The following is a 144,179-nucleotide window of genomic DNA, read 5'->3' on the forward strand; positions in this document are numbered from 1 at the left end:
TTACATTACTGCTGATTACAAAGTCTTCACAAAGCCTTGGCCTGATAACATTATAGATTCCCCAAATAACCATGAAAATGAATGGAACTTCCCTTAACAGCTGGGCAGTTGTTTTATTCCCCACCCCCACTAGCAACTCAGAATTAAAGTGCATTTTTATTGTTCCCTTTCCATTGTTGCTTGAGAATAAAGTCAGTGTAATTATTTTGTTTGTTTGCTTGTTTTATTTCCTGCCATTCCCCCCTGCCCTGCTAAGTACATGGGTTAATACACTCTCCTGCTCTCAGGCTACACTAAATATGGTAATGGTCAGTGTGTCAATAATCCCCCTGTTTAAGGGACCTGCAAACACTAGTGATGTGACAATCTATCTGTCCAAATGTCTAGCTGACGTCTGATGCTTAAAACAGAGCATGCTTTCATCCCTTCATGCATTGTCGTAACTCCCATGACGACTCTTAAAAGGGTGCCTCAGCTAGTCAGGGAAACAGTTGCCGACCAAAAGAGATACAGTCTACTTGATTCAGCTTTCTTGAATGCCTAATTATTTCAACTTTCTATCGGCCTGACCAAACGGGACCATGTCTACCTTTGGCTACAGAAGAGAGCTTAGTAAATACGAATCCATTGATGAAGATGAACTCCTTGCTTCTCTGACTGACGAGGAGCTAAAGGAGCTGGAGAGGGAGCTCGAAGATATTGAGCCCGACCGTAACCTTCCAGTGGGGCAAAGACAAAAGAATCTAACAGAGAAAACTCCTACAGGAACTTTCAGCAGGGAAGCATTGATGGCCTATTGGGAAAAAGAGACCAGAAAACTCCTAGAAAAAGAAAGGTTGGGGGCATGCGAAAAGGTAGGATTTCAGAGCATTCACTGTGCCCTGGAAATATGCCGGCTCACTCTTCAATGACTTTCCAACACTTACCTTTATTTTCTTCTGATCTACTACAACATTTTAAAGAAAAGCCCCAGTGACAATCTTTTGCTAGAGTGCTGTAAATTGGCAAAGGAGATTTTTGTTTTGGGTCTTACAGTGCCTTAAAAGCTCTTTTGGGGAAAAAAAAATCCTGGAAAAGGAATTGGCATTAGTGGTTAAAATAAGTCATAATATAGCAATGATTAAAGTGATTTTACAAAATTAGGCACAAATTGCTGTGTGCTTCTAGCCAGCCACATAAGTTGTTAGGTACGTTACCTTTTGGGGGGGGGGGCGGGGAGGGGGAAGGCTAGTAGACTGCTTTTTCCTCTTGGGAAATAAATAAATAATCCGTATTGCTTTTTGAGGAGCAATAGACTGAAAGAATGATCAACAGGAAGAGAATTCTGAATTTTTAGCAGAGGAGAGGTTGGGCAAAAAAGTGCAGCAGAACCCAGATTTTTGTGTGGTGTAACTCAGCATAGTTCCTTTGCGGTCAATGGAATTATGCTGATTTACACCAGCTGAGAATCTGGCCCAATATCTGATGATTTCAGTGGCACACTGTGTGCTGTCTTATCAGAACACAGCTGGAGGAATTTATAAGCATAGAGGCCTGGAGTTGGTATTCAGTCAATCAACATATTAATAGAGTACTCATCATGCAATCTGTCCCAGGGAGCTCTATATAAATAGTAACAATAGATGCTGGTTGCTGAGAGCAGTATAACTCAGTAATAATAATTAAGGGCCTGATTCTGTAAGATACTCAGCACTCTCAATTTTCATTGACTTCGGTGTGTGTTGAGGCCACCCAGCACTTTGCAGAAACTGCTCTCAAGATTAAGCACTATAAAAGGCAACTTTTTTTTTAACACCTGCACTATAACTTTCAAAGCACAGCATGGAGTTTTAGCTGTGTGAATGCCAATGATTTTGCAGCTAAAGTTCCATACTGAGCTCTGGTGATTAAGGACCTGACTCTGCCACACTTGCTCACAGGGAGTAGTATGCTGTTTGGCAAGTAGTCTCATTGATTTCCGGATTAAGGGTATGTCTACACTGCAAAAAAAAAGGTGTGTTCTTAACGCAGGTTAGCTAATCCGTGCTAACTAACTTGGGTCAAAGTAGAATTGAAGACACAGCAACTTGGCTTTTAATTTGAGTGAGCAGCTCAAGTTAAAGCCTAGAGGGCAGCATGGATTTGAACTCAAACTGCTAACCCGAGTTAAAAGCCAAGTCACTGTGTGTCTTCACTGCTATTTTAAGCTGAGTTAGCTAGTGAGAGTTAGCTGACCCAAGTTAAGGACCTTTTTTTGCAAGGAGACATGCCCTCAGGGTGGCATCATGGGACACATAAGTCAGTTACTGTTAAAGATGCTAACGCTCTGGATCTACAGACTACGAAGGGTTTACACCAGGGATGAGCTGGACCATCTTTGTATAATGAATATACTGTTATCTTACAATCGGGGAAGACTAACCGGGCACAGGATTTGACTGCACATAGTGTCTGTTATACTGGTTGTAATGTCTGTGTAGGCAAATACAACCACCGTTATACACTAAGCACTAGCTCCCATAGCCTTAGGCATCAGAACCTATTTTGCTGAGATATGGACATCTGGACAGGACAGCAGAGTTAGCCACTTACTTTTTTCAACTACATCTTTAACTTACATCCAGGCAGGAATAAGAAATGGCCAGAGAAGTCCTAGTTTTGGTGTCTCGTCCATAAAGCATGATTTCTGACTTGGCAGCAACCTTCATCCCAAATGGCAATATTGGGTTAGCATTTGGTATACGCCTAGGCTGTAATGTGTCAGTAAAACCCACACTCTTTGCTATGGAGGTGAGAGAGCTACAAAATGTATCCATAAATGTCCACACCCTGCCATCTGATGTCAGCGGAATCTGCAGGTGAAATCTTCCCCACACTGAAGGTAACAACAAAACTCTCATTGATTTCAGTGAGGTGAGGATTTCGCCCTAGGTGTATGTAGCAAGTGTGCACGGGGATATAATCTGATCAAGATGAGCGAGAGCAAGCCACTGAAGAATTTAAAAAGAGAGAAGTAGCAATTTTAAACTTACTGCTAATGCTAACAGCTGGTTATGAAATTGACGGATGGATATAATATGAAAGAGAATTGAATCCCTCCCCACTTCAAACACGATTCTGGCAGGGTTGGGGTTTTTTACACTAATCTTCTAAAGTCACTGTAGAATATTACCAATCAGTCACAATTAGTACATTACAAAGTTCAAGTCATGAATAGGCGCTCAGAGACCATGCTGAAGAGTGTGCTATAAATGTCTAGATAGATATATGTGTAGGAATCAAAGGGGATGTTCTGTGCAGCAGTCATATTCTCAACTTTTAAACTTATCTGTACAGAAATTATAGATATAGGTCCTGATCCTGTAATGAGCTCTATTGAGGCAGTGGCATTGAAGTCAATGGATTTTGGGGGGTGGGAGGGGGTGTGAGGGGGCCTGCCTGCACAGAGTTCATTTTAGGATCAGCTCAATCCTGCAAATTCTACATGTTTTGAGCTCCCAGTGAATCACACAGAGCATTTGTAAGATTGGGCAAATGGGTTGTTACCCTGATGCCTTTTGTACCTCCACAGTCAAGCTTCTGTAAGCACGATAATGATGATAACCCTATTTAGTATGTGTCCTGCCACAGAAATCGGCTCAAGACTATGAGATTGCATGCAAGGTGTGTGTCAATACTGCAGGGATATATATACACGTCATTAACCATACTTTGTTTAAATTGAATTAGCAGTTTTGTGGGGATTTAAACACTGATGGTTGGGGCGTTGCCATGTTAGTAACTTTTTTGCATGACTCCTGTCAAAGGCAAAACCAGCATCTCTGTAAGTATGTTGCATGGACCCAATCCTTATGAGATATTTTATAAGGATTAACATATATTAACTTAATAAAGCAGCACATGCAGAGCCTCTGTTTTTCACCCAGAATTTTACTAAAAATTCAATATTATGGATTTATAGGATTTATTAGATTATTTATATGGATTTATTAGAGTAGAGCTCGTGAGATCGAGGGATTTAAGGTCAATTGTATGCCAAGGACCAGCACAAGGCCTTTGCAGCACTTCATTGCCTCTTAAGCTGTCAAAATGAGTTGAAATGAGACCTTAGTGGTGCATAGGCATGGAGCTGGCCCTGTGCACTCGACAACTAGCCCCAATTCTGGGAATACCACTGAACTTCATAGGTTCACAGATTCATAGATTATAGGACTGGAAGGGACCTCGAGAGGTCGTCGAGTCCAGTCCCCTGCCCTCATGGCAGGACCAAATACTGTCTAGACCATCCCTGATAGACATTTATCTAACCTACTCTTAAATATCTCCAGAGATGGAGATTCCACAACCTCCCTAGGCAATTTATTCCAGTGTTTAACCACCCTGACAGTTAGGAATTTTTTCCTAATGTCCAACCTAAACCTCCCATGCTGCAGTTTAAGCCCATTGCTTCTTGTTCTATCCTTAGAGGCTAAGATGAACAAGTTTTCTCCCTCCTCCTGATGACACCCTTTTAGATACCTGAAAACTGCTATCATGTCCCCTCTCAGTCTTCTCTTTTCCAAACTAAACAAACCCAATTCTTTCAGCCTTCCTTCATAGGTCATGTTCTCAAGACCTTTAATCATTCTTGTTGCTCTTCTCTGGACCCTCTCCAATTTCTCCACATCTTTCTTGAAATGCGGTGCCCAGAACTGGACACAATACTCCAGTTGAGGCCTAACCAGCACAGAGTAGAGGGGAAGAATGACTTCTTGTGTCTTGCTCACAACACACCTGTTAATGCATCCCAGAATCACGTTTGCTTTTATTGCAACAGCATCACACTGTTGACTCATATTTAGCTTGTGGTCCACTATAACCCCTAGATCCCTTTCTGCCGTACTCCTTCCTAGACAGTTTCTTCCCATTCTGTAGGTGTGAAACTGATTGTTCCTTCCTAAGTGGAGCACTTTGCATTTGTCTTTATTAAACTTCATCCCGTTTACCTCAGACCATTTCTCCAATTTGTCCAGATCATTTTGAATTATGACCCTGTCCTCCAAAGCAGTTGCAATCCCACCCAGTTTGGTATCATCTGCAAACTTAATAAGCATACTTTCTATGCCAACATCTAAGTCGTTGATGAAGATATTGAACAGAGCCGGTCCCAAAACAGACCCCTGCGGAACCCCACTTGTTATACCTTTCCAGCAGGATTGGGAACCATTAATAACTACTCTCTGAGTACGGTTATCCAGCTACCTTATGGTAGCCCCATCTAAATTGTATTTGCCTAGTTTATCGATAAGAATATCATGCAAGACCGTATCAAATGCCTTACAAAAGTCTAGGTATACCACATCCACTGCTTCTCCCTTATCCACAAGACTCATTATCCTATCAAAGAAAGCTATCAGATTGGTTTGACACGATTTGTTCTTTATAAATCCATGCTGGCTATTCCTTATCACCTTACCACCTTCCAAGTGTTTGCAGATGATTTCCTTAATTACTTGCTCCATTATCTTCCCTGGCACAGAAGCTAAACTAACTGGTCTGTAGTTTCCTGGGTTGTTTTTATTTCCCTTTTTATAGATGGGCACTATATTTGCCCTTTTCCAGTCTTCTGGAATCTCTCCCGTCTCCCATGATTTTCCAAAGATAATAGCTAGAGGCTCAGATACCTCCTCTATTAGCTCCTTGAGTATACTAGGATGCATTTCATCAGGCCCTGGTGACTTGCAGACATCTAACTTTTCTAAGTGATTTTTTAACTTGTTCTTTTTTTATTTTATCTTCTAAACCTACCCTCTTTGGGACAGTTTGTATGTAGGTCTGAATTTGGCATGTCAGTCCCATCGCAACTTTGAACTTATTAAAGTATTAAAGTGATGCTAGCATAATGTTATGGAGCATATTTTCAAACTGCCTCTAAGTGTGCACGCCCAAAATTGTCCATCCAGAATCTTGGGTGGACAGCTATTGTAATTCACTTTTTTTTGCTCAAATTTTCATGTGAAAATGGTATTTGTGTGTGAAATTAGGCAGCCATTTAACTGATTTGAATGCATATATAGCATTTGTGCATGGAAGTCTGAGTTTTGGGACATGCAATAATTTGGGTACCTAAACTCCATGTTATTAAACAGGAGCATGTCATTTTGCACGTAAAAAAATGTAGCTGATGGGTTGTGGCCACTCTGAAAAACATAGTACTATAAAAAGAACAGACTACTTGTGGCACCTTAGAGACTAACAAATTTATTTGAGCATAAGCTTTTGTGGGCTACAGCCCACTTCATCGGATGCATGTAGTGGAAAATAAGTAGGAAGATATATGTGTGTGTCCATTTATTCTTTTACACAGAGACTGTCCAGTTTTGCCAATGTACATAGCAGAGGGGCATTGCTGGTACATGATGGCATATATCACATTGGTAGATATGCCAGTAGATCTCCCTGGTCACTGGATTACAGACCTAAAAGTCACAATATTATAACAACAAAACTTCAAAAACAGACTCTAACGAGAGACTGCTGAATTGGAATTAATTTGCAAATTGGACACCATCAAATTAGGCTTGAATAAAGACTGGGAGTGGATGGGCCATTACACAAAGTAAAACTATTTCCCCATGCTTATTTCCGCCCCCCCATCCCGTACAGTTCCTCACATCTCCTTGTCAATTGCTAGAAATGGACCATTTTCATTACCACTACAAACAATTCTGTTTCTCTCCTGCTGATAATAGCTCATCTTAACTGATCATTCTATGTATAGTGTGTATGGTAACACCCATTGTTTCATGTTCTCTGTGTGTGTATATATATCTTCCTACTTTATTTTCCACTACATGCATCTGATGAAGTGGGCTGTAGCCCACAAAAGCTTATGCTCAAATACATTTGTTAGTCTCTAAGGTGCCACAAGTACTCCTGTTCTTTTTGCGGATACAGACTAACAAGGCTGCTACTCTGAAACCTGTCATAGTACTATAAGTCTGTCTGAGTGAAACCCACATAAGCATGGAAATTCAGATAGGGCAAATCCATCTGACATTCCATTGTGAATATATCAACTAATGGGTAATTTTATGTATATCTGTGTTGCAGTGTCATGGGCCAGAATTTCCACTGGTGTAGATCAACATAGCTTCTTTGACTTCAGTAGACTAAGCCAATTGATGCCAAGGATTTGGCCTCTAGAGAAAGGGGAGGAAATTAAAAAAAAAGGATATTAAATCAGATGAGATTTTTTTCACTTCTCTTAAATTTCCATGCTTCTGTCAGTTTATTTTAAACCTTTAATATTAATTTCATATAGTTTAAGTATAATTGCTGTTGGGGAAAATCAAAGTAAAGCTTAATATTTTTGCTATCATGTTTAATACCGACACCTACATTCCTGTTCAGGATTCAAAGCAAGAAGATGATAATTCGGAAGACACTGAGGAAGAATATTTCACAGGAACTAACAGTGAAATTTCCGAGGAGGCATACACTGAAGAGGAGGAGGAGGAAGAAGAAAAAGAGGAAGCAGAAGGAAAAGAAGAAGAAGAAGAAGGAGGAGAAGAAAGTGATGAAGATGACTCAGAACAAAAGGAAAATGCTGCCGTTTGTGAAAGGACTGTGACTTGTGAAAGTGACAGGAGTTCTGACCACTCGAAACGCAAGAAATGCAACATCCAGAAGGAAAATGAAAATGTCATCAATGGCGATGGTGGCAAAGACACAGAAGACATGAGCTTTAAAACGGGTGCCATCCACCCTTGTGGAAACCCAACAGTTATTGAGGATGCTTTGGAAAAAGTTAGGAACAATGACCCTGACACCACTGAAGTCAACTTAAATAACATTGAAAACATCACCATACAGATGCTTACACATTTTGCGCAAGCTCTCAAGAACAACACAGTGGTTAAGATGTTCAATCTAGCCAATACTCGTGCTGATGATAGTGCGGCAATTGCTATTGCTGGGATGTTAAAAGTGAATCAGTATATAACGAGTCTGAACATTGATTCAAATTTTATCACAGGCAAAGGGATATTGGCCATTATGAGAGCTTTGCAGCATAACAAGGTTTTAACAGAACTACGATTCCACAACCAACGGCATATCATGGGCAGTCAGGTTGAAATGGACATAGCTAAACTGCTGAAAGACAATATCACGCTGGTGAAGCTAGGGTACCACTTTGAGCTTGCTGGACCAAGAATGAGCATGACAAGTATCCTCACAAGAAACATGGATAAACAAAGGCAAAAACGTATGCAGGAGCAAAAACAGCAAGAGTCTGGTTGTGATGGAGCAATCAATCCAAAGACCAAAGCCTTGCAGAAAGGAACTCCTGGGTCCTCACCTTACGCATCGCCTAAGAGCTCACCTTGGTCCTCTCCAAAACTCCCTAAGAAAGCTCAGCCTGTCAAAATTCAGCCTCCAGCTCCGCCTTCACCTCCTCCTCCCCCTCCCCCACCACCTCCACCACCTCCCCCCATTGTTCCAGAGAAAAAGGCGCCAACAAGGAATATAGCTGAAGTCATCAAACAACAGGAGAGCTCCAAGAATGCCTTACAAAATGGACACAAAAAGAAAAAAGGCAAAAAAAACAAAAAGCATGAGAATAGCATATTGAAAGAAATTAAAAATTCCTTAAGATCAGTCTCAGACAAGAAATCAGAAGAAGGATCGCGACCCTCTACCCGACCCTCCACCCCACAAATGTCTCTTCATGATAGCCTTATGGAAGCAATTCGGGGAAGCAGCATAAAACAGTTAAAGCAGGTAAGTAAGGACCACATTTAAATAACTGATTATGGCTCAAATATGGCATAATCCAAAACATGCATTCTGAATTTTAAAGCAGATATTTAATACAAGATTACACTTTGATAAATATCAGCATAAGTACGTATTTGGGAGCAGTTTTACATTTGAACCTGCTTTCATGACTATGCTTTCCATTTTAATTTGACCTCAGTTTTGACAGAACCCAGGGTGCTGACAGAACCCACGTTCAGACTTCTTAGGGCTTAAGATTCTCAGTAGAGAGTTGCTGTAGAAGTGAGTAAAGCAAGCAATGAGCCAGAGGTGAAATTTTGCCACCTCCCAGCTAAACTAGTCTTTTTCAGCAAAGTCTTCTCTTCAGAATTGAGTTGTGAAATGGGCTTGATTTCTTGCTCAAGGAAATAAGACACCTCAATCTGACACCTCTTAAAATAGCATTACGCTATGGAGGAAGGGATGGGAATGGCTGCATGGGCCGTGGGATTGGCTAGCTGTCCCGAGTACATACCTAGGGTTTCAGATGGGATTGTACTTGTGTTGGCTCCTGCCACCCATGCAGCCATAGCTACTCTGCTATTTTTAGTGTGCTAGTTCAATGAAAGTTAGCATGAGTATGTCTTCCTGAGAGAGAAATTACACCTCCAGCTCCAATGTAAATGTTACCCTAGTCTTCTTCACAGAGTGAATGAATGTACTTCTAAATATGTTTAATGGCATCCATGTACTATGGCGACAGGCACCTTAGAAACGCATGTAAATCACTATCATATTATTTAAGCACAATATACATATCGGGACAGACTACGCTGCTGCTGCTCTTCCAGCCAGTATTGTAAATGTAATGAGAAACCCTCCCACTATCTTGTAGGTGGAAGTTCCAGAAGCTCTTCGATGAAAGCATGGAATATAGAAGAACCAAAGCTCTACAGTGGTGAAGGGAAGGTTACTGAGTTGTTCAATGATGGTAAATAGACTATATTGTGAGCTGCTTCCAAAGGGCACTCTTAGAATTGAATTATTTTATTTTATTTTTAAAGAGATAGACCTATTAAACATTAACCAGCGCTTTAAGAATGCATAAGCCTTTTAATCTGTAAATATGGAAATAAACATCTTTTTTTTATTTAATGAGATTTCTATTGGAGAAATAGCAGTTTATTTAGATATTCTTTTCAATATCTGAGTGATTGCACATCACTGGACATGTTCTTTACATTGAGATGTAATTGTTTAGTGATCTGTGTTTTTTTTTCTTTTTTCATGAATTTACAATAAATGTGGTTTGAAGTTTTTAAGCAACCAAAATGATTTTAGTTCTGGGTTTCTGTGAGTACAAATCGGGCAGGTGTTCATGTACAGATGTTAAACATCCAGTTACTGAGGTGAAGAGGTTGGTATAAATGCCTAGAGGTCTTTTTTTTTATTTATTTTTTTCCAGAATTGCTTAGCACACACAGTATCTGTTGACTTCAGTAGGATGTGCAGGTGCTCAGCACCTTTGAAAATCCAGACATAGTTAGATTGATTAAATAATGCATTGAAACTCTTAGTCAAGAGCATAGGAGCCATTAAAAAAGGCAAACAAGATTCTTATTTAAAATATCAATGGGAATCTAATATATAATAAAAGAAGTGATTGGGCAACAAAATGGCAAATGAAATTTAATGTGGATAAATGTAAAGTAATGCACATTGGAAAAAATAACCCCAACTATACATACAATATGATGGGGGCTAATTTAGCTACAACGAGTCAGGAAAAAGATCTTGGAGTCATCGTGGACAGTTCTCTGAAGATGTCCAAGCAGTGTGCAGAGGTGGTCAAAAAAGCAAACAGGATGTTAAGAATCATTAAAAAGGGGATAGAGAATAAGACTGAGAATATATTATTGCCCTTATATAAATCCATGGTACGCCCACATCTTGAATACTGTGTACAGATGTGGTCTCCTCACATCAAAAAAGATATACAGGCACTAGAAAAGGTTCAGAAAAGGGCAACTAAAATGATTAGGGGTTTGGAGAGGGTCCCATATGAGGAAAGATTAAAGAGGCTAGGACTCTTCAGCTTGGAAAAGAGGAGACTAAGGGGGGATATGATAGAGGTATATAAAATCATGAGTGATGTGGAGAAAGTGGATAAGGAAAAGTTATTTACTTATTCCCATAACACAAGAACTAGGGGTCACCAAATGAAATTAATAGGCAGCAGGTTTAAAACAAATAAAAGGAAGTTCTTCTTCACGCAGCGCATAGTCAACTTGTGGAACTCCTTATCTGAGGAGGTTGTGAAGGCTAGGACTATAACAGCGTTTAAAAGAGAACTGGATAAATTCATGATGGTTAAGTCCATAAATGGCTATTAGCCAGGATGGGTAAGGAATGGTGTCCCTAGCCTCTGTTCATCAGAGGATGGAGATGGATGGCAGGAGAAAGATCACTTGATCATTGCCTATTAGGTTCACTCCCTCTGGGGCACCTGGCATTGGCCACTGTTGGTAGACAGATACTGGGCTATATGGACCTTTGGTCTTACCCAGTACGGCCGTTCTTATGTTCTTAAGTGATCTTATCTTGTAAAGCAAATGTTAGACAGACTCCATGTAGAATACTGTGCACAGTGCTGATCACCATGCCACATGTCAAAGAAAGTATATTAGAGCCTCAGAAAAGGTGCAGTGTAGGGCAGCAAAGATAACAGGTAATAGGAACCTAAATTATGCCAAAAGGTTAGGGAAATGGGGCTTATTCCTATTATGAAAATGGCTTTGAAGTGACCTAGGCATTTACATAATAATGAAAAGGAGTGACAAAACAAACAGAGCTACGATTGGCGAAGTGGCTGCTGGTGTTGAATTAAGAGGTATTGGGAACCCCCAGGAGAACAGAGAATAATACAAAGAGAAAAAGATGTTTGAAATATACACTGGAAACAACTCTCTCATACAAATGCAAGCTAATACTCCTGGGGTGAGGAGGAATAATCCCAAACAGAGATTCAGTGGGATGGGAAAACCAAGAAAGCAAGGCCAGCAATCAAGCAGAAAAAGACCACCAGGTTATATGGGCTGAACTTTCAGCTGGGTATAAATTTTCAATATGATTTGTTGAGAACCAACAAGATTTTGGGGTCAATGCAACAGAGGTGTCACATCACAGACAACATAGTGGAAAACCCCTCTCAATGCAGCACTGGTGAGTCTCCCAGTCTAGTCAACAATCTAGAATATTAGTTACAGTTCTGAGCACTTCAGCTATCAGAAACACTATGATAATTTGGCGGGAACTCAGAGAAAGTTAGCCAGACATTAGTTCAAAGGGATGTGAGTTTGTGAGGAAAACAAATAACTAAATATGTTTATTTTGTTTCAACATTAAATAATATCTGTTCTACCTCTTTATATGTATTGGAAGGATATAAACACAAAACAATTGTTTATGTTGTCCCAAGCAAATAGAGTCAGCTGAAACTGAAAAAATAAATGTAAGCTAAAGTTCTGGAAATATTCTTAAGCTATGAGATTCTTGAGATGTAGTCTAACCTTCTTAGGCAGGAGGTGAAAGACACAAGTTGCTTGAGTTAAATAAATCAGAATGGACGAAGCATACAATACTATGTTGTGGACAATACTCGTACACTGGCAGGGAGGATAGATGACGTAAACTAATGGATCTTTTCCATGTCTAATTGCTTTTATAATATATAGTATAACCCCTTCAAAAGCAATTGATGGATGACTGAGGCTCCTTTGATGACTTACCTTTTTGCCTCAGTATCACAATAAATATGGTCTGTCTGATTATCCACTCTTTGGAAACCTCTACAATTCTTTAGGCTTTTGAGGCCCAAGGCACAATCCACAGCCAGCCTCCCTCAAGCCCACGGAGGTTTGAAATCAGGATGCTTAAAGGGTGGATGCAATATGGCAACCTTACAGTGGAACACAGACTGCCACCAGGACGAGGCATGCGAGCCCAAGGTATTTTGCACCAGGAACCCATTCTGAAGTAAGTAAAAGCTACAGTGAAATGGGAGTCAAATACGGAGGGGGCAACCAGTGCTTGGAAAGTAGACTGAAGTACAAATGCAGGGTTCAGGGAAAGGGCAGCGTAGGAAATTTGGAGGTAAAGAAAGCTAAGGAGGTTGAAAGGGAAAAGGCAAACAAGCAGTGTGTAAGCCAACAGGGAGAGGAAGAGGAGAAAATAAAAAGGGAGAAAAAATGTACAGAAAATGAAAACAAACAGAAAAAAAGAAATGAGGGAAAGTTGCTGGTAAAAAAAGTGTTTGTGTGAAGGGAATGGACAACCTGAAAAAGGGAAGAAAAAGCAAGAAAACACATACTCAGCTTTCAGGGCAGTACTAAACATTGCTTAATTTATCCATGTTTAAAACACTTCATTTAGTCTAAGTGCCATAACAGGGGCAGGCAAACGGACATGGACCCTTATAGTTGCTGACAAGTTGTTCAATATGCCTGCACAGTGCTGGGGCCCGAATGTGCTGATGGAGGTGAGAATTATAGATAAAATGTAAAAACAAGGCACCCCTGATCAATTATAGTCATTCAAGATCCCATGACACTCTTCATAATGAAGTGTTACCCTGTGTCCTGGTCGAATTCTAATCTGGGGCATTACATTCTGTCTACCTAAATTTGTCTGTTTCAGTGGGAGAAATTGCAAATCCTGCCCTCTGTTCACAGATGTGCTAGACAGGAAGGTTTCCGGGGACATGTAGTTAATATTTTGCCACCCAGCTGCAGGGAAGGTTAAGATGATTTCCCTGCCTTGAAGAAGTTTGCTCTTTCCGTTGATGTTGCTATCTTCTCCCTTCCAGAGGTGACTTACAAATGGTGCTGGAGAATAATTTGTTTGCATTTAACTAGACCCTCTTGCACCAAATGAATGCACACAAAAACATTCTGAGAGATGTTGTTTAGGTTAGAATGAGACTTGAGAGTTTATGTAAGGGTCTGAAAGCCTCACATGAGTGAAATATTGGCAAGGTTATGATACTGCCTAGTTTAAAATCTCATGGGGAACAAGCAGCACCAGAAGCTTGTATTTTTCCTTGGGCCCATTTCCTGCTTGCAGGCTTAGGTCACATTCTGCACTATTCCCTTGAGTTATCAAGGCAGGCAAATAGTTTCCTCTGGAAGCTGACGGCCTCCTGTTTGACCTCTAAAGAATGTGATCCTTGGGTCAACTGCATCCAGTAATCTGGATGCAACTATATCCAGTAATCTGCTCTCCTTGAAGCTGACTGTAGTACCTTACAATGGAGTCCAGCAATGCAAGTATGTTCCTTATCTGATTTCCTGAGATTTGTAGTAGAATGATGGTGGTGCTGCAATGGGACCACCTGTCTGCTCACACTCAAAGCAAAGCAAAGCAAGCACTTGCATAGTAAAAGGGGTCTAATCTAGCAAACCTTTCCCTATTGGAATCAACTGGATGGTCCACATGAGTAAGAACTGAAGGGAAAAGCTGACAAGGTAACCAAGATTGCTCTGCCTGGGCTGTAACAGAATGAGAAGGATCTAGGTGCAGAATTGCTGACTCACACACAACACTCCATTAGGAATGCCTTACATTACTTTTTTCCTGTCATCAGACATTGAAATGACTTAGCCACTGAAGAGCAGAGATACTGCAGTTGCATGAATAAGGAAGGTAAGGAGATTCTGCCACCCTTACTCACACTGAGCAATACCTTTCTCTAATGTGACCCCATTGAACTGGGGGAGTAGAGCAATGTTGGCAGACGCTGGCCCTTTAATTTTTACATAGTCACCTGATAGTCCAGGAAAGGTGGCTGAGGTTTATAGGCAGAAAGGCAGCTTATAGCGTACATGAGATTTTACTTCACATCTTTTTAAAAATCTCATAATTTCTGTTCTAATCCCATGTGTATATCCTCATGTAAAGTTCTGGGTAATATCATGGTCCTCGTGCTGCACTCTGCACATGCACGTGGATGGTAGCATGCAGATCCTGGTTGGGGTGGGCAGGAATTGGGCCTCCTTGAATGATGTTCTTGAGAAGATTTGCCAAAAAAACATATGGAAGACTCTGGAATTAGAGCATCTCTGAGTCTGCAGATGAAACGGCTTGCAGGCCAAAGAAGACGAAGACTAGCCAATCATCCTTACACTGTGACACTCTTAGTTCAAAGTTCTTCAGTATCAGAATTATTTGTATTTCCAATAGCATTTTCAAAGGGGCCATCAGTGGAAGCTTTACAAGATGTTTTGCCTTCAGCAATACATTTTCTTTATACACAGCTAGATCCTGCCAGGTGCTGAGCCCTTTGGCCTGAACCAGCAAAGCAATTAAGCACATGCTTAACTTTAAGCACATGAGCAGTCCTATTAACTACCCACATGCTTAAAATTAAGCTCTTGCTTAAATGCTTTGCTGCCAGAATGTTCAACGCCCTGCAGAATCAAACTCCTAATGTCCACACATCATTGGAGTTCTAGGGTAGCAATTAAAATATAAACAAGCCATTGTGCTCTACCATTGGCTCACTGTGTAGCCTGGAGTAAGTCCCTTGGTCTTTCTGGTTTAGTTTCCCCATCCGTAAAAGGGCCGGCTCCAGACCCCAGCGCGCCAAGCGTGCGCTTGGGGCGGCGTCGCGCGGGAGGGCGGCAGGCGGCTCCGGTGGACCTCCCGCAGGCATGCCTGCGGAGGGGCCGCTGGTCCCGCGGCTTTGGTGGAGCATCCGCAGGCACGCCTGCGGGAGGTCCACCGGAGCCGCGGGACCAGCGGACCCGCCGCAGGCACGTCTGCAGGAGGTCCACCGGAGCCGCAGGACCGGCGACCGCCAGAGCGCCCCCCGTGGTGTGCCGCCCTGCTTGGGGCAGTGCAAATCCTAGAGCCACCCCTGTATCAGACCAATGATATCAGTTGTTCTGAAGCATCCAGCCACTGCCGCTTCAGTTACAGCTTTGGAACTCCTCTAATGTCTTCACCCCAGGATAGATATACAGCTGCAACTTGAGAAAAGGGTTATGCAGTGAGTAACTGGAGTACCAGGTCTAAGTTTGTTAGCAGGTGTATGTCTGGGCTGTAGGACAGCCAAAGGTCTGAAGGTTTGAGAGGCTGTGGATTAGCCACTGGGCCAAAGGGACCCATGTCCAGGAGCCCCTGCCAATTGGGGCGCCCTGGAAAAATGGGCACCCCTGCACCCAGCCCACTCCGCCCACCCAGCACTCCTCCTGGGGAGTGGGATCGGGACATGGGGGTTTGCCCCACTCCCCCTGCCTGCCTGCCTGGTGCTCCTACAGGAGAGCAGGGGAAGCCCCCATGCCCCAACCCCATTTCCCTCGCAGGAGCACCAGAGGGAGGTGAGGCAGACTGCAGGTGGAAGGGGTGGGCCCAGGGCCCCACAGACCCCTAATCTGCTTTTGCTTGTCCCAGAACTTCTCTCCCCCACCTTGCCTGAGCTGCCAATTCTCTGAAATTCTCCCACCACTGCACTAGTAGGGGTGCTGAGCTAGACTCGATGAAGGAGTTAAAGCGTCGGGGTGTGGGGAGGGTCAGTGTAGACCAGAACTGCTGTTGGTGGAGCTGCAGCACTGGGTTGATGGGAGAATTTTAGACAATTATCCATGAATGTATAACCAAAAATGCCACGTCGTTTCAGAGGACTTGCTCCAAGTGTTGAGATAAGCTCTGTGCTGCTGCCTTGTAAGCATTCACTGTATTCATAACATTCTGATTTTTAAAACAAAAATCTTTCCTAATATGCCAAAGGCATTGAATCCTCCCTGAGGCCTGAGCCCATAGTAAGGTTGACATTTTAAAGCAAGTTACTTGAGTACAGAATGTTAGACCCCTTTTCGAAACAGGAACACGTAACTTTTATAAAGACCATCACAATTTTAAAAGCAGCTCATCTGATTTGGTTGGAACTTTGAACTAGGAACAACCATGAGGCAGTTCAACCACCAGATGATTTATTAAAGACAGCGTTAAAGAAATTAAAAATTGGCGTTTAGACTGGAGCTACCGTTGCAGCCATATCTATATCATCATCTGCATCCTAAAATGGTAATATAGATGATCTAGGAAGTTTTCAAATGCAAACATTTTGGTTACCATTGGCAAAGTTCCCTGGATCAGCTCAGCTCATCAGTTTTGGAGCAGGCCTCCCCATTGAAATCATTAAGGGAATCCTGCTCAATGAATGATAACATGATATATTCCATAATGTTTTTCTAGCAAGTCCAAACCTGATGTACTAATAGTTTGTGCATCGAAAGATGCTGGAACTAAGGGTGCTGCTGCACCCTGGCTTGAAGTGGTTTCCATCATATACAGGGTTTACAATTTGGTTCAGTAGCTCTCAGCACCCTCACTATACAAATTGTTCCAGGGCCCCTGTGTGCATCAACCAAAGAATTTTTTTTAAAGTAGTAGCGTTAGGAAGTAGTGTGCAACATACTACAAATAAATAACCTCCCACTTCAAAGCTCTAAATCCTCACATTGACCTTACCACTACATTGTGTCTTTGATTACACCTGGTTAGCTACTGGCACTTTTCTATTTTTTCCTCATTTCCCTTCCCATTTTTGCAACAACTAGTGTTGAAGACGATCAGTAGTGTCCCCTTTCTCTTTTTCCACTACATTTCAGGAAATAAGTACTTTTGTTTTACATGAAAGAGGCTTTATTTCCTCAATGTTTGCTGTGGGATATTTTTCCATTTAACTACTCCTTTCAGAAAAATACATTGCACAAGAAAAGTGTAAGATTTCTTTTATCACCTTGTGCTCAGCCTACTGTATACTATGTCACTTTTTGCCTGTAAATATCTGTGCTGGGCTTAGCCGTGTCCAGTGGCAAAGCATATTGCAAAATTTCTTATTTTTTTTAATCTGACCTGGCATTATTCCTGGCATCTGAGAAGTAAATTCACTGAGGTAAAGAAAAGATGACTTTACTATTAACTGAGGGAGACTAAATCAAAAGTCCATCAAGCTGCTTTTTTCTTTCCACATAATCTGCCTGATAAAGAAACAAAGAGTGAAGCTACCTTTGATAGCGCTGCAAGTCAGACACCCTCACACTACTTTAGAAGAGAGTCATTTCATGATAAAAACACACAACAGTGAAAGATCTTCAAATCCCTGGGGTATGTTTGAGGTGGAGCATCTTGATTCTGACAGACAGAATTGTTGTCACCCGAAACAAGAGGTTCCCATAGCCAGTGAAGTGATGTGAAACTGAAGCTGCTGCTGTAAACAAACAAACACTGACTAAAACGTTACAGTAGTGATGGGGGGAAGTAAGCTACTTTTAATGCAGTTCACTGTTTTCTTTTTTAGGAAAGCCTGCTCTCTCTATTCTCTTTAAAGTGTTTTATTAGGAAAGAAGAGGGATATCAGAGAGACATTTTGCTGTACATTCACTAATGTCACATATAAACACAATTTAAGGTTCAGGAGGGAAATATATATATATGATCTGTTACAAAATTTCCTAAAATAATCTATTCCAAAACTAACAACCCTTTTGTCCTTCAAGAGAAGAATCTGCAGTATTTTCCCAGCATGCCAGTCTGCAACATTCAGAATAAGTCATAACTGATTTCCCCTTTTAAAGTATATTCTCTTTTGACAGTACTTAGATCCACGAGAATAGATTTATTGATTTTTAAATACACACAAATCTATGACAGATAGACAGCTACAAATGCTCTTAATGGCAAATGTTTTGTGGTTTGAAAGAGTTGCCAAAATTGTAGTATGAACTTGTGGGTCCCCGATGTATCCTTGTCAAGGATGGTGTTTGTATGAGCCTTGATTTCATTCCTATACTTGTGTGTAATGGGCACTGCCTGAGATAATGCAACAAAACCCCTTATCACTCCTGTAATTCCAGCCTTTGTTTCTGTTTTACACAGTCTGCCAAGTGCTCACATGCGCTGCAGATAAAAGTTTGGTTGTTTTAATTGTACATAGTGTGCAGACTCCTTAATACTCTCCCAGCTCCTATGCTAACTTTTGTAACCTGTATGTTGGCCCTACTCCCTCTGGTACGATGACACACAGAGGAAAAGAAATGCTGATAAAAAGCAGAGACACCCTAATATAACATCTACTTAGGCTGCTTGTGTGCTGAGCCCACTGAATATCCTGCTGATCAATATAGTCTCACTGTTGCCTTGTACTCCCTGTCGCTCTTTCTGTAACCATCTGCTGTCTCTTGTCTTAACTTTTGGTTGGAAGTTGATTTGATTGGTGGAAGGGACTGTCTTTTGGTTCTGTGTTTGTACAGTGCTTAATACAATGGGGTCCTGATCCATGATTGGGGATCCCAGACCCTATCATGCAAATAAATGAGAACACTAAAGATATGTGAAGTACACTATAGATACTGAACAGAAGGAAACATCTAATGGAATTCTCAACACATGGTAATAGCACCAATTTTTGACAAGCTTGTATTTAAAGCATAAAACCAATTAAGCACATTTTTAAATTCAGACACACATGCCAAAAAGACAAATGCAATAAAACACTATGAAGGATTCTTTCTGCACAGGAATTCCCATTCCATCAGTACAGCAGTCCAAGAATTTAACTGATCAAGGCAGCACAAGCATTTCATTTTAATTTAATAGTTTTAATCATGTGCTGCTTTGGAAGGTTCCATGGATGGATGGCACAGAGGTTAAAGTGTAGCATGGGGCATCAGGAGAAACTGGCTTGATTCTTGACTCTGCCAGAGACTTCCTTTGGGACCTTGGTCAACTCATTTAACCTTTGTTCCTTAGTTTTCCCCATCCGTAAAACAAGGAATATAATGCTCTGCTTCTGTACAGGATTACAAGGGTGTTTGAGTCTTAATTGATTAGTGTTAGTAAAATGCTTTAGAGGTCCTGAGATGGCAGGTGCTACAGAAGTGCAAAGGCATATCAGTAATTAAAATGGGTTAAAAACTCTGTGACTAACATATACATAATCTTCCTTTTTGAGAGCTCTCCTGAACAGGGCACGAGCATACTGCTAGTTTGCCTTACGTTAGCAGCACAGAAGGGTTGGGCAAATATTTTATTTTCCTCTTTTTTCTACAGTATTGCAAAATAGATGCTACTAAATTAGAACCTCCCTGCCTTAGTAATAATAAAACCAGTAGGTCAGATTTAAAGTGCTCTGTTTGCCCTTGTGGTTCTTGGAAGAACTCCCGGTCTCTAAATTGACAGTGCAGCTGTTCACAGAAAATTATTCAGAAAGATTAATAAATTCTGTAGCTGGTTCTCAGAATATATAGCAGCAGGACCGGCTCTAGGCACCAGCAAAGCAAGCATGTGCTCGGGGTGGCACATTTCCAGGGGCAGCATTCCGGCCATCCTTTTTCGGGGGGGCAGTTGTGCTCTGGGAGCTGCACCACTTAGATGGGGCGAGGGCGCTGTGCCCCCGGCTGCAGCGGGAAGGGGAAGCCCCAGCCCCAGGACGCTGAGCTGCCAGGGCCCAGCTGCTACCTGGGGAGGAGAGGGCGAGTCCTGCTGGGCAGCCGGGGCTGCGCCACCTCATCTGCGCACTGGCTACTGCACTGCCTTGTGCCGCCCCTTATATTGGGGCTTCTCTGCGCGGCCGGGCGGGGGAGGGGTAAAGCCCTGTAGGTGCAGGGAGAAGGTGACATCACTCCCTCTGCTTCCAGTGCCACCTGTGAGCCCCAGCCCCACCTGAGCTTGGGGCGGCAAAAAACCTTGAGCCGGCCCTGATAGCAAGTCTGACAGTTTGAAGTACCATATAGATCAAGCTGTTCAGCTGAAACAGAAACCAGGCACCCTTTTTACCATGCCACTAATATTTAATGTATCAAATGTAGGTAGGAAACTATATTGAAATGTAAAAGGAAAGAAATCAATCTAATTTCAGCCCTATCCAGAATGATTTTTCCCCTAGTGTCCTAAGATGATCTGAGAGGCTGGGGATTATAGACTGTGACTGTCATCATGCAGCAAAAATGTTATCACACACTTCAGAACTATTGGCTGCCCTTGCTCAAAGAAAGCCAGAGCTTTAGCATGCATAGAGATGAAAACAAGATGGCCCCTTTCAAACCAGGAACGACAGGCACAGGCAAGGCAGTAAGGTGAAACCAGCAGGGGCCGACCCACACAGAGCTGCCAGTATTAAATCCATCCTATAAACAAAATGCCTTCTATACTTAAAACCTCCAGAAGCCCTTTAGTTTTTTGATGCACCTCTACCACTTGCTTTTGTCTTGCGGTTGTTAGAGGGTTCAGAAATGGAATTGATCCTTTAGTGATTTAGACCTGGTCAAATGTGATGTTGCTCTTTTATCTTTGGGGAAGAAAAACTTTGGCAACAGTTCATGGCAGCCCAACAATGAAAAGTCTGATTTATTACGTACACAGCGCTCAATGACATGGAAAGAGATGATACAAGTTAGACGAATACTGGTTCTGTAACAATCACAACCTTGAGCAGGAGGGAATCATCCTCACCGAGGACTTTGTGTTCAATACAAGTTTAAACCTCAACTTCTGATACTGTCAATCATACCAAGGCACATCTGGTATGGTGGGTTGGGACATGAACTGCTAGAGAAACCAGAGAGTCCATTTCACTTATAAGCAGGCAGGATTAGCACTGGTTCTATAATTGAAAGCCAAAAACGTGGTTCACAGAAACTCCACGTCTTTACATGTAGTTCAGTAAAACTGAATGCACTGGGAAATGTACTGCAACCGGCTCTCCAGGGTTCTGCTCATGCAGGAAAGTTGGGTGAAGGGATTTTGAAAATGTCAGAAAATGAAAGTAAAAAGTTTAACAGGTCAAAGTGGCCTGACTCAGGCGTTAATGTTTGCTCAACCAGCCTTAGGTTTCTAAGTTACTGGACACCCAACAAACTGATTGGAGCATGACGTAGTATTTACAGACATGGATAATGTAACTGCCTAGTTTAACTGCATGGTTTGGCACCCTGCAGTGCTTTGAGGTGCCTAAAAATAATTGCTGTTTCTGAGAATGAGACCCCGTAGCAAGAAAGAACAAAAACATTAGGTAAGATCCATTCGATGAATAAATGTCCTTAAGGTTAATGAAATCAGATTAAATTTTTTAAAAATGTACTCCCCTTACCACAGTATCTGAGTGTCTCACAGCCTAATGTATTTATCAGCACCTGTTATCCATCACTTCCAATTAAATACTATTATAACCATTTTACTAATGAGAAACTGAGGCACAGAGAGGAGTAAGGGTTTGTCTACATGGTACTCCAGTGAGCTCCAGCAGAGGTGTCAACTGTAATGCACGCCAGTGTCTCACACACTAGCGGGCTCATGTGGGCCCTCCTGGCATGCACTAAAAATTTCCAACAGTCCTGCATTAACATAGACTAGGGAACTTTCAGTGCATGCCAGCAGGCCCACACAGACCAGTGAGCATGCGACACATTGGTGTGCATTAGAGTTAACCCCCAATGGTGCCCATTAACGTACTGTGTAGACAAGTCTTAAATGACTTGCTCAAGGTCATGTGGAATCTGTGGCAAAGCAGAAAACGTGAACTTTGGTCTCCTGAGTCCTAAACTGGTGCTCTAACCACCAGACCATTCTTCCTCTAGGATAGCCAGAGAAGTCAGCAAATTTAGATACATGGGGCTCACAGCAACTCAATTCAACTCTTGAGGCATTTGTTATGGAATTACAATTAAAGGTGATTTATGCCATATAGGCACAGTCCTTGGCAAGGGGCTGTGCAGAGATGCACCACCCCTGAGTTTGTACCAGGAGACATTCTGTCTGAAGAAGGCAACATGCCCGATGCCAATGCACAGAAGAGTAGCTGACTCCCCGCCCCGCCCCATGCCAGTCATGCTCTGCAGGCCAGTGTGAAAGGGGATGCAGGTATGGCACAGAGTCAAATTCAACCTGCCTTTTCTATGGACCACATGGGCAGGAGGAGAAAGCTCTCCTTATGACTCTGTCCCTGCCCCCCGACACATACATTGCATATACATAGAAAGGACTTTCAAAGTCTGGCCCTTAATGTGCGTGCCATGTGGCAGGGCTAGGGTTGATGAGGGAAGAAATGGTTACTTACCTCACAGTAACTGTGGTTCTTCATCTCTACCTATATTCTATTGCTGGTGCACATGCATCCTACACACTTGAGTTTGGATTCTTTTGCCCAGCAATGGTTGTTGAGGGCCATTCCTGTACCTTGAGTGTCTTCATGCTTCCAACCAGGGCATAAAGAGCAGGGCGACCCAATCACTTCTCAGTTCCTTCACTAGCATCCTCCATGACTTATCAGATTCTGTAATAGCAGGCAGGAAATGCAATACACCTGGACAACACATCTCAAAGAACCACAGTAAGGTAAGTAACAGCTTCTTATTCGAGTGCTTGTCACATGGATTCCACTTCTGGTGACTCAAAAATAGTGACCCAGACCACAGGAGGTGGGTGGTAGGAGTCTACCTAAACAAGGATTGTAGCACAGCTCTACCAAAATGAGCATCAGATCTTGACACTTGGAATAATGCTGGGCAAATGTGTGCACTGAACCCCGAGAAGCTGCCTACATAGTTCTAGTGTGGAACATTTCTCAAAGAAATTCAGAAGCTGCTTGCACTCTCACAGACTGAACCTTCACTCTCCCTGCTGGGTCTATGTTGGCTAACTCATAGTACAGTAGAACCTCAGAGTTACGAACACCAGAGTTATCAACTTATTGGTCAACTACACACCTCATTTGGAACCGGAAGTACGCAACCACATGGTAGCAGAGACGAAGAAACCAAAATAAAACAAATACAGTACTGTACTGTGTTAAATGTAAACTACTAAAAAATAAAGGGGATGTTTAAAAAATATTTGACAAGATAAGGAAATTGTTTCTGTGCTTGTTTCATTTAAATTAAGCTGGTTAAAAGCAACATTTTTCTTCTACATAGTAAAGTTTCAAAGCTGTATGAAGTCAATGTTCAGTTTTAAACTTTTGAAAGAACAACCATAAAGTTTTGTTCAGAGTTACGAACGTTTCGGTTACGAACCACCTCCATTCTTGAGGTGTCCATACCTCTGTGGTTTTACTGTACAGCTTAATCCAGTTACAGCGTCTGTGTAAATATGGCCTGATCTTTTACCCTATCCCCATAACTTATGACTAATCTGGGGGCCATCTTAAATGGCTTAGTTCTATCTGAATAGAAATAGTGTCCTCTAAGAACACCTAGGGTGTGAAAATTATTATTTATTTGAAGTACCAATGCTTGGCCATAGCTTTGCGGCAAGTATAGGTAAGTTTGGGTGTCTAACACTGATGGCTAGGTAAGCATAAGCAAGTTTCTCTCTTTCTGGAGGCAGAGCAGTAACAAGGTGACTCACCATCCTGGGCACCCCAGGAACCATCATAGGGAAATACTCCCCTTTGTGTATATAAAAATGACTTATTGTAATGATTTCACTTGTTCAACCTTTTCAAACTGGGAAGAAAACTGATGAATGGCCCTTTCTGGCAAGCTATTTATGGGAAGCTGGACTTCCTGAAGAGCCCACGTGCCCTGTGTTTGAAGGTTGTCTAAGTGGGCTCCCCAGTAGGGACATATCTGTCACTGACATCTGTGATGGCAACAGTGGCAAACCTGCTGCCTTGATGATCATGAAGGGCTGGTGAGCAGCCAAGATGATGGATGTAGATGACTTTCTCCTGTAGAATTTTTGGTGCTTTCTTGTATAGGCCTAGGGGGATATGGAGTGATGTTTTGTGATAGTGTTTTTGTCTTATCATTTTTCTTTCCAAGTTCATTCAAGAGCATAGGGATTGTCTCATTTCACCCACATAGTTATTGGGGCAATGAGTACACTGAATGAGGTACACATGTGATAGGCATGCATAGGACCCATGGATCTTGAAAAGTGTAGTGTGTGTGTGTATGTATGTGGGGGGTGTGTGTTGATCACAGCACTGGAGATATGTTTGCAGGTTTTCCATCTGTTATGGGAGGGGTTGGCACTGTGGGCAGCTTGCTTTTGACAATGAGTTTGGCAAGGTGTGGCAGGAGGGGGGATTATTTGAAGGCCAGAAAAGGGGGTTCAGGAAAGCTTTCTTTCAGAATGCAGTCCCCATTAAGTACCTATTGTAATTGTTTAATGATAAAGGTTGAAGGAATTGGGTATGTTTAGTTTGGAAAAAGAGGAGATTAAGGAGGGGTGAGAGGGATCTGATAGAATACTTGAAAGCTACCATTAAAAAGATGGAGAAAAGTTGTTCTCTCTTGTCACAGAAGGCAGGACAAGAGGCAATGGATTCAAACTACAGCACAGCAGATTTAGATTGAATCTCAGGAAAAACTTCCTAACTGTAAGAACAATAAGACAATGGAATGGACTGGGGGTTGTGAAAGTTCCTTCGCTGGAAGTTTTCCAAAGGAGGCTGGATAGCCATCTGTCTTCGATGGTTAGACAACGTATCCTGCATTGGCAGGGGGTTAGACTAGATCTTTGTGGTCCCTCTAATCCCATGATTCTATGATATCCCCGATGACTTCCAGTGCAGGCTGGTAGGTGATAACTAGGGAGGGTGCAGTCAGAGAGTTTTTTCTCCTCTCAGGCTATTTAAGTGGCCCGTTCCATAATGAAATCTATTTCTCTGGTGGAGCATCCTTGTTTGCTGAAGGCAGTTTTAAGTGTGCTAAGGTCTGTATCCCAGACTTTCTCCTCAGAGCACATTCCAAGGTATCTTAGTGCCTGACTGTAGATAACAGATTGCTTGGTGTTTGGGGTTGTTACAGATTTGTGAAGTGTGGAGATTTGTGGGTTTCCTGTAGAGTTGACTGTAGGATGAAACCAGATAATCACTATGCTCTCGCATAAACCCACACAGAGAAATGATAAAAGACAAAACCATCATAGCACCAGTGGGCAAATAAATGCAATCATTCCATATCTGACCTCAGTCCTTGTCCTCAAAGGAAACATGCACTATACCTTCAAAAGACGAGCCTGGGATCTTAAATTCTTAACTTTGCTAGAGACACTAAAAAGACATGGGATTTATGGCTTATTACAACCTAACCCACTAACTCCCCTTTTTTGTCTTATGACTGCAGAGGTGTTAGTGGGCCACTTCATTTTGAATAGCCTCTCAAAACATGAGTTACTTATACTGATCTATCTGTTCCACCTTGTATTTAAGCTGTGACTGAATACTTTCCACAGACCTGACAAAGAGCTCTGAGGAGCAAAAAAGTTTGTCTCTTTCACCAACAGTAGTTGGCCCAATAAAAAGTATTACCTCACCTACCTTGTCTCTAATATCCTGGGACTACTATGGCTACACCACCACAAACAATGAAAACTCAACCTCATCTCATGAGTTCCTCTAAGCTGTCTACTGAGGAATATATAAATCCTTTTCTATGCGCCCTTAGCCCAGACACACTAAACATCTCGTGTGACCATCGTTAAGAGGCATTACTGACTGACATTAAGGACAATTCTTAAAGCCTGGAGATTTGTGTTTAGTTATTGTGACTGATCCCACTACCAGTTCAGACTTTTAGGGAAAATTAAGAGGAAAGGAAATTAACTGCTAAGTCTCAGGTTACAAAACAATGGGTAAACTACACAGCAAGCGAAGAGGCTTGAAGACTGCAAGTTTCAACTGATGCCCTCAGTTGCTGCTCACTGCCAGTGTATTTAGGATCACCCAGCTCTTTACATCCTTGGCTGGAAGGATGAGGACAATCAGGCTGCAGCTGTGGTCCCCAACAGACACTGCTGGCCAAAAGAACCCAAACTTGAGTGTGTTCGGCACATGGATAAAGACAATGGAATATATATGTACAAGAAGTCAAACAACTGATATTTTCATGTACAGAAGTAAACATGCGATTGTTTGCAATTTCTCTATGGTGGAGTGAGGTGGAGGAAAAGGAAATTTTGGTACAAGAAAGTGATCAGCACTTGAAGAAAACCTCTAAATACTGCAGGAGGTTCTGCTTTCAAGAGATGGTATTCTCCGGATTTCCACTGAACCACTACCCTGCCTAGTAAGCAGTTGGGGGAAATGGTTGGAAATGCTATTGTTCAGATGCAGTGTAAAACTCATGTCCTAGAGATTCTTATTCATTACAGAACTTCTATATGAAGGTGTCCCCCTTAATGTTCTAGCTAAATTGCCGTTTAGTAAGAAATGTTCTACTTACAATTTCAGTTACATACAATACTATGATTATAAACTGTTGTGTATCATTGCACCAAGCTGTTGTAAAGCTGGCAGGCCTCACCCAAAACACTTTTAGGAATAAATTGCATCCCCATTGTATTTATCACCTTAAGAGTATTTGGGGACAAGGGGATATATGTGAGTATCTTATGCACTACTGCAGTCTCATCACATTTATCCTTCTGAAGTTACACTCCAGACCATGTTGCATCCTAAACAGAAAATTGTTATTAGTAGCCACCAATATTTCCCCCTCATATTTTCCCAACTTAGCAAGGAAGGACTCAAATACCTCCCACCCCCCTGCCCAAATGCAAGTTCAGCATCCAAACTGTTTGATTCAAGACTATCAAAATAGTCAAAACCGGGGGGGGGGGGTGTCATTGCTTCCCTGAGCAATTTCAGCCCAAGATGTATAACTTTCATTGAAAGCTAATATTGTAAATGGTGTACTTTTTAGGAAAGAGTCAACTTTAGCTATTACTAGCATAGTTGCAGCACTTACTGAGTACCTAATGCTTTATACATAGTAAGCCTCAACATGTCTGAAAGGTATGTATTATTCCCCATTTTAGGAAAGGGTAAAAGTGAGGAACAGAGGCTGTGCAAGATACCCAAGCCCAAACATACAGCAGGCTAGCTGAGGAGAAAGCAAGTGTCCTGACCCACCATAAAGGTGCTCTACCTACTAGGCTACTCTGCAAATGGCTGTAAAATTCAGCACAAGTATCTTTATATAGAAATAACTCCAGCTATGCTCAATTTCTTGACAATGAAGCAGTGAAATAAGCAGAATGTGTAATGCTTCTATTTTACTCTCAATGTTCTTGTTACTTTCAAATCTCTGCTTATAAAACATCCATGAAGAAACCTTACTGTATTCAGTCAACTGCTGATTATATTGGAAAGTAGCATATACTGATGAAGTTTATTATCCCTTCTCCTTAGTGAAGAGGTTTTTTTTTTTTTTTAAAAAAGCTTCCTCCTTAACTATGTAAACGTGCACAGAAATACTAAACAGATGGCCAGAATATAAAGCAAGGTCGATGCCCGTGTTTCACCATCCAATTGAATGAAAACTGCGGTTCAAGTTCTATTCTTTACTCTCCTAGCCTCAATTCTCTCCTTTCTCCCTTCCACTGCCACCCTAACACAAGCCTCAGACAGGAAACTAATACACAATAACTTAACCTTGTCTTGTGATGTTGTAACACGACAGTGCCCTATTGTGGGGAAAAAAGAAGCAAGTGTTAATTTCTTCCAAACAGCCCTTAAACAATTTTTTGCTGTACTATAAATAAGACTTTATCACTGTACTTGAACTTCAGGAACTTTATTAACTAGACCAGGCATTCCTCTAATGATTAGATAAAAGCTGTTGTGATGAAAAGGCAACAGTGTAAAAAACCCCAAGACTCCTACACACATTTAACTCTTGAAAGTAACCCTAGTGAATACTGTCATTCAATATAAAAACATTCTTATTTCTCAATATTAACTAAATTGAGAGAATGTTAACATTAGTATGTTGTTCTAAAAATACATAAACTAATAACTTGAATTTACCTTGCCCTACGCTTAGGATTATTGGGAGGTATTTTGGATCTCCAAGTTTAGGAATGGAGATGTTTAGATTACAGCAGAGAAAGGCATGAGACTGCAAACATGGGAGGATAAGGATTCAATTCATAGTTTAGAAAAGGTCCCAAACTCTTTTTATGCTTTTTGGGGTAAGAAATGGTGCTCTGAAATTCAAACATTGCAATATTAAGTACAAAGTTTGGATTTACAAGCCACAATTGTTTGACCTTGAAGTGTTAATTCATTATTGCACTTGCCTGTAGCAGCACTTGTTTCCAAGAGAGCTGCTGAGCAGCTGTCACATTTGCCAGCAGGATGGGGTGTTACGATGAGTAAGAGAATGTATTTATTCAGTGGCACAATCCAACTTTCCAGACATGAGAACTATTCAGATTTGAGGGGACTATTTACTGCTTTGTGGTCCTGGCTCAGCAGTTGAAATTACTTTTGAAGTGTGTAAACAATACGTAGAGCTATTTTAAAAGCTGTGCTACAGTTAGCACTTAAAAAAACTACACAGTTTTACACTATTTGGGTCAAATTAATTTTATTATGCTCGATGATGAATTGCCACCAGTGCAACATCCTATTCACTGTACATTTCAAAAATTCACATACTAAAAATTTCAATTTGATAAATGGAAAACTGAATGATTGAGAAGTTCTTATGAATTCCATACGTACAATAAGTGGCTAGCTGATATTGTCTATGCACAGTGTGTCGAGATACTAGAAGCCTCATGCTAGTTTGTTAATTGCTAAGGCTATCTGGACACAGTCATTTAACTGGAGTATATAGAGAGAGGCCTTCATTACAATGTTTAAGCGATAGTGAATCAATGCCATGAAACACTCTTCTGCCCATAGTGCAAGTGGTGGAGCACTGAAACATGCAGCCATGACATTATTTTAGTTTAATTGCAGTTGCAGATTTAAGCAAATATTAATTTGGATTTTGTGCAATAAAGTGGATATATTTTTATAGAAGATCAGAATCAAATGCCTTCTTTGCTAAGTGATCCATGGATCAAACATAGTTATCCCAAGTATACAGTGTCTAACTTCCAGCTCTCCCAACACAGGGAATGGAGATTTCTTGATGAAAGCTAATTATGCATTAAAGTACAGAAATCCCAACTCCACAGGGGTTAAACATACCCTATTAAGCAATGTATTAGGAGAACATCTGGGCCTTGTCCACTTAACTTTAAAATGCCCTTAATGCTATAAAAGAGAGAAAATGCTAGAAGTTATATCAAAGCCATAGAATATTCTCCATAGGGACATTCTTAAACCCACTGGACAGTAGCTTCCCCAAGCCTCACCCATAGTCAACTCAGAATGCTCAAGCCATTACAGCAGCAAAGCCAGTAGAAGTATTTCTAGCAGCAGAGAGCAAAGTGAATATTACTGCAAGAAAATGAGACCACTTGGAAGAGATTTCCCAAGTTACATGCTTAAGTTACACTTGGAAGGGAGTTAGCATCGCTGGAATAATTTAACTCCTCTCACACCAGTTTTCAGCAACATAACCTTTTAAATTCTTTTCTTCTCACCCGATTAAGTACTTGATCACTAGAGACTAGATAGCTGGGTTAGAAATCCCAAGCCACATCATGCAGGTCCAGCCTGTCAAGATCAGGCAAACACTGGGTTTCAGTCAATACAACTCTGGATAACTTAAATGCAGTTTGGTACCTTGACTATAGTCAGAAAGTCTCAAGATACTATGTGTTAACTATACTCCAAATACGACTGACTTAACTAAACATTCTGTATCAGTGAGATAATATGGTTCTTTAAAAAGAGTTTCTACCTAAATCTTACTGCAAGTACAATAATTAGTGCTGCAGACATTAAATACCCAGGCTAAAGCAGAGTAATGTATTTTAATAGGCAGATACTCCAATTTTTACCTCACTATTAAGTACATCTTATATAAAGGTGAAAGCTGTGAAACAAGAAACCCATTTTCCAATTATGTAGTCAAACACTATTCTTATGAATAGGGTCCTTGATCTTTATCACAACTCTTGGTCTTAAAGCCAACGTATGCAGACAGAATATTGCAATAATAAAGTTCAGTACATATTTAAAGTGTATATTCTGATTTATAAGCTTTTCAATTTTTTTTTATTTTTAATTTTTTTAAAGTGTAGGACTGGTGTCTTAGTGTTTGGTATTACCATAACCCATAAAGACTGCAAAGTAACATCACGTAAGTTGACTTTATTAGTATACTAGTGCCCTACACATTTTAAAATGAATTTAAACCCAACATTATTGAAGCAAGCATTAAACGCAGCCCTTCAGCCCAAAAAATACGTAAAATTGATTTAAAAAATAAATCAAATTACTGTAGCAACAGCCAGATTACAGTATAGCCCCAGCAATTTAAGCTCTTTCTCATTCTGAAAGACAGCAGGACTAAACTGGTTTGCATCAAAGATGCCTTTACCATTGCTATAGTAAAAAGCCATCCTGTTTAATCTCAGGCAGAGAGTTCCTTAATTAAAGCCTTCAAAATATCACTGCTATCCAATAGCAGACAATATTGCTACAGTATAATGGTAAGTTATTAATTTTCATAACTAGCTGTGTATTTTTGTAGTTTTACGAAAAGCATACTGCTAAGATTCGAACAACTGCAATGTTGTGATGTATTGAAAACCGTGCAATATTATAATCAGCCTCAACATTCATGTAGCATTGTATTCAAAATGAAGGGGCTAAATAAACTAAGAGCTGCATCACTTAAAGAATGTAGTACTATACTAGGTTTTAATAAGAAAATTTAGATACAGAAAAGTAGGGTATGAAAATAGTGTTTTCCTTCTTGCATTATAACTAAATTACATTAAGGTTTTTGTCAGTCTCACATATTACATTTAAACTCCCTTATTGATGGAATGGAAAGTATTCACATGTACACTGAGCATCCAGATGTAAACTTGCACACATTAATAGGGAGTAGCTTTGTAGAGGATTATGACAAACCTTTACAGATTAAATGAGGTATTGCACAGATTAATAAAAAAGCAAAAGGCAACAAAAATATACAGCAAATTGGTAGAACATTTACATGATAATTTTACAGAATCCATAGACAGAAAGTAGTGTTTAGTATTTCATTCACCTTAAAAAATATATATATATAATAATATAATATTTTGATCAATCCTCCCATTCGTCGTCATCCTCAAAGTCTTCTTCATCATCTTCATCCTCATCTTCATCTAGAAGAGGAGCAACAGTCATTTGAGTATTTACATGACAAAGAATATGATCTTTCCATTAGAAATCAATCAAGTAGCTGCACAGCTGAAGTATAGTTACTAGCATCACAAGAAATGAAACTCACAACTCTAAATTGCTCTTATTATCAATACCGAATATACGAGTTCCAGTTCTGGGTGTTTTCTTCTCCAGGGAAGAAAAACAAAAACAAAACAAAAAACAATTTTTAGATATAAATGTAAAAAATGTATTTTCAAATACTCCTGCCCTCATGCTTTTTCTTTGAGTGAGGTAGGGTGAAAAATACGTTCTAAATTAGGTTTTCTACTTTTGCAAAGATGAAAAAAAACAAGTTAAATGTTTGCCTCTCCAAATTTAAACTCCTACCAAAGGGGTTTCTTCTCCCTTCAAAAACAGACAAAAGTATTTCTATCATGCCCACAGAGCACTTGCGGTTCATGGAATACTTCTAACTTGTGTGTGAAGCTCAGGGGCGGCTCCAGGCCCCAGCACACCAAGCTCGGGGCGGCAAGCTGCGGGGGGCGCCCTGCCGGCGCCACGAGGGCGGCAGGCAGGCTGCCTTCGGCGGCTTGCCTGCGGAGGGCCCGCTGGTCCCGCGGCTTCGGAGGACCTCCTGCAGGCGTGCCTGCGGAGGGTCCGCTGGTCTCGCGGCTTCGTGCTTGGGGCGGCAAAATGCCTAGAGCCGCCCCTGGTGAAGCTATATCTGCCTAAGCGTGAAGTATGTTTCAGTTTTCAAATAGTATTGTTTGCTGCTCGTGGTAGTGCAGTCCAGAATTGCTAGAATTTCTAGAATTATTTTTTTTGACTACCTGAAGTGTTTTTTTTTTTTTTTAAATCAGCTAAGGAGGGCATGGGGGGGGATAGCTCAGTGGTTTGAGCATTGGCCTGCTAAACCCAGGGTTGTGAGTTCAATCCTTGAGGGGGCCACTTAGGGATCTGGAGCAAAAATTGGTCCTGCTAGGGAAGGCAGGGGGCTGGACTTGATGACCTTTCAAGGTCCCTTCCAGTTCTAGGAGATTGGTATATCTCCAATTATTATCTATTATTGTACTTAATGTCCTTGTGATGTTTCTCTTGAGTAAATTCAATAGTGATCAAGTTTGCAGAGGACATCAAAATTAGAAGGTTCCCACACAAAGATAGAACAAAACTAATCAAAATGTTCACACACAGAATCAAACTGCAAAGTGACCTGTGGATATCAAAGTAGGGGTATCTGCAGGCAGCAAGGGAAGATTTGGCAAAATGAAGCGATACAGCAAAACAGCTGTACCCACAGCATTAACAATAAGATAGTGAGAAAACTAGCCAAAAACTATCATCCTACACCTTATTTTTTGCATGTACTCAAGCATTAAAAATTGCAGCAAGGCAGGCATGAGCAAGTGATGATAGTCACTTATTGTTTGGGCAGCATGTGACATTCAAAGAGCATAGTTATAGTTCTAACAGTTAGAAACAGACTCTCTGGCAATTAGAAAAGGTTTTTCTGAATGAAGGACTCCTGTATGCAGTGTTCATCAATCTGGTATTGCACCAAACACTGGGCTGGTCAAAATAATTACATTTAAGATCAGACATAAATTAGTAATCACTTTCTATATTCTAAGATTTTACATCAGGTGGTGGCTAGTCTTAACTGGTAATTTTCAATACAGCATTACTGCAAAGTACAAAACACTGGCCATTACCTGATGCAGCATGCTAGACTACTGCAGATGGGCCAGTGGCTAGGTCTGGCATATTCTGTTTCACTATACATCTAAAATTCAGTACAGTCATCATGAGAAAAAACAAATGTAATTAACATTTCATGGTCCACAGTATATTAACACCTACACTTTGACAACCAAAGCAAAAGTTCCCACAAACCTACCTGAAGAATGAATGGCTTTGCTCCTTTTCTGCATAACCTCCATTAATGCACCCACAATTCCTGAGGTTGGCGCAGCTGTGGGTGGCACAGGCTCTTGGCCATCAGATACCTTGAAAGAAGAATACAATGCTATGATATAATTAAACGGATAACCTTTATATTTCCAGGCAAATCCTCTTTTAGAAAATTGAAAACATTTTCAATTATGGAGGGAGATTAGACATTTGTTGAAACTACAACCTCAGATATAGCTAGAACTAAGAAAACTAAGAAAAAAGGAAGCTCAGAAACTCCATGTTTTCTAAATACAAATTCTTCCACTGTTTTTTGCATGACAACATAGTTCCAGTTAATCAATACTGTGATTGACACAGTGATGATTAAATACATACAACTAAACTCAGCAAGACTTATCATCATCATCATCATCAGGAAGAGACCTCCACAACTGAGGGAAAGTTCCGTAATGTATCTGAATAGGCAAGCCTTGTTCAGTTGCATAATGCTCTATGTTCGAGATAACAGAAAAAACTTATGAAAATTTTTTGCTCAAGTTTGTTGACTAGATCCTAGCCTAGGCAGATAAATCCTACATCTCCCTAGTAGGGATTTATAAAATTGGGTACTGCACCCATGTATTAACAAGTCTATTAGTATTTATACATCTCCATACTTTTGCATGGTGCTTTATAGAAAGACCTGGTCTGTCCCAAAGAGCTTAGAACATGCTCAGAAAAACCTAGAAGCAGACCAGGCAAGGATCCGGGGTAAGGAAAGAAACAAATATTATGTGAGTATTGCACCATCAACAAATGTTACAAATTCAGGTGTTTTTGTTGTTGCTTTTTTTTTTTTTTTTTTTTAAAGATTATGCGACAGCAAGATGAGAGATGGTGCAGAGCGGTTTGAGAAGGGATCTGACAAGAATGAGTATGCCTGCTGCACTGGCAGAGGGACTGTTGGAGCTACAGATTGAGAAAAGCGGTCAGAACGAAGGGTGTTTGTATACATGCATTAGGAGAGGAGTTGAAAGCTAGAGCAGAGCTATGAGGATGTGTAACAGTAAAGACAGGGAAACAGTGACGAGAAGTGGAGCATAAGGAGAAATCCAGGTGTTGTCTCCCATGGAACTCATCCTCTACAGTTCTTCAGAAAACTTTATTAAAGCATGGATGCTCCTGGCAAAGGTCACCACAACCTCATGTGCCATGCTGACATTACTAAATCAACATTTAATAAAAAATGTAATTTGATTGCAACATCAGAGGTGTGGGACTGCACGTTAAATCTACACTAGATAATTCCAATAAATTAAATTTTAATTTCTGTTTTCAAACTAAAATCTAGAAGAATTATTCAATGATTATTATTTAAAGTGTCACTGAAAAAGAAATTTGATTTGCCTAAAAAATAATGGAAAAATTCTCTGATGGACACAACCATAGATCACACCAGAGTTTTGTAGCCAAAATCTCCTTTAAGGATTTCAGAGGTGGGCCAAGAGTCATAAATATTAGAAATGGAGAATCAATTTTAATTATGGTGTGGCAACAGCCAAGACATAATATTAAAGAAAGGTGGCCTAGGATTTATCAAAAAAACAACAAAAAAATATACAACATGCCAATTCCCCACAATCCCCACCAAAAACAAACAAAAAACCCCAACCCATTGGCTATTGCTCTAAATTAGTTTTGGAAATTTAGAAAATGACAAACAGTAGATACTTACCGACTTCAGCTGTATACCCTGTCGTATCTGGTCTAAGAGCGCATCTCTTCCTGAGCTGGATACAGGTCGATTGTTCTGTTCTACTTTCTTTAACTGGGCCCCTTCTCTGATTTGATCTAAGAGTGCTGCTTTGTTTCCTGCAGGAGCTGGAAATTGGTTATCAACCTCTGAAGTGAAGCCAGGTGGTGGAGGTGGACCAGGAGGGGGAGGTGGTGGAGGAGGCGGCGGCGGCACACATGATCCACTTGCTGGTGGTGGAGGCGGTGGAGGTGGGCCAGCTGGTGCAGATGATGAGTGCACTGGAGGTGGTGGAGGATACATCCTGTTTGGAGGAGGAGGGGGCACTGCTGAACCTGGTCTAGATGGAGGTGGGGGTGGAGGTGCTGCTGTGGGAGCTCTTGAAGGAGGAGGAGGAGGAGCTCCTCTTCCCCTTGCAGGAGGAGGAGGAGGACCTGAGCTATGTGGAGGTGGTGGTGGTGGAGGAGGGGGTCCTCCTCTGGATGGCGGTGGCGGTGGTGGAGCTGAAACAAAACACATAAGATAGTGCCTAGTTATCTACTACACAATTTTATCCCAAGTCATTCCATCTGAGATGCATAGGAAGGAGTAAAATGTAACAGTGCCAGAACACCTTTGCCATGTCTTTTACAAGGATCTCTGTGCCAATACAAATTTTACTAATCCTGATCTTGGTATGCTGAAAATATTGTCCATATGTCATCTTTCTCATGTATTTTAAAGGAAAAGAACGCGTATAATACCAGCTATCAGCACTGCACTATGTTTGTAAAAAAAAAAAAAGAAAGAAAGAAAGCTATAATTTCCCTGAATATCCATAGTCCTTTTTGTATAGGGAAATATTTTAGGAAGTTAACATTAAGCTTTCCAAGACATTCACCTCAGATACACAGGAAGATTTCAGGAAGATTTAGTTTTTGCTAAGTTAAGGGTGAGCAGGTCACAAATACTCAAATGGAAACCTAGTAATTACCCTAAATATGGAGAGAATAGTATATTTTTTTCAAAATTAGGGAAATGTATATTTTTAAAAAGCATGGCTTGTTAGTAATTCTGTAACATTTTTCTGATAATACTAACAAGAGCGACCATAATTACTTTCTTGCTAAGACAAGATGGCACACAATATTGCACATACAGTTATGTTGTTGTGCAGGCCAATAGCAAACAATTGCAATCTTAAGAATTTACTCTCAGCAATACACATTAAACCAAACCTGTTAGTATTAAACAGTGCTGCAGATACAGCATCTCAAGTTATAGGCAATGTTTCTTGGTCAACATTAGTTTTTAATATGGCATGTAATATACCTCCCAAACTAGTGTCTATTAGAACCTGCCCTCTACCCCACATAGATTATGTACACAAAATTGGATTATACACCAGTTGGTCTATGGTTCTATCTAATTAAGTATTTCAATGCTTCTAATTTCCATATTTGAAAATACTCTGTCCTAGAGACAGCATATGTGCATTTTGATAGTTCAGCATATTTTATGTTATTCAATAACCCATCTTTGTACTCAGGCCTTTTCTGAGACAAGTTTTAGAGTTAATATTGGATGTATAGAGAGTTTCACATTGGGAAGATCTTATTTTTCTGTGATTGTGTGTCCTGAGCTCTCCAGAGGTGCTTGAACGGATAAACATTAGTCCTGGATGGACAGACACATATAACTGTGGAAAATTAAATTTTGATGCTTCTCCATTTATCTGATAGAAAAAAATGCTCTATTGCTCATGTGATGGTTCAACTCTTACAGTTTGAGTGTCACCACTCAAAGTGAATCTGAAGTTATAATTAACTTGTAGATGCGGATTTGTTTTTTTTTTTTTGAACTGCCTTTCATCTTGCTCAGATCATGACAAATGTATTCTTTATAACAATATCCTTATGTGAAAGAATGACAAAGAAATTACTTTTTAGATGTCCGCCTGAATACATTTCTGATAACTCTTTAGGCTCAACTGAATTTTGTATTGAAATGAGTTTATTGGAACAATAGTTATCTTCCAGCATAGTATCACTTTACTTTCAACTGGGCTTCTTCTAATGGCTTGTGTGATATTATAGTTTGTTTACTTTATTTAAACACTTAGCTAGATGGATGGTCTTTAGGTTGTTTGAGAAGAATGTGCATTCTTTTAATTTGTTATGCTTTGGAAGAAGGCATATTATGTGTAGTCCTGGGGCTCTGGAAGGGTGACGTACAAGAGGAGGAGTTGAAGGTGTAAGCTCAGCTCCTCTGTCCTGCGAAATGCAGAGCTAGAGCTCCCTCCCTACCTTGCAAGAAGGGGGAGGGGTTCATAATAGGAAGTTTCATAAAGTTTACGACCAGAAGGGCCATTATTAGATTTAGTCTGTACATCACAAGACATTCAATTTCATCCAGCTGCCTCTACACCTAAGTCAATAACTTGAGGACTGAAATGCTTTACTGTAACTCAAAAGAGCAAGCTGTTATATGCCACAGAGAAAGAACAGGAGAGACTGAGGTGCTACCAATGCTTGCAGTACCTGCAATGTCAGGAAACTGAATTGTTGAGATAAGCCCCCATAAACCTATCAGCGATCTATGCTACAAGGAAAGGTGAAAAATTAGGGCTGTCAAGCAATTAAAAAATTAATCACAATTAATTGCACTGTTAATAATACAATATCATTTATTTAAATATTTTTGGATGTTTTCTACATTTTCAAATGTATTGATTTCAATTAAACAGAATACAAAGTGTACACTGCTCATTTTATATTTATTTTTTATTACAAATATTTGCACTGTAAAAAACAAAAGAAATAGTATTTCAATTCTCCCATTACAAGTACTATAGTGCAATCTCTTTTTATCATGGAAGTTGAACTTACAAATGTAGAATTATGTACAAGAATAACTGCACTCAAACAAAACAACGTAAAACTTTCGCGCCTACAGGTCCACTCAGTCCTACTTCTTGTTCAGCTAATCGCTCAGACAAACAAGTTTGTTTACATTTGCAGGAGATAATGCTGCTTGCTTCTTATTTACGTCACTTGAAAGTATGACATTCGCATTGCACTGTTGCAGTGGGTGTCATAAGATATTTACGTGCCAGATGTGCTAAAGATTCATATGTCCCTTGATGCTTCAACGACCATTCCAGAGGACATGCACCCATGATGACAACAGATTTTGCTCGATAACAATCCAAAGTAGAGCGGACTGACGCATGTTCGTTTTCATCATCTGAGTCAGATGCCACCAGCAGAAGGTTGATTTTCTTTTTTGGTGGTTCGAGTTCTGTAGTTTCCGCATCAGAGTCTCTCTTTTAAGACTTCTGAAAGCATGCTCCTCACCTCGACCCTCTCAGATTTTGGACAGCACTTCAGATTCTTAAACCTTGGGTCAAGTGCTGATGCTATTTTTAGAAATCCCACATTGGTACCTCCTTTGCCTTTTCTCAAATCTGCAGTGAAAGTGTTCTTAGAACAACAACATGTGCTGGGTCATCATCCAAGACATCATCCAATAACATGAAATTTATGGCAGAATGCAGGTAAAACAGAGCAGGAGACATACTATTCTCCATGTGAGTTCAGTCACAAATTTAATTAATGCATCAATTTTTTTTTTTTAAACAAGCATCAACATGGAAGCTTGTCTTCTGGAATGATGGCCAAAGCATGAAGAGGAATATGAATCTTTAGCAAATCTGACACGTAAATATCTTGCGACGCCAGATACAACAGTGCACTGTGAATGTCTCACTTTCAGGTGACACTGTAAATAAGAAGCGGGCAGCATTATCTCCAGCAAACGTAAACAAACTTGTTTGTTTGGCTGAACAAGCAGTAGGACTGAGTGGACTTGTAGGCTCTAGAGTTTTCCATTGTTTTGTTCCTGAGTTCAATTATGTGTAAAAAAAAACCACCCCCCCCCCCAAAAACAAAACAAAACAAAACCAAACCCACATTTGTAAGTTGCACTTTCACAAGAAAGAGATTGCACTTCAGTACTTGTATGAGGTGAATTGAAAAAAAATACTATTTATTTTGTTTATCATTTTTACAGTGCAAATATTAGTAATCAAAAATATAAAGTGAGCAGCACACTGTGTATTCTGTGTTGTAACTGAAACCAATATATTTGAAAATGTAGAAGAACATCCAAAATATTTAATAAATAGAATGCCAATTGAAATGTAACAGTGCAATTAATTGTGATTCTTTTTTTTTTCCCCCACAATTTTTTTGACTTGATCGCGTGAGTTAACTGTGGTTAATTGACAGCCCTAGAAAAAAATCCTAGTGTACCTGCCAATATGAGCTGTGGGAAATTCCTTCCAGACCCCACATCTGCTGATCATTTGTCTTTGAGCATGTGAGCAAGACACACGAGCCAGGCATCTAAGAAAGATCATTATATGTACCTCCTCAGAGCACTGGTCCATCCCATCTCGTGTCCAGAGTTCAGATGAGGCCAATTCCCAATACTCCAAAGGAAAAACTACCAAAACACATCTGGCCAATTATGCACAGGGAGTGGGGATGGCACTTCCTGACCCCTGTGACTGGCTGATGCCCTGAAGAATGAGGTTTGATTATAGTCAAATCACCAGGAAGAGGAATTTGAAGCAGGAATTGTAGGAGGCACAGGGAAGATTGATTGGGAGCCCCTGAATCCCACTGGGAAGATTCAGGGGCTCCCAACCATTCCTCCTGAACGTGAAGCAGGAATAGCATTGACAAGAAAAGGTGTGTGCCAACGGAGTTCAACATTCACTTCCTCTCCTCTAAAGGAGGGAGGCTCTCTCCTTGTTATTACCTCTCCCTTCTTTCCAAAAAGGAAGAAAGGAAGATATTCTACTCCCTGCCCACACCTTAGTTTCATAGATTTATTGCATCAGAAATCAATGCTGCCAACACCCTTGGTATCATGAGTATGGGCTGTATTGGGGAAATTTTCCCCTTTGGCCGCTAGAGGTCACTGTCACCATATGTAACATCTTCAGTAAGAAGCATGTATTTTCTGGATTATTGGAAAAATATACAACTTTGCCATGCTTCAGAATTTGTGCTGCCTCCATAACTTATTGCAGTCCACTTTCCTTGACAGAGTGGTGTTAAAATCTCTCTGACTTACAGAGAAAACTTATCTACCACGTGCATTAGAGTCATATCTAGAGGGGAAAAACATGCCATATTCCAGACAGCATAGTGAAACCGCCAACCTGATGACTGTGGAAACAAGAGTCTGAGGTTCTATGAGGCTCACTTGCATTAAAACTAAGAAATATGTTGAACAATGTTACATGCCACCAAGGGAATGGCTGAACGCCTTATGGATTTTCAAAACTGTACAACTCAAAGAGTGAGAGGAACCTCACACCAGAAAACAGAATGACAGAGTATCTCAGAGGTTTATGAGAAAAAAAACATACGTGAAACATTCCAAGCAAAAGATAGCTTTTATCAAGACAGATATAACTGAACCAAATTACTCTATTTTTGCCAATAGTTATGTCCAAAGTTTCTTAAAACCTTCTAATGAAAACAGCCTTGTTAAAAAACCCCATCAACTCTGCAAGAGTTAGGGAAAAGAAACCCAAGACAAATGACTTCTATTTCAAAATCAGCTAGCAGCAGAATGGACTCAAACCCAGCATCCTGTCAGGCCTAATGCCACCCATAAGCACAGAGAATCTTGCAATAAAACACAGAAAATGAAAAAAATTTGGGGAGGGGGAGGGGAGTAGAGGAGAGGTGGTTTTTCAGTGGAAAAAAAAAATCACAAAGCACTTCAAACCGCAGTCAAGATTAAACATTACCTTGTATATTGCTTATAATAGTTATAGATAAAAGCATTCTAGCTGACAAAGTTAAGACCTTTAGGACTATTGAGCTACTTCTAACACAAAGGAGGCCCCCCATCTTATTTGTCATGCATGCTAATATGAGGCAGCAGCTTTTTGTTTAACTACACCCATGCAAAGTGGTGGAACTTTAAAGTTAATGCACACGTTGTAAAAGCTAGTATTGTGCGCTCTCTGTAAAACACTGAGGACAAGTAAAGAAACAACTCAAAGACTAACATGGTCAGGCAGTTTCAAAATTAGGTACTTTATACATATTTTAAGATTAAAGGAGACTCAAACTTTTAAAAGCGAGAAATACAATTGGAAATTTGCAAATCCAATGTTTTCATATAAAAAGTCCTAATCCAAGCCAAATTTCAACGGTAAACCAACACAGAAAGGTAGTTTTTGACTAGATTTTTTTTGTGTCACAATTACTGTGTATTTTATTGTTAATAAATGAGTTTTTGGTCTAGCACTTCTTATCCATTAAGTAAGGGTCACGCAGTCACAACATACATATTTTTTAGTGATATATGCTTAAATGACAGCTCAATACGTACCACTCCAACGTGGGGGACCTAGAGAATAAATGTAATAAGTTACCGAACTAATATGAAGCAATTTACCAAGCAGCCTGAAACTACTATAATTCCAACAGCATTAATTGGCACTCCTGAAAAATAATCAGGGAATTATTTTGAAAATTCTGATAATATCGATGTATTTTTAGCAGAATTACATGTCATATTACACCTTCCCATCACCGTAGTACATTAAGATGTTATGAAAAACAGCAGATAAATATAATGGCAACAAATATTTGAATGGAGAGAGGTAAACAGTGGGGGGAGGGATAGCTCAGTGGTTTGAGCATTGGCCTGCTAAACCCAGGGTTGTGAGCTCAATCCTTGAGGAGGCCACTTAGGGATCTGGGGCAAAAATTGGTCCTGCTAGTGAAGGCAGGGGGCTGGACTCAATGACCTTTCAAGGTCCCTTCCAGTTCTAGGAGATTGGTATATCTCCAATAATTACTATTATTACTTTTATTACATGGTATGCCCACATCTTGAATACTGCACACAGACGTAGTCGCCTCATCGCAAAAATAGATATATTGGAGATGGAAAAGGTTCAGAAAAGGGCAACAAAAATTATTAGGGGTATAGAACGGCTTCCATATGGGGAGAGAATAATAAGGCTGACTTTTCAGCTTGGAAAACAGATGATGGGGGAGGGGGAGAATATGATAGAGATCTATAAAATAATGACTGGTGTGGAGAAAGTAAATAAGGAAGTGTTATTTACTTCTTCCCATAATACAAGAACTATGAGTCACCAAATGAAATTAATAGGCAGCAGGTTTAAAACAAACAAAAGGAAGTATTTTTTCCACACAACGCACCGTCAACCTGTGGAACTCCTTGCCAGAGGATGCTGTGAAGGCAAAGACTATAACAGGGTTCAAAAAAACTAGATAAGTTCATGGAGGATAGGTCCATCAAGGGCTATTAGCCAGGATGGGCAAGGATGGTGTCCTTAGACTCTGTTTGCCAGACAGGGAATGTTCTGTCCATTCCCTCTGGGGCACCTGGCATTGATCACTGTCAGAAGATAGGATACTGGGCTAGATGGACCTTTGGTCTGACCCAGTATGGCCATTCTTAAATACATTAAGTAGTAGTATGGTGGAAATGGCTCACTTATGAATAAAGTTCCAGTAGAAACTTCGCTCAGAGACCCTTTGATTACCAAGCAATAGTTCCACTACTTGAGTTAAAAGGAGAACAAGCTGCAGACCTCTGTATATTAGAAGGTTCATTACCTACTGTATTACTAAGCTTAAGTTTGCAGCAGACACACATCTGTCTCTCCTACATCTGATGACTCAACCATGTTCTTTACTTTGAACTGACAGCAGCAATGGATTTCTTGAATTCTATCTTTAAATAGTTATGATTTTGTAAGACCAAAAATAAAATATGCAATGGAAACTACTTTAAATTCAGATGGGAGATATTGCATAGCTTTGCAGTCAGTGAAAGTGTTACTGAAAATTACTTATGACATGCAAAACATTTTGATCATAAAGAGAAATATTTTAGAACTATACTCATGGGTGACACTGGGACACTTATGCAGTGTACTGTAATGCACAGAAATCTCAAACTCAATATCCAAGTTCTATTCCAAAGTAAAGGCATGAGAAGATTTCCAGAAACTGCTTCACATGAGTAACGTTTTTTAAATCCTTAAGTCAAATAGCTCAGTCTGATGCATTAAGTTGCTGAAGACTTACCTTGCCTACGCAGCTCATTTTTAACAGCTTCTACTCCTCCTGTTTTTTCAATGAAATCATATATCACTTTGGAGGTTTCTTTGTCTTTTAACTGAGCCTCTGAAATTCCACACAGATCAAACAGTTTTTTCAGTTCCGGGTCCAAGTTGTTCACCTGCAAATCAGACACTTAGTCCTATAATTTATTTATGGATACTGTTTTTTCTTATAAACAAATAGAAGAAAGATTCTTATTTTACATATAAACCTTTCTTTGGTTTAAAAAAATCCCATCTAGCTAAGAGGAACAGCTAAACAAAAAATGAGACTCAAGCACAGATTTCTGTGCTGAATTCCTTAATAAGAACAGACTTTTCTTGGTGTGGAAAGAAAATATTAAGCACAAAATTTAAGGATTAGCTAGTCTTCTACAATTCCTCCCCCCAAAAATCTTTTTAGTATTTTCCCTCCACATATAATTTTTCCAGAGTGCATCATTCTGTAGCATCACAGTAGCCATGATTTGCATGGTTTATGATGGAACTTTTAGTTTTTGATACCATTCTTGGACACCTTAGTCAAAAACATGATGCCTTTAACCATCTGATATATTATGTACAATGCTGAAGTTACTTACATCAAAACCCGTGTTTGGATCCCAACCAACGTGTCCAATGTGTCTAAAAAGCAATATTAAAGAAATCCATGTCAGAGAAATGGCAGTCTTGTGGTTAGAACACTGGACTAGGACTCCAGGAGCTCTGGGTTTAGTATCAGGTTATGTCAGTCTTTTTGTGAGACACTGGGTAAGTCAACAATCAACACCTCTCAGTGCTTCAGATCTCCATTTGTATTATGTGCTATAAAATACTTTTTCTCCCACCTGTTGTCTTGTTCATCCAGATCATGAGTCATACTCATTTGGTGGGGAGGACTGAATTCCACTACCTTTGGCTATGGAGTGTGGCATAAATTTAGGACTCCATACCACAGATTGATACATTGATGTTAACTGGAGGCTTTTTCTTTTTTTTTTAAATCACTGGAGATATACCTATCTCCTAGAACTGGAAGAGACCTTGAAAGGTCATTGAGTCCAGCCCCCTGCCTTCACTAACAGGACCAAGTACTGATTTTTGCCCCAGATCCTTAAGTGGCCCCCTCAAGGACTGAACTCACAACTCTGGGTTTAGCAGGCCAATGCTCAAACCACTGAGCTATCCCTCCCCCCAAACATCAAGGATAGATTTTGGCTTTTATACAGTAACTACACTTCTGCTACTATTATTTAAGTTATTTATTGTCACATTCAATACCACACAGTGGGAAAGTATGCTGGCCCTCCTTCTTTGGGCCACCACCATTTTTGCTCTGTTTCTTTTCCTCACCTACTGCTCCTTTCTCCCTTTTCCTTTGCTTAGTGTTTCTGTTCTATGCTGCATTTCCTTCCCTAAGCAATTCCCAGTTCTCATCAGCCCAGGTGTCTCTCCCATACCCTTCCATCCACTAAAATAGTCAGTGTTGACATTTATGTGCCAGCATTTTATTTGACATTCCCATGAGATTAATAGGAGACAAGAGTTCACACCTCTCCAAGCCACTGTTTCAGGCTCCTACAGAATCAGGAAGGCAGCAGTACATTAGTTTACAAGCATTACATATTTGGGCTTAAAACCACCTTTTTAAAAATCAAGCTGAGATTCTGCACAATCCGAGTAAGTCATGATGGTCATAAAAATACATCAGGGGGATATCCAGCTGACAAACAGCATACTTCAGATTAAGTTCATCAAGAAAGAGACTGCCTTCATATGTGCCTACTGCACTGGGATCCCAATCTTGGTTAGGGCTTCTAGCTGCTACTCTAATACAAATATTCCCTTACAAGAATGATACAAATTAAGACCAAAAAGTAACAAAGACCATTGTTAAGCAGCATAATTAGAAGTCTTTTAGATAAGATGGGCAAAATGAACAAAAGTCTAGTCTAAAAAAACCCTTATTAATCATGCTATTATTCTAAACATTCATATGAAGTGACATGAGCTATTTCTAGCTAAATCATTTTACAAGTATTTATATAAACCTACTTTCTCATATCAATATGAAATATAATTACATATACAGTTTATTCCTAATACTTATTGTATAAAGTCAGCTGAAATTATCAGAGAAATTAAACATTTAAGTTAGTTGCATATTTCACACTGCTCTTCAAAAGACTTACAGCTGGTGGACAGAAGATCATGACTGGCACTAAATTAACAACATTTGTATGCTCATTTGTTTCTTAAATATTCATGGTTATTGCCAGTGGTATTAAAAACAATTTAAAAAAAATCTATGGAAAAACAAAAATGTGGAGAAATATCACATAGATTACCATTATGTAGTGACCAAATTTATTTTGGAAAATACTACATTACTCTTTCCAATAAACAAACAAAAATGAATTTTTATGAAAATGCTAAAATATTTTGCATACAAGTTTTATGATTATGTGTAAGGTAAGGACTTGTCTACACAAGAAAGCCGCAATAGTGTAAGGATTTTTTTTTTTAAACCAATTCAGTTAACTTATGGGTGCACAACTAACTAAACTGGTTTCAAATGACATCTTTAGTTATCCAGGTTCAACTTTGATTTATACAAGGTATATGTAACATGAATTATGCTTAGAGCTGGCATAGAAGCCAAATTTTAGGTTTGTGAAATTTGAGTTTCAGGAAATATTTTTTGGACTGATAAAAATGTGGCATTTCCAAAACAAAATACATTCCCTGAGATCTCTGGCAGGTTGAAGTAGAACCAAGGACCCCAAAAGCCTTTGCAGATATTGACTGAAATGAACATGATTCTTATCACTTCAGTGCTGCCCACATCAAATAATGATGAAACCGACCAGATTCTGGCTAGTGTGACGTTTCATTTTTGAGGAATCAGCAAATTCTGATGAAAAAAATGTTTCACTGGAATTTTCCCAACCAGCTCTAGTTATGATGCTCAATAGTTCAGTACTTTAACCACAGTACTTATTTATATCTATGCTGGACCAAATTATTCAACTGTGCTATCTTGACAATATCAAGGTAAGAACGTCCCTTTGTTTGTAACAAAAGCAGGTATTAAACATTTATCCCACAATACTAGGTCACTTTTACTGGGAAGCTTGTAATGTAATGTATGCATGTATGCATACACATTACACACACACCAGAATAAGACCACATCCCACCAAAGTAAAAAACAATGGCAAAGATTTATGATTTTTTTCAGTAGGAATTTTGCCTTTGTGACAGATATCTGTGATTAGCCACTGGTGTGGCTGCACTAGTACACACAGAGTGTTGGTTTAAGCAACGATAAACTCCACTAGTGCAACTGATCATTTATTATGATTTTGCTTATCTATGCTAGGGATATACATTGGCGGAGCTCCACCATAAATGGGCCACAGATGTCTACACTGGGGATTTCAGCTAAGGCCTGATGGTCACTTGAGTTTTTCCTTCTTTTAGGCCACGCAGTTCAGCTTTTCCCTATTGTCTGGTTTTCTGGAGGTTGTGCTTCTTTTATTGTTTGTATTCTGGTTGGGCCTAGGAGCCCCAGTCACGGACTAGGACTCCATTGTACTAGGCACTGTATAAACAGATAAAATGATTCCTGCCTCAAAGAACTTAAGCATCACATTTGGAAAAAGGATACATTTTATCTTCTCTTTCCTCGCCTTTATTGAGCTCTCACTATATTCCACATGCTTTCTAAACACTATTACATGAGATTACTATACGGTAGTGCTACTAGTTCCATGGGAAAGTTTACCAGTCTATCCCCGCTTGCTAGTGATGGAGGATGAGGGTTCAATAAAACAGGATTGCTGGACAAGGGCATAAGCCCACACTGAAGAAAACCTTGATTTTGTATTAAGGGAACTGAAGTGGATGCCTTCTGTAGCTAACTCAGGCTCTTTAAATTCCCATTGCTATAATATGACTATGAAGTCTAGTGGATAAAAACAGGGCTGGAAGAGACCTTGAGAGGTCACCTAGTCCACTCCACCTCCCTTGGGTTTTTGTTTGTCTAACCTCTTCTTAAAAATCTCTAATGACAGGGTTTATACAACATCCCTTGGTAACCTATTCCAATACTTAACCATCTCTACAGTCAGAATTTTTTTCCTAATATTTAACCTTAATATTCCTCCCTGCAGATTAAGAATCATCCTCTTCATACCAATCTTTTACATATTTGAAGACTATTACCAAGTCCTCTCCCATCCTCCAATCTTCTTTTCTCAAGACTAAAATCTGCACATTTTTGTTTTTTTTTTAATGTTTCCTCACAGGTTATGTTTTCTAAACTTATTTGTATTACTTTCCTCTGAACTCTCTCTAATTTGCCCACATCTCTCTTTAAGTGTGGTACTGACAACTCAAGCTGAGACCTCACAAATGCTGAGTAGAGCTGAGCAATTACTTCCCATGTCTTACATACAATGTTCTTGTTAAATACATACCAGAATGACATTTGCCTTTTGTGCAACAGAATCACCACTGTTGACTGATGTTCTATTTGTGACCCACTAAAATGCTCAGATTCTTTTTTGCAGTACTGCCTAGCCAGTTATTCCTGATTTTGTATTTGGGTATTTGATTTTTTCTTCCTTAGTGTAGTGCTTTGCATTTGTATCTACTGAATTTCATCTTGTTTATTTCAGACCAATTCTCCAATTTGTCAAGGTCATTTTGAATTCCAGTGCACTTGCAACCCCTCCTAGCTTGGTGTCATCTGAAAATTTCATAAGTATACTTTCCACTCCATTACCCCAAATTACCAAAAATATTGGCTAGTACCAGACCAAGGACAGATCTTGGCAAGGCTCTACTAGGTATGTCCTCCTAGAGTGACAGTAAACCATTGATAACTACAGAGTACTTTTTTTAGAGCCAGTTGTACACTCATCTTATAGTAATTTCATCTATACCTATTTCCCTAATTGCTTACAATAATGTAATGTGGGATTGTGTCAAAATCCTTACTAAAAATCAAAATATATTATCTCTACTGCTTCCCCCTACACATTAGGCCAGTAAACCTGTCAAAGAAGGAAATTAGGTTCATTTGGTATGCTTTGTTCTTGACAAATCCACATTGGCTACTACTGTTACCTTATCTTCTCGTTGATTAACAATTAATTCAGATATCTTTCTGAGTAACAAAGTTAAGCTGACTGGTCTATAATTCCCCAGGTCCTCTCTGTTCCACCTTGTAAAGATAGCTACCATGTTTGTCCATCTCCAGACCTTTGAGACTCTCACCAGTCCTCAAAGAAAATCACTAATGGTTCTGAGTTTGAGCTAGTTCCTTAAGTTCCCTACAGTGAAATTCATCAGGCTCTGTAAACTTGAACACATCTACCTTATTTAAATATTCTTTAACCTGTTCTTTCCCTATTCTAGCTTGTGGTCCTTCCCTCCTTATTGTTAATACTGTGTTAAGCATCTGGGTCACAATGGACCTTTTTGGAAAGAAACACAACAGGCATTAAACCCCTCAATCTTCTTGGTGTTACCTGTCATTACTTCTCCTTCCCTGCTAATGAGTGGATAATGCACACTTCCTTTTTAAAAAGCATTGAGATTAAATCCTGTTAAATTACTATTCAGGAAACTGATAAGAATTAATCTAAAATGGTATGAATGTGAAATTTTAAAAAAATAATATAAGTGAAATAGGATCTAACATATTTCATGTGTAAAAAGAAATGAAATTAGAAAAGAACTGTTAAGCTATATAAAAAGATACGATACCTAACAAACAAACTGTTAAGAGGAAGATTTGTTGATTAAGCAGTCAATTTGAAATGTAGGGCTAATTTGCTAACAACCATTTCAACAAGCCATATATATGTGGATGAACTGTTTTTCTAAGTGGGAAATGAACAGTAATACAAGTGTCCTTACTGGAAGTTGCTTGGAGTTCCAATATCTGCCTTTGTCAATTTCTTCTTTTTCACCTTTCCTTTTTTCTTGATCTCTTTGGTATACGAAATATTGTTGACTTGTGAATTATAAAATCTGTTAGTTGTAATTTCTGGATTTTTGATATCAACAGTTGCCATTGGTAGACTTGGACCTATGAAGAGAGGACACGGATTTAACTACTATACTTAACCAAAGTGGATTACACATTTAACCTACCAACTGGATCATCCTGACATATAGATATCGCACCCATTTGCTCCCCAAACGTGGTACTCTGCTTGAGTTCTGAGTGTAAGTAGATTACGAATCAGTAGAGAGGCTCAAGATAAATTATTCATTATACAGGACTGAACTTTAGTCTGATTTGATAGTGCCATAACAATTTCACAAACAGGATATTTGTTTTGTGTCATTTTTATATAGAAGAAATCAAACAAAATAAAAGTAAGAAAGTTTGTTCATTCCATGATTTTCATTGAAGCATAACAGTAAGATTTGCTTGTACATAGATCTGTGTTTCAAATAGGGAACACTAAATGCTATATAGTCAGTAGCAGTGTACTACCACTATCATCATATCATGGCAAACAACTGATCTCTAGAGACAAGAATCCTCAGACTACCAGAGGTTAGCCTGTGATTGAAATTTTTATGATGGATGCCTGTGATGTTCACTAGACCCTAGACAATCTGTTTTTAAAAAGGTCAGTAGATAGCCAGATAGCAGCCAAAAATTAAACTCCTCTCCAAAAGCCAATTCCAACTTACTTTACTCATGTCAATAGGACCACTTATGTGAGTAAGGTGAGTAGGATTTGGTCCTTTGACTCATTCAGTCAATATTTCCACTATAATAAAGAGGATACTAAGGTAGAGGAGAGTAATGACATGGGCGAAAGGATGGCTCAGTGCTTTAAGCACTGGCCTGCTAAACCCAGGGTTGTGAGTTCAATCCTTGAGGGGGGCCATTTAGGGCTCTATGGCAAAATATCAATCTGGGGATTGACCCTGCTTTGAGCAGCAGCAGGTTGGACCAGATGACCTCCTGAAGTCCCTTCCAACTCTGATATTCTATGAAAATCTCAGATTGTGTAAGCTGTCGTCTCTTTATTGAAGTCAATGGCACTATGAGAATTTACCAGCCAAGGATATACCTGTACATCTATACAAACCAATGCTGTTAGTGAGTCATTCTTTTGTACTATGTCATTCAAGAGGAGGATATTAATGTAGTAGTTCAACTGATGATGCTTCGGTGCAAGTTAAAATGGCTTTATAAAGACAGATCTATTTCTCATGGCCATAGGTTTTTAGGAAAACAATAACGAGTTCTACAGAAGCACTCTACTTAGTGAAGTGGACACAAAACACATGCCACAAATTATTTTTGAGTTGCCCAATTAAGCTCTTAGAGCTATTCAGAATTACTTGCTCCTTGTAATATATATATTTGTAGCACAACTAGCCAAACAAATGGATGCAGAGAAAAGAGATTCAGATGAAGCAGCAGCCTTAAAAAGCAGGGTTTGGTGAATAATCTGGTTACTGGAAGGAGACCAAGGAGGCATATAAATTTAATATATAATATAGTTAAATATTTATAATTTTGTAAAAACTGTTTATATTTTTTCTATAACAATGTTATTGAGAGAGTTTTATGCTTACTTCCATGGGTAGTCCCATTGATTTCGAAACATTTACTGTCTCAGTTCAGCGATCCACATGAAATTTTTTTGGAATGGACATTAAAACTCATGCCTCAAGGCCCAAGCTAATCTACAACTATTAGATACCAGAACAAGACTTAATATGACAGACAGATTATCCCACAACTACTTCCTACAAGGTTTTTACACCTTCCTCTGAATTCTGTTGTTGGCCATTGTCAGAGACAGGACATTGGACTAGATGAGCCTCAAGGTCTGATTAAGTATGGCAAGTCCTAGATTCCAGTACAAGTGTTCACAGGATTGGGCTTTAATGTTGTAAGTAAATGGCAGCCACAAGGATCATTCTATCTAGTCCCTGTTCAAGCTCAGGAAGGTACGTCACCGGTGGACAACTGACTGTTAACTGAATACAACCTAAAGTATCAGATATCCATAAAAATCCTTTACAGTGTTAGAAATGCTTCAATTTTTAAATTTTGTTTGAACCATGGGCAATTTCACATCATATGATAAAGACTGAATAACGAAGGTACGGAAACAAAGGTAAATCTGCAGTCTTGAAAAAGAAAAAATCATTTTTAGCTTGTTTTTCTAGAATACCTCCCTGTAGGAAAAAAGACATCTTCCAAATACACGTGTCTGCGTTTCTAGAAGTCAATATTTTTCTCCACCTTCAATTAATTATAAGTGGAGCTGATAGCAATGCCGAAAGTTAAGGCTGCTCAACACTTTGCATTATAAGACCCTATTTTCAGTTGCTTATAACTTTAGAAAACTTTAATCTTTTGGGCTGAAACCGCATATGGTTCAGACGGACCTGGGTCTGGAAAGTATTGGCTAAAACAGTTCAGCCATTTCAGAAAACAAAATTTGGGAAAAACACTGGTCTTACCACTGTTAAATTCCTACAACTTTTCATTGACACACTAATTTCTCTATGCTTTGGAGCAGGAGCTTGAAGTTTGGCAGGGGGTTGTCATAGTACCAGGGATGTGCATTTTACAGTCCCATGGAAGTCTGCCCAAGTTTATCTAAGCTATAAGTCACTGAAAAGTCGGTTTGCACTTGTTCAGTATAGAGGTTTGTTAGAGGCTGGCAGCCAAAATCCATCCCTCACTGTTCCTAGTGCTGACCAGTCTGTGCATGCGCCATCTCCAGAGTGGCTGAGCATATTCCATCCTGAGGCTGCAGGGCTGAGCAGGACTTTCTCAACAACTGGACCTCACAGCAACTGAGGGCTGTTGTGGTACTGGCACCAGAAATGAGAGCAAGACTTTCTTCTGTTCAATGCCCCTCCTGCTGGCTCCCAGACTGCATAGAGAAAGAAGCAGCCTCACTGGAATGCAGATGGATGAGGAAAGAGGGTGACAAACTAGCAGGGAGGAGGTAGAAGGGGCCAGGCCGGGGGAATAAAATAAAGACACAAACAAAACGGTGTGTAGTCACTACAGGATATTCCTCTCCAGAATTTAGAACTGAACCTAGGATCACAGGTCTCAATATTCCTTGGCTGTCTAGCAAATACAATCACACAAGGTGGCTGATTAAAGTTGTACAAGAAACCTTAATTCTGGCATTTCTTAACTTTTGGGTACTTGACTTTGCAACTTTAGCATATGTTCTAACAGTTGTTTTGGATGCAATATTAAATATAAATTGAACATCTGACTTTGATAAGTTGAAAAAATAGAGCACTCAGTATTAACAACTAGAATTTATTTTCTGAAGGCAACTGACTACATTCAAATACAGATATTCCTGATACTAATGAATTCAGGAATTATTTATCTTACATTTTCTTTAATATAAGAAGGTTATTAAAACGTATTTTTGGTTGTATTAGCTAATAGGTCTCCTTTTTTAGTTGCCTGGTTTTTTAGTGGACTTTCCTTAGCAGGGAAAGGTTTTTCTCTGCACAGCCTTGAATATGTTAAGTATTGTTTGACTCCTGAAATTTGTCCTTTGAAAGAATGTTTGTGTGTTATTGTTTCAGAGACTTACTAAATATAAATGAATAAATAAGATCCAAACTAATCGTATGCTCAGTACTTGGTTACTGGGGCAGTGAGAATATATTGCTATAGCTGACAGGATTGTGTAGTGGCATTGCAGATAACATTTAAAAACAGTATTTTAAAAGAAGCTCACTGACTCGCAGCCAAATCTTAAACCAAAACGAAATTACATTAATAATTACATGCTTCCCTTATATAGATGAATTTCAAAATGAAGTCACTACATAAATCTTATTTAACTATTGATTTTACTTTTAGTTTTTATGATTATGCATATGCATTTGCATGATAGCAGTAGCTTTAATATATTACTCTTAAAAAGAATTATTCCAAAAATCAAATGGAACTTGTAACATCATCTTGGGGGAGCAGGGGGAAATATATTGCATATTTTTTTTGAGATCAGAATATTTAATCTCTCACCTTTTCTGACAGAAAGACAAAATCTTAAAACATTCAGTATGTTGAATATATGCTGCCCACACACTGTATGTAAAATGCTATAACTATAAATGCTTGTCCAAAGAATTAGATAATTTCATAATTAATCTTTATTCATCTGTAATATTTGAAATGTTAGGCAGGTTCCCTGATATTAACAATACCCGTTCCAAAATTCACCAAAAATAACTTTTAGCCAGATGAGAATGCTTACCGCCAGGTTTAGACCACAGTTGTCCATGAGGAACACAAGAACCTCTAAATGAACTATCATTTTCTTCTAGTACTGCCATATTTATATCCAACAAAATTTTACCCATCATAACACATGCACCTTCCCCATCAGCTGTAGACAGCTCAATAAATGAAGATGAGAAAGGCAAATAGAGCTCATCATTTGGAAGTACTTGACAATATAGTGGCCCTAAGCATCCACTGATGTTAATATCTGTAATATCTTCAGAAGAGATTCCAGAAAAAGTAGTACAAAACATTTCAGTATTTTGTATTTTATAGAATCCTCTGTATTTTAAAGCTTTGCATGTCATCTGTCCCAGAGCGCAGACAACGCTAAAATAAATCTAATTGGTTGTAGTAATGTATTAGAGCTGAAATAAAAATTGTACCACGTGGTTCTTAGAATCTCTCAAAACCTAATTCTCTGACAAATCCCTTTCTTTTCTGATCCAGAATTTTACCATGACGTCAGTATAACCACAGCAACTCCTTCAATCTGCATAAAGAGACTTTGCTATTACCAATGAGAGTAAAACAAATCCCAGGAAATTACAGGCTAATGCATTTTACATAACCATTAATGCTAATTTGGTTTTAATCCTGCAATTCTCTTTGAAATCTTAAATCCTTAACATCAAAAGGTCATCCAAAACAGAGGATTTTTTTATTCGAAGTATAGCTCTACAGTCAGCCTTCTCTACATGAACAGAAAACTTCAGAGACTTTTAAACATTTTGGGTTAGATCCTGGCCCCAGTAAAATCAATGACCACTAACTTTAACGGGGACAGGATTTCACGCTATGTGTATATATAATGGTTATATTTCAGCTCACAAAATCTTTTATAAAAATAGTCATGTATTGAGATGATATAGAAAGTAAAATAATTGTTTTCCTAGAAAAAGGAAATGTATTTTTGCTTTTTACTAGAACTTTCTAGGAGCTGGAGAAAGTTATATGAAAGAATAGTTAGTTAACTTACAGTAACTATGGTTCTTAGAGGTGAGTTGTCCATAGGTATTCAGTTCTGGTGCACCCCTTGCACATCTCAAGTTGAGAATATTTTGACCAGCAGTATCTGTTGTGGCCATCCCTGAACCTTGAGGACAAAGTGTGGAGTGGGGCCAACTAGCCTTCAGTTCCTTCACCAATACAGAATCCAGGTATTATCAGACTCTGTAGTAGCAGGAAGGAAGGCAGGTTGTAGAATATATATGGACAACATGGCAAAGACCCACACTTACTGTAGAGTAAATCACTGTTCTTTCTTCTTTCAGTGCTTGTCCACGTGTATTCCACTTTGGTGACTTACAACAGTGAATTGATGTAAATAAGGAAGGTGCTTGGAGTCTACCTGAATAGTGACTGTAGAATAGCTTTGCCAAAATGGACATCTGACCTAGATGCCTAAAAAATGCATGTAATGATCCCCATGCAGCTGCCCTACAAATATCAGAAGTGGGTACATTTCTCAAAGAAGCTGCAGAGGATGCCTGAGCATCCTCAGACTAGGTGAAGATCTGTATGTAAAGGAAGGTCTAATTTAGCTAGCTTATAACATGCCCCAATACAATTAGCTACCCACTTAAAGCCTCTAGGTGAATATTGCCTGACTTCATCCTATGGATAAAGGTCATAAACAGCCTTGGGGAGATCCCAAATAATTTAGTTCCATTAAGGCAAAAGGAGAGGGCCCCAAATATATCCAAGATGTGAAGTCTATCCTTCCCGTATTCCCATGCCAACCAAGGGAAGACTGAAGATAAATGGATCATCTGATTCAGATGAAGACAGGCCCATCCTAAATTTTTACCAAAGATGTTCTAAGGAGAACTTCGTTTTGATGAAAGACAGTGTATGACGGCCCATTCATGAGTGGCTGCACTTCCTTACTCTGCAGACTGATATAACTGCCACTAGGAATACCATCTTCCCAGAGAGAGGAAACTGAGTGCAATGAGATCCCAGGAAGGAAGAGGAGCTTAGAGGAAATGAGTAGACTAGGGCCCTCAGAAACCTACCTACCTTCGAGAGTGAGAATACAGTGTGTCTTTTTGTAATTGGGTGATCAAACACCTATAGTCTACTGAGGACCAAGGCATCAGCCAGAGTGACAATGGTTGATGGTGTCACATTATGTAGTGAAGTTCACAGATCTGTTTCAATCCTGCAAATCCACAAATCTCTAGGGTGGTCCTGCAGGTGACAACAGCTGGGGTCAGGACATACCCCGCTTTGTATGCTGATGGAGAGTTTGAGACTAGTGGCTAGGGTGTTTTTGTCCATTCTGGCAAGATGGCTGATGAAGGGTTAAAATCCATATGCATTTTATATAACAACCTGGTATATGGATTGTGCCAGCTCTTTTCCAGACCCAAAGTTGAGAGTTTGGTCAAGAGACCAGAGGCCTAGCAAATAGTGATCAGCTAAGAGAAAGCTGGGGTAAACAGAATCTTGTTTTGCTAAAATAAGCCTAGTCAGCAAGCTGCCAAGTGTTGGAGCTGAGAACTAAATAACTGTCTGATTCAAGTTGCAAATTGAACAAAGAATCCCTGTTCCTATTGTTTCTTTTGTAGGAAAAAAGTTCTTCCTACACATCCAACCTTGAGTTTAGGAAAGGTTGAACATGTCAGTATAAGATATGGCCTCCTCCCACCTCCCTTTCCCAGGGAGGAATGCCTGCCTTAAAACACAAGACAGACAAATCTTTATTGCCATACACTTTCACTGTTTCTTTACTTTAATCCCTAGGAATGTACCTGTTGGACAATCAAAAGGAGTTGCTTCATTCTTATGGACCCCAAATCAGAATTTGACATATATATTTTATACTAATAACATTTTATCCAAGTATTAATTAAATGTTAACTTGCTAACTTGAGACCACGGGCAGAGACATTATGTAACCTTTTAACCACTGGCGACTGTGCTATCTTGTTTTGCTGCTAGACCTATCCTAGGGTGTGGAACTGCCTACCCTGTCACTTTCTCCCACCCATGGAAAATTCATATATTCTATTGTAATCAATTGATTGACAGTGTCTTTGAGCCTAATAAGCAAGGTGACACTCCATCAGCGCTGTACGTAAAACTCCTATGCTTGACCTCTACACGGTGTGGATTTATGTTCCTTCAGCTGAAAAGCATGCAAAACAACTTCTGAATAGAATGAGCAGGATCATGAAGTTTCACATGAAGTCAAACCACTCTACGCTCAGGATTTTGCACTCACAGCGTGCATGGAATGCCTCTAACTGATCCAAGTCTGCCTGTAAGATGGTCCATGTTTCTGCACAACAATACAGACAGCACGCAGGTTTGATAGATCCTTGTCTCAGCAAAAACTTATTTGCATCCATAAATGAGACATGGAATTCACGCAAGCAGCAGCAAGACCTATTTCCAATGTGGATAAATGTAAAGTAATGCACATTGGAAAAAATAACCCCAACTATACATACAACATGATGGGGGCTAATTTAGCTACAACAAGTCAGGAAAAAGATCTTGGAGTTATCGTGGATAGTTCTCTGAAGATGTCCACGCAGTGTGCAGAGGCGGTCAAAAAAGCAAACAGGATGTTAGGAATCATTAAAAAGGGGATAGAGAATAAGACTGAGAATATATTATTGCCCTTATATAAATCCATGGTATGCCCACATCTCGAATACTGTGTACAGATGTGGTCTCCTCACCTCAAAAAAGATATTCTAGCACTAGAAAAGGTTCAGAAAAGAGCAACTAAAATGATTAGGGGTTTAGAGAGGGTCCCATATGAGGAAAGATTAAAGAGGCTAGGACTCTTCAGTTTGGAAAAGAGAAGACTAAGGGGGGACATGATAGAGGTATATAAAATCATGAGTGATGTTGAGAAAGTGGATAAGGAAAAGTTATTTACTTATTCCCATAATACAAGAACTAGGGGTCACCAAATGAAATTAATAGGCAGCAGGTTTAAAACAAATAAAAGGAAGTTCTTCTTCACGCAGCGCACAGTCAACTTGTGGAACTCCTTACCTGAGGAGGTTGTGAAGGCTAGGACTATAACAATGTTTAAAAGGGGACTGGATAAATTCATGGTGGCTAAGTCCATAAATGGCTATTAGCCAGGATGGGTAAGAATGGTGTCCCTAGCCTCTGTTCGTCAGAGGATGGAGATGGATGGCAGGAGAGAGATCACTTGATCATTGCCTGTTAGGTTCACTCCCTCAAGGGCACCTGGCATTGGCCACTGTCGGTAGACAGATACTGGGCTAGATGGACCTTTGGTCTGACCCGGTACGGCCTTTCTTATGTTCTTATTAGTTGAAGAACATCTGGTTTGCTGCAACTGTTTGAATTCTACTTGCAGCCTTGGTAGATGAACTAGTTAGTGCTCTCCACAGTACTCAAGCACCCCTGCTCTGAGGGCTCTGGTGGCCCAACTCCAAGGTTCTGTACCTTGGTTGTCGGCCCTGTTTAGCCAGTCCGCCCTTGCTGGGGGGGGCCCAAATTTTTTTTTCCACTGGGGCCCGAACCCGCTCTTGGCAGCTCTGCATAGAACATGCGTCTAGCATCTGGTTTGGATTATCAGGAAGCTGCAGACATTGGAGTATTTCATTGTTCTGGGAAACTGGAATTAGCAGTAGCATTACTGATGGCTGAATCGACTCATCAGATCTGCCTACCAAAGTTTCCTAGGCCAAGTTGCTGCTTCCAGGATTTATTACCATGAGGGGTTTCTTAAGCTTTCTCTAAACCCTTCATGTTAGAGGAATTGGTGGGTAGGCATACATTACCCTCAAGACTCCTGGGATGAGGAAAGCAACGGATTGTGATCCAGGGCTCAGACCTTCCCTGGAACAGAAATTGACACTTTGCCTCTGATGCAAACAAGTCCACGACTAGGAGACCTCACTGGTAGAAGTGTTCTGTAGGTTGGAATCCTCGACTGAACATTTGCAATCTCATGAGAATTATCTGCTAGGGTGTCTAATTCAGGCACTCTAGCAGATGAGGTGATGTGATGGCCTAATGCACCAATTCGTGACAGAGAGGGAGGACAATCAAGCCCTTGCTTGTTCATGTAGAACATTGCTGCAATGTTATCTGTCATAGCTCGGCCCTGGATCATAGGCAGGAAAGCTACACAGGCTAATAAAACAAACAAACAAAAAACCACCTCTAGAACATTTATATGTAGCAAAGGGTTAAGTCTCCTTGAGTGTCCAAAGGTCTTTTTGAGCTCTCCACAAAATACTGTGAAATTAATGCAGAACAAATTTTGCAGAAAATATTAATTTCATTCCAAAAAAGTTCTGATTTTTCTGATACCAGCTACTTTAAAGAATTCTGATAGCAAAACCTTTCAATAAGTGGCACAGTTTAAAATCATTTCCCAGGAATCACTGCTTTCCAGCTTCAATCCCATTCAGCTCCCAGTTTGCTCAATATCGGGGAATTCCCCTCCCTCACCTCCACCTGTGCATATGCACACACTTGTGCCTCCTCCTACCATCTGACCGAAAGATCCACCCCTTATGCAACTGTTTGTTTACTCAAATCCCCTGGAGAGGCTGAAGGCTACCCCACTTCTGTCTTCAAGTCTTTCTGGTGGAAATAGCATGCCTCCTTTCTCCCTGCAGCCTAATGCCTGACTGCCTTCTTCCATCCCCACACACCACTCACTGCCTCCCTTCTCTCCCAGTCCATAGTAGTGGTAGAAGTGAAAAAGAAAGCATCTTTCCTGGCCTGACTATTCATCCAGCCCCTATTTCCCCTCACTGCCAACTAGGGTGACCAGATGTCCCGATTGTATAGGGACAGTCCTGATTTTTGGGGCTCTCTCTTATACAGGCTCCTATTACCCCCCACCTCCTGTCCTGATTTTCACATTTGCTGTCTGGTCACCCTACTGCCATCCCTGTGTGGAACTGAAGGGGGACTTCTGAATATACACAGGCTCCCATTACTCCTCAACCCTGTACAGGGGCCTGGGAAACGAAAAAAGGGACTTCTTCTGGCTGCCCATTACTTCCTGGCTCCATGCAGCGATTCTGGGTTAAGAAGGAGACACTCTTCTGGTCTTAAACTCAAACAGCAACTCTAGTGCCTTGAGAAAATTGTGCATGTGTGCTCTCCCACTCAGAGCAGGGCCAAGAGTGATGTCTCATAAGTACTGAACATGAAAACAAGGGAGTGCAAAGGACCGGCATGACAGAGAAATCAACTGTACACAAAGTGCTGTCAAATGCATAAAATAACTGAACTGAAAAAGTAGATTTTTTGCTGGGTTTGAAGTTATGGTAATCTTAGAAGCTACAAATAAGTTCAAAGAGTTTTGTGGAAGATCAGGCTAAGCACGTGCCCTCAAGTTTCTAGTAGCACTTTGAGCTGAGAAGACAGTAAACTTCACAAAGTAAACTAAAGCAGTTTGTCTTCCTAAATTAATAGGTAGTTCCAATGCCTGTTCTGCTTTTACAAGCAGCTGCAAAACTGACAAGACTTGGATCAATTTCATTGCTGCAGTTCAGAACCTTGTGGATACTTGTGAAAGATTAAAAATGTCAATTTTACGCTTTTTTTTTTTAAATCACTGCCTATTAAGACTTAAGCACTCCTGTTTTTAAGATAAAAGGCCTACCCTCTGATTTAATTTTTGTTTGCAACTTGATTGCTGCAATTTGGAATTAGTTTGTATATGAATCTATGATTTGCATTACTTGTAGACAATTCCAAACCTCAGTTCTGATCTCATTCAATAGCTGCCCCTCATCTTCACTGGTAGTGGTCATGAACTTCTGTACTGGTAAGTAATCCTGTAAACATTAAAATTCTGATTTCCTGGAATTGATCCTTTCAGGACTGTTTAATACAACCATTAGGTTACGTTAAAGAAAGCCAAAAGTCAGTGATTATGTCTAAATATGAAAGAGTTAAGAAAAAGAACTGAAGTAACCCTATGCAAAAGCTTACCATTTGGTGGGTCCCGTCTTTTTTCTGTTAAAAAAGATAACATAAAAAAGTATTTATTCAAAAGGTAAAACTGAATTCTACAGCATTACACACATCTCCATAACTCGTAGTTTTACAAACTATACAGACTTCCTATATCTGAATTTTATTCTTATAGTAATATACAAATTATCCCTAATTGCCATTGTTTTATTTTAGCAGTTCTACCGTCCAAGAACAGAGGAAAAAAATACCAGATTTATGTCATTTATAAACTGACTTAAAACTGAAACAAAGTTTAGCACAACAGATCAGTGAAATCATTTCTATATCAAAAGAGCCCCCATCCTGTAAGAGTTTACAACTGGGACTTCTCATGCTTACAGCTAAGCATATGCTTAGTCTTTGGAGAGTCAGAGCCTTAGATTACATGCCACAGAGAGCCTAATCATCACAGCAAAATTAGAAGTTACAAAACTATAAAACCCCCATTAGGAAAGAATTAGCTGTTTGAACAGTTTACATTGAGTCAGACTGTGTGAAACTAGCTAACTTTTTTCCCCAACTGAAAATGTGATTCAGGCCAATATGAGGCCTTAACATTTTGTACAGTGATGTGTTCACATAATGTGTTAGCTTTCAAATGAAAAATTTAAAAATGTGTTTGATGCAAAGATTGTTAAAACAGAACTTCTATGCACTCTACTCTGTAAAGTCCTCTCTGAACAGACACCATGCAACTTTAGTCATCTAGGTGAAACTACTCACAATCTGAAGTGCTTATATAGTGCTTTTATTAGTAGATCTCACAACACTTTATAAAGGAGGCATCACCCCAATTTTACAGATGGGGAAACTGAGGCACAGAAGTGAAGCAACTTGCCCAAGGTCACCCAGCAGGCCAGTGGCTTGGATGGGGTTAGAATGCAGGTCTCCCAAACTCACAGTCCAGTGTTCTATCCACTAAGAAACACTGTCCCCCACTGAAGCAAAAAATATTACATTTTGAAATATTAGAATTTAATTGCAAGTATTTCATATAGGTCTAAAGCTGAACAAGCCAAATAGGGCCAACTTGGCCACCAACCTACAGCTTTAACTGGCAACCAGAGGGGTCAGCTGTGATGTTGAACTCTACCATTTTAAATGGCTTTCCCTCCAGCAATATTATTCTCTTCTTCACCCGTATGCACTCTGCTGTTTGTAAATGCTTGTGTGAGAGACATATTTGGGATCAGTTCATTTGTTTTTTGGAATTAAAGTGGGAAGGTTTATTTTAGATTTACTTTATTGCACAAACGAATGTATGTTTTTATTCATCTATATTAGCTTCCTGATTATCCCTCCTAATGCAGCAAGCAGCTAAACTTTAAGTTTCTGGTTTAAAATTAGTCATCTAACTGAAAGGTTTCAGAGTAGCAGCCGTGTTAGTCTGTATCCGCAAAAAGAACAGGAGTACTTGTGGCACCTTAGAGACTAACAAATTTATTTCAGCATGAGCTTTCGTGAGCTACAGCTCCCTTCTTCGGATGTAGCCCACGAAAGCTCATGCTGAAATAAATTTGTTAGTCTCTAAGGTGCCACAAGTACTCCTGTTCTTTTTTCATCTAACTGAAAGCAGCCTTGATATTAAAGGCATTGAGCACCCACACTACAAATGAAGTCAACTGAAGCAGCATATACTCAGCATTTTTGATTAAGTATGGATTTAAGATGACTAACTTCTTCAAAGCAGGGTGTCTAATTACAACTTTCAGAGCTACCTATTTTCCAGTCAAACAACTGAAACTGATCATAAAAGCTCTGGTGAGTAGCAACTGGATTGCGGGGGAAGTGGCAGCTTTCCTCCCGCAGTTAGATGTTCAAAGAAAAGCTGCAAGCTGTTACTCTAGAAATGGCTGGGTGTTTTTTAAGATGACTCTAGAGATCTACATTGGGAGCCGATGTAAGACTTCTAGTTCTGTTCCTTCAGAATTTCAGGTGACGGCAGGTAAGGATATCTTTTCAGGAGAGGTAAAGGGAGAAGGGGCCGACAAGAAGCAAAGGGCATGGCTGCAGGTCTACAAGAAGGTTAAATTACCTTCCCAGCCAAAACCTGTAGCATTTTAGAACAAAAATCTTTCCCTAACACTCCACAAACCAATACTGCTTGGGTGTGGAGGTGGAAGATAGGAGCAAAGAGTCTTTGCTCCTATTTCCTTTTGTTTTATCCATTTAGCTACATGGGCTTAAAACTTTTGTTTTGCGGGCGTTCTCAACTGTGCTTAATTAGGAGTCAGTCACAGCCATACACCACCAAAAACCTCCAATCACCCAATCAGAACATGCTCAGTAATTGGTGTTCTTTCCCTCTATCCTAACACTCCTGTTTTATTCTTTCCTTCCTTCACCCAGATTCTCTTTCTATCCATCCATTCCTCCTCCAACTCAATTTCTTTCTCCTCTTGTTTACTACTCAGTCAATCCATCCTCCTTTTTTTGTTTACCTGCCCTCAGACCTACCAGACCATTCTGCTACACTCTCCCCTCCACACTGTTATTTCCCTTTTAGGGAACACCAGGGGTCTTCCCTCTTCTACCTGTCTTCCAAATACCTATTTTAGCCTTGCCAGATGATGAGCTCCTCAGCACTTCTGGGTGGCTGTTGCTGCTGCTCCTAGGCACTTCTGTTAAAGAATCAGTGCCTTATCACATCCCAGCACTTCTAGTAGGAAGAGGCTGGCAGAAAACGAGGAAGTGCAAGTACACATTCTATGTGCGAGCCTCAGCTCCAAGACCTAGTTCAAAAGAGCATAGAATTGTTTTGCGCAGCCTCTTCCAATGATGAAAAGCCTCAAGGGACAACTGGAAACTTTCCTAGTAGTCTTGCGGGCTAGTCAGAGCCTGCCAGGAGTATTTTGGCAGTGTGACCACTTGCCAATATGTCAGGTGGCACCTGTTCCAGGTGAAGTTTATTCTGAGAGATATACTAGAGTGATAGGATTCTTGTAAAAAGCAGAAAAAGATTAACATTCCAATGTTTGGCATTATCAAAGTAATTCCTGGGAAGTCCAGAGTATCACCCGTTACCAAGACCGCTCAATTTTTATGACTATTCTAATACCATGTGCAGAGACAGCACTAAAAGTATTAGAATACATTATTTCTACATCTGATGAAACAAGGGAGACTCATCAGAAGCATTACATAAGCATATCAATTTACTAATCAAGCTATACTTGTGTAGTCTTTAGATAAGTGAGAAATACAGTAGCTATTAATTCAAACACCCAGAATTAGATAAAATCTTGTCTGAGGTATATAAATTCAGAACTCCATCTGGTGGCTTGATCAGAGAACTTCACAAGTTTTGTACATGAAAGGAAAAAAACCCTAGAAATTAATTAAAAAGGAGAACAGCAATCAACTGAAAATGATATAATTAAATAGCTGTTGATTATGTAGCCTTTTTAATTAAAACAGAAACTTTACAAAAAGCATGAATAAGTCACAGTGTTATTATGGTGCATAAAACGAAGTTCAAGCACACAAAGCAGTACAGGTTAATAATGGCGTGCTTATATTGTGTGCTAAAGTAAAAGTGTCTTTACATGAAAGCAGCAAAGAGTCTTGTGGCACCTTATAGACTAACAGACGTTTTGGAGCATGAGCTTTTGTGGGTGAATATCCACTTCGTCGGATGCATGTAGTGGAAATTTCCAGGGGCCGGTATATATAAGCAAGCAAGAAGCAGGCTAGAGATAACGAGGTTAGTTCAATCAGGGAGGATGAGGCCCTCTTGTAGCAGCTGAGGTGTGAAAACCAAGAGAGGAGAAACTGGTTTTGTAGTTGGCAAGCCATTCACAGTCTTTGTTTAATCCTGAGCTGATGGTGTCAAATTTGCAGATGAACTGAAGCTCAGCGGTTTCTCTCTGAAGTCTGGTCCTGAAGTTTCTCCTCTCTTGGTTTTCACACCTCAGCTGCTACAAGAGGGCCTCATCTTCCCTGATTGATCTAACCTCGTTATCTCTAGCCTGCTTCTTGCTTGCATATATATACTTGCCCCTGGAAATTTCCACTACATGCATCCGACAAAGTGGGTATTCACCCACGAAAGCTCATGCTCCAAAACGTCTGTTAGTCTATAAGGTGCCACAAGACTCTTTGCTGCTTTTACAGATCCAGACTAACATGGCTACCCCTCTGATACTTTACATGAAAGAAATACTATATTAAAACTAGCATTATTTTTATTAAATCATCTTTTTCCTGTATTTTTGAAGAAAGTTTACCGTGGCCAACATCATGCAGAAGTCTGCTCTGCAGCCATATATGAATAAAGGCTTTTAGAGTTTTAAAATGTTGCTTTGCTTGTAGTAGTATCTTTATGAAAGTGAAACTTTGGGCTTGTGAAAGTTGCAAGGCTTATAGCTTTGGAGAACATATCTACCCAATGAATAGTTAAAGCAAGGCACCATTCCTACAAGTTTCCACCACTGTACCCCACTACCATGTTCTAACTCTAGACATTCACAAAGGGACTTAAGTATTGTGATGTAAAGTGTGTCAATGCCTAATGTTTAAGTGCCTAGATAATCACAGGAACGACACTGCAGTTCAAAGCCTCAATTATGCACGTTGGCTTCCTATAAAATGAATGAGTTGAGACAGGCACCACAGACAGTGATTCACAAAAGCCAGCATGGTCGGTGGGGAGCCACCCAAGCTAGCAATGGGAGATGCCAATGAAATCTGTGTCTTAAGTCTCGATCCTGTCTTGGTGATAAGTACCTATCTCTACCAGTGATTCACAGCTGGGAACCTTTCTCCTGGAGTCAGGAGGCAAAGGCACCCAAGGTGTTTGTTGAGAAGGAGCTAGGTGCCTGCCTTACTTCACAGAAAACAGGAGGTGATGGTGGTGCCCACTTTATCACTGTTAGCTCATTGACTATTTTATTATTAATCATAAATAAAATAAATAAAGAGTCATTAGGCACATGCAAGTGCGAAAGCTATAGAATGACTCTGGAGCTTGGTGGGAGATGCAGGGTCCAGACCCTTGCTCCAGTGACTATTTATCTGAAGTGGAACAACTTGAACAGGAGAGGCTGAAGCAGTCCCACATCAGACTATCCCATTGCTCTAATCATTGAGCTCTAATTCTGAGAAATGGGGGGATCCCTGTTCAAATCCTCTCCCCCTCAGACAGAGGGGGACTGAACCTGGGTCTCGTCTCCCATATCCCAGGTGAGTGTTCTAGCCACAAAAGCTTAAAGTTATAAAGGGCACCCCCACCATCTCTTCCAGTCAGATTCTGAATGGGATTGAATCTGGTAGGTGACTTCTGAGCACAGCTACTGGAGCAGGCCTGCATGCAAGACTGGCATCCAACCACCTATCTTCCTCTAGTTTGTGAATCTCTCTGGGGATGAGATGGGAGAAGGTACCCAGACACCTAAAGCGAGGCAGCAGTGTGTATACCCAGAGGCAGAAACTTAAATGTTTAGGGAACTTTCACTCTGAAAATTCAGGTGCCGAATTTAGATGCCTACGGAGTTTGGTGGGAGTTTTGTGAATTGCACCACAGCCTAAAACTGAGATTTAGGGGCTTAAACCCAGACTTAGGAACCTACACAATTTAAGGAATCCCACCCACAGAAATGTAGGCTCCAATCCTGCAATGAGCACTGCCTGCATGGGGCCCCAATGAAGAACAGAATTCAATAGGGAATGCATTGCAGGATCAGGCCCGTAGGCTCTAAATGTATTCAGGTTTTGGCCTCTGGTTTGATTACCAATTGTTAGGGCAGCAGATGTGTCAGGTTTTTTTGTTTTTTTTTTTAAATCAAAAATAAATGGCACAGTCATAGTAAATTTAGTAAAAGTCACTTGACTGCCACCTGATTTTTGATAAATATCCTCTTTGCATCATCAAGGGGACATCATCATTTGCAGCAGCACCATCTACCTCTGGAGTCACAACCCTAAACTTGGCTCCAGTGTCCCTTGGGGCTGGACCTAGCACTCTGCTCTGGGTGTTGCAACCAGGTGCATGGGGGCGTTGCAGCACCCTCCAAGTTTCACTCACCCAACCCTCCATCACAATGGAGCGATGGCTGGGCCATACCTGAGCAGTGCTGTGACCTGGTGCTCTAAGACACAACACCTGGAGCAGTGAGCTAGCCCCTAAGAACACAGGAGCTGCAGAAGCCGCCACTGCGGGGTGAAACATGGACACAGAAAAAACTCAAACAAGAAAAAAAAAGTATCAAATTTTCTGTGATTTTTTCATGCCATAACACACAGGTAGCCTTACCAATTGTGACTAAGACATTTCTCCACTAATAACTGGATTGATGCCAATAGTCAATTTCACATGGACTACTGGACATACCAGATAGTAAGAGATTTCAGTTACTAATCATTTGGGCCAAATTTAAACAGTAGAGTTACTTAAGAGACTCCCAGAACTGAATGGCTGGTTAGTTTAATTTGCCCACAATTTACATAAAGACTTCCATTTCACAAGTAAACTTTCTTTACCCCTTCCTGTCTGTTCTTTCAAATACCACATATTAGCGGAGCCTCAAATTGCAAAGAGACTTTAAGATGAACTAATTTTTGTATTACCTTAAGGAAATTTGTATTGTATATTTTTCTATCACACATGAAATAAGCTTACACAGTGCCATATTCAGAAGTTAGTTTCACTAAGTTCTTAAATAGCTTTCAAATACAGAATTATCAACTAATCCCCTCTACACCCCTAGCCTAGCCTCAATTTAATGACACGTTAAATTGGATATTTACCAGATTTTCTTTGCCGCCGTCCAAGCAAATCAGTTACTGTTTTCCGGAATTTTTTAGCTTCTTCTTCATTAGCAAAATTAAGACCAACCTGACATGTCTGAAAGAAAACATCATCAGTTTTCCCCCCCCACTAGAGACCAAGAAAGTTGTTTGAAATATTTTTTTTTAAAAGCTTAATTTTTAGAATATTTCATAATTTAAGTGAACAGATTTTGTTTATGAAGGAATAAGTTGGAAACAATTAAGACTCATCACCTTATAATTGTAAGTGAAGAATGTAGAAGCAAATATTAACACCCAATTAAAAAATATATTCAAATTGTGATTTTTTTTCCCCCTAACAAAGTCCACATTTTGTCAGATCTTAGCCATATTTCAAGTACACAGAATGACAAAAATGAACATTTTATGTTAAGGGTACATAAAAATTGCTTATGTCCTTGAAAATGCTTGTTTGGTGACACTAATGAAGCAACTATCAGTTGCAACTGAAGGTGTTATTTCTTTGCCAGAGAAAGAGCACATTAAAAGAGGTGGTTTTTGTGGTTTAGATTTTCTATTTTACCACTGACATTAGAAAAAGTTCTTATTTATAATTAAATCTGCAACAAGTTGCTAGAAAGAAGATATAGGTAATACTGTATTTTACTTGATGTACAAAGTGAAAGGTGAAAATCATGAGATATAAAAAAAAGCTATTGTACAAAGAAAAAAAAGCAGGACAAATTTCAAAAATAGCTATTCAAGAATTAAGTAAATATTGAAACTTACATCTCCAGCAAAGGTATGAAAATATCCTTTAGGACTATTATATACAAAATTATTATACAGTTCCTGCTCCCACAATAGTTTCCCATCCTGGAAAGGAAAGAAATGCAGATACTGAAAACTGAAGATAGTAATTAAAAAAAAAGAAAGACTGACTAGACAAACTTGTATTGTAATAATGCTCAGAGGCCACAGCCCTATTTTGGTAGATACTGAGCGCACACGCACACACCTTACAATCTAAATCAGATTACTGGAGCTTGCAGGAAAGCCAAATTATTCATACAAGATACTATATTATTGCCCAAGTTTTCAGATATCAATAAACTATATCTTTCAAAATTTTGTATGCGACACTGGTCAAAATCTAAATAATGGGACAAAATAAGACGGGGGCTATGGAACCTTTCATTCACAGGTTGGTGTGTCACATCAAGGTCAGGTTTGTAACAACTGGAAATAGTTATCTTCCAGAAGACAAGGAAATTTCACCTTTGTGAAGTGTTCTAAAATGTCTGAATGAAAGGTGTTACAAGAGTTCAATATCAAAACAATAGGTGGTCTCAGTCCATGCCTAATGATCAAGTGACAAAAATCAGACGTACAGCTCCTCGGTGCTCAAGTGTCTTTTGAACATGGGATTTAGGCATCTTTGAAAGCTTTATCTGTCTGAATTGAGACACATTGGCAGGGTAGAATGGGAAAATCTCTTGTACAGCTACATGCTATAGGGTATAACTTTTGTTTATTCAGCCCTTTCCAAAACAGATACTCTCAGGTTGAAACATCTACATGGTCTAGACCAGGGATCGGCAACCTTTGACAGGCGGCCCGTCATGGAAATCCGCTGGCGAGCCAGGATGGTTTGTTTACCTTCAGCATCCGCAGGTTCGGCTGATCACAGCTCCCACTGGCCGTGGTTCACCGTTCCAGGCCCCTGGGGGCTGTGGGAAGCGGCGGCGAGCACATCCCTTGGCCCACACCGCTTCCTGCAGCCCCCATTGGTCTGGAACGGCAAACCGCAGCCAGTGGGAGCTGTGATCGACAGCCTGCGGATGCTGAAGGTAAACAAACCTGCAGGTAAACAAACCATCCCAGCCCGCCAGCGGATTTCCCTGACTGGCTGTGTGCCAAAGGTTGCCGATTCCTTGTCTAGATAACTGCTCAGAATTGGCATACCAGTGATACTGCACCAACTCCCCATGATTTCCTCTAGAAACAGCTCACAGGAGCCTCTCTAAAATTATGGCTCAGATGAAAGGCTGCTTAGAAATTAAAAAATGTCTTTGTCACATAGTTTTAAATTCATATTTTAAATTAAAATGTCAGCTACACAGCACACTTAAATATGAAAAGTGCTCCCTACAATTTCCTCCCCTCCCCCATCATAGAAACATAGGGCTAGAAGGGACCTCAAAAGATCATCTAAACCATCTCTCTGTGCTAAGGCAGGAATAAGTATACCCAGACCATCCCCGACAAATGTTTGCCTAACCTGTCCTTAAAAACCTCCAAGGATAAGGATTCCACAACCTCACTAGTAACCTGTTCCAGAGCTTAACTATCCTTACAGTTAGGTTAGATATTAGGAAAAGCTTTCTATATCTTCCTTGCTTCCAGGGGTGAAAGTAGAACACAGGACTTACCGGTATGGGGGCCGGCGCCTTGGGCGGAAGGGGCAGGGCTGGGGTGTCAGCATTCCCCAGCCAGCTCATCTGCACTACCTGGCCCATGCCGCGGCAGCGCTTTAAGCAAGGTCCTTTGCCATGGCAGCGCGGTAGGGATCTGGCAGGGCTGCTGACGGGGGGGGAGGGGCGCAAAAGGGGCAGCACTTTAAGGTCAGCTGGGTACAGGCCGGTACTAGCAGCCACTTTTTACCGGCACACCATACTGGCCCACATCAGCTTACTTTCACCCCTGCTTGCTGCAAACTAAGAGAATTACTTCTTGGTCAGGGAGAACGACTGATCACTGTCCATTCTGTTAGCCTTTTACATATTTGAAAAATGTGTCTCCCTCATTCATTGCCTTCTCTTCTCTAGAACTGCACGTTTCTTCTTTCACTTTTCTTCATAAGTCATGATTTTGTTGCTGTCTTCTGCTGTATCTCCAATTTATCTACATCCTTTCTATACGTGTGGTGCCCCCAACTGAAGTGGAGGCCTCACCAATGATAAGCAGAGCTGAACAATTACTTCCCATGTCTTATGTATGGCACTCCTATTAAATACATTTTTTCACAACAGCACCACACTGTTGACTCATGTTCAATCTGTGACCCACTACACCACTCAGATTCTTTTCTGCAGTATTGCCTCGCCAGTTATTCCCCATTTTTTATTTGGCATTTGATTTTCATTCTTAAGTACTCTCCATTTGTCTTTACTGAATTTCATAGTGTAGATTTCATATCAATTCTGCAATTTATCAAAATCATTCTGAATTACAATTCTGTTCTCCATAGTACCTACAACTCCTCCCAGCTTGGTGTCATCCACAAATTTTATAGGAAGACTCCATTCCATCATCCAAGTCATTAATAAAAATATTAATTATTACTGGACCCAGCACAGACTCCTGTGGGATGCCACTTGATAGGTCCTCCCAGTTTGACAGTAAGCCATTGATTCTGAGTATAGTCGTTCAGTCAGCTATACACACCACTCATAGTAATTTCCATCAAGACCATATTTTCCTAGTTTGCTATCAAAATGTCACATGGGACTTTATCAAAGTCATACTAAAATCTAATAGGCATAATTCTTGCATTACTCACTTTATAAGATCCCTTTATGAAATTCATACAAACAATTCAAGGAAATGTCACATTTAATATAAAATGACCTTACTTAGCAAGTAAAAAAATTAGACAGAGAAAGGTTTCTCACCTTGATGTCAAATATTCTGATAAAATAAGACCTTTGTGGATTGTCTTTTACAAGGCAGGCTACTCCACAGCATTTTTTTGACCACATGGCATTGCGATCTGCTGCATATATCTGGACAACTGCTGAAGACATTGTCTAAAAAAAAAAAAAAGATGAGAAAATTCACAGTGGTTAAAGCTTAAAATTAAGGAGTTCCACATTCCTCCTTCTAGAGAAACCTACACCTAGTTTGATTCTATGGATCAGGCAGCAGCAACAAATCACCAGTTGTAGCAGAGCTCAGAGGGTTTAAACATTTATTTTTTTATATCCTTATGTAAGCTCCTCTAGATGTTCTTTTAAAAAGAATAGGATTTTGAGAGTTCTTAACCAGACACCAGCTAGTAGAAATAAATACAAGCAAGAGGCAGATAGGTAACTGGGTGATTGTGTAGCTGACGGGGTTAGCATCAATTTGCAAAGCACCTATGCAAAAGTTAATGTGAAAGCTACAACACTCAATATAGAGAAGAATTTAATTCATTAAATTAGGACTTGCTTATACTAGGATTTTTAATGATGTTTTCACATGTTAATTAATGTGTGTCCTGTTAACTAACCTCATCATAAATTCTAGAGTTAACACACAATTAAAAACAATTGAGGGGTGTCTCCAATGGGATTTTTAAAGCGGAGAAACAGCTTCATTTTTCAGAAAGTTTTGTTTTTTCTGCAGCAAGTAATGTTTTAGCACCTTGAGAAAAGCAGCAAATTCCTACTCTTCTACATCAACCACCATTGAGGGCCTCACACATGGCAATTTATGAATTCCATTGACACTCCACATTACTCAATTTCTGCAAGATTGATAGCACAAGTAATTCTTAGTCTCATTTCAGGGTCCAGAGACTTGGAAGCTCTGCTGGCAAAGCTCTTAACTTAATGTTTACTGTACCAATAGATGTTGCAAGTCAACCACTATGAATATCAACTATTTCAGTCAAACTTCAAAACCAGTTTATTTTTCTAATTTATAAGAACTGCATGTATCGTAGCCTGAGAACATTGAACCAAGTTTTAATTTTACATATCTCAGAACTGTAGAATTGGAAGGGACCTCGAGAGGTCATCTTGTCCAGCCCCTGCACTCATGGCAGGACTAAGTATTAGACCATCCGCAACAGGTGTTTGTCTAACCTTCTCTTAAAAATCTCCAATGATGGAAATTCCACAACCTCAGTAGGCAATTTATTCCAGTGCTTAACTATGCCAACAGTTAGGGTATGGCTACACTTGAGAGTTGCAGCGCTGGTGGAGGCTTTCCAGTGCTGCAATTAGTAACTGTCCACACCTGCAGGGCACATCCAGCGCTGCAACTCCCTGGCTGCAGTGCTGGCCGTACACCTGGGTCTGCTTGGGGAATAAGCATTGCAGCGCTGGTTCTGCAGCGCTGGTCGTAAAGTGTGGCCGCACACCAGTGCTGTTATTGGCCTCCAGGGTATTAGAAGATATCCCAGAATGCTTTTAACTAAATTATTCCCTTTGTTTTGTTATGCAGCCTCTCTTTGTTTTGTTGTGAACGCAGCTCAGGGCGCTGCTTATCTAAAAAAAACAAACACAGCTCCTGTTTGCTGTGATCAATCTGTGAACAATCAAATGAGATATCCCCCTCCCTGCGTGATTCACAGGGGTTGAGTGTTAGGGAGTCAGCAGCTGCTTATCTGGTCTGCAAGCTTTTGCAGTTAAAGAGTAAGGGGTCGGAAAAAGTTTCTGATTTTGCAAGTCAGGGAGCCGATACACAGTGTTGGCTCCAAAAATCCACTCACTCTCTCTCTCTCCCCCGCTCCCTGTCACACTACACTCCACCCCACCCCCCTCTTTTGAAAAGCACGTTGCTGCCACTTGAACACTGGGATAGCTGCCCATAATGCATCACTCCCAAAAGTGCTGCAAATGTGGCCACACTGCAGCGTTGGTAGCGGTGAGTGTGGCCACACACCAGCGCTATCCCTGCACAGCTGGACGACCAGCGCTGTAACTCCCAGCGCTACAACTCTCAAGTGTAGCCATACCCTTAGAAAGTTTTTCCTAATGTCCAATCTAAACCGCCCTTGCTGCAATTTAAGTCCTTTGCTTCTTGTCCTATCCTCAGATTAAGAACAATTTTTCTCCCTGCCCCTTGTGACAACATTTTTCAAGTACAGTAAAAGTTATGTCCCCTCTCAGTCTTCTCTTCTCCAGACTAAACAAACCCATATTTTCCCCCCAATCTTCCCTCATAGGTCATGTTTTCTAGACTGTTAGTCATTTTTGTTGCTCTTTGCTGGACTTTCTCCACATAATTTCATTTGAAGTATGTTGCTTGATGTGTCAGACTTTTTTGAAGTCATCTGATTTCAAGAGTTCAATTTCTGACAAAACATCCTGTGACATTCTGCATTCCAAAGCATCCCATATTTACCATGGTGATGTAATTATCATGTTTTGTACAAAATATGCCTTGAGGTATTATTCTAAAAGTCCTGATCTGCTAAATGTTAATATCTCATTGGATTGTATGTGCTGTCATTGTATGTGAAGTTAAAGTTTTGCTATGTATGTGTTACTGAAAGATACTGTAAAGTTAGAAACACCCACAACTAGCCTTTCAGCTACAACAATGAAGAAGCTAGACAGTACTAATGGCCTATCAACAAAGACAATGGACCATGGAAAAGGCTTGTCCTCACCTGGGAACACTTCAGACAGCCTATGGATAATGGCTGCCATGACTCATCTGGAGCACAAAAGGGCTTGTGACCAAATCACGTGATACTGAACTCTTTTGGTACCTGTACTTTTCTACAAACAGGTCTGGAAACCTGGCTTGGAACAAAGGGGTTCCCACCCTATAGAAAAACTATATAAGGGGAAGTGACATCATGACCAGGAGTTGCTCCCCTACAAGACAACACCTGGAAACACCAGAGGAACAAAGACTTAACTGGAGAAGGGGTCCCAGGCAGGAAAGACGAACACTCTGCCTGTGTAAGGAAGCTAAAACCTGCTTGTATCATCAGGGTGAGATATTACAGATTCAAATCCTATCTAGTTTGTATGAGAGACTGCGATTTTGTTTAATTTCCTAGGTAACCTGCTTTCATTGGTTTGCTATTACTTATAATCACTTAAAATCTATCTTTCTGTAGTTAAGAAACCTGTTTTATCTTAACCAGTGTGTGTCTGAGTGAAGTGTTTGGAAATCTTAGCTATGGTAACAAAGGCTGTTTCATATCTTCCCCACATTAAGGGGAAAGCTGACTAATTTAATTGAGCTCGCACAGTACAGACCCCTTTGCAGTGCAAGACAGTGCAAGGCTAGGAGCTGGGAAATTGGCTGGTGCCTCCATTGTCGGTCCATGAGTGGCCTAGGTAAAGCACTCAGGTGACTCAGTTGGATGTGTGGCGTCATCTGCTGTTATGTTGGGTGATAACAGGGCCCGGAGGGGGCTTGCTGTAAGTCACTAGCAGAGAAGGGAGAGAGACCAACCCAGCTGAATGGTTTGGGGGCACAACAGTTCCAACGGCTTCCTGGGTCCCCACCCCCAGGGATACAACCCGTCACATATCCTACAAAAAGGATGCCCTTTTAAAAAATAATTCTTGCAAAATAAATTTCGTATGTTTAAAGGGACATTTATGCAAGGGAGAAAGTGGACCACTAACTAAACTAAATAGGGGAAACAGTGAGTGACTGTACACAGAGTGCTGCCAACCATATAAAATAAATAACTTTTGTTAACTTTTTCAGCTATAGTAAGATTAGGTGCTACTGGCACTTGTTATCATTAAAAGGTGATTTTTAAGTTGATTGTCCCTTTAATAAACTATCTTCAAATCTCCTTACTCTAGGAAATATGAAGTCATTGCAACATGTCCTGAATATCAAGAAGTGGTTCTGTTGGACTTAAGGAAGAGAAAAATAAAAAGGAGCAGACCCAGAATAGAGAACCCTCTGTTGAGGGCACGTACCCATGACTTCTCAGTAAACTCGTCTAGGAATTTTCAGCTTGGATGTCACAGCTGATTTCACTTGTTACTTGGTCTCCAAGATTCAAAGAACCCAAACCGTGAAGAACTTCTTGGGTCAAAGCCAGCATCTTGAATTGTACTCAAAGATAAACTGGGTGCCATGTCAGTCAACTTATAAACAGCACCTCTAGTCCTATAACACCCCACCCCAAATTGATTCAATTATAGAGGCTTGATGGGATATTATATAGATTTAGATCTAACTTTTAATGAATTGCATATGCTTATACCCTTCATGAAATCTAAACCCAGTCTTTTATAAACTCGGTGTGACACTAGCTCAAAAAGCTTAACGGAGATGGTGAAAGACTGGCTCTGAACTTAACATTTAAAAACAGATTCCCCCCACCCTTTAGCGAACACCAAGCTTTGTTTAGATATTTTAATTGCTGATCAATAACTTGCAACCCCGTGATCATAATAATGGATTATTCCTAGCCCTCTTATAGAAAGATCCAATCTGGATTTTAATCACGTTTGTAGATATAAGATGCAAAGCATTTCTAATGTCATCTTGAGACAAGGAGCTCAAGAAATAATATTTTTGCAATATGTATAAATATAAAAATCAGAGAGTCAAAGCTTACACATTTGCTATACCACTGTTTGAAAAGAAAATAGTCATTTAGAATAAGGAAGCAACTAGTTCATGGTAATTCCAGATACTTTTAAAACTACGAAGTGGGAGTTTTAACCCCACTCCTTACTCCTGAACTCAAAAGCAAACTTAAAAAAAAAAAGAAAAAAGAAAAAAAAAGGCAGAAATGTTACTCAGACTGGAAACCACATAGAAACAAAAAGGTTTCTAAGAGGAGGGATGTGTTTACACTTCATTAAGTTTTGTATTTTATTTCTAAAATAGAGAGGTTAGATGTGCAATTATATCCTGGATATTAAGTTAATGAGCATGAGATTCAAATTACAGTTCATGATACTACACACAAATTTTTTATTGTATAATCCTCTAAATACCTGGAAAAATTACTTGTGTTCATGTAGGAATATTCCCTCAAACACTACCATTTTCCTTAGTTAATTGGCTTAATTATGCAATTTATTCATCAAATTTAAAAATTCCAGGATATCAAAATACTTAGCAGGCTCTACAAACCCATCTGAGGAGTGGTGGTTTTTTCACCTTCCTAATCCAAGTTCTCTGAGAAGCTCTGTGTTGGGCAAGAATTAACAGAACAGCTGCTTACCATATACTAACTGAGGTTTTTCAAGATGTCAGCTTGAATCCCACCGTAGGTGTGCATGTGCTCAGGATCAATGGTCTTTTGATCCATGGTGTCTGTCAGGGCCATGCATGAGCCCCCTTTGCCTCCTTTTGCTCCCATGTGAGGGCAGAACAGCAACACACACTCTTCCCCCACCAATGCCATCAGAAAAAGAAGTCTATTAGTGGAAGACTCCTAAATTGGAGCTAGAGGGTGGGTCATGGGCTGTACAGTGATAACATCTGGGAAAAAAACCCAACAATTACTGTAGGGTAAATAACCTCTCTCTCAGATGACAGAGTGGATCCCACAGTAGCTAATTGGCAAGTAGTACTCCTTCCTTCTCCCATATGGTAGAATGAGGAATACCAGCTATATCAGTCAAACCGTGATTGTAATACTGCTCTCCCGAACTTGGTAGTTAAGTCCAATGCATTAGGTTTGATGTCAGTAGGTTACTTGACTTCACTGCCTTGCCAATTTGGGAAATTGGCACATTTCTGAAGCAGGCAGGAGATATTGCTTGCGCGACTCTTGATGTTTGGTGGAAGCCATCTAGCAGCACAGTAAGATATAAGTGTTATCCACTTAGATATTCTTTGTGATGAGATGGCCTGGCCTTTGGAACTGCCATTTATAGCCAGAAATAAGTGGAGAGTCTGAATGGTTTGATTCTGATAACGTAGTAAAGTAAGGCACAGGAAACACCTAGTATGTAGTTCTGTCTCTCATGACATAGCATAGTGCTTTGGGAAGAAGACAAGTGAACTGATTGACATGGAACTCTGGGGATGAACTTAGGGTGAGATTTCAGCACCACATTCTGAAGGGAGGGTCAGCCATAAGTGCTTGAAGTTCACTCTCCTGACAGACATAATAGCAACTAGGAGACGATCTTCAAAATAAGTAGAATTCTTCAAGTGGCTCAAAGGGAGGCCTTGCGAGTCTCAAGAGGATAATGTTGACATCCTAGGCAGGAGCAGGTTCTCTGACCAGTGAGCAAGTATGTAGTAGGCCCTTGAACTTCAGAACAGTTAGGTGAGAAAACTGAGCACAACTATAGAGGAGGATGGCAAGCTGAGACTGCTGTGAGGTGGACCTTAATGGAGTTGAACAAAAGGTCAGAGTATTTTTATTGCAACAAGTAGTTGAGGAGCATCTTCATAACTGTAGCCTACGCAGGGTCCAGGCTATGTTTCACAACCCATATCAAGAACTCTTTTATATTGAGAAGTAAGTCGCTGCTCAGTGTCTTCGTGTTCTGCATCAGGAATTCCTGGACTTGTTTACAGCAGACCCTATCTGAAGAACTTAAACATCATCTAGGCTGTCAGTAACAGAGAGAGACTTCAAGTCTGGCTGAAGCATCTCATTATGGTGCTGTGAAACCAGGTCTAGGCAGCCTGGGAGCTGGATAGGTAGCAGTTGGACACCCGTAGCAGGTCTGTCAGACAAGACTGAGTAGCTTTGTCTCATTTGACTTTGAATATGATCCTGGGGATGAGGGAAATTTTGTAGAAAGTAGGGCTGTGAAGCGATTTAAAAAAAAAACCAAACAAAAACCATTTGCAATTAATTGCACAGCTAAGCAATACAATTGCATTTATTTAAATATTTTTGGATGTCTTCTACATTTTCAAATATATTGATTTCAATTACAACACAGAATACACTTTATATTTATTTTTATTACAAATATTTGCATTGTATTTGTGTTGCCATGCGAACAACTGTTCTCACTTTCAGGTGACTTGCCAGTATTTATTGTGTTTTTAAGTTAATTGTGGATTTAGATTGATTGCTGAGGAGAGGGCAACCAACCAACCCCACACTTCAACAGCAGTCCCCCTTAATGCATTTGTCTTAAAACACAGCGGACAGAGTTTTTGCTAGACAACCTTTGTTGTGGGCTCTAATTTAAGACAACCTGTCTCATCTCTGAAATGCCTGCTCTACTTGAAAGTTGTGTTGTGAATATACACTGCACGTATGATTTTTACTCTCTTAACTGTTATGCTCTCCAATTTTTCTGCTTGAAGTTAGAGTATTTATTGAGAGAGAAGTCCACAACATAAAAAGATGCTGCAATCTTTTACTTCACCATTCAAATAAAGGTGATTGAGAAAGTGCAATGGAGAGCTACCACAATACTTCAGGTCACTTAGAAAATGTGAAGGATCTTAAGAAGGGCTAGAACAGGAGTCGTGTCCAACACATTCACCCTGAAGACAAAACATATTTAAAAAAATAAAAGGCAAGGGACGAACAAAAAGACAACACAGCCCTTTGCAACAGATTCTCAGTGCTGCTCCAATCAACACAATAGGAACAGAAATCACCTACAAAAGTTCCCTGCTCAGGATTCCCCCGGTTGTGGAAATCCCCAATGACCATAAAGTCATGCCATGGGGGAGGTGGGGGTAGCGGGGGGAAGAAGAGAAAAAGAGGGAAGAAGAGGAGAGAAAGGAGTGGCTGGAGATGTAACTCAAACAATATGAAGTGAATGCTGAAGAACATGGAAAGTTGAGATTGACTATTTTAAGATTCCTTGGCCTTCAGTGTTCCAAATTTTCTCTAACTGGGAGCTCTCTTTTTGGGAGAAGTTGTAAAGGCAGTTATGTCATGGATTTTAATGCTGATGTGTTTTCTCTGCATAGTTTATCTACAGGTTTTTGTTCAATTAACAGTTGTGATGCTTTGTATTTAGTTTTTAACTTTGAAGTTTTTAAGACACCTTGTACACGAATACATCTAGAAGTCCAGGATATAAAAATTGAAATAAAAAAGGCATATAATTCCTTAAAAAGATCAGACTAAGAAATTACAGCCCATTTTAAAATGGAGTTTTTGCACAGGGAAAGAGAAAGCACACCATTTATTTCAATGAGATACTGATTTCACACTTATTTGCAGAAACATATCCATAATCTACTCCATAAATTAAACATGCTGCTTATTTTTCAATGAAGCTGCTTTCAGGATGTTTGTAAGGATTTTAAAATTATTAAGAAAGTTACCATATACACCCCACAAATTCCTCCTTGAGAAGATGCAGTAAAGTAAGCAATATCACATACACATTTTCTGAAACTACCTTCACATTTTTGGTCATATATAGCCTACACAACTTGCAAAATGTTATTAATGCAGTTTGATAAGCACTCAACCTGCTATATTCAAGGAAATAGCAATCCCCATCACTTTCCCCAATATTCAGACTACAGGAGCTGCTCATATTATGGTTCACAAAAGTCCTACAATTAAGATGTGGCTAGACAAAACACCAAACTTCAGTTCAAATCAGACAACCCCAGGACTGGTTCAAGGAAAAAACAAAACAAAACAAAAAAAACCAAACTAAACAAAGCATAATTTAACACCCCTCCCCCCGCAACCTCAATCCCAAACTAGAAAACAAGTATTACTGAAGCCTTCCAGAAACAGGATATAACCATAAACACATTCCAGTATAATTATGCCACTCAAAGCTCTCCAGTAAATATTTGACTAATCCATCTGTCTGCCAATTTGTCTAAGAAGATTTACTACACTAGATACCAGCTTGACTTCCTTCTACCAATAAAGAGTGGCATGTGAATATTGTAAAGACCTGTTTACATCATTCACCCATATAATCTCAAGTATATTATGTTCCTGCCTATAAACGTACAAGATATGACTAGACAAAATTTGTAGCTGCATGCATGACATACAATAGCTACTGAAGTTTTAAGTTTCAGTTACTTCCAAGTGAAAAAAAAAATCTGACATTTTAGATTGAACCTTGCAGGTGCTCTTCTTTCCAACCCTATAGAGCAGCATATAGTTAACACTCTAAGAAGTTCAGATATACCCTGCCTTATTAAAAAAACTTTTTTTTCCAAAACACTGGATATTCAGCCATATTTAAGTGACAATTTCTGATATGTGGTTTAAATCCAGGAAGTAAAGAACACTTCCTTGAGCTTTTTTCTGTTAATTTAAGGATTTTGAACCACCAGTTTATTAATAAAGACAGCCCCAAACCCTCACATTAAACCTTTGGGCATGTAGGACATTTGGCTGCCAGCACTGTACTTAGTGGACATGGATGGATAATTTTACATCAAATCCCTCACAAAACCGAACAGAAGTTCTATATGGCTGCCTCCAAGCGTGCAACTTTTGCAGAAGTTGTAGCATACAGAGAAGTGCTTGAGATGGGGTCTGTTCTATCTTGGAGTGGAGTTTGCTTGCCCATCCTGAAGAGAGCTGTCCCAACAGAGGCAGAGCTTGAAGATAGCGGCCCCATTAAGGATTGAACTCACAACCCTGGGGGTTAGCAGGCCAATGCTCAAACCACTGAGCTAGTGTGCCAAAGTACATTTGAATTACCTTACCTAGTTAAAACATGAACAGAGAGGCAATTTTCTCGAACTGCATTCCTGCCTGATGTTAGCTACAGTTACAGTTAGCTGCAATTGTTACTCAATCCACCTTTTGGCCTACTATTTTTGGGTGGCAGGCACAAAGACGTACTTCCATCCAGAAAGATTTTAGCTCCATAACTGAGGATATGCACTTTCCCTACATTGGGTATCCAAGCAGGCAATGTTTGAAGAATATCACAAAGTTCCAGTGTTGATCTCCTTAAACTTGACAAGATTTCTCCAAGTACATTCCTTTACTCCTTCAACAGCTACGTGTGTGATGCGTGGTTCTTATCTAAAACCCCATTTTTTTTCAGAAAAATATAGCTTAACTTTTTTTTGGTAAAACACACAGACAAAACCCCCAAAACAGGTATAAGTCTGAATTGTCAGGTATAATTTAGCAAGATGCAGACTCTGCCTTTTTATCTAAGACATCTTTAAGTTTTAATAAAGTCACATACCACTGTGTAGTGCTTTCCACAAACAAAACCAAAACCCAATAAAAGACCCTCAAGTTTCCCTTTGCCAGCAGGAGGAAAAGGTTACTCACCTTATGCAGGAATGACGCTACTTCGAGATGTGTCCCCCTATACAAGGCCAAAAGCCTAATGGGAAGATATTGTCTCAAGTAAAATTGTACTCCATTTTGCTTATTTTGCCAGCATTGAATTAGTAAGAAGAAATTGTTTTGAGTTTATTCTTTACTGATTGTGTTAATGATTGTTTTCAGAAGGATAGAAGTTTTATGGCTGTAATTGCCTTATTCACTGTTTGGTGTGAGTGAAGAAACAGCTGTGGATAACTCCCAGTAACAACTGAAATAATGCTGATTGGAGCAACCTTGAACAGTTCTGGCGTAACACAGCAAGGTCCTGAGACTTGTATGGGAACTTATTACTATAAAAGAAGGGTGTATTGCCATGGGACTTCGGGTTTGTTCTGCATCAACATTACAGCTTCAAACACGTCCAACAGAGCCCAGCTCCCCCTCCCTCGTGTTCAGTTTCAGCTGGCCACTGGAACTGACTGAGCAACAGCAAGGACTGGTAAATATAAGATCCAGCTGGGAGGGAGGGGGAGAGAAAAGAGAGAGAGAGAGTGAGTGTGTGTGTGGTGAGAGAAAAAGGAAGCATATGCTGATTTCAATGCTTAAATTATACTCTCAATAAACACAGCATATTGCCTTATCCCCTTTAAAAAGATTCTTTGGGCTTCTTATAAGCATAACACTATGGGTACTCCACTGTAGGTGTGTGTGAGCTGTCCATGCTGTCGACTGGAGAATTTCAACAGCAGTCTGTCCTGCCTGCTCACATGGCACCCATCTGGCCATGAGGCTAGCCAACATGTATGGGCATTTCCTCCTCAATTCCTTCTCTACCACAGAGTCAGTGGAACTTTGAAACAGAGGGGAGGAGGGTAGATCATGGAGCCCCCACAGGGGGACACATCTCCAAGAGCCATTGCTACTGCACTAGGTAACTTCTTCAAAGTGTCCCTATGGGTGCTCCATTGTAGGCGACTCCTGAGAAGTACCCAATGCTGGAGGCTGGGATTCGGAGTCTAGTCTGATATAGAGGTCAGTACTGTGGCCCTGAATTGGGCATCTGAAGCCGAATCACTCAGGATAGCATAGTGATCTGCAAAGTTATGTGCAAATGCTCATGTCGCTGCTGTGCAGATCTCTGATATGGGGATACCCTCGGAGAAGGCAATTGACAAGGAGACTGATCTTGTGGAATGTGTGCATATTGAAGATGGAGGTGTTACCCCGCCCCACACATAACTAATAGAGTTTAATATGGCCAGAGACCCACTTGAAGAGTCATTGAGCTGAGATCGCCGCACCTTTTGACTTATCTGCAATGTAGAGAAAGTGTCTCAGAGATTTTCTCAAGGCCTTTGTTCTGTCTAAGTAGAAGGCCAAGGCCCTTCTCACATTGAGCTTATGGAGGATGGCATCCCTGTTAGTCACATGAGGTTTTGGATAAAATGTTGGGAGCTGAATAAGTTGTTTCATGTGAAATGCAGAAGTCATGTTAGGAGTGAACTTTGGATGTGGCCTGAGTGTGACATTGTCGGGGAAGAACATAGTAAGAGGGGAATGTGCCATCACTGCTGCTATCTCCCCTATTCTTCTGGCAGAGGTAATGGTGATGGGGAACGCTGTCTTCACAGAAAGGTGAGTTAATTAATAAGTGGCCTAGTAGTCTAGTCAGGCCCTTGAATACAATGGGACCTCAGCCTAGTTGAGTGGGGGCCCTGGGTTGTGAGAAAAGGTTTGCTATACCTTTAAGAAATCTCTTCGTTGTTGGGTGGGAGAAGATTGTATAGCTTTCTATCTGTTGGTGGAAGGTTGAGATTGCTGCTAAGTGACCCCTCAGTGAGCTGACAAAGAGACCCGATTTTGTTAAGGATAACAGGTAGTCTAGGACCGCCAGGAGGATGGCTGAATCAGGGGTAAAACCCTTGGGTTGGCACCTTATCTAAAATCTCTTCCATTTTTGTATGTAGGTGCAAGGAATAGCACCCTTTCTACTGTGCAACAGTACCTCCTGTACTTCCCCAGAGCAAGATGCCTATGTTGTGGAATCATGAAGGAGTCACGCTTTGAAATGTAGGACCTGTGGACTGGGGTGGAGGATGTGATTTTCATTCTGTGACAGGGGGTAAGGGGTATAATCAGTAAGGTCATCAGTAGACTTAATGCCAGCTGTGATAGGTAAGGGTATCATGTCAGTCTGGATCAGGTGGAGGCAATAAGAATGATGTTTGCTTTCTCCCTTTTTATCTTTAACTTCCAGCAGCAGAGGGAACAGGGGAAAGGCGTAAAGAAGACCCTTATCCCAAAGAAGGAGGAAACCATCTCCCCTGGGGTGTTGTCCGATCCCCTTTCTGGAGCAGTACCGCAGGCATTTCTTGTTCTGGTCAGTTGAGAACAAGTCTATCGCCGGGATCCCCCATTGCTGTAATATGTCATGCAGAATGGTCAGCTCTATTTCCCATTCATGGCGACTGGAATTTGCGACTGAAATCGTCGGCTATGATGTGTATTCCCGGTAGGTAGGTCGCTAATAGTAGGTTGTTATGGGAGATGCACCAGTTCCATAGCTTCAGAGCTTCCATGCACAGGGAATGTGACCTGGCTTCTCCTTGCCCATTTATGTAGTACATACAGGTCATGTTGTCTGTCATGATCTTCGTATCAGTGTCCTTGATCAGTAGGAGGAAGTGAACGCACACATTTCAAACTGCTCTGATCTCGAGCAGGTTGATGTGGAAACAAGAACGAACATAATACCGTCAGGAACAGCCATACTGGGTCAGACCAAAGGTCCATCTAGCCCAGTATCTTGTCTTCCAACAGTGGCCAATGCCAGGTGCTTTAAATGGAATGAACAGAGCAGGTAATCGAAGTGATCCATCTCGTCACCCATTCCCAGCTTCTGGCAAAAAAGAGGCTAGGGACAGCATCCCTGCCCATCCTGGCTAATAGTAATTGACGCCCCTATCCTCCATGAATTTATCTAATTTTTTTAACCCATTATAGTAGTCCCATTTGCTCTGTATCATCGAGATGTTCTCCCCACCCTATGAGGGACGCATTGATGGTCAGGAGAAGGGATGGGGTTGACTGGGTGAACAGGATCCCTGTGCAGACATTCACTGGGTCCTTCCATCAGTCTAAGGATTTGCTGGGAATGGGCGATGGGGATGGATCTCTACATGATTACCTATTCTGTTCATTCCCTCTGGGGCACCTGGCATTGGCCATGTTGGAGGACAGGATATTGGGCTAGATGGATCTTTGATTTGATCCTGTATGGCCATTCTTATGATTGCTTGACTCTGGTGGTCACTGAAAGGAGCTTGCTTATTACTGTCTGTTTGGTCTGCATACTGAACCAAACCATGCTTGGAGGCATCTCATGTGTAGTCTGGTATGAGCAATGACCGATTTGCCTGTGGCCACGTGCCCCAGAAGATGAAGGCAGTGCCTGGCCGAAACTTGAGAACTAGATTGTATTGTCTCTATTAACGAGGAGAGACTGACAAATCCGTGATGTGGTATGAGTGGCCTCGCTGGAACAGAGTCAAGGTTGGCTCCTATAAACTCTAGTCTTTGAACTGGTCTTAAGGTCGATTGTTTGTTTGTTTGTTTGTTGATCTGCAGGCCCAGAACAGAAACAGGTCCCATGTGACCTGAGTGACTTGTTGGATCTATGCAAAGGATCATGCCCTGAGAAGGCAATCATCCAGGTAAGGAAAATCATGATGCCCTGAGCACGTAGATGGGCCACCACTACTGAAAGGACCTTGGAGAATACTTTGGGGGCTGATAAGAGGCAGAAAGGGAGTACTCTGTACTGGTATGGTTCTGGCCTAGCATGAAACTGACGTAACGTCAGTGCCTCAGTATGATGCAGATGTGAAAGTATGGGCCAAGAACCAGTCTCCTCCTCCTAATGCTGGGATGATCATTGAAAAGGTGACCACCTTGAATTTTTGCACTTTTATGTATGTTGAGCGCTCTGAAGTCCAGTATGGGTCTCCAGCCTCCCTTTTTCTTCAGTATCAGGAAGTAACAAGAATAGAAATTTTTGCCCCTGAGGTGCATGGGTACCGGCTCTAAAGCGCCTATCCTGAGGAGATGGTTCACCTCTTGATATAGTAGAGAAGGGTCCCTGAAGAGGGACAGGGAAAGGTGTTTGGGAGAAGGACAGGAGGAAGTGGATGGCATATCTACTCTGCACAATTTCTAACACCCACTTGTCAGAGGTTATCCGCTCCCAGGTGCTGTGGAATGGGATGAGAGGATTTCCAAAGGAGGAGTTGGGATTCCCAGCGTGAGATGACAAGTAAAGTGTTCTATTGGCACCTCGACAAATCCATCAAAACTGCCGCTTCGAGGCTCAGGGATGAAATGAAGATGGTTGTGGCCCCAATTGTTCACACTTAGAGAATTTTGATTTCTTTCTCTGTGGCTTGTAGAATCTCTGAGATGGATATTGAGATGCATACTGTGATGATTTGGTCTTGAACTGTAGCTGAAGGATGTATTTTCTCTTTTAGCCCGGCACGTGTATCCCCAGGGACCAAAAAGTTGCTTGAGAATCCTTCAGCGTGTGAAGAGATGAACCTGTCTTCTTGGCAAACAACGTTGTTACTTCAAAGGGGAGGTCCTCCACTGTTTAGATCTCCTTAGGGAAGCCGGACGAATAGAGCTAAGAGGCACTCCTCAATAACCACAGCCATGGAGATTGAGCATACTGCCAAGACTGCCACATCCAGTGTGCACTGCAGAGACGTTTTCGCCACCAGCTGGCCTTCGTTGATAATGACCAAGGAATGGTCCCTGCATGAGTCTGGGAGTTGGTCAATAAAAAAGTTCATCTTTGCATTGTTTTGATAGTCACATTAGGCCTAATAATTCAGTACCGTAAACCGGAGGATGGCTGAAGAATAGACTTTCCTGCCAAATAGGTCTAAGCGCTTCCTGTCACAGTCATATGGGATAGATCTGGATTGGTACTGTCAGCTCCTAAAATTAATCACATCCACTATGATGAAATTCAGAGGCAGGTGGGTAAATAAAAATTCCATGCCCTTCGACGGCACATAGTACTTTTTGTCTGCCTGCATGTCGGCGGGATGGATACCAGGGTCTGCCATATGACCCTAGCAGGGTCTAGAGCACTTTGTTAACCTGGAGAGCCATTCTGATAGAGGTGGAAGAATGGAGAATGTCCACCAATTTGTGTTGAGGCTCAGTCACCTCATGCAGCTGTACTTGCAGGGCTTCACCCATTCTTTCAGCTAAGTCCTGAAATGATTTAAAGCAGGGGTTCTCAAACTGGAAGTTGTGATCCCCTGATAGAGTCTCAAAGTTATTACGTGGGGGTTGGGGTATGAGGATGGAGGCTGCTTCACCTCCAGCATTTAGAATAGTGTTAAATATTAAAAAAATGTATTTTTAATTTAGAAGAGGGGAGTCGCACCCAGAGACTTGCTGTGTGAAAGGGGTCACCAATATAAAACTTTGAAAACCACTGATTTAAAGTCATCTGCCAAAGATGGCGGGGGCAGGGGGGGAGGAGATCATTGCCTTGTCAGGTGAGGTCGATGAAAGGCGGGCTTAAGGAGTGTCTTCCTTTTCTGCCTTGGCCTCCATTTCCTCTCCCCAATAGCTCAGGAGGGTCCAATACCTTTGATGCTGCTACTGAAGGAGGATACCTCTTTGCATGCTGGTATACAATGCTACGGGCCTGTGAGGCTTGTTGTCTCTGGGCCTACCAGGGGTCCCATTATGGCCACTGCAGGTAGGGAGCTGGCGGCTGGGAACCATGGAGGTTGAGAGCCTGGCTGGTATGCTTGTTGTCCATGGTGAGAATGAGGCCCATAAGGTGGATAGTATGAACGGTGAGAACCTAAGTCCTCTGGCTCACTATCTGAGTCTGAACAGGAGAAGCGGTGCACGGCCTGGAGGTGTCACTGAGTCCGCTAGTCCTGGCGAACACCATACTGGAGCCCTGGTGCTGGAAGGGGAGAGTCTGGTGTGTTGGGACACTGAAAGGTCCAATGCACACCTGTATTCTGTCAGTGTGGATGGTAGCAGTATCGGTGCCAATGACTGTCAGTGCCAGGAGGCTTGTGCCAAGGTTGTTGGAGACATGGATCTGGTTGTATGGTCCGTCAGTGGGGTCAGTGCTGGTGGCCTTGCAAATGTAGCTGTCCCTGAGGCGGAATATCTGTTTCTCACGCCCCTACAGTACCAGTATTTCCTTGCCCATGCCCATTGGGTCTTCAGGAGCTCCGTTTGTCTACCAACTTGGTACCGTGCATGCCCTGGGTACAAACTGTAGGGGGCTTCCGTGTTGTCACTGAGCTGGAGACCATTTCTGGCTCGATCTGGGCTCACTCTGGGGATTCTCAGACCTTTTCTAAAAGGTTTTTAGTGAGTGGCACATCTTTTTAGGATCACCTGCCTTCAATGTAGAAGGCTGTGGTGAACGCTCTCGCTGGGACTCCAGGGGTTGAAGGGCCAACTCCATGAGCAGGACTTTTAGCCATAACTCTGTGACAGGTTGGATCACAGAAACCCTCTTGGGAGCTGCCACCCGATGTGCCAAGACTACTTCTACCCCTAACTTCCCTGCCAGCTCGGGGCCCCAACACCCTGTCTTGCTGAGCCAGACACTCCTGTCTGCTCCAACACAGACCCAGGGTCTGAATTACTTTCCCCAAAACTGCAGGTTTACCTGAAAGCGGCTGACAGAAGTGTTCCTGTTTTTAAACACTCAGATGCCCAACTCAAAGCTTATACAGTTCTGACTCCACAGACTTCGATAACATTGGAATAAAAAACAGCTCGGAGTACTTAAAAGAGAAAATGTTGGTCGACTAAATCTTATTTATTAAAGCTATCACTTTTATGACAACATAAACAAGCACACCCCTTCTTAATATGAACCTACTTCCAGAGAAGGCTACTAAAAGTAAAATCACTATGAATGACAGCTCAAGGTATACACATTCCACTAGTGTCCTGGACAGCTCGCTCAAAAGCGAACCCAATTAGTGTATATAAAAGACATAAGGATATACAAAACAAAAGATAGGAAATATTTCAGCAAGCCAAACTCTTAGTTCAGTAATTAATGTACAATAATTGCTTTGTTACTAACTGAAATTAGAGATAAGCAAGTCAATAAATGTACATAAGGTCAATTTATAGCAAAATGTTTGAGTCTGTTAAGATGCCTACCCACTCTCAAAGGCCAAATTTTGAAGGGCAGCTGTGTTTTTGGAAAAAGTAGCAAAGAAAATTTAGCAGTTATAATTACATCATCGGCTGAATTCAAAAGCTATTGTGCATTGTACACTGGGAAGACAAGCCCTTTGTCTGTGGTTGTTCTTGTACAAATCTTAAGTTTGAAGAGAAAAGTGCTACAATTTCTTTTCAAGTAATATGTACTACAAATTTAAATTCTCTGTAGAAACTGTGTGTTTACTTACTGGGCTGTTTTTGAATTTTGTTACATTGTTCATTAATTCCCTCCACACTACACATCTTCACCCTAATCCTTTTGGTTGTTTTTCTTAAGACTGAGGAAGCAAGATATTAGGGAGGAGACTCAAAACCAAGTGATGAAACACAGAGAATTACCACAGGACCTGAAGTCATCCTGAACCCTCCTCACAAAAACCAGGATACTCTATAAACACCCATGGGGGAAATTTCTGACAACAAAAATTAAAGCAGAGCCCTAAAGGAAAGAGGAGGTTTAGAAAAGAAACCATGAGGTCTAATGAGAGATACTTAGGCCTGGTCTACACTAAGGGGGGGGGGGGGCGGGTCGAACTAAGGTACGCAAGTTCAGCTACGCGAATAGCGTAGCTGAACTCGAACTACCTTAGTTCAAAGTACTCACCCATCCAGACGCCACAGGATCGAAGTCCGCGGCTCCCCCGTCGACTCCGCCACCGCCGTTCGCGGTGGTGGAGTTCCGGAGTCGATGGGAGCGCGTTCGGAGTTCGATATATCGCGTCTAGATTAGACGCGATATATTGAACTCTGAGAAGTCGAACGCTAGCCGCCGACCCGGACGGTAAGTATAGACGTACCCTTAGAAATTGCCATCCACATCCAAGTGATAGTCCATCTGTCTAACAGCAGCCAGGATCAGGAATCAAATGGAGAATTATGAAATAACCTGCCAACAGAAGTTTCATCCAAACACTATCAGTTTCTGTTTTGCTTATACCATGAAGCATGAGGGTTGTATTTATCAGACACAAATAACTATGAAAAAGTTCTAGTTTTGAATTTTGGAGTTCTGGATTTATTTTTTGAATCCTACTCTCCTCTGTCTCAGTGCTACTTTGTAACAATAAGTTAATGAGTAACTAGTTAAAAATATATGTATTTCTTTTACTCAATTTTAAGATTCTAGCCTTTCACAATTTTATTCCTAGATTCTTGTCATGCAAAAGAGTAATTATTTCATTTGCCATTTGTTATTTTGTGTGCTTTGATACATTTCCCCCTTATTAGGCTACTCTCTAAACAGAATGCTTACTGAATGAAGTCATACCAGGATAATAATATTTTATTGATGGGGAATAAAAATAAGGAAAATTGAAATCTTGAGATGCAGCTTGCCAAGCAATGCAATGTTCAGCTACAACAAGAGAACAGAGGCTCAGAAGCCAGGTTGGACTATTATGAAAAATAAGCCATGCAAATATGGGATGAAGAAAAGATAAATTAACTTTTGAGTAATTGTAACTGTTATTCTTGACAGTATTTGCCTTTTTAATCTGACATCTATTAATCACAAGCAAACATCAAAAGGAAAGAAACCCTTTCCTCTTTTTCCCCATACAGATGAGTCTTCTTTCAGAACCCATCCCAATACCTCTATTGATGATAGCTTTTCCAGACAGCAGTTAACCATTACTTAAGACTATGAACACTATTACTGTGGAGATCTACAGGCAAAAAGCATAAAATACTGACTTGTGTAAAATATTTACCCACAGAATATGTTCACCAAGGAAGAGAGCAGCTAAACCTGTTTCGCCCCTTGTCCCCCAACACCTTTGGCAGGGGTGACACAGGAAGACATTATGTTTATAGGATTCAAGTCTTTGATTGTATAATACACATGCTTCTTTCATCCTTTAATGCAGTGGCTCTCAACCAGGGGTACATGTACTCAAGAGGCTATGCAAAGGTCTTCCAGAGCATACATCAACTGATCTAGATATTTGCCTAGTTTTGCAACAGGCTACATAAAAAACACTAGAGAAGTCTGTGCAAACTAAAATTTCATAAAATTACTTGTTTTATGCTGCTCTATACGTTACACTGAAATGCAAGTACAATATTTATATTCCAATCTATTTTATAAATATGGTAAAAATTAGAAGTATGCAATTTTTCAGTAATAGTGTGCTGTGACACTTTTGTATTTTTATAGCTGATTTTCTAAGCAAGTAGTTTTTAAGTGAGGTGAAACTTGGGGTATACAAGACAAATCAGACAAAAGATACAGTAGTCTGAAAAGGTTAAGAACCACTGCTTTAATGGACTGCAACTATTCCATTTGTCATAAACAGATAGTTAAGGGTTAATGCCTCTTTTACCTGTAAAGGGTTAAGAAGTTCACCTAGCCTAGCTGACACCTGACCAGAGGAACCAATGGGGGAACAAGATGTTTCAAAAGGAAGGAGGGAAGTTTTCCTTTGCTTAGAGTCTCAGTTTCAGCCAGAGTGAAAAAGATCAAGGAACCAGCCTCTTATCAGAGTAGTAAGTTTTATAAAGGGATAAATAGGTTTATGTTTATTTTCTTTGTAACTTGTTTTGGTACCATTAAGGGAATTATCAAATTTGGGTATTCTTGTGTGTATTAAGATTTTTGCCCAGGGGAATATCCTCTGTGTTTTGAATCTGTTGTCTGTGAGAGTAGCTGGTATGCTAATCTCTCCCAGAGGGTTTTCTTTTACCTTTCTTTTCTTTAATTAAAAGCCTTTCTTAATACCTGATTGATTTTTTCCTTGTTTTTAGATCCAAGGGGGTTGGATCTGGATCCACCAGGAGTTGATGGGAGAAAGGAGGGGGGATGGTTAATTTCTCCTTGTTTTAAGATCCAAGGGGTTTGGATCTGTGTTCACCAGGAAATTGGTGAAGTCTCTCAAGGCTACCCAGGGAAAAAAAGTAGTGCTTGGGGGTGGTGGCAGCGATACCAGATCTAAGCTGGTAATTAAGCTTAGAAGCGTCCATGCAGGTCCCCACATCTGTACCCTAAAGTTCAGAGTGGAGAAGGAACCTTGACACCATTGGAGAATATTCTGTTTCTTTAAAATGGAGCCAATCTTATTTTATCAATTACAGAAAAGTCAATATGTGCAACAATTTAAAGCCACAAGCTCTGAACACAAAGAAAAATGTCTACTTGCGAAACTTCTAGCTAAAATGCTAAATAAGATTTTTCCATATCAGGTATTAGCTTTGATACCTTTCAACACAATGTACCATCACAAAACAAAAAGCAGACTCGCTGTACTGATAGTATCAATGTTAGCCTCTGCTAACTACAACTGTTTCTGAGAGGCAGGCAGCTTCTCAAGTTGGTAGATCTCAAATCCTTTAAGTATCTATAGATCAAAGATCAGCACTTTAAACTCTGCCTGGAAACAAATAACTGGCCAGTATAAATTCTGGATACACTTCTCTGAAGGGAAATCATTTTTTTTTAAAGCAACGCAAGATCAACAGTTTGACTTAAGCACTAAGACCATGGAAACATTTTTATTTAGAAGACTAAAACATGCATAATTATTATAACAAAAAAGAAAAACACCTGAAGGATGCTAATAGATTCTAGAACAGACTGACTGATTTTCCATCTCTATGAAATCTGTGCAGTTCTGACGGTTTCCCCACCACCATGAACGAGGTTATATTTTTCTAAACAAATATAATCTAAAAACTAGCAGCTCAGCACTAATGAGCAATACTGTAATAGCAAACTAATTTTCATATGACTGAGCACAGAAGGGGTAATATAGCAGTCAGGCTTCAATATGATTCTCATAAGTGTGTTAATACGTTTAAGCAACTTTAAAACTTCAACTTGAAGAAAAAAAAAACAATGACACTCTTAATATACCATACTGTGTATTAGTATGTCACAGATTTGATTTCTAGCCTAAGGAAAGCTTACAAAGCGGAATAGTACTCCAATCAATCACATTTGCTTCCTAGGTTAAGACTATATTAATTTGAGTAGTTGCACATATATTGATATTATATAAACTTTGTTAAAAGAAAATCATGGTTCAATGTCAAGCATGGAAATCCAGAATTAAGGTTGACCAATCAAGAACAGGAAAATGCATTATCAGCTTCTGCAGTTTTCCAGTGCACCTGTTCATGAGCCTTCACAGCCTTCTGTAACATAATGATCAGTGAATTGCAACTGTACATTGTCATAAAACATACAACCAACCTGAATTTAAGTTTTGTTCAGAAGTGATTTTTCCCATAACAGATACTGTTACAGCCTTCAAGGTGTCAATAACGCCACTCAGATTTCTACTAGCAACCCAGTGCACCACAGAAATAAAAGAATATTACACAAATTAGAAATACAACAAGCTTCCAGTTTTTACTATTCTGACCCCATAAAAACCATTTGAAGTTCACTCAATTTAGGAAAGACAAGAAGCTCTGAATATAAAATACACTCAATACCTTCAACCAAACAAAAAACCCAAACTCAAAACTACACCACATTTTTTGCATTAAGTACAGATTTCCATTTACACTTCACTATCTACTACTGCTTTGGGCTAGTCTGAGTTTTTTTTAGTTAATTCAGACTACAGCTTGAAACAAAAAAGTGCTGAGAGTTAGTGTTGCTGCTTCAATTCTACAGCCAAATAACTCCTAGGGAATATTCTCCTTTCTGTACCATAGAATGAAATATGAAAACAAAATTTTCAATCTGAAGTTCAATGGAAATTTCGTCAGCAAGTATCACAAGTCCAAAGAATATCAATGCATACTAATCACATTTTAGATCTGAAGTGTTATATACTTCTATATCAATTTGTGCAAGCACTGGAATCTCTTCTCAATTTACTGAAATTGATGAGAGACTCTTCAGTGGTTAGTGGCCCTCTGATGCAACAGAAAATACAGCAGCAGTATTGGAGACAGATCAAGGGCTTGTCACTTCTTGCATAAATGGAGGACTTTAGAAATAAATTTTAGTGGCTTTACTGTAGTAGATGTACAAATTGCCCATCAGCAATATATCTCAGGTGTGCCGCAATCTGCCTCATTGGTTTAATCAATTAAGAACCCGCATCTGTGCTGATTTAATCAGTCATTTCTTCTAATTTAAAGAACTGATTTGTCGTATCAACATTGGGCTTTCTGCCAGAAATCAAGCTAATACAATTCATATTTCTACAGTAACATTTAAATTGTCTACAATGCAAACTGGTAGAATAGAAATTCATAGACTGAAAAGGTGATGAATGGTGGAATATAATGCCCAAAGGTACAGGCCAAGGTTATTGCCCAAAGGTGGTCAAACCACAAGGCATATTCTACTTCTATTGTAGACCTAAAATCCTTCACTCCCAAATAAAGAGCCTGATTAGTGTAGACTTGGGACTAATTCCTAAATTGATCACCTCAACTTTCCCCTTCCCAAAATAGGTACATGGCAATTGCTAAGTATACAAAATAATAAGTTTAACTGACTAGTGAAATGACTGAAGGAATCATTTAGTCTTATTTTCCCTCTAGGAGAAAAAGGTTTTGTTTGATATATACTCTTAACTATCAACTAAAGTCAGTAGGAAAGACATTTGAGTAGTTTCATTTTTCTGACCCTACTGCTTCCTTTTAACAATTGAAGGAGGAAGCTAATCTGTGGTATTTCACTTAAAAAAAAGAAAACCACAAAACCACACCACTATAGGAGGTTCATAACTTTCTTCCTCTGCTTTCAATTAACCAAAAAAAGCAACTTGGCCTTCATATAGAGAGAAGAGCTTTCTCAGATGTGGCTGTGCATATTTAGCATCATAAATAGGCTGGGCAAATTTTTTTTTTTTTTAAATAATTGGACATGTCAATATTTATTTTTAAGGATTTTTTTATTTTTGTTGATTTATATTTTCACAGTTGCAGGAAGTTATGGTGGGGACAGTCATTGAGGGTGCAGAATTATTTAACAACACGCTGAGATTCAAAAAGTTAAGGCTTTACAACAGTTAAAACAAATTGTAAGCATCACATTGCAAAATATACAAAGCAAATATCCTTAAATCAAATTCTAGTAAGTTCTCAAGTAGTATTTTTTTTTTACTTTGCTCATCTGTACATTTCAATTATCACCTACTGAAATATTTTGTCTGGGTTTGAATGTGTACAATGAAATTAACATTTACTGATAAAAATCTAATCCTTTCAAGTCTGTTCACAAACCAAATGATGTTTCTATTGGCTTTTGCTGGGGGCAAGAGTGAGCAAAGGAAGAATGTCTACATACAAAGTCTGGCCATAACTTAGAGAAAGCGATAAAACTCATGAGAATACAAAAACAGGAAATAACTTGCATTACATTCAAAGCAATACTACAAAATTCAGTGGCTTCAAACCTCATCTTGAAAAGTAGCCGTTGCCCCCTCTTCCATCCAATATTTGTTCCATTAATGTACTACTGATAAGTCAAGTTTTTATAGAGAGTTTTGATAAAAACCTTAACATTCCATATTAACTTTAAGGCATACATTAACGCCTCAATTAACGTTGTAGTTATGTTCTTGAAAAATGTGACTAAGTGAAACGATGTTAAGTGAATCCAATTTCCCCATAAGAATTAATGTAAAAGGGGGGGGTTAGGTTCCAGGGAAATTTTTTCCACTAGACAAAAGACATTATATACATACATACATTTTATATATCGTATATGTTTTAAACAATTTTAAATATCAGCAATGATGACTGTGAAGCTTGGTTCAGCTGCTCCTCTTGCTGTTCTTTCCAAAGTGCCAAGGGAGAGGGTGTGTGCTCAATGCCCAGCTTTGACCCAAGCCCACCGCCACTCCACTCCCCCTCCCCTCAAGCGTGCTGCATCCTTGCTCCTCCGTTTCCCCCCCCCCAGCCTCCTGAATGTTGCGAAACAGCTGATTGCTGCAGGCAGGAAGCATGGGGAGGTAGAGGGGAGTTGCTGATCCAGCTGCCGGTGAGCAGGAGGTGCTGAGGGGTGTATGAACTGGAGTTGATAGGGGAGCTGCCTGTCCACCCTGGTTCCAAGCCCCCACAGCCACACAACATTATAAGAAAACATTGCACAACTTTAAAATTAGTTTGTTCTCTAATAGATCAGTGACATAACGAAACAACCTTAACTAGGACGACTTTAAGTGAGGAGTTACTGTATATTTTAAATTTAAGTTGGTCAGTACAAAGCCTGGCTCTAAAGGACACAATTTACTTGTCTGACATATAAAGGGTTCAATTTTACTGGCATAACTAGTCTAACACAAATTCCTTGAGAAGTTAGCAAAAAGACACTCTTTCTTGAAGGTTATGTACATGGAAATTTTAAGTTTCAGCTGTTTTTCCTACAATTCTGTCTAAAAACCTCTCACTTTTAAAAAAAGATAGGAAAGGTATTTTTCCGTATTTACAGAATTCAAACAGCTACGCGAAAGTTCCCTTTTTTTTTCTTGTGTTTTGAAAAACTCTCTCACTTTTTGGGTTATGGCTAGGTATAGACGTTTCTACACAAAAGGACATTTTAACATTATAAGCATGTGAAAATATATATTAATGTTAAAAAATGGAAAACCTATGAGGAATATTTCTCACCTTTGACCACGAGCCTTGACACAACCTTCTAGCTTTAGACTGGCCATATCAAAAGATCCACCAACCACACTGTCCAGGAAATGTATATGAAACAAGAAAGCTGGATGGACATTAAGGGCCTTAAGTCTGCACAACAGAAGAACACTAAGATCTTTTGATATAGAGCATAAGAATAAAGGTCTCACTGGAGTGGGGGTAGAGCAGTTAAGAAATGTTGACAGGATGTTATGCTTATTAGTGTATAATGCCACCACAATCTTTAAGAGGAATCTAGCATGCGTTCTTAGCCCTGCTTTATCCTTGTAAAATCTGTCACAAAGTGAATCTGCCATTAGGGTCTGAAACCCTGCAAACTGAAATAATTTTCCTGGTTACAGTGACCCATGATGCAAAAAAACACACCCCAGAATAAGCTCGAAGGAACTGAGTGGTCCAAGAGAAGCTTTCATCACCGTTTTCAGGACCACATTAATATTTCACATCACATCTCTTCTTCTTGGTAGTCCATCGATCCAATGATGACAAATCTGAGCAAATCATCTATTGTTGGTCTCATGATGTGCCCTCTGATGGCTAAACAAGCCAATTCTAGAGGTGCACATTTGGCTGCAGATGGTGCATGGGAAGTTCACAGTCAGTGGGTTGTGTGCTGCTGGTGCACTGTGACGTCGATCACGTGCCTCTTGTAGACACCGGCAGCCGTCTCCCTCAAAGGCAATGCAGGTATTTCTGACTGTTGCACGCCACTGTGTTCTGTCGCTGGTGGCGTCCTCAAGGTCCCTGGGTTTGATACTGCTGTACTGCAGATTAGTTTTGATGGTGCCCTTGTAACGTTTTCGTGGACGACCTATATGCCAGATGCGCTGGGAGAGCTCACCATAGAGAAGCTGGCAGGGGATTCTGTTGGCATCCATGCGGCTGACATGACCGGTCCAACATAGCTGTGACTTCATGATCATCATTTCAGTGCTTGTCATCTGGGCTCTCTCGAGGACCTCAAGATTGGGCACTTTGTCTTGCCAGCAGATCTTCAGGATGTTGCGGAGGCAACACATGTGGAATGCTTCGAGCTGCTTGATGTGACGCCTATATAGTGTCCATGTTTCACACCCGTACAAAAGAGATGAAAGAACAGCAGCTCTGTACACAAGCAGTTTTGTTGACATCCGGATGTTGTGGTGGTTTAAAACTTTGACACGCAGATAGCCAAGTGGCTTGCTTTGGATATTCATGCGTTGATCTCATTATCCAGTGATCCATCACTGGATATGACACTACCCATCACAAGAAGCTTTTTAATAGGAGATTCAATGTGACAAGGGGCTGCAGAAAAAAAGTCACCTGCCATTACCTCACTCATGAAAGGTTGAGCTAGCAGCCACACATACTTAAGTTAGACTCAGTCAGGCTGTGTGAGACAAGTAAGGGGGGGTCATACAGGAGTGGTAAAGTACAAAATCCTATTCCCCTTGGCCCTCCTGGTACACTGCTTCCAAAATGTCAACAAACAAAAATCACAGCCCAGGTTGGAGTCTCGGGTCCACTTAGTCTGCATTGCACTGTTTGACTAGTGCACAGTAAACATAAAATGGACAAACTGAGAATTCCCTCTATCCAAAGGTAATAAGTAACACCTTCTACCATCTGTGATTAGCTATAAGATCCCAATAATGACCTGAGCTCATTTATGCAATGCTTCTTTAACCTCTTACCTGGACTACAGCAATGTAACATATGAGGTTACGAAGCCATCAGCCTTTAGGAAACTATAGCTAGGAAACACTTCTGCAGTGTCTTCTAAGCAACACAGGATACTGCTCCTGCAAGCACATCAAACCTGTCCTTCCCCTCTACACTGGCTTCTTATAGAATATCAAGTTCAAAGTCTTAGCCCTGATCTTCCAGACACTGAAGTGTCATGGCTCAGGATAGCTAAAAGAACCCTTAATGCACAGGAACGAGGACAGTGGTCAACAACACAGTTTCTCAGGTGGAAAGGAACATTCTACCATAAAGCTAACGCTCATCTGTGCAGAGCTTTCTCAGGAGCTGGTCCAAGACTGTGAAATCAACTCCTAGATGAACTAAGGTAGGATTATAAACGTCACCACCTTCCACTTCAAGTGCAAGGCACACTTCTTTGACCACAAAAGCTTATGCTCAAATAAATTTGTTGGCCTCTAAGATGCCACAAGTACTCCTGTTCTTTTTTTCTTTGACCTGATTTCTCTGGCCAACAAATAGCAGCACGTACATTTTAAAAACCTACCAAACCTACCAAAAGAAAACTATATTGCACATACAATTCTCCTGCTAGCAGGGGTGGCTCCAGGCACCAGCGCAGCAAGCACGTGCCTGGGGCGGCGTGCCGCTCACCGTGAGGGCGGCAGTCCGGTAGCGTTTGACGGCATACCTGTGAGGTGTCCGCCGGCCCTGCAGCTTCAGCGGCAGGTATGCCGAAGGTATGGGACCGGCAGATCACCCACAGAGACGTCGCCAAATCTGCGTGACCAGAGGACCACTTGCATGCGTGCCACCGAAAGCCACCTGACTGCCATGCTTGGGGCGGCAAAAAACAGAGTCAACCCTGCCTGCTAGGGAGAGAATGAAAGAAAACAAAACACATGTGACTGATGTTAGTCACATCACTTAATGCACTATTTGAAGCCACTCAGATGCTATAGTAAGGAGGGATGAACTAGAATAGCATGTACAATAGACAGGAGAGCCCTCTACAGACAGAAGTGGCATAGCCATTATCCACTGGGGGAAAATCTGATCTCATAGACTCAGACTTTAAGGTCAGAAGGGACCTGCTTCTCCCTGACTCAGGAACCCCTTGCAAGGATTTATCATGAACCAATTCAGCTTCTCTGATACCTGTTATATTTCAGGGAAACTGCACCAGTATTTCTCCCCACAACCATGATCAGCCCCTAAGTTTCTCAGCCATCGCACTTCTTGGGCAGAGAACCAAGTCATTCCTGCTCCTAACTGGGTGTTTTCCAGGCCACACATTTCTCTGCCTATACTGTGTTATTCCCAGCAAATCCAACCCATTGAACAGGCCAGCATCTGCACTTCGCTCTCTATCTAGGATAGGTACTAAGGCTATCAACAGTGTAATTGCCCACAGTTATAAGTACGGCTATGATTATGTCATGGAGATCACAGAATCTGTGACTTTCAGAGACCTCTGTGACATTTTCTGCCCTGGGGCTGGAGCTATCAGCAGGCAGCCCTGCAGCTCTGGGCCGCTGCTGGCAGTGGGCCCCCATCAGCTCCTAGCCAGGGAGCAGGGGGACCCCAGAGCTCCCAGTGAGAGCAGGCAGTGAGGGGCCCCTCTGCAGCACTGCAGCTGTTGCATGTGTGTAGGGGAACAAGGGGACCCCAGAGATACCAGCTGCTGGGGAAGGGGAGGGTGAGAGGGGATCCCAGAGCCCTCAACCACTGTGGGTGCTGGACCCTTCTCCCTCCCCATTTTGTCAGGGATCTTTTTAGGTCACGGGCTTCCATGAATTTTTGTTTATTGCCTGTGACCTGTCCCTTATTTTTACTAAAAAAAATCCCTGACAAAATCTGAGCCTCAGTTATAAGTTATCACATAACTCTTTCTGAACAGGCACATTTATTCTTAAGGTGAAAGCATTACAGAAAAAAACATTAAAACAAGAAAAGAACTTGCATGAATGCTAATAAGCTTACCAGAGATCACCCCCAATTCCAACAAGGTCTCCAGTAAGGGTCAGTCATAGGGCTAGAGTGTCAACACTCTAGCAGACTAGACTAGCAAGGGTCAGACTAGCAATATTCTGGATCCTGTCATGGGGAAGAACACTGAGTTCAGCTACGTCTAGCAGGACTCCTATATACTCCATTTGTTTGCTTATTACAAGGTAAGACTTTAGGTAGTTTAGCATGAATATAAGAGACACCATCAACATGACAGTGATGATACAGATTAACCTTTGGCAGACTTCAAAGTGGTGCCCCGATCAGCCAATAATCCAAAGAAGAAAATGCATGAATGCTGCAGGTACAAAGCACAACCTTTGCCTTTTCTCCCATGGAGGAAAAGGTAGATGACTGAGATAAAGGCCCAAGAAATCAGAGTGTGACTTCTGTCTCCTTTTCAAAAGGCAAAGAAGCCACCACTTGTTTCCCAAATTCTCCCACAGTGCAAGGCAGATCATCAATCTCTCTGGAATTCGTGAAACCCCAATGCTTGAAGCCAAGTGCTTTGTGAGCATAGTCAGCTGCCTTCTATAGTCACACATGCATTAAATGCTGCCTGTGCCCAACATGGAGCCAAGTCTTTTTTTTTTTTTTTTTATATAAAGTTTTCCAACATTTCTCTTGGGGAAGAAAATGGACCAGAGGAAAGGCCTTCATACTAAAGTGCACCAGGCTATAAAGCTCTAGTAGTCTATGATGCAGGGGGCTGCAGATTCAGTCCAGCTTCTTCCCTTTAAATTCCAGTGGTGCATCTCAGGATTTTGGGATGCACTACCATGAGCGTGGCTGATCTTTTCTCTAGACACCAAACACTTCCAAACTCTTGTGGGGAAGGTGGGAGATTTATCTAGCAGCCTTCAAAAAGAGATACACACTTTTTTGACCACTTCAAGAGAGCAGCAGAAGTTTAAAGAGGTCTGCAAGCTAATCCAAAAGAGGGTGCAAGAGCTCTGCAGACCTACTGGATGGCAGTACCCAGACCAGATACCTCTTACTGGATATGTCTACACAGCAATGTAAGCCTAAGGTTAGTGGGACTCAAGTCAGGGAACCCTGGGCTTGAAAAATCTACACAGCATTTTAACTCTAAGAATTTTCTGACCCATTCTTAAACCTGGTGTCCATACTGCAGTGCACAGACATGAGTCAAACAATATAACTCCCAGAGAGACTAGTGCCCGCCACCACTCCAGTGTTGACACTCTAGCCCTATGAATGTGTTGCACTATGGGAAAAAATCTACTGCCCACCCTGTTTCATAACTTTGATGGCCCTACTGATGGGACTCTGGTGCCCATAAGGAACACATGAGTACATAAAGTGCTTAATTAGCTCCTTTGATGGCTGCCTCAGTAGAATGACTGCTTTATACTAAAACGACAATCTAATTGATAATTGCGCTATTCACCTCTAAACTCAGTCACATCGAAAGGAAAATGCCCATGTGCACCTGACTCTGAAGATAAAGGACATCAGTCTCTAGAGCTGTCAAACTATTAAAATGAAATTTTGCAATTCTTAATTTTTAAAATGGAATGTTCAATTAAGGTGTTTTTGTTTGGCTGTCTTTTTTTATTTACTATTGTCTGTTTGTTTTGAAGTTTGTAAAATAAAGGTGTCAGAAGAAAAAACATACACATACACCCCTAGCCTGCCGCCAATAGCCGAACAGTAAAGTGCAACCCCAGGGCTTGGGATGCAGTGTGCTCCAGAACTGCCCAGGGTATCCCTTTTCTCTGCCCCTGCTGCACTCTAGAAGGCAGGGATAAGGAATCCCAGAGGGGCTGTGGGGAATTTTGGGGGCTGGCTCCCACTCACAGCCATCACAGTACACTCTGCCCAGCCGCCTCTACACATGCAGACCAGAGACGGCAGGGGGGCCTGGCAGCAAGGGTCAGAGCCCAGTTTCTCAAATTTCCACTTTTCCCACACCAGCGACTCTCCCTTTGGAATGAATCACACCCAGTCCTGTCCAGAGTCTGTCCATATTCCTTTCAGCTGATCAGAAGGGCATACAAGAGTGATACACTCTGGGTCTACACCAAGAGATATTTTCACCTAAACACGCTGTGACACACATGGCACTCCTATGAAATATTTTATGAATACCATGTGCTGACCTGGTAATTGGGATGTTTATTGTCTGAAATATACTGGTTTAGTTTACTAGCAGGCTGTAAGGAAAACAAGCAGGAAGGATGAAGAAAAAGCTAAGGATAAGCTACCCCTTAGCAAACACTTGAGGGCCGTTATGGGACAACAACAGAGCCACTGGATTTATAACAAAGCCATGGACAGGAAGTCACTAGAGACTAGCTAAAATACAATATATAAATAAAAACCATAACAGTAGCTTTGTCTGAAAGACAAAAAACCAAGACTAGCAATATTCACTAAAAAAAAAAGATGATCAGTTCAGAGCAAAAATAAGCTTTAAATCTATTGTTAAAATGTTAAGTTGAACAAGTGCGTAGTGAAGTTACCTAGCAGTGCAATTTTATGTTTCCATTTGTTAAATGGACACATGAATTTAGGTGAACCCAATATTGTTAGCATGAACTCATCAGGTAGTCTCAACTGTTGTGGCGGCACACAGGGAGGGCAAATGTGATGGTGTGCAAACAAGGACCAAAAGCAACTCTGTTTCAGCACCCTGAATTGCCCCTGGAACCAAACAAAAAGCCAACAGTCTGCCAAACACAAAAACTAACACTAAACAAGCAGGCAGTCACATCTGGTACAGCTGAAGCTCCCAAATAATCTCAAACGTAGGTCTACTAAGAGAGTATTACGACAGTCTAACCTGAAAGACTATGACCACTTCTTTCATAAAAGCCATTAATATAATGCCGGTTTCTAACAAAACAGGTATTTTTATAGATCAAAACCACCAGAAGTAATCAGACCACATGAGAACCTTTAAACTCAACTCTCAATGACAGGTAAACTCATTTGTTGTTAATGATGGGGCAGACATTGCCACGACCATCTCTTTAGATGCTTACCCGAACAAGATCTGCTCTCTTGTATTGACTGAGATTCCTCTACCTTACTGTCATCCATCCTCTGTCATGCACCAATAGTGTCTGGGTCCAATAAAAGACAAACCTGCTTGCAATCTGCATACCCACTGTTCTGAAGCCAAAATCACCTTGCTATATCTTCTTACTGGTCAACAATACATGTTGAGTAACAAGATAGGTAGCAGAATGTGCAAAGTGTAAGAGCACTTACAAAGACATCTTCATAACACAGCCACACTAGGCCATACCATCCTGAAAGGGTCAACATTACCAAATTTACCAACAAATCTAAGACCTCAGCAAGGACACCCTACCTTTATCATTTGGAAGAGATAATCAACAAAAAGCCATCTTTGTGTCTATGCTAGCATGGGATGAAACCCTCCAGGTGACACCACACCTACCACTTTCTCTAATAAATCTGTCCAAAAGAGGAGCGTTAGACCTTTACAGCTGAAAGTTTAGCACAAGAGCTAATATCAAACAATAATAATGAGGCCCCAGATAACAAACCCACATATTTTAGATGCCACCACCACGTTCTCCCCAGCAGTAGAAAAGAATCTCCTGAGCACAGCAAGTTTTAGAAGCACCAATGTAGACAGTGCACCAGCGCTGGAATCTGCACTCCCAGCACTGGTAGCTATGCCCCTCATGGAGATTTTTTTTTTTTTTTTTAAATCGAGTGCTGGGAGAGCTCTCTCCCAACGCTCTGCTGCAAATACACAAGGCACGTTAAAATGCTTTAACATTGCCAGTGTAGATTAGCCCTAAAGTTATTACTAATATAAAGAGTGTTTAGGGTGGCACTGACATTCCCCAGCAGCAATGCACCCCATCTCTCTTGCTTTGATTTTACTAGCTGTGTAAACAGTAACAGCTTGAAGTCTGACAGAACATCCAATACAACATATTAGTGAGCTAAACTGGTAAAAACAGACTAGTGATGTATGTCCCATCTAGACGTGAACCTGCGCACAAACCCATGTGCACAGTCAACCCAGTCTAAATCCAAGTGATCTCAGATCCCAAGAAGTTAGGTTAACTTGTCATAACGAGAAATACTTGATTGTTTCCAGAAAATGGCAAGTGCTCACCACCTAGAAAAGTGAAGAAATATCATGTATGTTACAGAGAAGAAAGTGTTGTATGCTATGCTGATGCACTTTAAATACTCTGATGTTGAAGCCTGTCAGGTCACCAGTACTCTAGCCTCTGCCTTATGTTTCATCTGTCAGATAAATGCATAGCACAGCAATTTGAGAGGATGATACAGGAGACAGCATTAAGGATGATGGTTGTGGAATACTGGATGGTTCTAATGCATCCAGAGCACTACACTCAAGATGTCCAAAGACTAATCCAGAAGACTCCATAGGCAGACTTTAGTTACAGGTCCATACAACAATAATTAAGGTGTACCTAATTGCAAACTGGAGTGTGCTGTGTGGTCAGTGCAGCTAGTTGGGAATTTTTAGATGAAATATTTTTTCATCAGAAAATGCTGATTTGCAAAATCAAAATTCTGTGGAAATGTATGATTTTGACAATTTTTTGGTCAAAAAATGTCTTGCAGATCCAGGATGGAATTTCTGGTCAAAACCAGCAAAAAAAACAAGCGTGCCAAGCCTAATGGTTAGGGAACTCAATTTGGGGTGGGAAACCCAGGTTCAAGTGCCTGTTCTGCCTAATTTAGAGCAGGAGACCCAAATTCAATTCCCTATTATCCAAAGTCTATTGGCTATTCCAGAGTGGAGTCTGATTTTTTTCTACAAAAAAAATTTTTAGGCCTAGTTTTCATTCTGCTACAGAACAAAACCAAATGCTAAAACCTCAATTGTTTTTGCAAAATGGAACTCTTGTTTTCTAGGCAGCCCTACTAGTCTGACCATAATAAATGCATAATCTTTCTTGAATTCTTAAAATCTTCAACCAATTTAAAAAATAACCAAGACTCAGAGTATGCCACAAATATGCATAGAATCTAACAAAAGATGGGATAAATCCAGTGTTGTTTGGCCACCATGGTTTAAAAAGTCAACCCAAAAGAGCTGCCATCTGCACTGACAGCCTGACACTACCAAATAACAATCTGTGTTTCAGTTTCCTTGTCTGCAAAATGTGAATAGTGGTGTTTACCTCAGAAATTGCTTAATTCATCAGTGTTTATAATGAGTTGCAAGTGCCTCAGAGAAAGCATTATAAGAGAGCAAAGTAATGGTGAATAATAAATTAAAAAAAACATACTACTACATGGAGATATTCCTATCTCATAGATCTGGAAGGGACCTTGAAAGGTCAAGTCCAGTGCCCTGCCTTCACTAGCAGGACCAAGTCCTGTCCCTGATAGATCCCCCCCAGCCTGATCCCTAAATGGGCCCCTCAAGGACTGAGCTCACAACCCTGGGTTTAGCAGGCCAATGCTCAAACCACTGAGCTATCCCTCCTCCCTAAAAAATGTTAGAAAGTCTTAGGTGTAGTAGAATGGCTTGTATACCAACAATTTTTCCCAAGAGGGCTCTCTTTTTATAAGAAAAAAAAAAGTAATTTGTATGCTTTTTTTTTTTTAAATAGCCAAGCCACTAAATTTTCTTCTGTAATCAAGCATATATGAATTCACTGACCAAATCTTATTTCTAGGCCTTCGCAGTATGCATAGGCATAATTTACTATAGTGCAAGTGAGTGAGTAGCTCAGGTAATTGGGTGAAGCTGGCCCTAAGTTTACCCTAAAAATCTTTTTTCTTGTTTTTTCTCTTCCTTTTCATGTTTTATGACTACACATTTTGAACCAACACCTACAATAAAGTGATAGTAATTTAATTACTATAATTTTATGTAGTCTGTCCACATGCAAATATTGCATACTTCCTGTTCAATCACCATATTTTCCATACTTCCCTTACAATGAAGAAAGTAGTCAGTTTGATCAGACCTCACTTAAACTGTGTAACCTTTGTGACTTCTGCTAAGACTTGTGCATGATACCCTATTTAAAAATACGTATTAAATTACAATATAAACCATACATACAATAAAATATATTATAAAAATATTAGGTGCCTATTACAGATGATGTAGGCAAATGGCATACAAAGAATATCATCAAGTCAATGTACTGTACAATACTATAGCCTATCAGTGAGTTTTATACCAGATTAACAAGGGATGATTCTGAAAACCTTCAAAAATTATGAGGAGTATTCCATAGATCTGATTCCTCTTTGGCAAAGATCTGCACAGTAATCTTTCCATTTTTGCAGCCTCAAAGCAGCTTATCCTCTACCTTTAGAATACACGATGTCATTTGGGAAACCTGAAACTAATTAAGGTGGCTAGGACCAGGTCTATGACTGGCTTTTAAAATCTTTTTATTGTATTTTTTCCCCTCTACAGGGATGAACGCAGCAACGGAGTTACTGCAACTGCAAGTTTGAATCCATTGTTTAGGCTAACAAACTCACGTGGACAAACAAGCTAAAACCAAGTTAGACCCAGCTCTGCTAAGAGTTTTCCTGTAGCTTTGTGAATTCTGCTTTGTCCTACTACAGGTGCAATCTGGCCAGATTTGTTCAACCTTGTCAGATGATTAAACTTTTCTACCGGATGCCGCAATAGCTCTATTGTTGACTAGCTCCCATACCAAGTCCTAGATTAGCTGCACTGCATACTGGGCAAGCCCTGGTCACACATACCTACAGAAATACTCAGCAGCAGGTAGAGGGAGAGGGGAGGAGGAACTGAGCTGCCAACAGCATTCCGAGACCAGCCGCTGAAAAAGCAGGTCTGAGCACGTCTGCACCACCCAGGCCAGTGTAACGAATACTCCTGCCCCTTTCCCATAATGACATTCCCATCTCCTCAGCAGTTGGGAGTCCCTCAATCTGGCCCAACTCCCGAGTCCTCCAGAACCAGCAAGCGTAGACGCTGGCTCCATTGCGCATGGCAGCATCCCAGGAGCCAACAAGGGGGGGGGAGAGGGCGAGGCCTGGCGGAGAATTTCGGGGAAACAAGCCCTCCGGGCGCTGCTCGGGGGAAGCAGAGCAGCGGCATTTCCTACTTCAAGAGCCCAGGGAACGGCAAGAAGCGCCCAGTCACCTGCGCCCGGCACCTCCGCAGCGCAGAGCGCTAGGAGGCGGGTAGCGCCGGCGGCCGCCCCTCGCCCCAGCTTCATTCATTCCTCACGCCCCTTCCCCCGGTTCTCCCCGCGGGAGGCAGGAAGCCCCTGCTCGGGAGCGAGCTGTCCCGGTGCCTCCCCGGGCCAGCTCCCTGGGACACGGGGGAGCACCTCGGCGAGGCAGCTGCCCAAGGGGCCCGGGGAAAGGCCGCGGCAGGGAACTGCCCCCGCCCAGCGCAGGGAGCCCGCCGGGCAGGGCCGGGCCCCTCTCGGGGCGGATGAATGAACCCGCCCGAGCCCCTGGCCCCCCGCGCTGCGCTCGGCTCCTCCCCAGGGGCCGCTGCCCCTGCCCCGGGCCGCTCCCTGCCCTCGCCGCCCGGGGCTCACCACGCATTTCTTGCCCAGGAAGCCGAAGAGGCTCTCGTTCTCCTGCGGGGTGAGCAGCAGCGAGCCCACGTTGCAGACCCTCCGCGGCGGCGGGGGCTGCTGCTGGCTGTTGCTCATGGCCGGGGCCGGCCGCCGGGGCTCCGCGGTGCCCTCGCCTCTCGCCACTCGCGTCCCCTGGCCCAGCGGCCTCACAGCGGCTGCATAGCGGCGTCTCCTCTCCTCTGGGGGCAGCTGGCGGCGCCCGGCAGCCCAGGGACGGGGCGGGGCAGCACCGGCTCCCGCTGCCCGATCGCCCCCACCCCCTCGGACCAGCACTAAACTTCCAACTTCTCCCCGGCTCCCACGGCCGCACAATCCAACATGGCAGCGGGGGCGGGCGAGACCACACGGCACCGGAGCAAGAGGGGAGGCCGGGACTTGCGCCGCCGCTGCCGCCACACGCTGACGGAGCCCGGCCCCGCCTGCAGCCCCTGTGCTGGGCCGCGCCTGGGTGGCTGGGAGCTGGTGCTGCTAGTGAGCAGCGCCGCCCTCACCTTCCCCTTAAATACCTGCCCCGCCGCCGCAGCCGCAGCCGCCTGGTCCGACCTGCTCTGCCTGTGCGGCGGGCGGGTGAGCGAGCGCGGCGGAGCCGAGAGGGGCCTGGGGCGGTGCTGGGCTCTTGCCTCGGGGACTAAGGCGCTTGCAGGGATGCAAATAGGCTGGGTTGGGGGTGGCCGGAGCCTGCTGCTGCTCTGCTAATGCCTGGGTGGGTGCACAGATGGTGGGGTAGCTTGAGTTGATAATGGCGGGGAGGGGGGAGCCCTGACTTATGAGTGGCCTCTGGGGGCCAAGGGATGGGGGAGCCTGGGTTGAGAGTCACTAGGGGATGAGGAAGCCATATGTTGTGAATGGCTTGGGGGGAGCCTGGGTTGCGAATGGCCTGGGGATGAGAAAGCCCCAGGGTTGTGAATGGCTGGGGGGGAGGGGCCAGGGGATGGAGGAACCTGAGTTGCAAATGGCCAGGGGGGCAGGGGATGGAATAAGCCTGGGTTGCAAATGGCCCTGGAAGGGATGGGGAGGAGCCTGGGTTGCAAATGGCCTGGGAGAGTATGGGGTGAGGGAACCTGGGTTGCTAATTACTTCTGCCACTTCTTCTAATGAAGCTCTGTATTAGCTCTCTGCTTTAGAACCAACATAGGGCTATTTCTAATCTGCAATGTGACAGTTGCAGGTAACATTCACACACAGGTTTGGGGCCTGATTTGCCAACTCTCTCTGAAGTCAATGATTGCTGCGGATGTTCAGCAACTCTGTAAATCAAAGCCAGGGTGCCTGATCTTGCTCCCATTGATGTCAATAGCATGCACAACAACAACAACTCCCAAGGAGCAAGGGAGAGAGATTTGACCCTTAAGATCCATTAAAATTAACTGGAGTGTGATTATATCAAGAACTATTCACTAAAAAAAACCCTCATTGATACATTTTCGTATTGTAACATTTTCATTAGCTATAATTGGTGTATGAGTTTTCAAGGAGGTTTTACTTTATGGAGTATTTGAAGGGGTATTGGTTTTGAGTGAAAGGGAAAAAAGGAACATTAGATAGAAGTCAAAATTTGAATTCAAGGTAATTTTGTAGTGACCTGTAATTTAAAAATCCTATGATTTTTTTTCTCTTCAGAATACATCTGGCAAATTTTCAAGCCAATCTAATTTCCCAAACCAAAGTTGTAGTGTGGGTAAAATAGGGTTGTATATATTTCCCAATAAAACCCTAAGTGTAGAGAGTCTATTACAACTCTATAATAAATCACACATATGTGGAGAGCAGGAAGGAGGATAATGGGATGTTAGACTCTGAAACACAGGCCATTTGAGGCAAAGAAACTTTCCTTTTAGCTAGTAGTAATGGCAATAGATCCTTTAGGTTCTCTGTGGACCAGCTATTAGAGGTCGGCATTAAACAGATACGCAAGTCAGTAATTTTATCAATTAGGCTTCTCCTTCCTCCCTATGGCAGGGTGGGGTGTCTTGGTGAGATGGAGGCTTAGGACAACTATAGGCACACTTTAGAGCAATTCACATAGCCCCCAACTTGCAAAGGGGAAACAGTCAAGCCACCACCAGGGCTGAGATCAAAGCAGGTGTCAATCAGAGCCCCTAGCTAAAATTTTCTCGGCATTTTAAAGGGAATATTGTGTCAGCTTCCCTCTCTCTGTTGGAGTTTGGCGCCTGCCTGGATAATGCTAAATCAACCTTTCCTAATAATCCATTTCTTACATTAAAAATTAACTGAGGAGGGTTGTGGGGAAACCACAAAAAATTAATAGGTTCAAATTTAAGAGAGCCTATCGTGGTGTCTGGGAATGTGAGGGAGGGATAGTATTGTGGAAAGTCCTGAGGCTCCGATGTGGAGAGATTGAGATCAATGCATGAGAAGTGCAGATCTTTGGAGGAAGAGGAAATTACCTGGGCCTTGGTTATGAGAAAGTAATTTATTTAAAAAGGGAAAACATAGCTTAGGCCCTGATCCTTCAAAGACATTCAATAACTCGTAGCTGAAAGCCCGTGCTGTTGCATGGGTGTATCAGTTGGGCCAAGTAATCCACCATCTGTGCAGTCTCCTTCATACAATCAATTAAATTTTGCATGCAAATTAGCTGTATAGTAAGGGTGGTGATTGGATGAGTTATCTCTTGTATCACAATGGCCTAGGACGTGGTATGGCATCTATACATGCCTTGCTGTCGCATGGGTGTAATTGGTAAAGTCAAAATGGTTGAAAACTTAAAAAATGGACAGCAACAAACCATGAATCCCAGTGATGATTGAACCTGGTGATGTTCTGGACAAAAAGAGCCCTCAGCCCTGCTTATTTCCGTCACTTCACACTGATTCAACAGACATTTTAGGCTTCAGAGTGATGCAAACAGGGGATGATCCTGGAATTTTATTATATAGATACTGCAGTTCCTCATCCCTCTTCTGTGTAAGCGTATGCACCCTTGAGAGACATGCTGAGAGAAACATTTTAGTGGAAACCCCTTATTAGAATGTTGGCAGCATTACATTGACTGAAAATATACACAGATGATAACACATGGAAATACTTTACAAGCTACTGCAGCTTTTTGTGTCTTACAAATATGCACTGTTTTTTAGCCAATAGCTACTGTAGATAAATTCATAAACCTGGCTTTACTGCTGGCCAAACCATGTACTGGAAATTGGACAAACCTCCAGGCATTAAAACCTGGCAGATTCATCTTTTGTATTGTCCCTTGTTCACCCTGACTGTTCTGACATTTTCTCCACTTCCTATTGACTGTTCCTCATTTCCTGTATTTCTTCCATCCACTCCCACACACCTGAGAGTCCTGATGCTACTGGCATTATTTCTTCCCCGCCACATGCACCTCTTTGGTCAACTCAGCTGTTCAGCAATCATTCCTAACTGTCATAGAACCTTCAAACTCCAATATTCCACCTCAGTTATTTTAGGGTCCTCCCCCAAAGGATCTTGCTTGCTCTTTTAATTGTAGTAGATAGGCAGAGGGGAAATGACTATCATTGTGTGAATCCCATCTATGCAAAACTCCCTTCTGTTCCTGCCGCATTGGCATAGCAGTGGGATAGAAAATATCAATAATTGGCCAGGGGATCAGGGGATCACTTTTTTGTCTCTGATAATGGCATTTGCAGCACCAAAAACAAAGAGCTGCAGTTCCCCAGTCCCAAATAAATCTCCTGCTAGGTCACCAACCAGAATTATGGGCTACTGTTTTAAGAGGTTGCAAGACTCCTGAGAAAAGCTCTTAGGGGGACTGCTGTTCTAAATCCTGCCCAGGTGGGCTTCTGAACCTTAGATTTTTTTTTTCCTGAAAAGTTCTATTCTTGTTTATCCTGGGCTTTGTTCTAGATTTCTCCCTTGTCCTCTTAAGATTCAAGCTGAGTGGATTGCTAGTGACAGTGACTACATCTCTGTCACTCTTTGTGGTAACTGGTGGCTGTTCTTAGAGTCATACAAATGCATTTGTTTTTTAACCTACTTATAAAAGTGCCCATCACATAACATCAGGACATACATTCTTCAATATGAGCAAGTTTAATTATTTTTGTAGGCTTTTTCTAATGTGAAATTTTAGTAATTTTTATTTCTTGTTAGAGGATTTATCTTTGTAAACAAAACATATCTGTTAATATCTTGATTGTGGTAAGGTATATCTTGATTTTAGTAAAGCATTTGACAAAGTCCCACATGACATTTTCATAGGTAAATTAGGGAAATATGGTGCAGATGAGATTACTCTAGGGTGAGTGCACAACTGGTTGAAAGACCTTACTCAAAGAATAGTTATCAATGGTTTGCTGTCAAACTGGGAGGGTGTATGTAGTGGGAGTTCATCAGGGATCAGTCTTCTATTCTAAGTTCCCTGTAAGCTGTGTGGCTGCACAGCTGCCTTTTAAGTGCCATGCAGGCACTTAGGGAACTTGCGCAGCTCAGACCTGCTGCAGCTGGGGGAGAGGCACCCCTCTCCCGGCCCGAACCCAGCTCCTGTCCAGACCTGCCACGGCTGGGGGAGGAGCGCACCTCCCCCAGCCCGAACCCTAGACCGGCCGGGGGAGGGTGCCCCGACTCGGACCTGACGCGGCTGTGGGAGATGTGCCCTGGTCCCAACCCAGCCCTGGACCTACTGCAGCCACACCTCCCCCTACCCCACTCAGCCCCTGACCTGCTGTAGCCGGGGGAAGGGTGCCTACCCTTCTGCCCCCCTCCTGGAGCTGCTGCGATGGGGAGAGGCACCTCTCCCCCCCAGCCCAGGTGCTGCTGGGGGGAGTCCTGTCTCCCATCTGTAGCCCCGAGGTGATGATGTTCGTCCATCGTATTCGAAGAAGACCTTGACATGTAGCAGGTTGTGAGCTGTCCACAGTGCGTCCGCAGGTGGCTGGTAAGGCCAATTCGGGCACGGAATGTTCTGCCACATGTCGGGCAGACACTGTTACAGCATTTACAGCTCTGGCTTTACGGAGTGCTCGCTTCTCTTGTGCTATGGTTATCCTTCTGGCTTCAGATGTCTGGCAGCCGTGGTGGATCAGCGTACGCCATGTCGATCGGTCTTGTGCCAGGGTTTCCCAGGAGGTGATGTCAATATCCAGGGACTTAAGAGAGGCTTTCAGCGTGTCTTTGTATCGCTTCTTTTGTCCCCCATGTGATCGCTTTCCTTGAGACAGCTCACCATAAAAGAGCTGTTTGGGGATGCAGTGGTCTGGCATCCTTACAACATGGCCTGCCCAGCGTGTCTGGGCTTTCATAAGCAGAGTGTAAACTGATGGTAGGCCTGCTCTAGAGAGGACTTCTGTATCTGGCACTTTATCCTGCCACTGGATCCTCAGAAGTCTGCGGAGGCAAGTCATGTGGAAATAGTTCAGTTGCTTAGCGTGCCTCCTGTATACAGTCCAAGTCTCACTGGCATACATCAGGGTAGTTAGCACTACTTCTCGATAGACTTTAAGCTTTGTAGCAAGGCTTATTCCACGGCGGTCCCACACATTGGTCAGCAGTCCGCCAAATGCAGAACTTGCCTTGGCGATTCTGCAGTTGACCTCGATGTCAATTGTCATTGCGCGAGAAAGGGTGCTGCCAAGGTAGGTAAATTGGTCCACTGCTTGCAGCTTTTGTCCCTTCACTATGATGGTGGGCTCTTGGTGTTGGGCTTTCGGAGCTGGCTGGTGCATCACTTCGGTTTTCTTTATGTTGATAAAGAGGCCGAAGTTATCACATGCTGCTGCGAATTTATCCATGCTAGCTTGCATTTCCTGCTCTGATCCAGCATTCAGGGCACAGTCGTCAGCAAAAAGGAGGTCTCGTAACACAGTCTCCTTTATTTTGGTGACAGCCTGGAGTCTTCGCAGGTTGAACAGTTTCCCATCAGTCCTGTATCTCAGGCTGATTCCCAAGGAACTGTTCTGAAAGGCGTCTGACAGCATGGCTGAGAACATTATATTGAACAGGGTCGGTGCCAACACACATCCTTGCTTGACGCCGTTTGTGACGGGAAAGGCCTCTGAAGCTTCTCCGCCGTCCAGAACACGAGCCGTCATGCCGTTGTGGAACTGATGTACCATCAGGATGAATCTGTCAGGGCACCCAAACTTCGACATGATGCGCCACAGACCTTCACGACTGACAGTGTCAAAAGCCTTGGTAAAATCCACGAAGATGGTGTACAGTTCACGATTCTGCTCTTGACACTTCTCTTGGAGCTGTCGGACTGCGAAGATCATGTCCACAGTGCCACGCTCTTTGCGGAAGCCGCACTGTGTCTTGGGTAGTAGACCCTGTTCCAGGTGGTCAATCAGGCGATTCAGCAACACTCGTGCAAGGATCTTACCTGCGCTAGAAAGCAGTGAGATTCCTCTATGATTATCACAGACTTTTCGATTTCCTTTCCTCTTGTAGAGGTGTACGATGGACGCGTCTTTCAATTCCTGAGGAATGGACCCTTGATTCCAGAAGGACTGGAACAGCTGAGTGAGTTTGTCAACAAGCATTGCACCACCATCCTTATAGATTTCCGCTGGAATCGCATCAGATCCTGAGGCCTTGCCACTGGACAGCTTACTGATGGCCTGTAGGGTTTCAGTCTCTGATGGTGGAACGTCCAGGCTGTAGTTAATATCCGCCTGGGGCATTCTGTCAATCGCCTTGTTATTGATGGAAGATGGGCGGTTCAGTACGAATTGGAAATGCTCAGCCCAACGCTGTAGAATCAGAGTCTTCTCAGTAATGAGAGTTACACCATCTAAGTCCAGTAGAGGGGAACTCCCTGAAGGCCGAGGTCCGTACAAGGATCTAAGGGCTTCGTAGAACCGTTTGGCATCGTTTCTATCAGCAGACTTCTGGATTTCATCTCCTTTGGCACTCAACCAGGAGTCCTGCATCTTGCGAAGCTTGCTCTGTACGGTCTTGCGAATGTTGTTGAAGGCATTTTTCTTAGCTGTTGACGACGGGTCGTTCTGATGAGCACGGTGAAGGTGGTGCTTTTCAGCAAGTAAAGCCTTGATCTCTTCGTCGTTTTCATCAAACCAGTCCTGCTGTTTCCTGTGTGAGGGTCCAAAAATCTTTAGTGCAGAAGAGTGCACAATATTTCGGAAGCGTTCCCAGTTCCTCTCAACATTTTCCTCTAATTGCAGCTCTGAGAGTTGATTGTCGAGATCTTCTACTAGTGAAGCTGCTGTGTTGGGGTTCCTGCGTTTACTGACGTTGATCTTTTTCATCACAGCTTTGTTTCCCTGCGGACGTCTCTTTGGCTTGATGTGAAGGCTTAATTTAGAGACGATAAGTCTATGATCAGTCCAACAGTCAGCACTCGGCATGGCCTTGGTCACCCTTACATCCTGTCTGTCTTTCCTCCGCACGATGACATAATCAATGAGATGCCAGTGCTTGGAGCGTGGGTGCATCCAGGACGTCTTTTTGCGAGTGGGCAGGCGGAAGATGGTATTAGTGATGATCAGATCATGAGCCGCGCATGTCTTCAATAGTAGTAGGCCATTGCTGTTGCATTTGCCGATTCCATTTTTTCCAATGATGCCATCCCAGGCAGAGTGATCGGATCCTACTCTCGCGTTAAAATCGCCAAGTAGAATCAGCCTGTCGGTGCGCTTCACGGATGAAAGTAGGACATCGAGATCTTCATAAAACTTGTCCTTTACTTCATCCGAATTCGTCATTGTGGGTGCGTAAGCGCTGATTAGTATAACTCGCTTTCCTCTCGGTAGTGGAAGATGCAGTGTCATGAGTCGATCGTTCACGCCCTTGGGAAGACTGGCAAGTTTGCGGACAAGATGATTCATAACCGCGAAGCCAACTCCAGATTCACGACGTTCGTCACTGCTGCGTCCACACCAGAAGAATGTGTAACCACCTCCTATTTCTGTGAGCTGACCTTCGTTGGCTAGACGAGTTTCACACAGGGCCGCAAAATCGATGTTAAATCTTGCAAGCTCTCTGGCGACCAGGGCTGTTCTTCTTTCTGGTCGATCTGCTGAGGGGTTGTCTTGAAGCGTGCGTACATTCCATGTACCAATAATGAGTGGTGTCACCTTGCATTTTGTTGTTTGAAATTTTGTTATTCGACCGCATAAGATGGGATCCCCTCCAGCCGCGGTAAGCTGGCCAGGTTTCTATAAGCAAACAATGTTTAGGGCACCTTTTCTAGCCCCTTCCTCTTACTACGGAGGTGAGCAATGCGGTCCTAAAGAGGGCTGCTCAGTCACACGCCGAATCCAGCTGTTGCTTCGGTCAGCAAGAAGACGACCATTAGACCTGAGCCGCCTGTGTGCAGGTCCGCGGCTACAGCTCCCAGTGTATCCACACCTGCTGCTTCGTCGCTCGCCCATCGCCACAGGACTTTAAAATTTACGGGAATTGGAGGGATGTCAAGACTTGCGCATAGTCAGCCTCACTCTCTCTTCCCAGATTCCATCTTGCTCCAATGGCAGGACAAAAGTCGAGACGGTTGGAGATGGGCTGGGCGCAGTGGTTGACCAGGGCGTCTTTCGCGTCTTGCCGTGCTCTTAGCGTACCACGTCGCTTGCAGAAACCGCCTTCATGACCGTTGGTCCTATTCCAAAAGGTCTCATCCGCTCAATCCGCCGGAGTCTGTCTTCACATGCTCGGGATAGACAAGGCCCTATCTCACCGAAGGTCTATGCCCGATGGCTACCTTCAACCTGGTTTAGCCAGCCTGTCGAAGCTGTTGCCCGGGGTGTGGCAGCTGCGCATGCTACAGCTACTAGGAGCCACAGGTGAGAGCTGAGTGACAGGTGGGGACCAAAGGTGGACGAGCTGCCCTGGAAGGACACGACATGCCCCTACACCAGAGGTGCTACCCCTCCCTGAACACCCCATACACCCCAGCCCCGAGGTAGCCTACACCTCAAACCCCTCATCCCTTTCTCCACCCCAGAGCCGTCACCCCTACCCCAACCCTCTGCCCCAGCCCTGAGCCCCCTCCCACACTCTGAACCCCTTGGCCCCATCCCCACCACATGAATTTTGTTATGTGCACTAATATGCAGGTCACACATCACCTCCATATTGGTGCACATAACAAAATTCATTCCGCACATGTGTGGGAAAAGTTAGAGGGAACACTGCTTATATCCAGTTGTTAACCTGAAACTCAGAGTAAATAGGCCAGTTACAATTCTGGTTTCAGCAGCAGGATCTTTTCACCCCTCAGGATCTATCACCTGGGGTTAGATAGAAGTTGGTGGGCCTCCCACCTCCTCTTATGTGCTGTAGTGGACAAAAGAGATAGAGGACTTTTCCAAAGCAACAACAGATTTATTTAAGGGAAGTAACGGGAATGGGAAAATCATGAACTATAACCAAATAACAAGTGAGTTGTGGTTTAACGGAGGCGAGTATAAAACTCAGGCCCCAACTAACTCGAACCTTGGCAACAACTGAACAAAAGAATACCCCATGATACTTTACTGTCCCTAGGTTTTCTTAACCAGCAGGAATGAGGTTAAGATGCATTTGTCTTCACACGTAATTCATGGACTCATGGGATGTGGAAGCTGAAATAGTGGGACCCGAAGGTGAGAGCGCTCAGGATCCTGGCGACTAGTCCCAAAAGTAAGGTGGTGGTGTGATGGTGCCCCCCCCCCCTAAGGCTTTATGGATGTATGCTTATGAGTGTATATATATGACACAACTGGAATATTTTTTATGCTACATATGCCATGTAACATATCTCTGTAAAGGTTATGATCTACTGAATCTATTAATCCTATTGGCATGCATGTATCATTTTTATATTCAAAGTTATGAATATTGGCTGCATACTTGTTTGATTCTAAGTAGGCTGTAGTGAAGCAGTTGGTCAGCTTCCTGAGCAAAGACTATTCTCAGTAATTGTCCAATCAAGAAATACTTAAGCCAACAATGAACTTGGAAACACCAATCCACATCTAGGCTTTCCTAAGAATATGGCTTGGCTGGTAAGGAACTCAGTCATGCATGGAGATGTGACTTGAGCATAGCTGGACTTTGCATAGGAGAGAGGAGGGGGTCTCCACCCACAGGAGAAAGTCTATTTAAGCCCAGGGGAGACCCCTCCATGTGGTCTTCAGCTGGCTAAAGAGGGAGCCTCTCCACTCCCAAAGATACCTGAAAGAAACTGGATCAAAGGACAGTGACTGTAAAGAGTGTGAGTGATTGCTGGACGCAGACTAAAAGGAGATTAGTCTGTAAAAGGAAGCATTCTGGAACTTGTGAGGATCTTATCCGTATTCAGTTTCTTACTGTATTAGCCATAGACTGGAGTATTTTATTTTATTTTACTTGGTAAATCATTTTGTTCTTTCTGTTATTACTTGTGTCGTGGAAAAATTGACCACACCGTTGATTTTGGGTCAGACACACTGAGGCACCTTTATTAGGGTACACAATACAATTATGCATAAAGGGAAGGTCGGCGTATCCCCAAGCAAGGGGGGGCAGCCGCCTTGTCTTTAACAGATTTTCACCAAGCTTATAAAGGCTAAAACCACAAAGCATAATTACACATCACACACATTACACGTTACCAACTCCTTATTTGGCATACTTTCTTACTTTTAGCGAGCCTGTCACCATCTAGGGCTTTTCCTGCTATTGTCCCAAATGTGGTTTTTGTTGGTAGTCTGCCTGCCTGTAAGACCCCTGCTTGCGGTTACTTCTGCAAAAGCTCTTGCTAGACTCTGCATATTACAGCTGGGCACCTTAGGGCCGCTTGGTTCCTCTTTTTGCTTTACTTCCTGGTGCCCTTTATACAGACAAACACACTTTGCAGAAGTATTAAACTCATTGCTTATATATGCTAGTAGGGCAAGGGGTTAAGGCCTACAAATTACGCCAAGCAGCAACGGGGGGTTAAGGTACGCTTAAAATTCTGGGCCTATAAGCGGGGTGGGGGGGATATTTTCCCTATCACTTGGAACCACTTAAATCCTACTTTCTGTATTTAATAAAATCACTTTTTACTTATTAATTAACCCAGAGCAAGTATTAATTTCTGGGGTAGCAAACAGCTGTGCATATCTCTCTATCAGTGTTATAGAGAGCGAACAATTTATGAGTTTACCCTGTATAAGCTTTATACAAGGTAAAATGGATTTATTTGGGTTTAGACCCCATTGAGAGTTGGGCATCTGAGTGTTAAGGACAAGAACACCTCTACTAGCTGCTTTCAGGTAAGTCTACAGCTGTTAGGGGACATGATTCAGACCTGGGTCTGGGTTTGCAGCAGGCTAGCGAGTCTGGCTCAAACCAGGCAGGGCACTGAAGTCCTAAGCTGACAGGGCAGGAAAGCAGGGGCAGAAGTAGTCTTGGTACATCCGGTGGCAGCTCCCAAGGGGGGCTCTGTGATCTAACCCATCACAGTTGGAACTCAGGAACACGATGTTTAAGGTAAGTGACTAGATGTTAATAGTCTTTAATGTCTTTACAGCTGCTGATGATCTTGATCTGATTGCCTGGTCTGGTGGGCTTGATCCAAAGATCTGACACCGCACAAAAAAGACTGCACCTTGACTGTCTCTATAAAGGACATCCCCCGAGCTTCGGTTGCTCAGACTAATTTAATCTTTTTAAAGACACACACAATAAAGTTCTAAGGTAGGTAGCTCTACAGGAGCCAGTTGGAACTAATTCCAAATGTCCGTTGGCTTCTTTCCTGCCAACGTTCCGTAAAGAAGCTTCCCCAACATGGAGTCTGAGTTATCCTTTGCCTCAGATGCCACAATGGACACCTGAACTCCATTTTGGAAAATGGGATGACCTGTCTAAGTGATACTTGCTGACTGAACATCATTACCATTTGACAGCTGTTCAGAGGCCTATGTGAATGAGCAAACTGGAATGGGTACAAACATGGGAATTCCTCCTTTATCTGAAAATAAACAGATCAAGGTTTAAAAAGTATATACAAAAGATACGGTAAGCAGGAAGAAATGAACAACAGGCACAATTAAAACACAGCTCTAGCTGGCACTCGTAGCAGTGTTAATGAAAGGTGATGAAAAACCCTATTGTCCTACCACACCAAGTCTCAGACTTCAGTCTGGATACTCTGGTGGCTAGGGTGCACTTCCATGTGGTCTGCAGATCTGTCAATGTTCAAAAAGAGATGCTTCCTGCTAATAGTAACCCAGTCCAGGACTCTCAGAGAATTATCCGTGTCTTTATTGACTAATTAAAGTATAACATAATTGGCACCTATATTAACGCTGTATGGCTGTTTCATGTCTTTCTGTGACAGGAGTTTTTCTGGCATAAATTCAGTTAAGAGCAAAACCCACATACCACAATCTACCCAACTGTTATTTCAAGAAAGAAAATAAAGTCTCCAGGGGAAAAAGAATACAGTTATTATATCTGAACTGAACAATAAAATGGTAGATGCTTCAGAGTTGCTTCTGCAACAAGCTGGCATTTCCTCATATTTAAAGGTTCAGAGAGTAAATGAGTGAATGAATTAATCTCCTGACAGTAAAATAACTATATACTCATCTATTCCTCATTGATTCAATAGCCATTTGAACGACTAGCTCTGTCGGATAAATTCTCTCTCGGGGGGAAAAACAATGCTGTTTTTCTAAAAAGAGAAGTGTTTATTGTCACAGGTCAAACCGCATCTTCAACCACAACTGGAGTTTTTTCTTGGTTACCACAAGTGGTTTTGGAGGAAATGGAGTAATGTCCTCCACAAGGACAATGAGGGAAACATGGTCCCCCTAACACGCTCCCATTTTTTTACTATCCTGTTGATGTCCTCTTTCAATGTGGCTACAATAATCATACATTTTCACTTCTGGTCTCCACCAATCATATTTATGTGGCAGCAACTATGATGTTCTTGCTCTTCATATCTTGTGTCACTTAGACTCTATCTTCTCTGAGATCTGAAAATGTGAGATCTGAACAAAAAGATGTTTTTATTAAGATCTGCACTAGCCTTTGATTTTATTTGTTCTTGTGGCCAAATCACTTATCTCTTGGTCTGCTGGAAAAATTAAAAAACATTACTCTGCCACATGTAGCAGTTACTTGGAATTCCCGCTTTAAAAAATTACACTGCCATGTAGGGCTTTAACACATTTTGATAAAGTTCACTTTATCATTAGAGTAATGGGAAAAAATGAAGTGAAGGGAAATTTGGCTGAATAAAAAAAAAATCCTCAATGAGTTTGCAAAGGGGTGTAATGGAAATCACTTTGGGCATTTAAAACTAGACCTGACAAAACATTTAAAATGTTCTATGAGTAGGTCCCTACCAAATTTATGGTCTATTTTTGTAAATTTCACGGTCATAGCATTTTAAGAATCTTGAATTTCACGGTTTCAGATATTTAAATCTTAAATTTCACATTGTTGTAACAAACATGAATTGTGTAAAAGTGTATTTTAAAACACTAAAATATATACATGTAAAGCCCTTAAGACTCCACATTTCTCAAACTGGGGGTCCTGACCCAAAAGGGAGTTGCAAGGCTATTGTGGGTGGGTCACGGTATTGCCACCTTTACTTCTGTGCTGCCTTCAGAGCTGGGTGGCTGGAGAGCTGTGTCCACTGGCCGGATGCCCAGCTCTGAAAGCAGCACTGCCACCAACAGCAGCACAGAAATAAGGGTGGCAATATTGTGACCCCCCCACACACAATAGCCTTATGACCCCCTTTTGGGTCGGGATCGCCAGTGTCAGAAATGCTGTGTACTTTTGTATATTTTTACTCTATAGTATAGGGTACTATTATAGTATAGAGTAAAAGTACGCTAAAGACCAGATTTCATTGTCCGTGATAAGTTTTTCATGGTGTGAATTTGGTAGGGCCCTATCTATGAGACAATGCACTGCAGGAAGACTGACTTTAATATTAAACAGGCTTCTCCATCTCTACTCTCTATGTATGTTTTCTTTAATTTTATTTATAATTTCAGATTAATTCTGACATTTAATTCACAACCAATGACAAGTCATAAAATATTTTGTGGAGATTAATAACCAGAATTCATAGAATCATAGAAATATAGGGCTGGAATGGATCTTGAGAAGTCATCAAGTCCAGCTCCCTGCACTGTGACAGGATCAAGTAAACCTAGACCATCCCTGACAGGTGTGTGATGGGTTGGGTCACAGAGACCCCCTTGGGACTGTCATCTGATGTGCTGAGACTATCTCTGATACTGTAAATATCACCCCTTAGGGTTGGATCTTCACAGTTGACTTCATTCATTACAGTAACTATAATTCTTTTTAATGTTTATCTTAAGAAAAATGGCACTGTTTTCAGCCCTGAATGTGACATAAGTTCACCTGAACTGTTGATAAAATATCAGAAGAATAATTAAGTATTATTTAGCTCAAACATTTTTGTAAGGGTTTTTAATAACTGTCTACCTCTGGCTGGATTTTCATTAACTTCTTTGCTGTATTTTCCAAGAGATTGGATAAAATGTTCACATCCATATTTAGGAGAGAAAATTTTCCTATAGAACATACACTTTCCTGTATCTTTGTTTTTGTAGAAAAAAGAGAATATGTTTAGCAAATATGGCAGCTTGTCATCTGTGGGTAAAAGAAAAAGTAAACACATTAACATCTATCTTGAAAAGGGAGATGAAAGTGATATATAAGAAAATCACTTGCAAAATGTTATGCTGACTGCTAGGTACTTGGAATGAATGGGCTGTGAGGCAAGAAAATCAACAATCAGTCTTGTTATTACATGAAGTCTGGGTGAGTCTGAGAAATCTGCATTTTCTAAAGAAGACTTGTTTAGATTCCAAAAGAAAGAAGGTTCTTAATTAAAGAAGATTACACAATTATTTTAAGATCTTATGAATGTCTAGAAGAATGTTAACATAAACAGCCAAATTATTCTAACTGGTGTTTGCATAGTTACCCTATCACTATACTTGATTAACTAGTCTCCACCATCATAAACAATTGTTATGAAACAACACATAAAAATGAGGATGTGGTATGCAGATGCCCACTTAACATGCTTGCCAATTAAGTCAAAACAACATGAAAGAGGTGGAAAAGTTGGGGCTTTTTTATTTTCTAGCAACTATCTAGCTATTTTGTCATCTTATTGTTATTATAGTAGTGTCCAGAGGTCACAAACAATCACATACGAGAGCCAAGGTTCATCCCCAAAAGCCCTAAATATTATGCTTGTTGCAGATGAACATCCACAGTGATCTTCCTATTAAAATGTTAAAAGTTTTCAAGTGTGCTTGTAATTAAGTAATCATGGGTGCTCAAGTTGGACAGACTGGTCAACTAGTTTCTCTCTCTCCCTTCGTCCCTCTCCCAAAAATTGGCTCATAAATGTTACACCACTTTTGAACTGTGGTGAAAGTCTCTATTTTTAGGGTGTCAGAATTCAGAAAACCCTTATTTTTAGTAACTTCAAATCTGACAGAAATTCTAATCAGTCCCAGATCTAACCTACTAATTTTGAGCTGATATGACTGTTTTATTGATTTTAGAAGAGTGTCAGAATTGGATTTATAATGGAAACTCATCTGGAACATTAGCGATGGAATGTTTGCTGCTACTCCATAATATGGGCACTGAGCTTACTTATTCAATGATGTTCTGTGGCCTTGGATTTTTCCACATCTGTATAATAGATAACACCAAGTTTGCTGACTTAAGAGTATTTTAAAATTCATTAGACTAAAACAAGCAGTTGCTTGGAGACTAGAAACATACAGCACAGACAATGAGACTATCTGGGAAAACATCAATGGTGCTATATTGCCTTTTCATAGAGGTCAGTGCAATAAGCCAGAGGGAGGTTTGGTAGACAAATAGGAAACCCAGAAGAGAACCAGTTTGTCAGCATTTACAGCTGATTACTGTGAGAATAATTTCCCTTAAGTATAGCCTGTGTGGCATTTGTTTAGGAGGAGTCTGTTTGTTCAATAAACCTCCTAAAAACTAAGTCTACCTTCTATATGGTGTGGAATCATTTGCTCAAAGCTAATGAACTAAGGGTTAATGGGATTTTTAACTATGTCAGCTAGTTTGTCCCTGGACTTGGTGGGGAGTGACGAGAGCCCATTACTACAAGAACAAGGAGTATTCTGAGCTGAATACTCCTAGATATGAGAAGGCAACTTGCTACAATTTCTTACATAAGACAAAAGAGTCCTTATGATAGTTGTATATGTTTGGAAAGGTATTCTTAGATTTGTGTCTGCCAAATATTTTTATTCACAGAGTAGCAGAAAAGGAAAGAGGGGAGACACATTCAAATAGAGAGTGAAGTTAGACATAAAAAGGAAGTCAGAAGGGAAGAAAAGTAACATGAGTGAGAATGTGAGGTGGAGTAAAAGGTGTACCCATACACCCAGCTAAAGTAGATGGTAATAGCACCAAAAGAAAATACCAGGTGTAAACATTTAGTTTGGGAAATAGAAACATACGCCCAAGAATTTAGTTAGCCAAGACTGAGAACTGGTAACTTGGTAGTTACATGAGAGATAGGATCATCCTTAAATTAAAGAGAAAGATATTGCTATACTTTAAGAGGATGATTTTGGACATGTGAGTGTTGTCCACTGATTCCTGCTGGTTCCAGTGACCAAACGCAAAGTGTCTCAGATCATTAACTGAGAAATTGAATATTAACAGAAGAAAGTTGGAAGCCCTGTGTCTCTAGCCGGCTGCCATTTGCCTTGTGCCATTGACTGCCATCTGGAGAGCCAAAATACAGTCAACACAAAATACACTCATGCAGAGCTTTGAATATGGAACTTTGCTGGAATAAAGATATACGTTTCTAATTAATGTCTAGCTAAGATTTATTTGCTAGAATGCACATGACTTTGGTCATATTCTCATCTGCATAGATGCTGTGTCTGGCATAGATGTGGTAGGAGGCAAATGTAGCTTCATGCAATCTTTATGCCACATTCCCACCCAACAATTTTGCTGTCAGACAGGGGCTTATTTGTCCGTTGATGTAATTTAGAGATGCCTCAAGGCAGCTTTAAATTATGTCCAGCTGTATTGGGCCTCAAGGAGCAGTTTTGTCAGCCTAGGGTCACTGGAGTGGAGTGGTGTTACATCCACCTCTCCCTTTTCCCAGACCATGTCCATATGCTAGGACAGGGCTACAAAAGAGGGCAGTATAGGGTCATTACATCAGCTTTATGCCATCCGGGGACCTTCCTCACGCTAGAAAGTAGCTCGTCTGCTGACTGGTGCAAAGCAGATAGAATGCAAGCAAGGGACAAGGATCTGGCACACAAATTCTAAAGCTGTAATCTGCAGTTTTCTGCAGAGAAGATAAAAATCATAATGTTTACACTGAAAAAGGTATCTGTTGAAATAAGTGATAACTCGCTCTTAATTTATAACATGTTACTTGGATGTACCTAAGGATGTGCCTCCTTAAGTCTGTTTGCTTTATATGATAATGTTTTTATGAAATCAAAGCATAATGCAATCCATTATCTGCACTTTGGTTAATTTTTCAATGAAATGTATGAGCTGCCTTACTCACTGTATCCTAATGTTATTTACCCTTTTGATTTCTTGTTGTTTGAAGGGTATTAATAAAAATAGTCTCTAATTTACCAAATAGGAGGAGCCCAGAGTCTCCTGTCTTAAACTATATGGATGACTCAGTGATTTTGGGTCTCCTAGAGAAAAATTAGTCTCTGAACAAATGTTTCAAAAGTTTAAGATTATTAAGACTTTAGCTGCTACAGTGGTTCAACTGGTACTATTGGAAAGCACATAATAGAATGGCAAAAATATATTGATATATAAATAATATAAGACATATATTAGATATAGTTTTGTCATTCTATTAAGTGCCTTCCCATAATACCAATACCGTCTGCATTATTTACTACAGTGTGTCTATATACATTGTAGTAAATAATAGAGCATATAAGAATAAAAAATAATACCATTGAAGACAGAGCTTAATTTTGGTTAGCTAAACATTTTTTTAAAATTAGAAGGAAAATCTTCTATTTACAGTTTACCAGCTTGGTCTATTCTCACTACTCACTCTCCTGGTCCAGAACCAAGGGCTGAATACATTCCTCCATGGAAAGAAATATCTGTTACTCTGTGATAAGTGTTGGATGGACCATGTTTACAGAAAATTACATGTAAAATCCTAATATGTTTCCTCTCTAAAGACTAAAGAATAGGGATTTTTTTAATTTTATGGCTGGGTAGGCATTAAGCTGCAGTATCTTGGTGGACAGCCTTTGCATATTGTATATAACCAATGTAAATTTAATAAGGTTGGGAGTTGTTGGGCTAGAGCACGTCTAATAGCTAATCAGAAAGACGTGATATCTAGTAGTACAGAACGAGCCAACACATTGCAATTATTTAAGTAACATTTGCCTATGGGAATAATGGGGGAAGCAGCAGCAAAAGACAAGTGAAAAAAAGTGTTTGTTTTTTCTTTTAAATAATGTTATTTCCTTGCAAGCTTAATTTGAAACAAATATATAAATAAAATGCAAATAAGTATCTTAATGCATCATTGTGGATGAGATTTTAAACGTACAAAAGTTGGGAAATTCAAAGATACTCAGGCCAAGTTCAGCTCACAGATTCGGTAGTTGTTGGTGTAACTCTACTGAAGTTAGCTTCACTCCAAATTTACAGCAGTGTATCTGTGATCAGAATTTGGCTCCAGGCACACGTAAATAATCCCTTTGCCCATATGTAGTAGCTTGTCTCTCCATGCAGAATGTTAACGATAAAGCCTTAAAATATATGTGCAATGTGACTGAGCTGCTGCAGGAAGGAACTACAACTGAGTTTCTTGACTTTTGTGTATTCAAAATTTCAATCATCACTTTTTGTTATTGTAATTAGAGATAAGCTCAGTGTACAACACTGGATCTGAGCTCATGAGAATGTAGGGGAAGTTCAGGTCTAGATGTTGGTCCAAAGCTCAGGTATGTAGTATCTCTACAGTAGGCCACTTGGAACAGTAAATCTGAACAAGACTGAATTTGAAGTATGGATTTCAATTGGAATTTAAACCTCGACTCTAGCATTTGATGTCCTACCCTAGTATTAACATTTTTTCTTGTTTCCTTGTGTTTCATTTATATTTATTTAAAAGAAAGAAAGAAAGAAAGAAAGAAAGAAAGAAAGAAAGAAAGAAAGAAAGGAAGAAAAGGCTGTGGCTGAGAAAAAAGTGAAAACACCTAAAACCAGGAGACTATAATGAATGCCCATCTTTAAGTTTAGTGACTGCTTTAGCAATGCCATAATGTTTCAGTTGAGTGTGTTTGGCTTAGGCTGTGTGATTATTTCTATTTTATATTCATTATCTGAAGAAGAAAAGTAATCTTCTTCACTGTCTCCTTCATAAAAGTTTAAAGACAGCATTCCATTTTTTTTATTTTGTTACAGTACATATGCTGGCATAGTGACTTCTTCCTATTGATTTTCTGTGAAGAGACTCAGCATGTTATTTCACTTCCTGGATTTAGTAAATATTTATTTGACTTTAGCTGAAGATAAATCAGGGAGGGAGGAGGTAAGGAGGGAATCCTTATTGTACTAATAAGACATTAGATCATAAATTCCAAAGAGGATAATTTGCTGCCTTAGGGCTTGTTCTATTAAAGTTAATGGAAAGATTGGCTTCAATGGGCGTTGGATAAATGCCTTGGACTATAATAAGAGAAACAACAACAGACAATTATGCTGTTTCCTTCTGGAAGTTTATTATCCCACTCAGAGCCACGTACAGGAGGAATGATGTTGTTAATTTTGAGCGATGCTTAACCATGTATTAAATGACAGCTGCAGCATGTTGCAAGTCATTGCTCATCAAGAAAGACACACCATTCAAAATATAACAGATAAAAGGGGCAGATCCTTCAACTGGCATAAATTGACTTCAGTGGAGCATTGACAATTTACATGAGCTGAGTGTCTGTCCCAAACAACCTAATCTTGCTTTCATCGAAATAAATGGGATTTTTACTATTGACTTGAGTGAAAAGGCTTGGGCCCATAGAGACCTATGTTGTTGTCCAGTTAACAGTGCTTGAAGATCACTCACTACCAAGTTGCTGTACCGCTGCCCATTATAAAATCTAGAATTCCTACACTGGACCAATCAATACCATTGAAAGCATTACACTGAAGGTCAAAGAAAAGGTGTACTGCCCTTTTGATCAGGACACGCCGGTGAATGAGGACAGACACAGGGATGGATTTTAAGCGGCAGGCCACAACATTATAAAAATGTAACATTGGAGAGGGGCACTATTTGTCCATCTCCCCAGACTCCTTGAACAAGTGATCAGTCAGACCCACAGCAACCTGAAAACACAGTTATATACTATAGAACTACAGGGCGGGAGGGTGGATTCAGCTAAAAGTGTGACAAAAGGTCTGAAAACCCCAGACCAGGGTTTTAATAAATGACTGTGGGAAGCCAGAGCCAGTTGGCTCTTATCTCTCAGGCTGGCCAATGGCAAGGGGGCACTTGGGGAGGAGGGGCCTACCCCTGTATATACTCCCCTTTTGTCTTAAAGCTGTCCAGGACCTTGCAGATCCAGTCAAGTTGCCCATCCATTAGATTGATGGATGGCATTAGATCTGAATGGCAGACTGATGGCAATTCGTTTTTAAATAATAAAGATCCTTTCAAATATAGTAACTAATGAAGGAAAAACCTCAAAAGGCTCATAGGTTGGTTGCGTTTGGAGGCTTAGGCAAAGTTTATCCAAATTATAGTTTATAAACCTTTAAATCTCTTCTGTCTGGGAAGTAGTCTCACAAGAACAGATTTCCTCTCAAAGTTTATGTTGCTTTCTGGTTTAAGCCAAGTCAAAAATATTGCAAGAGAAGCTGTATTTTCCCAGTGCCAGTTCTAGGTAGCCCAAAATGAGGAAATGCAGAACACCTGACAATTAATGTGACAATTAACAAAAGTGACAGGCAGGGTGACAAATGAAATTAACCAAGCATTTGGGAACTTCAAAACCAGCTTGCATTTGGTTTACTTTTAATTCTGGATGAAGGTTCAGGTGGGACAATTCTTATTTTGTTCAGACTGACCTGGGCAAAATTTGGAAGCCTGGAAGGTTATCTAAGAATTTTCTGAACTATTCACACCTCTTTTGTGTGCAAAGTTAGGCTGGGAATCCCTTGAGAACAGGTTTTATGGAAAAATTTCTATTGCCTCATGTTTGCGATTAGGCCAGAAAATACCAAAGGAGCAGCCTCATGGTTTCAGTTTCACTTTAGACAGGAAGCACTGAAGCATGTGAAAAAGTGGGTGGAGTAGGTGATCAGAATTATATTTTTATTAGGCTCAGTGTAACTACCAACAGTTTCTCAATAGGCATGTTTCATCTGACAGCATTTATAAACAGAACAGAAGATAAGTGAATATATTTGTCAAATATTAAACAGCAGTCATTAAATATTTTTGGTAAGACTGGGGTTAGCTTAAAAATGGATTTTCATACATCATTTTGTGTATCATCCTAAGTATCTCATGTAAGTCCACACAACATGTTCAAGTTACCAAAATAGCCTACGTCTGATCAATTTTTGGGTGGCTATGACAAAAATAAATGTTTACCTTGTGTTAATCCTCTCTGTAGAATTATGTGGAGCCTTGAAGAAATATTAGAGAGAAATGAAAGAAGAGTAGAATGAAACACTAAATGAATTCTAAATTCACTTTAAGAAAATGTTTTACTATCACCCACAAGATGGTGCCACTTCCTTAATTTAGAATGCAATTTTACTCTGAAAACTATGTAAAATGATACTTTTATTAAATTAATCCATGTGAAAAGGGCTATGGACAACATAAATCTCATGTAAGCCTTCAGAATAGGGTTTAAGAGGGATTTAAATAATGCGTAGGCCTTGTGCTGGCCCTCTGCAAAATTCAGTCATATTTTTTGGCGTGAATGACTAAAATAAGCTTCACTGCATTGTGTTCCTGTTAGCCCTGGAGAGCTAACCTAACTAAAAGTGAGTTGGATTCTGTTCCTCTCCAGGTATCACCAAAATAGTTGTTTACCAAATTCTAAAGAATTATATCAGTGCAAACATGCTGAAGACAGCAGAACTGCACAGCTATTACTGATGGTATAATTTAAAAAAAAAATAGATTGCAATGTGTAACTGAGGGCATAGTTTGGTTTATAGAATTGTCATTACTGGTGATGATTAATAAGGTGGAAAGAAACCACCTTTACTTTCAGATCCCTACGGGGTTTTCAAAGCTGGCAGTTAGAAAAAATGTTTACTTATAAATTGAGTACATACAATTGAGAAATAATTGAAAGGCAATAAATATATACGCCCACAATGCCATTTTTAGTCACTTTTCAAACTAAAACCACATTTGGCTCTTTTGGTATGTTGAGTGCTGGTCATGGTTGCACATTAGTTCATTATTCAAGACAAAAAACTGTGAGACTAATAAACCTATGGTCCCAGTTGATTATAGACAACATTATATCCATAAAAACGATGTGAAAAGAACATTAAGGTTCCAAAGTTTGGAGATGCCAGAACTCAAGTGCCCTTCTGCACCTATTCACCCCTGCTGCTTCTGGCTTCTGCCCCATTTCGCCTCTGCTCCTATTCATGCCACATCCTCTTGGCTTCTGTCCCTCTTCCTCTCTGTGCCAATCTATCCCCTTGGCTCTCGACCCCCTCAACTCTTATCCACCCTCCATGAGCTCCAGTGTCCCCTTCTCCCTTTGCTTCCCTCACCCTCCCCTTCTACTCCTCCTCACTCACTGGCTTCTGCAACCCACTCTCCCTATGTCTAACCATTTCTCAACCCTTTGCTTTCCAGTGTAACTGTTTCTTCCCACATGGTGCCTGGGCAACAGCCAGGGCAGGGGAGCACTGACAGTACAGGAAAGAGAGCCTCTCCACACTCAGCTCTGGTGCCTGACACTACAGCAGGCTCTGGGAGCAGCAATTGCAGGGAATGTCCTGCTTAGCTGGAGCATGCTCAGTGCAGATGGATGTTGGGGTTTTCGGAGAATTTAGCTGCCAAACTCAAACAAATCTCTGCTGAGCATGTGCAAACTGAGATTTTTTGGAGCTGTATAGATTGGCCAAATTTGGGTGAATTTTCAAGGGGATGGCAAAAGACCCGTTCCTTATAAAGGAACATTGTCCTCTTGCCACATTTCAAGCAAGGAGATGCCAGAGCTTATCAATGAAATGATTGTAAAAAATTTCTTAATATGAGCAAAAAAACCCCAAACAAAACCATATTTTTTCCCTAATCTTCCTCTCAGTTGAATTGTTTTAGAAGAAACTTTCCAAAAATAATCATCCCAAGGCAGACTCCTGGCAAGGAAACTTTCAGCCTGAATGGTTCAAGTCTGGCAATGTTATAAGCAACTGAAAATAGGGTCATATAAAGGAAAAGTGTAGGGAAAACTTAACTCTAGGCATTGTTACCAGCTCTGGCTCAAATAACAACACTGATCAGATTTGGTAAGGCTTTTGGAGAATTCTTTCACTTTTTACTAGAGCTGTCGATTAATTGCAGTTAACTCACGCGATTAACTAAAAAAAGAATTGTGATTAAAAAAATTTAAATATTTTGGATGTTTTTCTACATTTTCATATATATTGTGTTCTATGTTGTAATTGAAATCAAAGATTTGCACTGTAAAAACGATAGACAAAAATGTCCCCTGGAATTGTGGTTGAAGCACGAAGGAACATATGAATCTTTAGTGCATCTGGCATGTAATATCTTGCTACGCTGGCTACAACGGTGCCATGAGAACACCTGTTCTCACTTTCAGGTGACATTGTAAACATTATTGCAGCATTATCGCCTGCAAATGTAAACAAACTGCTTTGTCTGAGAGATTGGCTGAACAAGAAGTAGGACTGAGTGGACTTGCAGGCTCTAAAATTTTATATTGTTTTGTGTTTGATTGCAGTTATGTAACAAAAAAAATCTATATTTGTAAGTTGCACTTTCATGACAAAGAGATTGCACTACAGTACTTTTATGAGGTGAATTGAAAAATACTATTTCTTTTGTTTTTTTACAGTGCAAATACTTGTAAGCAAAAGTAAATATAAAGTGAGCAATGTATAGTCTGTATTCTGTGTTGTAATTGAAATCAATATATTTGAAAATGTAGAAAACATCCAAAAATATTTAAATAAATGGTATTCTATTATTGTTTAACAGTGTAATTAATCGTGACTACTTTTTTTTAATTGCACAGTTAATAGCCATACATTTTTTTAACCTCTTGTCAGCCCTACTTGTTACCAGTGGGAACCTAATGTGTATTTAAGTTAGAGAGGTAACATTTTCATAAGTGCTTAAATGACTTATGGGAGCCTAATTCCTATTGCAGGTCACCATGATTTAAGCACCTAAGGGCATGTCTTCACTACCCGCTGATCGGGTAGTGATCGATCTATTGGGGATCGATTTACTGCGTCTCGTGTAGATGCAGATAAATCGATCCCCAAACACACTCCTCGTCGACTCCGGAACTCCAGCTCGTGAGAGGTGGAAGTGGAGTCGACGGGGGAGCGGCAGCGGTCGACTCACCACCGTCCTCACTGCCAGGTAAGTCGACCTAAGATACGCCAACTTCAGCTACACTATTCGTGTAGCTGAAGTTGCATATCTTAGGTTGACACCCCCACCCCCACCCCCAGTGTAGACCAGGGCTCAGTCTCATGGGTGCTTAAAAATTTACTTGAGAGTAAAATCCAAATTGCTTTTACTCACATAGCTATAATTAGCTATAATAGAGAAACTAAACAGGCAAATTTCAGAGTAGCAGCGAAGAAGTGAGCTGTAGCTCACGAAAGCTCATGCTTAAATAAATTTGTTAGTCTTTAAGGTGCCACAAGTACTCCTGTTTTTTTTTAAACAGGCAAAGAGTGACTAAACTGGTATCAGTGATACTGTTGCACAATGACACATCATAGAAACAGAACAACAGGAAGAGGTAATTTGGTTAAAAAATGTGGGTGACTCCAAATATGAGGCAACTTATTGTCTTGTGGTAATTAGCCACCCACACACACGAATTCTTCTTGTCTCAAATGATGCAGTAAGCCTCATCTATATTTTAATCTTTGCATATCTAATTTTACAGTGAACCTATTCAAAACATGGACCTTATATAACTACATTGCCATCCCAATACATGTTGAAAGACATTCAGTTAACTTATTTTTCAAGTATTTGCATCAACTACAATCATTTATATGACTCTCAGCAGCCCCGTAACTGTATACATATTCGATTAGGTTAGCTGCGGTCACAGAGACGTGTTTCCACACCTTCTGAATAGTCCAGTTTTCTTATGATAGTTCCAATTTCTCTTGATCATGCCTTAGGCCTACTGAAAATACATGCTGTTTGTGAAATTTAAACTGAAGACTGAAATTATCTCAAAACTAATAAAGAGTATTTTTTTGTTTTAAGAAGAGTAAAAAAATTTCATACAGCTGTTGGATTACCATTAAAAGCAACTATATATTAAGGCTCTAGTCTAAAATATAATCACTTCAAAATTTGTAAAAGGAAAATCACTGACAAGATTTGGTAATTACAAATGTAAGACTTTGGACTTTGGATAACAAAAATCCCCTGACAAATCCATATTTGCAGAAGATAAAGAAATGTTGACATTAGAGAATCCTAGCATGCTCTCCAGCCCCTCCCGCTCCCCTTAATAGATTAAAGAGGTAAAGTAGGATAATATAGACTGACATCACATTGAAATATACAAGTGAAGGATTGCTAATGATAAGATTAAAAGCTTTTATAGTTACAAATCATTAAAATATAGCTATGGATTGATGTGCTAAAACAGTGGCCCCCAAACTTTTCAGGGTCGTGGCCCCCCCTTGCCCCTGTCCATGCCCCCCCGCAACCAGCTGGGGTGTGAAAATGTATACAAATCCAAGTGTCAAACTGGAGAACCACCGGACCAGGAAATGAAGGAACAGGACTGAAGGACTACTCCAACGGATCAGAGTAGGCAACGACCTTCATGAAGTACAGGAGAATGAGAATGTGGTAACTTGGGCCCTCTACTTAGTCCATCTTGTCTGTTATTGTCTGGCATAAATATATGTTCAGATACTTAAGTGACAATAATTCTATCTGAAATTATATAAATAAAATTGAAAATTGATTAAGCCTAAATTAGGTAGACTTATGATTCACTTTTCCACATTTACACCCACAACACAGCCTAGCAAGTGTGCATCAAGAGCTAAATTCTCTGTTAAATAGCCACTCTTTGGCCACTAAGGGTCTCCCATTGAAATTGACTGGATTTTCATTTTTGTGGGGCCTGTTACTGTCTTTACTCTCACAACATTAATAGCCATTGGGTTTGAAGCTGTGTTGCTAGGAACTTGTTTTTGCTCTTTTTACTTTTAAAAAATTATTGTTGACGTTGTTGGACAGATACTTCACAGGAAGATGGAAAGACACAGTCCCTACTCTGGAGAATTCATGCAGGACATGACAAGTGCAGGGTTCTAAACTGTCAAAAAGGAGGAGAAGGGCAGAGCTAGATAAGGATTACAATCGTAACATCACAAAGTTGCTCAGTAATGAATGTGCATATCTTGCTGGCTCCATTCAATTAGGGTTTTAAACATTATTTTTACTAACTCCCTTTTTGTAGAGCAGGTGAAATGGTGGAAATGATTTGTGAGAGAGTTCCACGCAAGAGGAAGGAATAGAACCAGGGGGTCATGGTAGTGGCATGGCCCAGCTGATTCAGTGCTGCCACTGCTGCACCTGTAAAACAGTTTTATAATTTGCTTTATAGGCAATAGCTTATGTAAAAATATTATTTTACATTGGCACCTATGCATGATTCTATCAGCACAGCACATTGCTCCAAGTCTTGCTCCCTTGCTGAATGACTGTCATCATTTGGCAGATGCCAATGTCAGAGGTCCTTTTCCACCACTATTGCTTGTTGCTGGGGACCAGCCTCCTCTTCTGATTGTGGTACTGTTGATCACACATTACTTCCTTGGGATGCTATGAACCTGTGGGTTCAAACACCCCTATGCCTGGATGTTGGTGGTGACCCATCCAGGTGAACACCACCATAGAGCTCTGCATGTCATTTTAAAAGGCGGTTCCAGAGGGAGAGTATCCCAGGGTGATCATTTCCCCTCCTCACTTCCCAATTGCACTCCAAGTATACTGTCAGATTGAGCACATCCAGGCTAGGACCCCCTTTGCACTTCTCTTAATGGTGTTGGTACTCAGTAGTTTTTTGCTACTGCTGCTCATTTTAAAGATATAATCTCCCAGTTCAGCCACTATATTCCTTCCTTTCCCTCCCACTTTCCACCTAAAAGAAAAGGCCAGGGAGCACTGCCAGTATGAATACTCTCACAAACATATATATGTGATGTTTCTACTGTCTGTGAACATTCTTGCAAATAAAATTTCACTCATCTGAGGGTTCACCAATAAAAGTAGTCAAGAATATTAGCAGAGTGAATCAGCTGGTTTTATTGGCAAATACCTTTTTCCACCGATATACATTTCTTGTTATGGCTTATAATTTAATTTCTTGGTCTTAAAAATGAAATGAATTCTTTCTGAATACATAGGGATAACTTGATCTTAAGAAGCAAAGAGTTCTGCGGCACCTTATAGACTAACAAACGTATTGGAGCATGAAAGCTCATGCTCCAATACGTTTGTTAGTCTATAAGGTGCCACAGAACTCTTTGCCACTTATACATATCCAGACTAACACGGCTACCCCTCTGATATTTGATCTTAAGAGTTTTGTAGGATCCTAGCTTTGTTGTATAGTGTATAAGAAGTTGTCTGAGAAAGAGTGATGAGTTATGATTTAGCCATAGGAATTACCTTTTGATTTCTCATTACATGCTATAAACACATCACTTGCTTTGGAGAAATGTATAGGAAGTCATGGCTTTTCTTTAACTTAATCTTCAGAAAATATATATTGACTAATTTTTTTCCCATGTGTTACGTGCTTTCTTTTGAAAACTCCACCAGCTTCTGAGTCTGTGCCCAGGGAGGTTCCCTGCATGAAGCTGAACAAAAAAATTCATAAAAACTCATTCCTGTGTTCTACTAGGAACCAGGCCACTTACCTATTCTCTTCCAGCACAATGCTAACATACAAGAGAATGATGATCTTTATGGATTCCCTGAGCTGAAACAAAGTTAATACTTCAAAGTAGCTTCCACATGACAATAAAAATTCAACAGACTACAGGGAAAGTTAATTCACAACTTTTTATTGTTGACAATGGCAAGATAATGGCAATATCAGCACAAAAGTAAAGAGATGCTTTGAGCAGAGTATGCAGGGGAACCTCAACTCTAAAGACATTTACTCTGGAACAGGAAGTCATCTTATCTCTTATCTATCTGACCTGTTTATGAGGAGCTGAGGAGCCCTGGATACTTTCGAATTTAATATGAGTTCTCACAAAACCATCTATCCTTTCCCAAATCCACACTCTGTGCCAGTTAAGCTTGCAAATGCCATCTTGCATTGCGCATTCCCAAAGCACATTCCCTCTTAATCAGTGTACGAGTAAGATCTCTGCTCTCTAGGTTCAAAGACATGATATACCTCTTACATTCCAGAGCTTTCCTCTCCAGAATGGAGAGTGACTAGGATTAAAAGAAACCACGAGGTCAAACCAGAGATTCTAATTAAAATAAAAGTGCCTTATGTTTACAGATATTCACAAAATCAAACACTCATGGGGGGGAATAAATACTTACAGAAAAATAAACCCAAACACAATTAACATTAGGTTCTGTCTTAAATAGATCTTAGGTTCTATAGAAAACATAAGAAAAGTTAAGGAAGTGTTTTTATCCTTTAATTCTTTAAAGGTGCCAGAGGTGGGTATAGGCTAAATGGGAACATATTAGGATCCCTTGGTCTAGGGTGACCAGACAGCAAATGTGAAAAATCGGGACAGGGGGTGGGAGGTAATAGGAGCTATATAAGAAAAAGACCCAAAAATCGGGACTGTCCCTATAAAATTGAGACATCTGGTCACCCTACCTTGGGCAGACTCAACCTCCTCTTCAGCTAATCTCTTCTTCCCACCTTTGAATTCTTGACCTTCCTCCATATGAAGCATCTTAATAAACCCAAGCACTGCATTGCTACCTGCTGCTCAGATTCAACACTGCATCTGCCCTCTGATTGCTGGTCCCAGATTGGTGCCTCTGTTTCTCCATGTGTAAAATGGGAATAATTATACTGACTTCCTAATCTACTGACAAAAAGTGCTACATCAGAGACCGGTATGCATTAATTATTATCCACACCTTAATCCACTTCAGTTTATTCCCTGGGAGCAGATTTGCTTAGACCCACTCTACTTATCCATATAAGTCCAGAGGAAAACTGCCAGTCATACATAGTATCTCTGTATTATTCACTCCCATCTGGTAGAACTTCAGCTCTTCTATAAGGCATGACATCCCGGGGCTGCTTTGGTAACTCACCAGGATGCAGTTCTGGCATCTTTTGGACTATGCTCTAGAATGAGGAGGAAACAGCCTAAAACAGGCAGTTGGAAAAGATAAATCAGCGAGGTCAGGTTGGATATGAGCCTATAGCTTGAGTAATGGAGGTAGGACACAAGTGGTGGAGGCTGTGTTGTGAGCCTGCTACTAAGTGAGAATGCTTTACTAGTGGAAGAGTGATGATAGATGTGGACAACCTTGACTCATGCAGGGTCACAATGGGGTGATATTCCCCACGGAATGAAGGGAATTTATTCTGTTTTATAGTTACCTAGATATTTTTAGAGTTCATTTTACTTTGTGGACATCTAATCCTGGATTCAGGTTTCCCACAATTATCTATTTAGATTTATACAAAAAATAAAAGAGGCACCTACCCAAGGTTCTATTTTCAAACGAATTTAGATGCCTAAAGATGCAGATAAGCACCTACTGGGATTTTCAAAAGCATGCCAGGAGGTTAAATGCCTGTTTAGGAGCTTTTGAAAATCATACTAGGTGCCTAAATATCTTTGAAAATGTGGCCATAGGTGCCCCTGGCATAAACTGCAAAAACAAATAAAATGAAGCTGTCCACAGAACACCCCTTCCCAAACACACAAAACTGATTTCCCTTGAAAGCCTACCTCTGCAGCAGCCTATGTAAATGGATATGCTCTGATGGTCAGTAGACTTGGACAATTTCAGACTCTACTGAGTTAAAGTCACCACTGGAATATAATCATGGGAGTTGCCTGTGTTGATCGTGGTAGTTAATATAGCCTGGTGATCCTGTTCTGTTTAAGTGAGGTTTTGTGCGTGGCTGTACAGGAGCTGGTCTGAGAACACTAATTCATTCTGTACTACTCACAGAATAACTGTTGGATTGTGGCAAAGTTTGGTGACTATTGTCTTGAGCTAGATTAAACCAACCTTGATTAGAAAGGCTCTATCCCATTACCAATTTCCTGAATGATTTAGTCCTCATTTATTTTACACCATATGTTACTAATATTTAACATCTACGTTGCACTTTTCATTTTAAAAATGCTTTCCATTCAGTAATTAACTCTTTCAATGCACCCAAAGAGATATGTATATATTATCTTCATTTTATATGTGGGATGCGCAGAAGGTTAATTAACTTGACAAAAACTATAGAGGGAGCCATTGTCAGAGCTAGGATTAGAACTGAGGAAATCTTAGATCTCATGAATCGGCACTCTCTCAAATGTATTTGTTAATGTTTTTCGTTAATTATGGCGCCACCAGTTGGGGCTTCATAGTAAAGGCTGAATTGAGTTTTGTCTAAGGAAAGAAACTACCATTTCTACTTTGGAAGGATATTATGCACCATGTAGACCATGTAGGTAATCTCACAAAGGATAATTTTTTATCAGTATTTGTTGTACAACACATGTATGAGACTCAGGTTGGAACCTGGACTTTCATACATCAGGATTTTTTATTTTCTTTACAGTCTTAAATCCTTAGCAGGATTAGTAATTAGTGAAGTGTATTAATTAAGGAGACATAATTTATTCAAGTAGCAGATCATTTCCCTCCTACAATTACCAGGTGTCCTTAGGCATTCCAAAAGGGATAGATTACATTTATTTGGAAAGATACTTTAAAACAAACTACCTTGCCCTCACTATTTATTTTATACCTCTGCTACTTGTAAAGAACCTGTTCCCACCCTGCTCTGAACAGATTATGCCAATACCATATGTAGTCCAAATTTAGCCCCTCAAAGGATTTGCTTTTATTGGTGACTCAAATACAATAACACCCCACTCTCAACTGTCCCTGCAGAAATCCGTCTGACTCAGTCCCTAATTGTCTCTGCTTCAAGACAGGCTTCAGCCTCTTTTATAGCATGACTGGAGCCCACAAGATCCACCTATCACTATGAGTTAGCGGAAGTTACTATGTGTCTCTATTCAGGATACTAGCACCTGACTTTATGGTGACTCAGAATAGGAGGCCTGCATTCCAGAGAAACTGTCTTAAGACATCCCAGGCTTTCAGATGTTGTAACAAAGGCATGACAGACATGAGTGCTGGCAAGGGACTGGCCTTTATTGCCTGGTCCCAGTCACATGATATGTGCCAGAGTTACAAAAGGTTACAGGTACACCTTTGTCACATGGCAGGTTTCAGTATCTACTGATTCTGATGACTACTGTCACATTTCCCTCTCCATGTCCAGTTTTCAAAAGTCAAATGCAAACATAACCCAACACCAAACTAATAATAATAATCACAAATTAGTACAACCAGTTATTAATACATACACAAATAGGTGTAACCCTTCTGCCAGGTGGAGTCAGCAGCAACCAGGGCCAGGAGCAACATCTAGAGGTTCCTTTTCAATAATACAACAGAGAACCAACTCAAGCCCCCACCCAGTAACCTTGGAAAATTACACTCTACCCCCGGGCAGCTCTAAGAGGCAATACTTCCCTTCTCACAGGTACAGAGTCTGAGTGTAGAAAATAAACTTTTAATGAAAAGAGGGAAGTAACCCAGCATTAATTTGGGAAAAATGCCACAAGCAGGGTTCATAAATATAATACCATGAGCAAAACACCCACCTCTGAGTGAGTTGGGCAGTGTTTTTTGCCTGAGGTTCTTGATTCCAACAACCAAAAGTTCCTTTAGCGTGCCCCTCCCTTCTCTCTCTATCACACCATACTAACAGTGGTTGTCCTTGGTCGGTGAAGACCCAGAGTTCAGAGATGCATCTGCATGAGTTCACTTCCCAACCTGGGGGGAGAAGTGACCTTGCTTACTCTGATGTCTTAACTCTTGCTCTGGCATTGCCACCCTGCTGGCCGCCCTGCTCCGCCAATCGTTTGGCTGGCTGCCCTGCCGCCCACTCCGCTCTTGTTGGCCACTTGCCATTCCGTCGGCCACCCTGCTAGCTGTCGCTGATGCACACCATCACCTTCTGCTGCCACCTCCTTCTCTACTGTGACCTCTGTGGGTCGGTCTCTTGAGTTTCCACCCAGCTCTCAGTGATTTTCAGTTCTCAGTGACTTTCAGCTCTTAGTGGGGGAAGCAGGCTAGGCAGAAATCTTGTCCCACGACAGGTGATTTCAACTCTAGTGAGCACTCAACAAAACAAAGACTGCTAATGGAGTCTTAATTAGCTCTATCTTTGAACAGAGGGGAGGGAAGGTTTAAACCAGGGGTCTCAAACATGTGGCCCACAAGTTATTTTCTGTGGCCCATGAGCTCCTCACAGCCCCCCCCCCACCATCTCCCAGCGTTTACCTAGAGTGTCTCTGGCCCAGCATGCACCAGGGGCAAAGCAGGCAGGCTCTCTCCCTGCCTGCCTGCCTGCCTCGCCCCCGCACTGCTCTGGGAAGTGGAAAAAATGTGGGAGAAGAGAGGCGCAGGGGTGTGTGTTGATGTTGCTTCAGGCACCACCCCCAGCAACTCCCATTGGCCGCGGTTCCCTGTTCCCGGCCAATGTACTAGTCCGCATGTGGCCCTCATGGTCATTTGAGTTTGAGACCCCCGGTTTAAACCATGCCTAGGACTCTTAGGCAGAGCCCACACCTCCAGGCCTACACACCTGTCCCCATCCCCTCTTATTTTTTACAGTGGTCTGGTATCTGAGCCCCCTATTTAGCAAGTTCAATTAAGTTGAGGGTTATCCCCTCAATCAGGACAGGTTACTACAGTTATGCTACCCTTTACTCACACAATAAAGATAATGTTTCATTACCCCTGCATTCAAATTTAAAAAAATATTAATGTTTAAAATCAAATTTACACAAGTTAACAGGGAAGGTACTGTACATCTGGGGTAAGACTTGGGTTATGGGGGACTGCAAGTATTGGTTACAAGGTTCACAAGGTACATACTAAAGTAATTTGTAACCCAACACCATCCAACATTGGTCACTTTGGCAACAAAGCACTGTCTGCTCATACCTAGGAAGAGTGGGTGTGTTCATGTAAATATAGTCTGGTCCTGAAGCCTTTTCCCCTCCCCAGCACATCACTAGCTGTTGGGGCAGAGATCATTCAGACCCTGCTTACATCAGTATATCTAATATGGAGATCAAGGTTGATTACCTGACTACCGACAGATTATTCTGTTTCTTATTAAAGATCTGTCATTGATTACTCTCTCAGAACCTCAGTGGCTTTGTGGTCATGCAGCCACTATTTGGTCTTCAAACAGTTCCTTCTGCTTTGGACTGTTTGGCCACAGAGGTTGTTCTGCCATCTGGAGCTAGTGCTTGCTGCTTTTGGGATTTTTATTGTGAGTGCCTGGATGGGTTTCTGTTACTTTGTCAGTGCACGAGCATTGTGAATACCTTCAAGAAACAGACATTTGGTTTTGTTTATATATCTTCAGTTCATCTTACAGGACTAACCCTCAGCCGTGGTTCTGACATATAACCTTAGTGCAAATGATATAGCTGTTACCTTGGTAAGCTGCCAGGCACTATCTATTTGAAATTTATCATTCTCTGACACTTGCGGTGCGGGTAATTGTTGGACATTTTGTAATAGTATATCTTCTGTTCTAGTTTCTGGTACATATGGCTCTTTTGCAATTACTTCAAGGTTATTTTGTATTTATGTATTTAGTCTCAAGAAGCTTGTTGTATGTTATTACATTTTTTGTTCTTCCAATCATTAGTTTCTGAAATGGTGATCTTTCTGTAGTATTGTGAGGTGTCCTGAAATATTATAACAGCACTAAGAATGCATTTTTTGAATGCATTAGAACTTGCTTTTATTTTTATTTGTTTACTTTGGTATATAATTCTTTGTCATTTTACTGACTTTTCTGCTAACCTACTGGACTGGATGGTGGTGCTTTATCTGGTGTGCCTAAATTTATATATCAGAGAGAATTACCAAAATGTGCTACTCATAGGCCAATATCTGTTATTAATTCATCTGGACTCCCATGGCAAGCAAACTGCAATTTGCAATATATCATACACTGCTACTTGATGTGCTGTGCAACAGTTCAGTTTTTAAAAAAATCAGAGCAGGAGTTCATTCATAAGAGGTAATTCTTCTTATTTAATTCAAATACATCTGTACCAGCTTTGGACCACATACGATTAAAGAAAACCAACTCACGTAGTTTCAATACTTCTTTTGTATTCTATTTCCTATATTTATTTCAGATTTTTCACTTATCTTTAATGGCAACAATCATAACTGACAAGATTAGGATATCTTAAACTCTGTTCTTACACTTCTCAATACTCAGATGGTGACTCTGGATTAGCATTACTGATCTCCTGCTCTGCAGTATCCTTCTTCTTCCTTGTCTTCCTTTATGACATCCCACCACTTCTTCTTGGGTTAGCCTCTCTGTCTTCTTCTTTCAATCTTGATCTGTTGGATTCACCCCAATATATAAATACCAGTTGGGCCAGAGAGAAATAGAGAGCACAAAAGAGACACTGACTCTATAACCCAGTGGTTACGGCACTCAGATGGGAGGTGAAAGATCAAGTGCAGTGTGGCCTTGTCCTTCCCTCCTCCCCACCCCTCCCGGGATACCTTGGCTGTTATCCCCATATTTGTGTGATGAATTAATAAAGAATGCATGAATGTGAAGCAACAATGACTTTATTGCCTCTGCAAGTGGTGATCGAAGTGGGGAGGAGAGGGCAGTTGGCTTACAGGGAAGTAGAGTGAACCAAGGATGGGTGGGGGGAGGCTCATCAAGGAAAAAAACAGAACTTTCGCACCGTAGCTTGGCCAGTCATGAATCTGGTTTTCAAAGCTTCTCTGATGCGCACCACGCCCTCCTGTACTCTTCTAACCGCCCTGGTGTATGGCTGCGTGTAATCAGCAGCCAGGCGATTTGCCTCAACCTCCCACCATAAATGTCTCCCCCTTACTCTCACAGATACTGTGGAGCGCACAGCAAGCAGTAATAACAATGGGAATATTGGTTTCGCTGAGGTCTATCCAAGTCAGTAAACTGCACCAGCGTGCTTTTAAATGTCCAAATGCACATTCTACCACCATTCTGCACTTGCTTAGCCTATAGTTGAACAGCTCCTGATTACTGCCCAGGCTGCCTGTGTATGGCTTCATGAGCCATGGCATTAAGGGGTAGGCTGGGTCCCCAAGGATAACTATAGGCATTTCAACATCTCCTACAGTTATTTTCTGGTCTGGGAAGAAAGTCCCTTGCTGCAGCTTTTGAAACAGACCAGAGTTACTGAAGATGCGAGCATCATGTACCTTTCCCGGCCATCCCACATTGATGTTGGTGAAATGTCCCTTGTGATCCACCAGTGCTTGCAGCACCACTGAAAGGTACCCCTTTCGGTTTATGTACTCACTGGCTTGGTGCTCCGGTGCCAAGATAGGGATATGGGATCTGTCTATCGCCGCACCACAGTTAGGGAATCCCATTGCAGCAAAGCCATCCACTAAGGCCTGCACATTTCCCAGAGTCACTACCCTTGATATCAGCAGCTCTTTGATTGCATTGGCTACTTGGATCACAGCAGCCCCCACTGTAGATTTGTGCATTCCAAATTGATGCCCGACTTACCAGTAGCTGTCTGGCATTGCAAGCTTCCACAGGGCTATCGCCACTCGCTTCTCAACTGTGTGGGATGCTCTTATCTTGGTATTCTGGCGCTTCAGGGCAGGGGAAAGCAAGTCACAAAGTTCCATGAAAGTGCCCTTACACATGTGAAAGTTTCGCAGCCACTGGGAATCGTCCCAGACCTGCAACACTATGCGGTCCCACCAGTCTGTGCTTGTTTCCTGGGCCCAGAATCGGCGTTCCATGGCATGAACCTGCCCCATTAACACCATGATGTGCACATTGCCGGGGTCCGTACTTTGTGAGAAGTCTATGTCCATGTCTATGTCCTCATCACTCTCATCACTGCGCTGCCATCTCCTCCTCGCCTGGTTTTGCTTTGGCAGGTTCTGGTTCTGCATATACTGCAGGATAATGCACGTGGTGTTTACAGTGCTTATAATTGTCGTGATCATAGAATC

The 144,179-nt window shown here is 41.1% G+C and overlaps 2 protein-coding genes and 1 long non-coding RNA gene across 6 annotated transcripts; 2 read left to right on the forward strand and 1 right to left on the reverse strand.

The window, feature by feature from the left end:
* The first annotated feature begins 425 nt into the window (after window positions 1-425).
* LMOD2 (leiomodin 2) lies at window positions 426-34,768 on the forward strand. Of its 2 annotated transcripts, XR_005590647.1 has the most exons (5): window positions 426-854; window positions 7,372-8,742; window positions 9,614-9,709; window positions 12,581-12,753; window positions 34,548-34,768. XR_005590647.1 is itself a non-coding variant. In XM_039510840.1 (3 exons), exons 1-3 carry the CDS (start codon window positions 582-584, stop codon window positions 9,638-9,640), a joined length of 1,671 nt encoding a protein of 556 aa, XP_039366774.1. In that variant the 5' UTR covers window positions 426-581; the 3' UTR covers window positions 9,641-10,037. The 2 variants fall into 2 exon arrangements, 1 of the variants encoding a protein (XP_039366774.1); XM_039510840.1 differs by lacking the exons at window positions 12,581-12,753; window positions 34,548-34,768 and having other exon boundaries at window positions 9,614-10,037.
* Window positions 29,067-108,135, reverse strand: WASL (WASP like actin nucleation promoting factor). 3 transcript variants are annotated; one of them, XM_039510862.1, is made up of 11 exons: window positions 107,606-108,135; window positions 71,266-71,400; window positions 68,381-68,467; window positions 67,610-67,706; window positions 60,842-60,865; window positions 49,504-49,675; window positions 44,178-44,220; window positions 43,562-43,715; window positions 35,412-35,932; window positions 33,681-33,789; window positions 29,067-31,782 (listed from the first exon to the last, which is right to left on the reverse strand). In XM_039510862.1, exons 1-11 carry the CDS (start codon window positions 107,720-107,722, stop codon window positions 31,721-31,723), a joined length of 1,521 nt encoding a protein of 506 aa, XP_039366796.1. In that variant the 5' UTR covers window positions 107,723-108,135; the 3' UTR covers window positions 29,067-31,720. The 3 variants fall into 3 exon arrangements, with proteins under 3 accessions (XP_039366796.1, XP_039366791.1, XP_039366805.1); XM_039510857.1 differs by lacking the exon at window positions 107,606-108,135 and adding an exon at window positions 106,801-106,968; XM_039510871.1 differs by lacking the exon at window positions 107,606-108,135 and adding an exon at window positions 81,498-81,516.
* On the forward strand, window positions 83,775-86,287 carry LOC120388794. The gene is made up of 3 exons (XR_005590654.1): window positions 83,775-83,874; window positions 85,122-85,207; window positions 86,021-86,287. It is a non-coding gene; the product is annotated as an uncharacterized LOC120388794 (long non-coding RNA).
* Window positions 108,136-144,179: the final 36,044 nt, after the last annotated feature.

Source organism: Mauremys reevesii, linkage group 1 (genome assembly GCF_016161935.1).
Source record: "Mauremys reevesii isolate NIE-2019 linkage group 1, ASM1616193v1, whole genome shotgun sequence".
Classification (NCBI taxonomy): Eukaryota; Metazoa; Chordata; order Testudines; family Geoemydidae; genus Mauremys; species Mauremys reevesii.

Coding starts and splice junctions, on each gene's coding strand:
- LMOD2 (XM_039510840.1), top strand. CDS start 582: ATGTCTACCTTTGGCTACAGAAGAGAGCTTAGTAAATACGAATCCATT. Junction 855..7,371: donor GGTTGGGGGCATGCGAAAAG/GTAGGATTTCAG, acceptor ATTCCTGTTCAG/GATTCAAAGCAAGAAGATGA. Junction 8,743..9,613: donor GCATAAAACAGTTAAAGCAG/GTAAGTAAGGAC, acceptor ACTATCTTGTAG/GTGGAAGTTCCAGAAGCTCT.
- WASL (XM_039510857.1), bottom strand. CDS start 106,944: ATGGGAAAGGGGCAGGAGTATTCGTTACACTGGCCTGGGTGGTGCAGA. Junction 67,707..68,380: donor TTCATACCTTTGCTGGAGAT/GTAAGTTTCAAT, acceptor GTTTTCTTTCAG/ACATGTCAGGTTGGTCTTAA. Junction 35,933..43,561: donor AAATGAGCTGCGTAGGCAAG/GTAAGTCTTCAG, acceptor GTTTTGTTTCAG/CTCCACCACCGCCACCGCCA.